The 144179-nt window shown below is 41.5% G+C and overlaps 4 protein-coding genes across 10 annotated transcripts; 3 read left to right on the top strand and 1 right to left on the bottom strand.

Moving 5' to 3' along the window:
* Positions 1-26095: 26095 nt before the first annotated feature.
* On the top strand, positions 26096-46311 carry LOC112262667 (ABC-type oligopeptide transporter ABCB9-like). 3 transcript variants are annotated; one of them, XM_024438346.2, is made up of 11 exons: positions 26096-27198; positions 31837-31951; positions 32141-32271; positions 33401-33606; positions 33779-33976; positions 34256-34384; positions 34756-34809; positions 43401-43553; positions 43696-43855; positions 44079-44215; positions 44787-46311. In XM_024438346.2, the coding sequence occupies exons 1-11, from the start codon at positions 26499-26501 to the stop codon at positions 45105-45107; spliced, it is 2304 nt and encodes a 767-aa protein (XP_024294114.1). In that variant the 5' UTR covers positions 26096-26498; the 3' UTR covers positions 45108-46311. The 3 variants fall into 3 exon arrangements, with proteins under 3 accessions (XP_024294114.1, XP_024294113.1, XP_024294111.1); XM_024438345.2 differs by having other exon boundaries at positions 34756-34944; XM_024438343.2 differs by having other exon boundaries at positions 26097-27198; positions 34756-34944; positions 43380-43553.
* Positions 46312-46405: 94 nt separating this feature from the next.
* Positions 46406-63584, top strand: LOC112262668 (vacuolar protein sorting-associated protein 37B-like). Its single transcript, XM_024438347.2, is given in 5 exon segments — positions 46406-46638; positions 57400-57571; positions 62529-62611; positions 62959-63287; positions 63289-63584. Coding segments are annotated over 5 exon segments (840 nt in total). The 5' UTR covers positions 46406-46533; the 3' UTR covers positions 63440-63584.
* A 4588-nt stretch (positions 63585-68172) lies between these two features.
* Positions 68173-114999, top strand: LOC112262665 (serine/threonine-protein phosphatase 2B catalytic subunit gamma isoform-like). Of its 5 annotated transcripts, none has more exons than XM_024438340.2 (14): positions 68173-68881; positions 78453-78650; positions 81623-81747; positions 86903-87014; positions 94791-94936; positions 95140-95279; positions 99095-99172; positions 99279-99373; positions 99606-99731; positions 99914-99991; positions 102020-102110; positions 102651-102748; positions 104373-104399; positions 112206-114999. In XM_024438340.2, the coding sequence occupies exons 1-14, from the start codon at positions 68812-68814 to the stop codon at positions 112337-112339; spliced, it is 1518 nt and encodes a 505-aa protein (XP_024294108.1). In that variant the 5' UTR covers positions 68173-68811; the 3' UTR covers positions 112340-114999. The 5 variants fall into 5 exon arrangements, with proteins under 5 accessions (XP_024294108.1, XP_024294106.1, XP_024294109.1 ...); XM_024438338.2 differs by having other exon boundaries at positions 112197-114999; XM_024438339.2 differs by having other exon boundaries at positions 68174-68881; positions 102023-102110; positions 112197-114999.
* A 2111-nt stretch (positions 115000-117110) lies between these two features.
* On the bottom strand, positions 117111-138176 carry LOC112262664 (zinc metalloproteinase-disintegrin-like brevilysin H2a). Its single transcript, XM_024438337.2, has 22 exons — positions 138024-138176; positions 135694-135779; positions 133425-133501; positions 133066-133144; positions 132890-132966; positions 131102-131285; positions 130735-130797; positions 129014-129085; positions 124679-124848; positions 123817-123898; positions 122544-122677; positions 122103-122280; positions 121067-121156; positions 119703-119898; positions 119379-119484; positions 119108-119261; positions 118873-118959; positions 118564-118657; positions 118206-118314; positions 117933-118023; positions 117724-117813; positions 117111-117392 (listed from the first exon to the last, which is right to left on the bottom strand). The coding sequence occupies exons 1-22, from the start codon at positions 138079-138081 to the stop codon at positions 117363-117365; spliced, it is 2307 nt and encodes a 768-aa protein (XP_024294105.1). The 5' UTR covers positions 138082-138176; the 3' UTR covers positions 117111-117362.
* Positions 138177-144179: the final 6003 nt, after the last annotated feature.

Below are 144179 nucleotides of genomic sequence, written 5' to 3'. Positions count from 1 at the left end.
ACAAAGCACCTCTGTAACAGGTGGAACGTAGTGCAGAGAGTGTCTGCCGTAGAGTTGAACCCGCTACACGACCACAGCAGTGGACTACTGAAGGAAGCCATCACACAGGTGGTGGCAGAGAAGCAGGCAGAGTGGGACGATTTCCTGGACCCTGTCTTATGTCTGTTTAGGACGACCATCAACCCCACAACAAAGTTCACACCCTATTCACTCATGTTTAATAGGAAAACTATTTTACCTAGTGAGGTGAGATATTGTTTATTTTTTTAAAGACATTTAATTGCGTTAATACTATGTCTTAGTTGTTAATATTGAGTTATTAATTTAAAATGTCTTTTGTCAAGACCGACCAAGAGACGGATTTGTATCACTCAAAGGAAGAGGCCTCTGCGTGTATGACAGTGATGCAAGAGCAGCAGAACTCTGTGAAGCAACTGGTGAGTTTGAATTGGAAATGGAATATCCTGCCGTTTGGGAGACGCTGTGCTACACTGCCAAAGAGAGCCTGATGAGCTTGTTTCATGGTTGCCACTTTTCATTTCTACTTCAATGCTAACTTACTTGACCTACAACCCTATTAAGCTCTGCGGAGCATAGGTCATCGTATGACATAGGTCATGTATGTAATTCCCATGTGAGATTTCTCTGGATTCCACTGGAAATAGTCAATAATTGTTTGTGTTTACAGGTGATTGCCAACATGAATGCGGCGTACAAACAGGAGAAGAAGAATGCCAAGAGAAGAGCTCGGAACATGCCCTCCATTACCTTCAAAGTCACAGACCCATTGTTTGGCTCGGGTGAGTCGTCCTCCCAGAAGAAACTGAAACGGAGCATTTACCTGTCTTTCCCGGTGGAAACGGTCCTTGCCACTGAGCAATGCAGCTCTGATGACAAAAAGAGTGACTTGGAATACCCCCTGCCGATTTCTGATGCGCATTGAGGCCTACTATGCTGAGGGTTCTAGTATACAAGGAACATAATTGAGAAGCATACAGTGGCTGTATTAATGGATCAACAATACCTCTTGCTTCAGTGGTATGATGGAGACATGATGTCCTCATAAGATGCTTCATCTCAGAGAGAAGATTGGTGAACATGGAGGCACTGGAATCAAGAAGCCTGACCAAAAATATTGATAAGAAATTATATTGGGTTGGACATATGTCCAAATACATAGATTTTCCCAGTCAGTGCCTGGTGGATTTGTGGTCTAGTCATTGATATTGTGAGGCATGTAGGTGCTAAAGGCCATTTTTTTTTGCAAAGATGTGAATGAAATGAGTATGTTCACTATCCTATCATGTAGGATACACCTTTCTCCAACTCTGTTAAAAATGTGATATGAAGTTGTATTGACATCATGGAGCAGGGTATGTGCACTTGGGGTCAGCATCAGTTTTTTTGTGGCCACACTTAGAATACTTTGTCTTCACAATCAGTCATTCATTCATAGTTCTTTGAATTTGCTACATGCTTTAGGGAAGGACTTTAAATAACTGGTTAGGGTCCATATCAAATGATGGCATTTGGTTTATTGCTGTGCATGGATTCAATATTCCTGATAGCCCCAACATTCTATTGACTAGTGCAACCTTGAAGAAATGTGGATGGAAAAGCACAATAGAGTTCTAAAGTAAAAACAATGTATTTTAAAATAAGCTAACACAAAACAAATCAACCTTTTTAATCTATAAAGGTGCAATATTCAGAAATCGCTCCACCAATTCCTGGTTCCAAAAATTCTAATAGTTCACCTAATTTTAGTTTTTGACAAAACAAACAATGTGTAGTGTAGAGCAGGGTTCCCCCATTGATGGCCCCGGGGCCAAATCTGGCCCCCCAAATGAATTATGAATATTTTTTCCCCCCATAAAAAATACTTAATCTCAGACCCGAGATTCAAAAACTCTCAAATGTAATGTCCCAAGAAGGAAGTTACCTTACCTCAGTAATGTAAAAGTTACGTTTTACCTTCATGAGGATAGAAATATACTAATTATGTTCTGGACAGCCGACTATTAGTTCAGAAACAAAATTGGCTTAGGGTCAAACCTAGTTGACGAACTCTGATGTTGAGAAACATTGTACCATCTAAATCTCTGTGAAATAGATTTTCAATAACCAAAAATAATGTATTTTCAGCTGTTTGTACCTGGTGTACAAAAACCGATAGTAAAAAAACTAAAATGACTCTAATGCATAGATATAGTTCACTTAGAACAGATCTACCACTTAGCATAGACTGTAAAAGGTATTGGCAAAGCCATCGATTACATCACGGCATATTTTGTATGGGAATGCTCAGTGTCACATTTTGAAGACCAGAAAGCGTTGTTGATGCGTGCGCTATCTTGTTTCATGGAAGAGTTTTTGGAACATCGTATGCGCTGTTTGAGATAGTCCAGGAAGTGACGTCACAAGCTCCGACAGTCTGAAAGGACAACATTCCATCACGTAGAGTTTAGGCAAACTGCTGGTAGTTCAGATGTATGGTCATAGGCCACTGCATGCAAGAGCTGTCTATGTGCCAGAGGCAGCTTTTGTTTCTTTGTCAGTGAGAGCTACATAACTCTTCGATCTGCTTCGGTCTATGGCTCAAGCCAGCTCTATGTGCCTGAGTAAAAAACTTGTAAGTTGGGGAGAGGATATCATGCACCACCACTTCTAGCGGTACAAAAGGCAATTGTTTAAATAAAATGTTATTGGTCACATACCCATGTTATTGCGGATGTAGCGAAATGCTTGTTTCTAGCTCCATCAGTGCAGTAATATCTAACAAGTAATATCGAACAATACACACAAATCTAAGTAAAGGATAAATATTTGGATGAGCAATGTCAGAGCGGCACAGACTAAGATACAGTATATGGGTCATTCTTTGGCTTGGGTAATATTTCAGTCCCTCTGACGTTTTATATTATATTTCAAATATTGGGTCACCAAAATGAAATGTTAAGATTTTGTATATAAATTTAAATGTCCAGTATAAATGCATTTAAATAAAGAATTAATTTAAACTTTTTATTTAATAAATCTTATTTTTTTTAACTGACACTAATAATTGTGTCATGTCCCCCTGTCACAACCTGATCTGTTTCACCTGTCCTTGTGATTGTCTCCACCCCCTCCAGGTGTCACCCATCTTCCCTATAACCCTTAGTGTATTTATACCTGTATTCTCTGTTTGTCTGTTGCCAGTTTGTCCAGCCTTTTTCCAAACTCCTGTTTTTTCTAGTCTCTTTTCTAGTTCTGACTTTTTGCCTGCCCTGACACTGAGCCCGCCTGCCTTACCATTCTGCCTGCCCCTGACCTCGAGCCTGCCTGCCGCCCTGTACCGTTTGGACTCTAACCTGGTTATGAACTCTTGCCTGTCCTCGACCTGCCTCTTGCCTGCCCCTCGTTGCTCAATAAATAAACCATCTGCCTCCTGTGTTTGCATCTGGGTCTCGCCTTGTGTCGCTATACCCCCAGGCATTTCACTTAATTTTTACTTGGGAAATTAATATCAAAATGTGCACAATGACTTTTGCCATTAATGCAAACATATATTTGTGTTATTTTGTTGAGAAAGTATATTTATCAAATAAATGTATGATTATTGATTAAAATCACACAATTTAGCTAAAATCACACAATTTAGCTCAGTCCCTCAGTCTACAGTCAACCCTGTCACGCCAACCAAACTGCCAATAAAAATGGTCAGCCTTATGTGCCATCATTAACAGGAAGTGACATCTTTAAACATGTTCAACTGCATGGTATAGAAACAGGCAAGCAATCACATTATTTTATAATTGTATTTTGTTGTTTTTTAAAGTCAGGTGGGGATTGTCGAGCTGACCAACTCAACCCTGTTACATGAAATAAAGATGGAAAACTAGTACTTATCAAAATTATACTTCAACCCATGAAAATATACAATCTATTAATTTCATGCACACCATGTGGTCTCCTGTCCTTCACCATTCTAGCAGTGGCCATTTTGAGCCAAAAAACTCAACCCCGTCACTTATTTCATTGTAACAGGGTTGTAAACCTGTGGCAGGGTTGAGTTATTTACTTTATTTATAAATATTGCATCTAAAAAATGAATTATTCAACATAATATACATTATGTATTGTTTATATTCACTTATGAAACATGCTGTGATGTGTTCCATGTGAACAAAAAATATATTTTAAAGCAGGGAGCCTAGTGGGCAAGGCTCTTAACTTCAGTTGTTCCTTTAATTTGCTCTAGATCCTAAATTACTCAAGGATTATAGTGTATACATGTATATATACATGTATATATTCTAAGAACCTTTGATTTAACGTTATCCATTGAAACATCTAGCAGCAGAAAGACAAAGATAGCGTTGAGCATGTCAAAATGCTGACAGAAAAAAGGGAACAATACCTTGAGAGAGAGCATCAGCTGGAAAAGATAGGTTGAGGCAGGGAAAAATAAAAAAAATCAGTGATTAAAGTGAGAGAGACCAGCGTCAGAAACGTAAACAGTGGAGAACAGCATACAAAAGCAGCAAGGAGAAGAAATGAGCACGTGAGATTGAGATGATGCCAAGCTTGATAAAAACGGTCATCACCCTTGCTCCTGGTGAGCTAATGTCTGGTGATGTCAGCTGCCTTTGTTCAACAAAAACGGATACGGATGAAATGAGTTTACAAGTTAAATGTATGCATCGTGTAGGACCAAACTGATTTTTCTGGCTTTCTCGAGACGACATCCACTGGTATCAGTTTGATGAAGTCCTTGAGATGATTCCACCCCCACATTGTGTGACATCCTGCCACGTAGAGGTTGAGAGAGATGTTTGGGCCAGACTCTCAGGAAGAAAACCATGAATGAATATGGTGCTCCTGAGAAGGATAGTCATGGTGACACTAGTGCTGTAGTTACAGCTGTTCTAGCATTCTAAATGCCCTCGGAAAATGTTTCTACAGTTTGATGACACATTGAACTTTTCTGATGAAACCTGTTGAATGTTATTAATTACCCAAACGCCTGATGTGTTTTTCTTTGTTTCGATATTTACTGCAGTTTGGTTAATAAAACCCAAGATTATTCTAAATATATCTAATGTCCTTATTACATGGTTACATACAATGAAATGCAATGTTTTCGGGTAAATCTTGGAGGGATTTATGTTCAAATTCTGAATTGAAAGCATTTTTTTATTTAAATGATGAGCCCACTGACACATTTCAGGGTTTAATATAGCATATTTCTAAGATTTTACATACATTTTAAATGTATAATAATTTAATTGGTTTGGGGGACACATGAGCATTAGGTAAATGTTGATTTTATAACAAGTATATTTTATAATCATATTCAGACAACTGTCTATGTGGGTGGACCATTTCAGTTTTCCTACGCCGAGGAACTTGAAGCTTTCCACCTTCTCCACTGTGGTCCCGTCGATGTGGATAGGGAGTGCTCCCTCTGCTGTTTCCTGTAGTCCACAATCAGCTCCTTTGTTTTGTTGACATTGAGTGAGAGGTTATTGTCCATGCACCACAATCCCAGGGCCCTCACCTCCTCCCTGTAGGCTGTCTCGTCCTTGTTGGTAACCAGGTTTACTACTGTTGTGTTGTCCTCAAACTTGATGATTGAGTTGGAGGCGTGCGTGGCCACGCAGTCATGGGTGAACAGGGAGTACAGGAGGGGCTGAGCACGCACCTTTGTGGGGCCCCAGTGTTGAGGATCAGCGAAGTGGAGGTGCGGCCCATCAGGAAGTCCAGGATCCAGTTGCAAAGGGCGGAGTTCAGACCCAGGTCCTCGAGCTTAATGATGAGTTTGAAGGTGTAATATTCATATGTGTAAACATACTGAATTGTAATTGGATGCATTTTTACCGCCATATCATACTGTGGCATATCATACTGTGCTATGACCACCCAAATGGTGGTTTAGAACGGAGACTCCTTGGTCCGTTTTAGAACGGAGAGACATAACTCCAAAACAGAGCGACACAGACTCAAAACGCCCCAAAACATGTGGATATTGTGGATACAAAGTGCATGGCAAACAAGGAAATTGCCCAGCTAAAGTCAAACAGTGTACTAAATGTGGAAAATGGAATCACTTTGCAAAAATATGCAGAGCTTACCGTGTAAAAACAGTAAATACAGTGAGTGAAGATGAAATGTCAATCAAAGAGTCAAACGCTAATGAACTGTTTATTGATTCAGTGACACAGACAAGTCAAATATCAGAGACAGAGCAAGCCTTTGCTGACATTGAGATAGGAACACAAGGCACAGAGCTAAAGTTCAAACTAGACACTGGTGCACAAGTAAACATTATTCCTCTGAATAAGTAACACAGCTTGACATCTGAGTGCGAGCTACAGCCCACCACGCACAGACTGACTGGTTATGGTGGTGAACAGCTCCCAGTAAAAGGCACATGCACTTTCAAATGCAAATACAAGGAAAGTGACATGATGTTGGACTTTTATGTTGTTGACACTAGAGCACCTGCAGTGCTAGGTCTTAAAGCATGTTTAGACATGGACCTCATCAAGCTAGTTTTATCAGTGACAGCACCAGTAGAGACAGACAATGTACTGGATGATTTTGCTGATGTTTGTACAGGAATAGGATTATTCCCAGGAGAATGTACCATTCACCTTGACCCAGACGCAACCTCTGTGGTTTACCCACCGAGAAAGATTCCCCTTGCTCTCCGTGCCCACCTGAAGAAAGAGTTGGAGAGCATGGAGCAATCTGACATAGTCACCAAGGTTACAGAACCGGCTGACTGGGTAAACGCGTTAGTGGTGGTGGAGAAACCACGCACAGGCAAGACTTGAACAAGGCTATCAAACGCCCCCATTATCCTTTACCGACGCTAGATTGCATCACACACAAGCTAGCGGGAGCACACTACTTCAGTGTCATGGACGCTAGATCAGGCTACAGGGCTATCAAGCTCACAGAAGAGTCATCTAAGCTCACAACATTCAACACACCGTTTGGATGCTACAGGTTCCGTTGCCTGCCTTTTGGGATTATCTCAGCCCAAGACGAGTTTCAGCGAAAGATCGACAAAGTTTACGAAGGCCTCGACGGAGTTGTGGCAATTGTGGACGACATCCTTGTCTATGGTCAAACCAAAGAGGAGCACGACCGAAACCTCCGCACGATGCTGCAAAGGTCCCGCGAGAGAGGAGTCCGGCTCGACCCCGAGAAGAGCACAGTCGGTGCTACAGAGGTCAGCTACTTTGGACATCTTCTCACAGCGAATGGAATCAAGCCAGATCCACAGAAGAGCTCAGCCATAAAAGAAATGGAGCCACCAAAGAACTGTGCAGAGCTGGAAACAGTGCTTGGCATGGTCAACTACTTAGCCAAGTTCGCACCCAGCCTCTCCAATGCTAATGCACCCCTGCGTCAACTGCTAAAGCAGTCCAGTGAGTTTCTCTGCGACAAGCAACACGACATTGCTTTCCAGAATGTGAAAGACTTGATCACGAGAGAACCAGGACCAATCCTTGCCTACTACAACCCTAACAAAGAGCTCAGACTCCAAGAGGACGCGTCGAAGTATGGACTAGGTGCAGTGCTACTGCAAGAAGGAAAGCCCATCGGCTACGCTTCCAAATCTCTCACAGACTGTGAAATCAACTACGCTCACATTGAAAAGGAGCTCTACGCCATTCTGTTCAGATGTAAACGTTTCCATCAGTACAGATATGGACGACAAGTCTTTGTGGAATCCGACCACAAGCCCCTTGAGTCAATTATGAGGAAACCACTAGCCGCAGCCCAGCCAAGGCTACAGAGAATGATCCTTCAACTACAAAAATACGACTTCACAATCACTCACCGTCCAGACAAAGACATCCCTGTCGCAGACACACTCTCCAGGAAGTTTCTTACCTATAAGAACAGCAGCCTCAGTGAAGGCATGGACATGCAAGTGCACACTGTGTACAGCAACTTACCAGTTTGTGACACAAAACTGAATGGGATGCAAGCAGAAACAGAAAAGGACTCACAACTCGTACAGCTGAGGAAAGTCTTACAGGATGGATGGCCTGAGGAGAGAAGAAAATGCCCTCACAGCGTCTCAGAATTCTGGAACCATCGTGATGAACTATCACAGATCAACGGAATCATTTTCAAAGGAGAGAAAATCATTATTCCTACCAGTCTCAGAGAAGAGATTTTGACAAGGATCCATGCTGGACACATGGGCATAGAAAAGTGCAATCAGAGAGCACGGGACATTTTCTTTTGGCCCGGAATGTGCAAACAAATAGAGGACATTGTTGGTAAATACACCATATGTCTTGAACGACGCCCCTCAAACACCAAAGAGCCAATGTTACCTCACTGTATCCCAGACCGACCCTGGCAGGTCGTGGCAACCAATCTGTTTACCTGGAACAACGAGGATTACATCGTAACAGTGGACTACTACAGCAGATACTTCGAACTCGACAAGCTTCACAGCACCACATCTGCAGCTGTGATACACAAGCTGAAAGCAGCCTTTGCCAGGCATGGCATTGTAGAGACTTTAATATCTGACAATGGGCCCTGTTACAAATCAAATGAGTTTGAATCCTTCACAAAAGCATGGGAGTTCACACATGTCACCACAAGCTCGCATTACCCTCAAAGTAATGGCCTTGCTGAAAAATCAGTGCAGATTGCTAAATCACTCATGGACAAAGCAAAAGCAGAAAAGAGAGACCCCTACCTCAGTCTCCTTGAATACCGCAACACTCCAGTTGACAACTTCAAATCACCAGCCCAGCTGTTGATGAGCCGCAGACTTCGCTCAATACTTCCCAGCACCAACCAGCAGCTGCAACCTGAGGTCGTCAGCTACAAGGAAATGCATGGAAAACGTGCACAGAGACAACAACAACAAAAGCGATACTACGACAGGTCAGCTAGACCACTGCCATCACTGATTGACGGAGAGTCAGTTAGAATCCAGGAGTATGGACTCTGGAAGCCAGCAGTCGTCATCCAGCCAGCTGACACTGAACGTTCATATCACATCCACACCGCAGAAGGAGCGGTGTACCGCCGCAATCGTCAACACCTACTGAACACAAAAGAACAACACACTGATGAGATGAACTGTTCCCCTGAAAGAGAACGTGATGGACTAAACACACACACAGCACAACATACACCATACTTTGACTGACACAGAAGCAGGCTCAGCATCATATCGCACAAGGTCAGGAAGGGAGGTCAAGCCCAGGGCTGTCCTAAACCTGTGAAATGTCAAAGGGTGTAGGCAGATCGCTGACCTAAAAGAGTTCCAGACTGTAAACTTGTTATTGAAAGTTCACTTGAAATGCTTTGGTATTGTACTTGTTTGAAATGTTAAGATGTCATTTCTACAGTGAAAGCTGAGTTGCTGAGAATCCCTTGTTTGAAAAGTAACAGTATGTTGGATTATTGTTTCAGAGTCTATGTTGATTCAGTTGGTGTAGTATGTAATATCAATGGTTACTTACCTTGAGTTCAAACTACAGAGCATGTATTCAAAAGAAATCCTTAGAATATGTAAACATTTTATTTTGTTGTAAAAGAACGGGGATGTAATATTCATATGTGTAAACATACTGAATTGTAATTGGATGCATTTTACCGCCATATCATACTGTGCTATGATTGGTTAAGACCACCCAAATGGTTAGGTTTATGGCAGTTTGATCCTGGTTGGCGATATGTGAACATGCCAGTTATAGCTAGCTAATAAAGAGCTACGCTAAGAAATATCCTGTAGTACTGCATTTTATTATTTTGTACAGTGTGCAAAACAAGACAGAAGGGTACTATGGTGTTGAATGCTAAGCTATAGTCAATGAACAGCATTCTTACATAGGTATTCCTCTTGTCCAGATGGGTTAGGGCGATGTGCAGTGCGATAGCGATTGCATCGTTTGTGGATCTATTGGGGCAGGAAGTAAACCGAAGTGGGTCTAGGGTGACAGGTAAGGTAGAGGTGATATGATCCTTGACTAGTCTCTCAAAGCACTTCATGATGACAAAAGTGAGTGCTATGGAGCGATAGTCATTTAGTTCAGTTACCTTTGCTTTCTTGGGTACAGGATCAATGGTAGCCATCTTGAAGCATGTGGGGACAGCAGACTGGGATAAGGAGAGATTGAATATGTCGATTAACACTTTTTTGATTTTGTCTGTTAACGCAATCACAACAATACATATGAAAATTAAAGTTAGTGCATGCAGCCATATATCAAAGTAAGCTATTCATCGCTTGTGTTGGACGTATCTTCTGATACCCAAAACAAATTAAAAATAAGATGTCTATTAATAATTCAAGCCTTGTCCCAATAAATCAGTCAATTGCCTTGTATAACCAGACTGGTTGTTATTGTAATCATCATATACAACTTAAAATCAAAAGGCTATCATCGTGCAGAAATAAGTCAGGGCTATGATTTTTTATGTGAGGATGCATAACCCAGTGCCACATAGTACCAACTTAATGATTTTGTAAGAAGCTCAAAACTATATGTAGCTAGCTATTTATAGAGCCACTGACATTGTGAGCGTTGTCAAACCAATATAGGATGGTAGATATACTGTTTGTTGCTATGGTTTGCTGTGACTGTATGGTGGGGTGCATTTCAACATAAATACAGCATGAGCTACATTATTTCTGTGCTCGTATTCAAAACAATAAGTGCTGTACATTTTATTTACAAAAGAAACCCCCCCAAATCCCACATCCTGACATATATTTAGCAGATGTTATTGGGGGTGTATCAAAATGCTTGTGTTCCTAGCTCCAACAGTGCAGTAGTATCTAACAATTAACAACAATACACACAAATCTAAAAGTAAAAGAATGGAATTAAGAAATATATAAATATTAGGACGAACCATGTCAGAGTGGCAGTGACTAAGTAGAGTGACTAAGTAGTACTAAAGTAGAATAGAATACAGTATATACATATGAAATGACTGAAGCAGTATGTCAACATTATCAAAGTATAATAACTGTTTAAGGCTAAGGTGGATGGCATTTAAAAAAATATAATTTCCCTAAGGTGTGTAATGAACTCTTTCATGCAGAAATAGACCAGGGCTATCATGTTTTATGTAAGGATGGCTAACCCAGTACCCACCCAAACCCTGAACAAATGTCACTATTACATTGTTCACCAATAGCCATGCTTTATTCATCTTGCTCCCATTGGCAGCCCTCCACTGGTGCCTCTAGGTGATGGAAGAGAAGACCAGCTTCATTCTTGGGAACAGCCGGTGGAGGTGCAGCAGGTCCTCCTTCATCTTCCTCACAATGTCCACACTTTACCTGCCCCAGATCAGGATATGGGCCAGGCTGGGAATCCATTTGTTTGTAGAATATGGTGAAAAGACCAGACCACCCCAAACCATGCACCCTTGCCTCTAACCCCAGACCCTACCTATAACGTTTCTCTGGCCCTTTCCCCCGCGCCACACATAGTGCATTCGGAAAGTATTCAGACCCCTTGACTTTTTCCACATTTTATTACGTTACAGCCTTATTCTAAAATCGATTGAAGCAAAAACCAAATCAATCTACACACAATACCCCATAATGACAAAGCAAAATCTGGTATATAGATTTTTTTGTAACGGTATGTGTTCATTGTACTGTACTTCGTTATTTACACTTTGAGAGAAGGGTGGGATGGGAAAAGGTCAGCTATGTAGCCTGAATCTTTAAGTTTATGTTTTGTCCCAACATATTTGTTTGTGCTGTTGCGTTTACGCACTGAAGGTAGGTAAGGAGTCAAACGCAGGAGAGCAGAGATGTCAGTGTAGCATATATTTTAATAAGGTGAAGTCCAAAAAAACGGTACAGTACAATACCCCAAAACAACGACCAATACAACGGGAACTAACAGTACTCCCGTAAGGCGCAAAAACACAACGCACCTTAAAATAATAAACACACGCGAAATAAACTGAGGAAACCCTATACAAGCAACAAGAAAAATAATCCCGCACAAACCTAAGCGTGGAAACGGGTAAATATACACACAGAAATTAAAGCAAATGAAAACCAGGTGTGAATGAACCAAAGACAAAACAAAATGAAACATGGATCAATGATGGCTAGTAGGCCGGCTACGCCGATAGATGTTACAAGCATTGCAATGAAGGCTTACATGAGTCTTTTTATTTAACTACCATCAATAAATAAGAACTCACAGACCAACAGGAGGCAGAACTATTCCTCAATGATACTTTAAAGTATATCACAAAAGGTCATTTTACAACATTTGTGAATTACAATTCTACTTGGCTTCCAACCAGAAGTTGCAATATGATGATGTAACAGTGTAATTGGTCCTTTGTATGACCTCTATTATTTCCTGTTTTTATTTAATCTAATTTCAGAAATGAGTGAAATGGTACGGTGTCACCCACAGTTGCCCAAAGTGATGCAGGAGAAGGCTGTGGGCCATCCTGACATGTTTCTTCCTGGATAAGATCCATGAGAAGCTCATTAGCCAGACCCCTAGTCACAGCATGGAGGTAGACTTGGCAGAGCAGGACCAAGCCCAGGACCTCGGCACCATCGTGAATGACTGCTTAAAGTTCAGACCTTAACCCAACTCGGCCCACTTGCACAATGGCCAGGGACATGATCACAATTATGCTGGTGAGCCTAAATAACGATGTGAAAGTGAAGGTCCCTGTCGCTCAAGCACTGATAGAGGCAGAGAGTGGTAACCTTCCCAGACCCAAATACAGGCCCTGCTAAATATGAGTGAGATGGTCCAGCCTACTGCAGATCTTTTTTTATTTTACCTTTATTTAACCAGGTAGGCAAGTTGAGAACAAGTTCTCATTTACAATTGCGACCTGGCCAAGATAAAGCAAAGCAGTTCGACACATACAACGACACAGAGTTACACATGGAGTAAAACAAACATACAGTCAATAATACAGTAGAAACAAGTCTATATACGATGTGAGCAAATGAGGTGAGATAAGGGAGGTAAAGGCAAAAAAAAGGCCATGGTGGCAAAGTAAACACAATGTAGCAAGTAAAACACGGGAATGGTGGATTTGCAGTGGAAGAATGTGAAAAGTAGAAATAAAAATAATGGGGTGCAAAGGAGCAAAATAAATAAATACAGTAGGGAAAGAGGTAGTTGTTTGGGCTAAATTATAGGTGGGCTATGTACAGGTGCAGTAATCTGTGAGCTGCTCTGACAGCTGGTAAATCTTTCTGGACTGAACAGAGCAATCATTGCCCAGAAATAGGAAGGGCGATCGTCTTTTATATGAGGATGCCTAACCCAGTGGAAAGTAGTTTAATATACCAACTCCAGGATACACTAAGATGCTCACAATAACGGTATTGTAGTTAGCCGTTGTGTTATATTATCTGTAAATAGTTCACTAAACTTTTCTGCATCGCAATGTCCGCCTACTTGTTTTCTTTCTTGTTCGACACAAATCTTATCAAGACCTCCAGTGGTGTAAGGTTATATACTGGCTGCTGGCCCAGTTGATGGAGTTTGACATTTACCATCACAGTCTTGAGGGACTGAGAAGCTGAACCTTCACAGGCACAGATGGTAGTCTAGACTGCAAAGTGGTCACACTCAAGAATTGCTCTAATTTTCACTACAAACAGATATAATTTTACACGTGAAATAAAAATGTCACACATTTCACACAACTGAAAATAATTATGTTTGATGAGCTGAGCTGGGGATCCCTCCTTGCGGGCAAAATGGGATAGAGCGTGTGAGTTTGTCAGTCTTGGATCAGCTGAGGTTTGGGAAAGTCACGTGGTGACGTAAGCTCCACTGTAGTCAGCCAGGTAGCTCTCTGCTAGAGGCAAAAAAAATCAGCAGCAGCAGTGTCTTTGGAGCTCTGGCGTCAGGTGGCCTGGAACACACAAGTGAAATTGGATAAATGGCATGCGAATTAACAATGTTAGCTGTCACACTCAGGCTAATGAAGGAATTAGAAACATCCAGCCCTGTTTGCATGAGTAATAATAATTTTAAAAAAAGATTTGTCACATACACTGGATAGGTGCAGTGACATGTTTTTTTTTTAAAGGGTCAGACATACCCACTGGGCAGACACTGGTTGAATCAACATTGTTTCCACGTCACTTCAATGAAATAGAAGAAATGTGGAATACACGTTGAATGCAAAGTGGAATAGATGTTGATTTGACATCTGTGCCCAGTGGGTTAAGGGTACATCGACAGATGTTCACCTCGGATACTGGCCCAACGCTCTAACCTACAGCTCAGCTAAAATGGTGCTGAAGAAGAAGGCAGACGTTTTACTTGTCCCCAACTGATTGTGTTTTTTGCTCGTTTATTTGTGTTTTATTGTAACTTAATTTTTTTACTTATTTTGTACATAATGTTGCCTCTACCGTCTCTTATGACTAAAAATAACTTCTGGACATCAGGACTGCGATTACTCACCACGGACTGGCAGAATCCTTTTTTTCCTTTAACGAGTCTGACACAAATGATGTACTGCTTTCTCGGGAACGGGAACAGGCCCCGGTGATTTGCGTGAAGAGGAGGCGGAGAAAAAGGGGCCAAAGGGCTGCCTTCTGAGAATTCCTAGGTGATCGAATAAACTCTCACCATTCTGCTAGCAAACGTGCAATCTTTGTAGAATAAAATAGATAACCTATGCGCAAGATTAAACTACCAATGGGACATTAAAAACTGTAATATCTTATGCTTCACGGAGTCGTGGGTAAACGACGACACTATCAACATACAGCTGGCTGGTTATACACTGTACCAGCAGGATAGAACACCAGCGTCTGGTCAGACAAGGAGTGGGGGCTATGTATTTTTGTAAATAACAGCTGGTGCGCGATATCTAAGAAAGTCTCAAGCTATTACTCACCTAAGGTAGAGTATCTCATGATAAGCTGTATCCTAGAGTGTTTTCATCTGTATTTTTCATAGCTGTTTACGTACCACCGCAGACTGAAGCTGGCACTAAGACAGCATTGAATGAGCTGTATTCCACCTTAAGAAAACAAGAAAACGCTCACCCAGAGGCGGCGCTCCTAGTAGCCGGGGGACTTTAATGCAGGGAATCTTAAATCCGTTTTACCAAATTTCTATCAGCATGTTAAAATGTGCATCCAGAGAAAAAAAAAAGAAAAACACTCTGGGCCACCTATACTCCACACACAGAGATGCAAACAAAGCTCGCCCTCGCCCTCCATTTGGCAAATCTGACCATAATTCTATCCTCCTGATTCCTGCTTACAAGCAAAAATGAAAGCAGGAAGCACCAGTGACTAGATCAATAAAAAAAGTATCCTGTATTCCCTGTTCACTCATGACTGCACGGCCAATGACACCACAGTGGTAGGCCTGATCACCAACAACAACGAGACAGCCTCAGAGACCTGACCGTGTGGTGCCAGGACAACAACCTCTCCCTCAACGTGATCAAAACAAAGGAGATGACTGTGGACAACAGGAAAAGGAAGACCGTGCATTCCCCCAATCTCATCAACGGGGCTGCAGTGGAGCAGTTTGAGAGCATCAAGTTCCTTGGTGTCCACATCACAAAAAAACGAACATGGTCGAAGCACACCAAGACAGTCGTGAAGAGGGCACGACAAAACCTAAACCCCCTCAGGAGACAGAAAAGATGTGGCATGGGTCCTCAGATCCTCAAAAGGTTCTACAGCTGCATCAGAGAGCATCCTGACTGGTTGCGTCACTGCCTGGTAGGGCAACTGCTCGGCCTCCAACCACAAGGCACTACAGAGTAGTGCGAACGGCCCAGTACATCACAGGACCTGTATAGGATCAGCCATCCAGGACCTGCATACCAGGTGGTATCAGAAGAAGGCCCTAAAAACTGTCAAAGAATCCAGCCACCCTAGTCATAGACTGTTCTCTCTGCTCCGCATGGCAAGTGGTACCGGAGCACCAAGTCTAGGTCTAAGAGGCTTCTAAACAGCTTCTACCCCAAGCCATAAGACTCCTGAACACCTAATCAAATGGCTAACAAGATTATTTGCATTGCACCCCCCTTTCACACCGCTGCTACCCTCTGTTGTTATCATCTATGCATAGTCACTTTAATAATTCTACCTACATGTACATATTACCTCAACTAACCGGTGCCCCCACATATTGATCCTGTACCGTTACCCCTCTGTATATAGTCTTGCTATTGTTATTTTACTGCTGCTGTTTAATTACTTGTTACTTTTATTTCTTATTCTTATCCTTATTATTTTAAACTGCATTGTTGGTTAGGGGCTCTTAAGTAAGCATTTCACTTGTTGTACTCGGCGCATGTGACTAATAAAATGTGATTTAATTTGAGTGTGACACGTTATTTTTTGGAGGTTAAGGTGCAGCAGCGGCGGCAGGTTTGCTTTTGGCATCAGAACACACAGGAGGACCTCAGTTAAGTTTCAGCTGAACACACAGGAGGACCTCAGTTAAGTTTCAGCTGAACACACAGGAGGACCTCAGTTAAGTTTCAGCTGAACACACAGGAGGACGTCAGTTAAGTTTCAGCTGAACACAAAACGGTAAATGACACGCCAATGAAGAATAAAGTATGGGAAAAATTGTCCTTCTCTGAAGGGCTTCCTCCTCGGCGGCGTTCTGCCAATGCTGCATGCTACGTTGATAGACAGAGTGTGTGTGTTTTGTGTTTGAGTGAAAAAGACAACTTAATAATAGTAGCACTAGACAATGGATGGTGCTTTAAGAGTTTGGGGAGGATGGAACCACATTCACAACAACAACAACTTTTAACACCCTGAAACACAAGATAAAACACATTCAACTATAGAGTAGCAGAGACAACAACCAGGCCTGCTTTGGTTTAAAGCCCACTCATCACTGCAAGCTACAGGCCAAGAGTGAGGTGTTAGTATGAGTGAGTATGTTAACAGACAATAACACAGAAAGTGCACACTTAAAGAATACAAAAACAGACAATAGATACAGTTGAAGTCGGAAGTTTACATACACCTTAGCCAAATACATTGAAACTCAGTCTTTCACAACTCCTGACATCTAATCCTTGTAAAAATTCCCTGTTTTTTGGCCATTTAGGATCACCACTTTATTTTAAGAATGTGAAATGTCAGAATAATAGTAGAGAGAATGATTTATTTCAGCTTTTATTTCTTACATCACATTCCCAGTGGGTCAGAAGTTTACATACACTCAATTAGTATTTGGTAGCATTGCCTTTAAATTGTTTAACTTGGGTCAAACGTTTCAGGTAGCCTTCCACAATAAGTGGGGTGAATTTTGGCCCATTCCTCCTGACAAAGCTGGTTTAACTGAGTCAGGTTTGCAGGCCTCCTTGCTCGCACACGCCTTTTCAGTTCTTCTACAGGATTGAGGTCAGGGATTTGTGATGGCCACTCCAATACCTTGGCTTTGTTGTCCTTAAGCCATTTTGCCACAACTTTGGAAGTATGCTTGGGGTCATTGTCCATTTGGAAGACCCGTTTGCGACCAAGCTTTAACTTCCTGACTGATGTCTTGAGATGTTTCTTCAATATATCCACATAATTTTCCTTTCTCATGAGACCATCTATTTTGTGAAGTGCACCAGTCCCTCCTGCAGCAAAGCACTCCCACAACATGATGTTGCCACAACCATGCTTCACAGTTGGGATGGTGTTCTTTGGCTTGCAAGCCTCCCCCTTTTTCCTCCAAACACAACAATGGTCATTGTTGCCAAACAGTTCTATTTTTGTTTCATCAGACCAGAGAACATTTTTCCAGAAAGTACGATCTTTGTCCCCGTGTGCAGTTGCAAACCGTAGTAATGGCGGTTTTGGAGCAGTGGCTTCTTCCTTGCTGAGCGGCCTTTCAGGTTATGTCGATATAGGACTCGTTTTACTCTGGATATAGATACTTTTGTACCTGTTTCCTCCAGCATCTTCACAAGGTCATTTGCTGTTGTTCTGGGATTGATTTGCACTTTTCGCACCAAAGTAAGTTAATCTCTAGGAGACAGAACGTGTCTCCTTCCTGAGCGGTATGACGGCTGCGTGGTCCCATGGTGTTTATACTTGCGTACTATTGTTTGTACAGATGAACGTGGTACCTTCAGGCGTTTGGAAATTGCTCCCAAGGATGAACCAGACTTGTGGAGGTCTACAATTTTTTTTCTGAGGCCTTGGCTGATTTCTTTTGATTTTCCAATGATGTCAAGCAAAGAGGCACTGAGTTTGAAGGTAGGCCTTGAAATACATCCACAGTTACACCTTCAATTATGCCAATTAGCATATCAGAAGCTTCTAAAGCCATGACATAATTTTCCAGACTTTTCCAAGCTGTTTAAAGGCACAGTCAACTTAGTGCATGTAAACTTCTGACCCACTGAAATTGTGATACAGTGAATTATAAGTGAAATAATCTGTCTGTAAACAATTGTTGGAAAAATGACTTGTCACACACAAAGTAGATGTCCTAAACGACTTGCCAAAACTATAGTTTGTTAACAAGAAATGTGTGGAGTGGTTGAAAAATGAGTTAATGACTCCAACCTAAGTGACTTCAACTGTATTTTGCCTCCTGAAAACTCCAGTTGTTTGCATTTAGCCTTTCTCATCCACCATGAGAGCACAGAGTCCCCTTGCATTCTTTCCTTATTATCTCCAATAAATGAAGCTTCGGTAAATCCAGGATCAGCTGAGACACTACTGTACCAGGTACGGATCATCTGGAGGTGTGATAATGCAAGATTAAAACCGGCACATACTCATACGCTTTCGCGGAGTAAACGTGGAATCATTGCAAATTGCCTCAGTTCTTCTGAGAATTTTGCAGACTCTCTCTGTTGTAACCTGGACAGGACTTCCCTTGGTACATTGTTTTGCACAGTCGGTTGAGATCAGTAGTTTTTCTTTCAGTTCCTGTGTGACAGAGGACAGAGGAAATCTTTCTCTTCAATCGGCTGGTCTTCTGCCACGGCATCTTTAACGTTTTATGGCATGCTTTCAGCTGACCCTGTGTTGAATCCATTTTCCGCTTCACTGTTCTTGGAGATGACACATCAGTTGCCACAATTTTGGAGTGATCAGTCTCAAAATAACCTTTAGAAAATACAGCTGTGTAACTATGGTCAAGTGAAAATAGACTTTTCTCAGGTACATCCTGCTCCCGAGCGGCACAGCGGTCTAAGGCACTGCATCTCAGTGCTAGAGGCGTCACTACAGACCCTGGTTCGATCCCGGGCTGTATCACAACCGGCCATGATCGGGAGTCCCATAGGGCGGCGCACAATTGGCCCAGCGTCATTCGGTTTAGGGGAGGGTTTGGCCGGGGTAGGCCGTCATTGTAAAATAAGAATTTGTTCTTAACTGACTTGCCTAGTTAAATAAAGGTTAAATAAAAAATATAAAAATATAAATTCTCATTTGGTTTGACCCCACTAACATTGCTGTTCACTGTCACTTCGATGACAACAAAGGTCTGCTCATTGATGTCCTCAATCATGACATCATGGTTGTGATTGGCAGCAACCCCACATACTCTACCCAAGAGTATCCATGTTCTGTAAGTGTGGTGCCACTTACCACTGCAGTTGAATTTACCCACTTCTCACAGACTGTTACCCCACTTCTCACAGACTGTTACCCCACTTCTCACAGACTGCTACCCCACTTCTCACAGACTGCTACCCCACTTCTCACAGACTTACTCGTTACGGTTTTCTAGGTGTGAAGGAGAGTCGGACCAAAATGCAGCGTGTAGATTGCGATCCATGTTTAATGAACGAACGAAAAACACGAATCAATAACAAACACTACAAAACAAAGAACTTAACGAAAACCGAAACAGCCTATACTTGTGTAAACTAACACTGAGACAGGAACAACGACACATAGGACAATCACCCACGACAAACTCAAAGAATATGGCTGCCTAAATATGGTTCCCAATCAGAGACAACGATAAACACCTGCCTCTGATTGAGAACCACTCCAGACAGCCAGACTTTGCTAGATAACCCCACTAGCTACAATCCCAATACATACACACCAAAACCCCAAGACAAAACACACCACAATACAAAAACCCCATGCCACACCCTGGCCTGACCCAATACATGAAGAAAAACACAAAATACTTAGACCAGGGCGTGACACTTCTCACAGACTGTTACCCCACTTCTTACAGACTGTTACCCCACTTCCCACAGACTGTTACCCCAGTTCCCACAGACTGCTACCCCACTTCTCACAGACTTACCCCACTTCTCACAGACTGTTACCCCACTTCCCACAGACTGTTACCCCACTTCTCACAGACTGTTACCCCACTTCTTACAGACTGTTACCCCACTTCCCACAGACTGTTACCCCACTTCCCACAGACTGTTACCCCACTTCCCACAGACTGTTTCTGCAAACGATTGGGGGAAGGAGAACATGGTAGGCTTAGCTGTTTTGTTAAGGCGGCGCTTTCTCTTTGGATCTCGAAACAGTCATCCTCGAAGTGGAGGGAGCACAGACGAGAAGTTGCGTAGGGTTTCCTATTCTGTCTCCAGACATTGACCATCCACTGCTGCAGCCTGGCTTCGTTACCTAAAGGGAAACTGTAAGGTAAAGATAAAGGTTTAGAAATGTAACCTGTGTTCATTACTAAACAAATAACAGAGAGTAATTCCTCAATTTTTACACGTTGACCCTTTATCACTAATACATTGATTGTAGTTTGTGCATTTACCATTTTACTATATTTATTTCAATTTTTTAGAAGCTTATTTTGTTTCCATAGTCTGTAATGTATTTTAGAAAATACACCTTAAAGACGCCAAACCAAATAATATGACATAATGGGTTCAGATACAATAAAAGTTGTTTTGGAGTGTTTGTAAGGTGTTTTAGACATATTTTTAGAATGCATGAAGATCAATACCAATATCGAAATCAAAACTTGGATGACAATTATGTCAATAACGGCAATAATCTATTTTAAAAAATGACCTTGGAGGATCAACTACGATTAAGGTAAGAGTGGGAAAGAGTCCACATTTCAAAACAGAGGATTTACTCTACATGCCCAGCCACAGAAAGTTGAGGTTACAAAACGTTTAGGTTTGAGAAATGTTACCATTCTCGAAATCACAGAAAGGGCTCTGGATGCTAGGACTGATAGTCTAACATCCAAATAGGAGTTCTAAACATATTTTGAATGCAATTTTACACGTTTGTAAACATTAAAAGAAAAACAGAGTTATATTTTGGGTTATGATGGAGTGAGTTATTCTGAAGTCACGAGGCATATAGCTAGTCAAAATCTACTAGAATCAGTGGCTAATGGCTATATCATAACTGTTGGCCCTACATGTCAACAAAACCTTCCTTACTAGTCTCTTTCCATCAGGGGTGAAAGTAAAAATTCCCGATACATACGGATCGTGTGCACGCGCTTGTCAAACAATCATTTAAAAGGGCTACTTTACTAGGCACAGACTGTTACCCCACTGTTATGCACATTCATCCACTTGCAACATACTGTATTTCCAGCCTCCAAACGTTGGTGAATGGAAAAAGACACCTGTTACACATCAAAAAGTGTAATGACATCTGGTGATTTTCATTAGGCCTGAATTTATGCGTCCAATGCTGCCCACGTGTAAAATGTTCTAGTCCAGTGGTTTATAGTCCTGTACCCCTTCAAACATTCAACCTCCAGCTGCATACTCCCTCTAGTACCAGGGTCAGCGCACTCTCAACTGTTGTTTTTTGCCATCATTGTAAGCCTGCCACACACACACACACACTATGACACATTTATTAAACGTAAGAATGAGTGTGAGTTGTTGTCACAACCCGGCTCATGGGAAGTGACAAAGAGCTCTTATAGGACCAGGGTACAAATAATAATAATAATCTATAATTTTGCTCTTAATTTAACCATTTTACATACACTGCTCAAAAAAATAAAGGGAACACTTAAACAACACAATGTAACTCCAAGTCAATCACACTTCTGTGAAATCAAACTGTACACTTAGGAAGCAACACTGATTGACAATACATTTCACATGCTCTTGTGCAAATGGAATAGACAACAGGTGGAAATTATAGGCAATTAGCAAGACACCCCCAATAAAGGAGTGGTTCTGCAGGTGGTGACCACAGTTCCTATGCTTCCTGGCTGATGTTTTGGTCACTTTTGAATGCTGGCGGTGCTTTCACTCTAGTGGTAGCATGAGACGGAGTCTACAACCCACACAAGTGGCTCAGGTAGTGCAGCTCATCCAGGATGGCAAATCAATGCGAGCTGTGGCAAGAAGGTTTGCTGTGTCTGTCAGCGTAGTGTCCAGAGCATGGAGGCGCTACCAGGAGACAGGCCAGTACATCAGGAGACGTGGAGGAGGCCGTAGGATGGCAACAACCCAGCAGCAGGACCGCTACCTCCGCCTTTGTGCAAGGAGGAGCACTGCCAGAGCCCTGCAAAATGACCTCCAACAGGCCACAAATGTGCATGTGTCTGCTCAAACAGGTCAGAAACAGACTCCATGAGGGTGGTATGAGGGCCCGACGTCCACAGGTGGGGGTTGTGCTTACAGCCCAACACCGTACAGGACGTTTGGCATTTGCCAGAGAACACCAAGATTGGCAAATTCGCCACTGGTGCCCTGTGCTCTTCACAGATGAAATCAGGTTCACACTGAGCAGACGTGACAGAGTCTGGAGACGCCGTGGAGAACGTTCTGCTGCCTGCAACATCCTCCAGCATGACCGGTTTGGCGGTGGGTCAGTCATGGTGTGGGGTGGCATTTCTTTGGGGGGGCGCACAGCCCTCCATGTGCTCACCAGAGGTAGCCTGACTGCCATTAGGTACCGAGATGAGATCCTCAGACCCCTTGTGAGACCATATGCTGGTGCGGTTGGCCCTGGGTTCCTCCTAATGCAAGACAATGCTAGACCTCATGTGGCTGGAGTGTGTCAGCAGTTCCTGCAAGAGGAAGGCATTGATGCTATGGACTGGCCCGCCCATTCCCCAGACCTGAATCCAATTGAGCACATCTGAGACATCATGTCTCGCTCCATCCACCAACGCCACGTTGCACCAGACTGTCCAGGAGTTGGCGGATGCTTTAGTCCAGGTCTGGGAGGAGATCCCTCAGGAGGCCATCCGCCACCTCATCAGGAGCATGCCCAGGCATTGTAAGGAGGTCATACAGGCACGTGGAGGCCACACACACTACTGAGCCTCATTTGGACTTGTTTTAAGGACATTACATCAAAGTTGGATCAGCCTGTAGTGTGGTTTTCCACTTTAATTTTGAGTGTGACTCCAAATCCAGACATCCATGGGTTGATAAATTTGATTTCCATTGATAATTTTTGTGTGATTTTGTTGTCAGCACATTGTAAAGAAAAAAGTATTTAATAAGAATATTTCATTCATTCAGATCTAGGATGTGTTATTTTAGTGTTCCCTTTATTTTTTTGAGCAGTGTATAAAACCTTATTTGTTCATCGACAATTGTTAATAACTCACCACAGGTTAATGAGAAGGGTGCCCTTGAAAGGATGCACATAACTCTGCAATGTTGGGTTGTTTTGAAGTGTCTCACTCTTAAATCATTTCCCACACAGTCTGTGCCTGTATTTAGGTGTCATGCTGAGAATCCACTCTCACATAGGTACGTGGTTGCAAAGGGCATCAGTGTCTTAACAGCGCGATTTGCCAAGGCAGGATACTCAGCGCAGCCCAAACCAGAAATCTGTCAGTCGCTTCTGATTAAATTTTCACAGAACCGCTTGTTGCAATATCGATTAGGCTCTCTTATTCAGATATCGGTAAGTGGATTGGAGGAAGGGCATGAAAGGGATAACGAATCCAGTTGTTTGTGTCATCTGTTTCGGGAAAGTACCTGCGTAATTGTGCACCCAACTCACTCAGGTGCTTCGCTATATCACATTTGACATTGTCCATAAGCTTGAGTTCATTTGCATATAAAAAAATCATACAATGATGGACAAACCTGTGTGTTGTCCTTGTTAATGCAGACAGAGAAGAGCTCCAACTTGTTAGTCATAGCTTCAATTTTGTCAAGCACATTGAATATAGTTGCAGAGTCCCAGTAATTCTAGATTCAGATCATTTAGGCGAGAAAAAACATCATCCAGATAGGCCAGTCGTGTGAGAAACTCGTCATCATGCAAGCGAAAGACAAGTGAAAATGATGGTCAGTAAAGAAAAAACTTTAAGCTCCTCTCTCAATTAAAAAAATGTGTCAATACTTTGCCCCTTGATAACCAGCGCACTTCTGTATGTTGTAAAACGTTACATGGTTGCTTCCCATATCATTGCATAGTGCAGAAAATACACGAGAGTTCAGGGGTTTTACTTTAACAAAGTTAACAATTTTCACTGTAGTGTCCAAAACGTCTTTCAAGCTGTCAGGCATTCCCTTGGCAGCAAGAGCCTTTCGTGGATGCTGCAGTGTACCCAAGTGGCGTTGGGAGCAACTGCTTGCACGCACGTTACCACTCCACTATGTCTCCCTGTCATGGCTTTTGCGCCATCAGTACAGATACCAACATTAGCAGCAGCTATGTTTGGCAACATACGGACCGTTAGTGGAATTCCCGTGAGAGAGTAACAGTTAATGTGATTGGATGTTAATTATTTGACTAGGCTACCAGTATTTGACATTGTGTTGTTATTTCTCTGAACACTAGATGCTCTAATTTTATTATTGGCAGTGAAATGAGACTACTCAGAGGCGAGAAAAAAACCTCACCCAAATGTATAGCCCCATTGGAGTAATCCCAGTTCAGAATACCCGTTCTAGTCCAACCATCTATCAAGTCCCATTCGCTCATTATTCATGCCTTTGACATGCGGTAATCACAAATACTGGTGTAATAGCCTAGTTTTCTTGAAATATTGTTTTAATTATTGTGATAGGATCATGTTTTACCGGTACAGCGTAAGTTACCCCCAACTATTTATTTTGCCTACCGCCTTACTTTCACCCCTGATTTTGATAATGAGTTTTGTTTCCACATAGCTACATATGAAATTACATCATGCATGACACAGCCTATGTATGACACACTGTACAAAACAATTATTCATGTTGAATAGGCGTAATCTTTTTTCAATGCTTAGGCATTCGCATTCACAAGTTATAACTAACATGGCTGATTGTGCTATCTTTATGCAATAGCAACCAGAGCTCTATGAACCCGAATAAATGTTCATAATTAATCAAAATATATTAGCTAGCGTTGACGTTTGCTAATTGTCATGATCCTGTTTGTGTCAGATTGAATGCCCAGTGGGTGGAATACTAAATTAGTGCCATGATGAAGTAGTTAGCAGTTTCTGGGGCAAGAGAAGGCTAGTAGCTAAGTGTCATATCTGAGTCTGACACGTGTCAATCATTAACGTCAGCTAGCTAGCTAACGTTAGCTGCAGTTCACAGGAGCCAACATTTATCACATAAATGTAGACTATAAATGAAGTTGGGTCATAAAATGCAGGTGCAAGCAGAGTTGATATTAGCTAGCTAACAGACCTCTGTGACAAACCTGTATTCATGACTCATGAACACACTTGCTACTAGCAAACATACTGTAAGATGCTTTGCAGGTCGCTCACTATTGAACATAAAATTGGAACATTCATGCTAAGCTAGCATTGGAATTGACTATAATCGAAGGGTCTTGTTTTCTGGAATCAATTACCTGCAGTACCGGGGTCGGCCTTGAACTTCAAATTCTCAATGCGAGGGGGGCACTCGTTCTCCCCAGCTTCTTAGACTTGCTGTCAATTGGAATTAGAGATATATAACTCAGATTTCTATGTGCATTTGGTTGGGTCACCCAATAAGTTAGATATTGCAGCTTTAAGACTATAATGATAAATATTACTTTCACTTAATGCATATTTTAATGTTAATATTAAAATAAATATTGACTTGTTAGTTCTGTTTTTCATAAATGCTCTCTCCTCATTTACGCGCGCACACACTCTCTCTATTTTGAATAAACCTAATATAAATAACAATGTACAGGTCTGGTTGTCCATTTGCCCCGCCAAACCTTCTATTATCTTGAGGGAGGAGCCTCTCACACCATAACTATTACCGGCTTCCGTAAACACTAAACAATAAGGCATGAAACAAGAACGAGAGACGGGTCTGTCACCTAAAATATAATACATTGCTGAAGCAAGGACAGCTGTTAAGTAATCGAATACCAGAGAGAAGACAAGCAACAGTAGGGAAATGTGATAAAGTAACGCAAGCCCTTGAAACCTGATGTCACGGGCGCATTAGTGATCACGGTCGGCATACCATTTGAGTTGAATTCAAAACTAGTCTGAAAAAACCCTTTATAATTGTAATACCCTATTCATTTCTTCTAATACCAGCTCTATTAAAACAAATATAAAAAGCTATAGTTTGAGTTTCACTGAAACTTGTTTCTCCCAAGACTTTATGACATTACACCACTGACAGACTGAAACAGAATGGGGGTCATGGTAGTGGTGAGCTGCATCTTGGTATTCATCCTGATGGATGTTATTGTCACCACTGTCATCTACTTACACGGATCCCAGACTGCAATATTCACAGAGGATGGGCAGAACTTTGACATTCTCCACTCTGTCCTGGACCTCTGGGGTACTTTGCTGGTCAGAGTCTGCCTTCTGCTGGGGGCCTCCATAGGCGTGTTATGGAACAGAGTGGACGGTCCACACAGGGTCTCTGCCCTGGGGACCCTGACTCTCCTCATCTGCCTGACCATCAGTACCTATGCCTTAGCCAAGCTGCTGATCCTGTCGGAGCAGGGCGATCTGGCTCACCAACCCTGGTTTCTTAGCCTGTTCTCCTGGACCTGTGTGTCAGCGCTGGGGACCGTGCTCCTCTGGAGGCTCCTGGGAAGGACTCCCAACACTGTTACTGAAGGAGAGAGAGGTGGTGGTGGAGGAGGACATGGGGGCTCTGAGGAGACTGAGAGGCTGGTGGAGACAGCTGGAGAGAATGGCACTGAAGAGGTGGAGGAGCAAGGACAGGAGCATGGGGGGAAGAAGAGGAGGAGGGCTAGCAGGAAAGGGACACAGGACCAGACGGACTCAGGGGCCACAATGGGACGTCTGCTGTCCTACTGCAGTAAAGACGCTGGGCTGCTCTCGGTTGCCGTCCTCTTCCTCCTCATCTCTGCTGTGTGTGAGTAACTCTAACCCCTTATTTATGGTCATGGCTAGAAGGGATGCAGCTAATGTCGAGGTGATGTCAAAAGCAGTGGCGTGTATTCATGGATGCCAAGGGAAGCCAGGCTTCCCCCCCAAAATGACAAAGAAAATAACAAAAAAACATACAAAAATAATTTCTTATTTGTTTAATTGACAGAAAAAAACTTGAATTGTTGCATCTCCATTGTGTCGTTTTCCTCCGGTGACTAACTAGCTAGCTAAAATGGTCCCTTTCCTAAATTAGCCGTGGATGGAGATAGGGATTTGGACTTGGTTGTAACAGCCATCGATTACAAAGCCAATTCTGATCCAACCATAAATTCATACATTGATGTGCCCCTGATCTGAGAGGATAGGAGTTAGACGTATTATGCTAATGTTAACAAGCTAGCCTGGCATATCGTTGCCCATGAAAGGAAGTAAGGGTAGGAAGCATGTACAGTGCCTTCGGAAAGTATTCACACCCCTTGACTTTTTCCACATTTTGTTACATTTACAGCCTTATTCTAAAATGTATTTTTTTTAAAAATCCTCAGCAATCTACACACAATACCCCGTAATGACAAAGCAAAGTTTTTTGGGGGCAAATTTAGCAAATGTATTAAAAATAAAAAACAGAAATACCATATTTACATTAGTATTCAGACCCTTAGCTATGAGACTAGAAATTGAGCTCAGGTGCATCCTGTTTCCATTGATCATCCTGGAGATGTTTCTACAACTTGATTGGATTTCACCTGTGGTAAATTAAATTGATTGGACATGATTTGGAAAGGCACACACCTGTCTATTTATGGTCCCACAGTTGACAGTGCATGTCAGAGCAAAATCCACGCCATGAGGTTGAAGGAATTGTCCATAGAGCTCTGAGACAGAATTGTGTTGAGGAATAGATCTGGGGAAGGGTATGAAAAAAGGTCCCCAAGAACAACACAGTGGCTTCCATCATTCTTAAATGGAAGAAGTTTGGAACCACCAACACTCTTCCTAAAGCTGACTGACCGGCCAAACTGAGCAATCGGGGGAGAAAGGCCTTGGTCAGGGAGGTGACCAAGAGTCCAATGGTCACTCTGACACAGCTCTAGTTCCTCTGTGGAGATGGGAGAAACTTCCAGAAGAACACCCATCTCTGCAGCACTCCACCAATCAGGCCTTTATGGTAGATTGGCCAGACGGAAGCCCCTCCTCAGTAAAAGGCACCTTGAGACTCTGACCATGAGAAACAAGATTCTCTTTGACCTGAATACCAAGCGTCACGTCTGGAGGAAACCTGGCACCATCCCTACGATGAGGCATGGTGGTGGCAGCATCAAGCCGTGGGGATGTTTTTCAGTGGCAGGGGCTGGGAGACTAGTGAGGATCGAGGCAAAGATGAATGGGGCAAAGTACAGAGAGGTCCTTGATGAAAACCTGCTCCAGAGCGCTCAGGACCTCAGACTGATCGAAGGTTCACCTTCCAACAGGACAACGACCTTAAGCACACAGCCAAGACAACGCAGGAGAAGCTTCGCGACAAGTCTCTGAATTAGAGGTCGACCGATTAATCAGGGCCGACTTCAAGTTTTCATAACAATCGGAAATCGTTATTTTTGAACACCGATTTTAATTTTATTTTAATTATTATTTTATTTTTTAAACCTTTATTTAACTAGGTGCGTCAGTTAAGAACACATTCTTATTCTCAATGACGGCCTAGGAATGGTGGGTTAACTGCCTTGTTCAGGGGCAGAACGACAGATTTTTACCTTGTCAGCTCAGGGATTCAATCTTGCAACCTTATGGTCCAACGCTCTAACCACCTGCCTCACGAGGAGCCTGCCTGTTACGCGAATGCAGTAAGAAGCCAAGGTTGCTAGCTAGCATTAAACTTATCTTATAAAAAACAATCAATCAATCAATCAATCATAATCACTAGTTATAACTACATATGGTTGATGATATTACTAGTTTATGTAGCGTGTCCTGCGTTGCATATAATCGATGCCGTGCGCATTCGCGAAAAAGGACTGTCATTGCTCCAACATGTACCTAACCATAAACATCAATGCCTTTCTTAAAATCAATACACAGAAGTATATATTTTTAAACCTGAATATTTAGCTAAAAGAAATCCAGGTTAGCAGGCAATATTAACCAGGTGAAATTGTGTCACTTCTCTTGCGTTCATTGCACACAGAGTCAGGGTATATGCAACAGTTTGGGCCGCCTGGCTCATTGCGAAGGTTGTGCAATGTAACAGGAATATTTAGACTTATGGATGCCACCCGTTAGATAAAATATGGAACGGTTCCGTATTTCTCTGAAAGAATAAACGTTTTGTTTTCGAGATGATAGTTTCCGGATTCGACCATATTAATGACCTAAAGCTCGTATTTCTGTGTGTTACTATGTTATAATTACGTCTATGATTTGATAGAGCAGTCTGACTGAGCGATGGTAGGCACCAGCAGGCTCGTAAGCATTCATTCAAACAGCACTTTTGTGCGTTTGCCAGCAGCTCTTCGCAATGCTTCAAGCATTGTGCTGTTTATGACTTCAAGCCTATCAACTCCCGAGATTAGGCAGGTGTAACCGATGTGAAATCGCTAGCTAGTTAGCGGGATGCGCGCTAATAGTGTTTTCAAACGTCACTCGCTCTGGGACTTGGAGTAGTTGTTCCCCTTGCTCTGCATGGGTAACGCTGCTTCGAGGGTGGCTGTTGTCGATGTGTTCCTGGTTCGAGCCCAGGTAAGAGTGAGGAGAGGGATGGAAGCTATACTGTTACACTGGCAATACTAAAGTGCCTATAAGAACATCCAATAGTCAAAGGTATATGAAATACAAATCGTATAGAGAGAAATAGTCCTATAATTCCTATAATAACTACAACCTAAAACATCTTGCCTGGGAATATTGAAGACTCATGTTAAAAGGAACCACCAGCTTTCATATGTTCTCATGTTCTGAGCAAGGAACTTAAACGTTAGATTTCTTACATGGCACATATTACACTTTTACTTTCTTCTCCAACACTTTGTTTTTGCATTATTTAAACCAAATTGAACATGTTTCATTATTTATTTGAGGCTAAATTGATTTTATTGATGTTAAAATAAGTGTTAATTCTGTATTGTTGTAATTGTCATTATCACCAATTAATCGGTATCTACATTTTTTTGGTCCTCCAATAATCGGCGTTGAAAAATCATAATCGGTCGACCTCTACTCTGAATGTCCTTGAGTGGCAAACAAGAGCCCGGACTTGAACCCGATTGAACATCTCTGGAGAGGCCTGAAAATAGCTGTGCAGCAACACTCTCCATCCAACTGGACAGTGCTTTTTTAGGTTTTGTGGAATTCACAGATCACATGTTGCTCTCCGGTTTTGTCGTGAAACAAAGGTGTGGTTGAATTCATTTATCCACTGTCTTCTTATTGTCTCGTCTTTAGCCGTCTATATCATGGTGTCAAGGCATGTGAACTAAAAGGTTATAGAGCAAACAATGTATTTATCACAAGACATGTTGTAATATGTAATCTTTTTAATGGATTGGCTTCCCCAGTGATTTTACCCAAGCACTGCTACTGGTCAAAAGTTGCATGCTTGAGTTGCATGTGGGATCATTTTTTCATTTTAGCTAACCCTAACCCTTTTCCTATCTTTAACCTAATTCTCCTAACATGCCACGCTAATTCAGCTAACCTGCTACGAAAAGTCACTTCTGACAGCTGCAATCATCCCATCTAGTCAAAACCCTTATTTAAACTCAAATCTCAGATGACTAGGGCTTGACCCAATGTCTCACGTTAGGCTCGTCTCTCAACCTATACGGCCTTCGCGCTATCTGATGTGAGACAATGGGGCCTGACCAGGAACAACTCATGGCTCCTATAGCTTATTACTAGGGCCACAGAGTTCTTCTTGGTCAGTAACATGTCAAAAGGGGACCATCGCGCTCTCCCAGAAGAATTCATACAATCCAAAGATGTAATGAGTCCACACTCAAAAAGAGGTCACAAAGCTTACTTCATTTTGAAAGTATTTTTTATTATTTTCACTGCATCAGGAATAGCGTACACGTGCAGTGAAAAAACAACAAATGAAGTAAGCTTTATGTGACACCTTTTTGAGTGCGGACCCATGACACGTCTTGTTGGTCAGTAACATGGTCAGGAAAAACTCTGGGCCCTTTAGATGACAAATCAAGTTGCTTAATGATCACCATTGTTAGGCATACACTTTACACAGTAGTGTGTGACATAGTATTCTATCTACAGTAGGTCAAAGGTGAACATGGGTAATAAAGCCACAATACTATCTTTGAAGTTCTGTTTTGATCCCATGCGTTTGTGTTTTATGACGGTGTTACTCATACCAGCATTGTATTGCATTTACGATTGCAATATGTTTCTCTACTACTTATTAGCCAAACTTACTGTCCAATTACAGTAGATGACTCGTGCAACATGAGTAAATAACCTAAGCATGTTGTATAACTATTGCGCTATTCTTACTAATTTCCCTTCATTAGAGACAACAGTATGTTGCATTACCATATTTCTATTTTCACACTGTTGTGCTTATTTTTAGCATTTCATAACAGTTAACGACACAATGTTATCCCATTCATAGGTGAGGCCTTCATCCCCTACTACATTGGGCAGGCTATAGATGGTGTTGTTATTCACAAAAGTATGGAGTACTTTACCAAGCCCCTGATCACCCTTACGGTGTTGGCCTTAGCCAGGTAAGAGACTATGAATTGTTGAAGTTGTGTGTGTGTTGTGTTAACTTTTTAGACTATGTTGTGTGCTATATCTTCTCTGATGGACTGTATCTGTGCTTGATTCTACATTTGAATAGATTATGACGTACATTCTTGTGTGTTTTTTGCGTATATCCTCGGCAGTGTTTAATTTCTTGCATCTCTTCTCAGCTCTATTGCCGTTGGTGTACGAGGTGGTCTCTTTAGTCTAACATTTGCCAGACTGAATCTTCGCCTGCGGAACCTTCTCTTCAGATCTCTGATGCGTCAGGAGATAGGCTTCTTTGATGCTAACCACACAGGTGACATCTCAGTTGCGTACCGAATTGCATCCTATTCCCTTATAGTGCACTATGGGCCCTGGTCAAAAGTAGTAGACTATATAGGGAATAGGGTATCATTTAGGAGGTATTGTAGACCTCAACACTTATTTCCATTCATTCCCTTTTCCTTTGTTCCTCTGATCAGAAGATACATAAAACACTTGCCTACGCTTTACGTTAAGCCTGCAGGTATAATCTTTTCTTAGATCCCCATCAGCTTACACTATAACAAGAGCTAGTCTACCTGTTATAGCAATTTGTAATGCTTTCTAACTTGTTCATGCTTTCTAACTTGTTGTTCATGCTTTCTAACTTGTTGTTCATGCTTTCTAACTTGTTGTTCATACTTTCTAACTTGTTGTTCATACTTTCTAACTTGTTGTTCATGCTTTCTAACTTGTTGTTCATACTTTCTAACTTGTTGTTCATACTTTCTAACTTGTTGTTCATGCTTTCTAACTAGTTATTAATGGTTTATAACTAGTTATTAATGCATTATAACTTGTTATAAGGATGTATAATATGTCTAAAGTGATAATTTCTTATAACAATGCTTATATCTCTTTATGCCTACAGGCTTTAAGTAAAGCGTTAAAGTTGTGGAGGAAAAAACCCACCCTGAAGGGAATTGAATCTCAAAATACAGTAAAGCTTTATTTGAGCATGCGTAAGAAAACAAATTCAACTCGCTCTTTGTTCTCATAGACATTTTATACAGACCGAGGATGGGTGTGGTGTTTCACATGTCATTCGTATGAGTCCGGTAATTCTGCTTATCATTAGATAGCAGCCCCACAGGCAGAAGACAAATCATACCAAGGACACTGATTAAGAGCAGTCTTACAGACACTAAGAGGAATCGGATCGGTCCCTTCTTCAGGGCATATAAGATAACAAATAAAATGTTCCTCTTCCACAAAGTGTAAAAGCTTTTCTTTCTCCTGGGCCCAGAGTTTGGTCCTCATGGCGGTGATCCCGGTTCGGTCCCTGCATGAGCCCTATACAATGTTTCCCTGCTTCTGTTCCTATCCTGTTATAAAGTAATGAGAATACGAAAGTTTGGAAAGAGTTTAGAAAAAGTACAAGAAAAAAACTGTTTGTCCTCCAGGTGACATCACCTCTCGCCTGTCCTCTGACACTACACAAGTGAGTGACTTGATCTCACTGAACATCAACATGTTCCTAAAGAGTATGGTGAAGGGCATAGGGTTCTTCATCTTCATGTTCGGGATTTCCTGGAAGCTGACTCTCGTCACCATTATGGGATTCCCCTTCATCGCAGTCATCTCCAAAGTCTATGGGGAGTACTACAAGGTACACACACGCACAAGCAAGCACACACTCAAACGGACAAACACATACACACTTCCCTTGTCTTTCCGAACAAATGTCCCCAGCCCATTTATTAAGTTGAAATACTTATGTGTATGAACAGATTAATTCACACCGTATTTAGTTTGTACATTTTCTTATGAACCATTCTTAGAGACTGACCAAAGAGGTCCAGACTGCCCTGGCTCAGGCTAACCAGGTGGCCGAGGAGACCATTTCAGCCATGAAGACGGTACGCAGCTTTGCCAATGAGGAACAGGAGGCTGATTCCTACTACGGCAGGCTACAGGTCATGTTTCAGCTGAACAAGAAGCAAGCGTTGGCCTATGCCCTCTACATGTGGTCCAGTTGTGTAGGTATTACCCAGATGTGAGACCGTCACTGTAAATAAGAATCAAGAATTTTGTTCTTAACTGACTCGACAGGTTGAATAAAAGTGAAATAAATAAAGATAGACTGGGACTGAATGTTGCTCTGACATACAACAGATGGAGATTTAAGGAGCTGCCTCATGTTTTATATCTGTTTTGTGTGTTTTTTTTATTGTATGCACTGTGTCGGGGCTATACCCTTGTCGTTGGTTACATTCACAAATTCACAAGAGTTTCAAATGTGTTTGTTATTGCTTCAGATCTCAGAGCTTGTTCTTGAAGTGGCTATCCTCTTCTATGGCGGTCACCTGGTCGTTACTGAGCAGATGAGTGGAGGGGGCCTGATATCATTCATCTTATATGAGCTGGAGCTAGGAGAGTGCCTGGAGGCAAGTCTGACTCATTCAAATCAAATCAAAGTTTATTTGTCACATGACAGAATACAACGGGTGTAAACCATACAGTGAAATGCTTACTTACAAGCTCCTTCTCAACCATGCAGAGCTCAAAATCAGAGGTCTGAAATAGAAAGTAGGATCTTTACAAAGCAAGGAAACAACACTAGGTCTGATAAAAATAAAAGCACATATACTGTACATCTGTAACTGTACACATGACAATCACAACCTATCCCTTTAGAAAGCTTACATTACCATAGGCAAGATGATGAAGACTTTCACTATGAAAATCCAGAGTAACTGAAAAAGACCATGATAATTGTATTATCATTATCTCCTGTCTTGATTGAATTGTGTTACAGAGCATAGCATCGGTCTACACGGGTCTCATGCAGGGAGTGGGAGCAGCTGAGAAGGTATTTGAGTACATGGACAGGGAGTCCAAACACCCACATGATGGGAAAGAGGTCCCTGATACCTGCAAAGGACTGGTCGAGTTTAAAGATGTCACGTTTTCCTACCCAACACGGCCCGAAACAGAAATTCTAAAGGTATGTGTCAGCTGACCATTAAAATTGAGCTCAAAGCTAAACTGCTGAGTGGAGCTATAGACAGAAAAACTTGTCAGGCAATTCTGTATCATTTCATGCCAGTAGAAAGTTTATACACCATTACCATAGAGTAAAGTTAACCGCTACACGTCTCTTGTCTATCGTTATAAAATAAAGCTATTAATCAATGTCAGTACATTTCGTCATGTCTAAACGTATATTTGTGATATACTGTATGTATGCCTATGCCATGATGGCTGGGTGTGAATGAAGGGATGGTTTGTGTCAGAGCCATCTATTTAGAGCACAGGTGTCAAACTCATTCCAGGGAGGGCCGAGTGTCTGCGGGTTTTCGCTCCTCCCTTGTACTTGATTGATGAATTAAGGTCACTAATTAGTAAGGAACTTCCCTCACTTGGTTGTCTAGGTCTTAATTGAAAGGAAAAAACAAAAACCAGCAGACACTAGGCACTCCATGGAATGAGTTTGATACCCCTGATATTGTAATTTGGCAATATGACTGTAATGAAAACTGTAATGAATATAAACTATGTAGAACTGATAGCTCTGTCCAGTACCACAGGCTTCCATCGAAATATAAATCAAATCCAAATGTATTGGTCACGTACACAGTTTTGTAGATGTTATCACAGGTGCAGCGAAATGCTTATGTTTCTAGCAATGCAGCAATATTTAGCAGTACAATAACAATATACAGATCATCTAAAAGTAAAAAGAAAAATTAAGACATGTCAGAATGAGAAATGTCAGAACGAGCAATGTCACAGTCTGGAATATAAATAAATATATATGTGAATGGTGTGCATAGAGAGCACATACAGTGCCTTCAGAAAGTATTCATACCCCTTGACTTATTCCACTTTTTGTTGCGTTACAGCCTGAATTCAAAAGTGATTAAATCATTGTTTTCTCATCCATCTACACACAAATACCCCATAATGACAGAGTGAAAACATGTTTTAAGAAATGTTTGCAAATGTATTAAATTAAATACAGAAATATATCATTTTCACAAGTATTCACTCCTCTGAGTCTATACATCTTAGAGTTGCCTTTGGAAACAAATACAGCTGTGAGTCTTCATGGGAAAGTCTCTACGAGCTTTGCACCACTTTTTATTTTCAAAATTCTTCAAGCTCTAATTGGTTGTTGATCATTGCTAGACAACCATTTTCAAGTCTTGCCATAGATTTTCTAGCAGATCCAGGTGTGCAAAGCTCTTAGAGACTTACTCAGAAAGACTCACAGCTGTAATTGCTGCTAAAGGTGGTTATTAACTCAGGGGTGTGAATACTTATGTAAATGAGATATTTCTTTATTTAATTTTCAATAATTTTGCACACATACAATGCCTATAGAAAGTCCCCCCCCGAACTTTATTCACATTTTGTTGTGTTACAAAGTGTGATTTAAATAGATTGAATTAAAACATTTTGTCATAGATCCACACAAAATTAACCATAATGTCAAAGTGAAAAATAAATCCTACACATTTTTACAAATGAATAACAATTAAATAACACAAAAATTGTTGCTGAGTAAGTATTCACCCCTTTAGTATTTATTAGGATCCCCAACTAGCTGCTGCAGAGGCAGCGGCTACTCTTCCTGGGGTCTAAACAGGAAACAACACAAATCAAATCCAAATAAAATGTTATTTGTCACATACACATGTTTAACAGATGTTATTGTGGGTGTAGCAAAATGCTTGTTTCTAGCTCCAACAGTGCAGTAATATCTAACAAGTAATATCTAACAATACACAGTCTAAAGTAAAATAATGGAATTAAGAATATATAAATATTTGGACGAGCAATGTCAGAGCGGCATAGACTAATATACAGTAAAATAGGGCAGAATACAGTATATACATATGAGATGAGTAATGCAAAATATGTAAACATTATTAAAGTGACTAGTGTTCTAATTATTAAAGTGGCCAGTGATTTCAAGTCTATGTATAGGACAGCAGCCTCTAATATGGCAACAACACAACCAATTTAAAATATAATATACATACATCGACATACATAGCACTGCATTTACATTACAATTTAGCCATTCAGCAGACGCTGGCATCCACAGAGACCCACTGCTAGTGCATTCATCTTAAGATAGCCAGGCGAGCATAGGCGAGACAACCATATTGTAGTCGTATCTCAACCACTTATCACATACAGTACATAATACAAAACAAAATGCATGAAAATGTCTGTTGCTTCACAGTCCCCGTCATGCTGTAAGGTGTTCTTTTATAAGTTTTTAGTTGGATTTGGTGTTATTGCTAGCTTGGGTTCAGTGGTGTAGTGCTCTTTTTTTTAGGCAAGGGAGGCAAAAAAAAAATGTAAATTACATCATCGTTTCCTCTATCAACGTTTGTATGGACAGATGTAGCCTGTCATTATACAATATGCATAACATGCATCCTCCAGTTGCAACTTCTGTCTATGCCCACATATATTGTCCCAAGAACATGTTCTATTTTTAAAACCCTCAAACACCAAGTTAGGCATATGTGGCCGATGTGAAATGGCTAGGTCGTGAGCGGTGGTGCGCGCTAATAGTGTTTCAGTCGGTGACTTCACTCACTCGATGGGTAACGATGCTTCGTGAGTGACTGTGGTTGATGTGTGCAGAGGGTCCCTGGTTCGAGCCCAGGTTGGGGCGAGGAGGGGGACGGAAGCACATGTTACACATACATAATTTCAATATAGACCGTTATCACTGTCATGTTGAAACTGCATCTGCATGCCATCCATTTCAATGATCTCAATAAGTTTCATGGTAATAGCCAATGCATTTAGATCTTCCTGAAATAGTTTCGTGAGCGAATTTGAGCAGAGGGTGTTAACAAACTATTAAACGTTCTTATATTTTGTTTAAATCAAAGCATGTATAATGCATAGTGGCGCGCTCTGTTGAGTTTTTGCGCATGATTAAACATGTTGACTCTTCATCTTCAGCTAACCATTGTAAAATCTCATTAGAAAGGTGTTGTTTGTGTAACAGTAACATTTTAGGTCTACTATGCTTTTCTATTACAGTATATTCGGTTCTGTTATGTAAAATACTAATGATCTTGCAAGACATTGATTCAGCTTTAATCTAACTTTCCTAAACAAGCACCATTGTTGGAAGTGATAATCTTCTATTTATAATAATAATCATAATAATAAGTGATGAGTATAAGACTATTAGATAATGAAAGCACAGCGCCAGGATCGCGCAATGATATTAAAGAACTTGAACCAATTTGTGGTGCCGAATGATAACTCTGCCATTCGGCCAGTTCAGGAAAAAACAATAATTTCAGTTTAAGCTCATAGGCTTACGGTTACGTGGTATAGTTATGTGTAGGTTATAGCCTAATAAATACATATATCTTAATGTCATTGCACTGTTTGCAGGAGAGTTTAAGTTGCGCGTAGGCATTTCTTTGTATTGTGTAGTTTACACTACGCTGTATTGATTGATTGATTTGTTATTTTTATTTAACCTTTATTTAACTAGGCAAATCAGTTAAGAACGCATTCTTATTTACAATGACGGCCTATCCCGGCCAAACCTGGACAACTCAGGGCCAATTGTGCGCCGCCCTATTGGACTCCCAATCACGGCCGGATGTAAGCCTGGATTTATTTAATTTATTAGACAATTGTTAAAATACATAGTTAAGGGCCAGCCGGTGACTCCTCCATGTACAATTTTCAAAAATCATCAAGGATAACACAATAAAGCTTAAAAGCTTATTTCCATTGTGGTCCCTTTGGAAGGGGGATGCAGCAAGGTTTGGCGGCAATAGCAGGGGCAACAGACAATGACAGACAAAATTGTTGTTTATTTCATCAAATGAGCTAATTACTAGTTTCATTTCCTAATAAACAACTATTGACAGGTACTTGTCTCACATACCCTTAATATATAAAACAATCAATCCCTAATATGTACAAGACAATCACAATATGATACACAACAGACACCAAAAGACAAGATCGGGCGTTTCCTTCTCAGCCACGTACTATAATTGTACGACTCACTTTTGGAACATGCTACTATTTAGCTATTTTTTCAGTAAGAACTTCAAACTACCCATTGAAGGTATACGTTTCAAATTCAATGGAAGACAATTTCAAAGATTGGCAACTGAGTACAAAAAAAGTGTATTTCCCCATACCACTATTACATCTAAAGGGAATAATGATGGTTATCCCGGACCAAGTTAATGTTGTTACATAGGTGCCTGAGGATCATACGGTAGACAATCATGTGTACAAGACACAATTTAATCTGAGAGACTCTTCTCCACTTTGAGCCATTTAAGGCTTTCAAAGCGGGAATGATTAAGATGAGTACGTGCTGGAAGTTTAAGAATAATCCTGACTAATTTGTTCTGTGATATCTGCAATTTATTTTTAATTATCATGGGGGCACTATTGCACCAGGAAGAGCACGCATAGTCGAAGTGGCACAGAACAAGAGCCCCTGATTTCATTAGCTTGAACACGTGGCTACAATATACCCTATTACAGAATAAAATAAAACATAGAGTTGAACTACAGATTCATTTAATGTATTTGTCTAGATGTAAACATGATATCAAATCAATTGACCAAGTAGTGAACGTTAATAAATATAATTTCAGGAAATTTGTTTTAAAACAGCGAAAAAAAATCAAGCTTTTGGTGTGGTGTATTCATGCATTTCAATAAATTATAACCTAAATAAATGCATTATTACCTCCAATTTGGCCCAATTCACATTTCCAATTTCCCACACTGACATACCAAGCTAGATTGGGCCACGAGTCTCAGTCAATAGCCAATCAGCTACATATCCCAAGCACGGCTACAGCAACTTCTAGAGAAGTTCAGGCTCCTTCGGCATTGCGGTGACTACTTTGGTTTGGGTGTGCTCGGCAGAACGGTGTTGCGGTAACCTAGTGGTCACACATCGTTCTGGGTTCCACTGCGCAAGAGAGGGTCCGTCGATATTTATGGACTTCAAGGGAAGCACATGATGATTTTAATTGTTTTTTTCAACGTTCTGATTGGCCAAAGTGGGCAAGCCTCCATCTGACTTTCACAGTGCGCATACACAGCATACAGTATTCTCGCCATCGCCAGAGAGAAGACAGGGAAGAAACCACCATTTACTTACCTCTAGGCTGCTATACATATTTATTTGGTTTGCCATTCTATCGTTTTTCATGGAATTTATGGTGAATAAATATAACATATTTCGAATTTAGGAGAATACATTTTCCAGAAATAGTGTTCCCAACTCTTGTACCAATTCTCAAATTGAAAAAGGTTAGGGAGCACCGCAGCGGTCCCTAACAGCAGCGGAGTTCCATGTAGCCATGGCTGTATTTAATACTGTGTGTTTCCCAGGCTCTTTTCTGGACCTGGGAACTGTCAAGAGACCTCTGGTTGTTTAGGCAAGCCTAAATAAGTTCAGAAGGAAAATGTGGCTTAACAAATCACATCATAATTTATATGGACTCACACTGTGTGAAATAATAGGGGTTGGCAGGATTTTTGAATGACAACCCTTTCCTCTGTCACCCATATTTACAACATGAATTTCAAGCACAGATTTAATTACAAAGACCAGGGAGCTTTTCGAAAGCCTCATAAAGACGGGCAATGATTGGTAGATGTGTAACAATAACAAATCAGACATTGAATACACACTACACTGCCAAAAATATGTGGACACCCCTTCAAATGAGTGGATTATGCTATTTCAGCCACACTTGTTGCTGACAGTATATAAAATCAAGCACACCACCAGGCAATCTCCATAGACAAACATTAACAGTAGAATGGCTCAGTGTCTTTCAACTTGGCACCGTCATAGAATGCCACCTTTCCAAGTAATTTCGTCAAATTTCTGCCCAGTTAGATCTACCCTGGTCAACTGTAAGTGCTGTTATTGTGAAGTGGAAACATATAGGAGCAACAACGGCTCAGCCGCAATGTTGTAGGCCTCACAAGCTCACAGAACGGGACCATTGAGGGCTGATGCCTGTAGTGCGTAAGAATTGTCTGTCTTCGGTTGCAACGCTCTCTATGAAGTTTCAAACTGCCTCTGGAAGCAACGTCAGCACAATAACTGTTCGTCAGGAACTTCATGAAATGGGTTTCCATGGCCGAGCAGCCGCACACAAGCTTAAGATCACCATGCGCAATGCCAAACGTCGGCTGGAGGGGTATAAAGCTCGCCGCCATTGGACTCTGGAGCATTGGAAACACGTTCTCTGGAGTGATGAATCACGCTTCACCATCTGGCAGTCCAAAGGGTGAATCTGGGTTTGGCGGATAGTAGGACAACGCTACCTGCCCCAATGCATAGTGCCAACTGTAAGGTTTGGTAGAGGAGGAATAATGGTCTGGGGCTGTTTCCTCTCACTAGCCCCTTAGTTCCAGTGAAGGCAAATCTTAACGCTGCAGCATACAATGACATTGTAGACGATTCAGTGTTTCCAACTTCGTGGCAACAGTTTGGGGAAGGCCCTAACCTGTTTCACCATGACAATGCCCCAGTGCACAAAGCGAGGTCGATACAGAAATGGTTTGTTGAGATCAGTGTGAAAGATCTTGACTGGCCTACCCCAAACCCTGACTTCAACCCCATCGAACACCTTTGGGATGAATTAGAATGCCGACTGCGAGCCAGGCCTAATCGCCCAACATCAGTGCCCGACCTCACTAATGCTTTTGTGGCTGAATGGAAGCAAGTCCCTGGAGCGATGTTCCAACATCTAGTGGAAAGCCTTCCCAGAAGAGTGGCGGCTGCTATAGCCGCAAAGGGGAACCATGATTTTGTAATGAGATGTTTGACGAGCTGGTGTCCACATACCTTTGGCCAAGTAGTGTATCTTTAAGCATGTCAAGTTAATAATTATGCGGTGGATGATATGTTTTACCACCCACACATCAAAGAGGCAGTCGCCCTTCTGAACTGAGCTGCAGGACAGGAAGGAAACTGCTTAGGGATGGCACCATGAGGCCATTGGTAATTTAAAACAGCTACAGAGTTCAATGGCTGTGATGGGAGAAAACTGAGGATGGATCAACAACATTGTAGTGACTCCACAATAATGACCTAAATGACAGAGTGAAAAGAATACAAATATTCCAAAACATGCAACAAGGCACTAAAGTAATACTGCAAAAAACAAGGCAAAACTGAGGATGGATCAACAACATTGTAGTGACTTCACAATAATGACCTAAATGACAGAGTGAAAAGAATACAAATATTCCAAAACATGCAACAAGGCACTAAAGTAATACTGCAAAAAACAAGGCAAAACTGAGGATGGATCAACAACATTGTAGTGACTCCACAATAATGACCTAAATGACAGAGTGAAAAGAATACAAATATTCCAAAACATGCAACAAGGCACTAAAGTAATACTGCAAAAAACAAGGCAAAACTGAGGATGGATCAACAACATTGTAGTGACTCCACAATAATGACCTAAATGACAGAGTGAAAAGAATACAAATATTCCAAAACATGCAACAAGGCACTAAAGTAATACTGCCTGCAAAAAACAAGGCAAAACTGAGGATGGATCAACAACATTGTAGTGACTCCACAATAATGACCTAAATGACAGAGTGAAAAGAATACAAATATTCCAAAACATGCAACAAGGCACTAAAGTAATACTGCAAAAAACAAGGCAAAACAAGGCAAAACTGAGGATGGATCAAGAACATTGTAGTGACTCCACAATAATGACCTAAATGACAGAGTGAAAAGAAGAATACAAATATTCCAAAACATGCAACAAGGCACTAAAGTAATACTGCAAAAAACAAGGCAAAGGAATATACTTTTTGACCTAAAAGCAAAGCCTTATGTTTGGGGCAAACACAATACATCATTGTGTAGCTGCCTCTTTATTTTCAATCATGGTGGTGGCTGCATCATGGTATGGGTATGCTTGACATCAGCAAAGACTGGGAGTTTTTAAGGATGAAAAGAAACTGGTTGGAGCTAAGCACATGCAAAATCCTAGAGGAAAACCTGCTTCAGTCTGCTTTACACCAGACACTGGAATTCACAATCTGCTTGATAATCTATGGCAAGACTTGAACATTTCTGTCTAGCCATGATACCCAACACCTTGACAGAACTTGAAGAATTTTGAAAAGAATAATGGGCAAATATTGCACAATTCAGGTCTGCAAAGCTCTTAAGAGACTGCCAAAGGGGTTTTAAACATGTATTGACTCTGAAATTTCTTCCACTTTTACATTACAGTGTTCTGTGTAAATTGTTGACAAAAGAAATACAATTAAATCTATTTTAGTCCCACTTTGTAACGCAACAAAATGTGAAAAACGTTCAAGGGGTTGTAGTTCTAAACTGTATATGACTCTGGTTTGTGTCTCCAGAGTGTGTCTTTCACTTTGCAGCCTGGCGAGGTGACAGCCTTGGTGGGACCATCAGGCAGTGGGAAGAGCTCCTGTGTGGGGCTCCTAGAGAACTTCTACCCCCCACAACAAGGCCAGGTGCTGCTGGACGGCCGGCAGGTGCACACCTACCAGCATGACCTCCTCCACTCACAGGTCAGCACTCCACACTTGCTAGATATAGATTATACTTTTTAAACACCAGAGGGAAGCAGTGTTCCTTTTTAGTTGAAGACTGGTAAAGAACCCTATGCAGGATCCCTATCCCTATGCCTCTGTATCTGTGTTGTTTTTGCAGGTAGCACTTGTGGGCCAGGAGCCTGTCCTGTTTGCCCGTTCTGTAGAGCAGAACATAACCTATGGCCTGACTGATATCCCTATGGAGGCTGTGGTGCAGGCAGCCACCAAGGCAAATGCACACGACTTCATCACCAGTCTAACCAATGGCTATGATACAGGTGATATTAATGCTATTGCCTAAGCTGTTGGAGTGAAATATAAAAACTAACATCTTAGGAGGTAACTAAAAACTACTGAATCTTACGATGTTTACAGCAACATATGAAAATTGGCCGATCAGTATGTTGAGAAACACAGCATATCCTCACAATGTTCATAGGATTTTGCCTTTCTATTTTAAAATCTCTAATGCAGTGGAACTGTTCCTCATTCCTTTCTTAGGAGTGGGTGAGAAGGGGACCCAGTTGTCAGGGGGACAGAAGCAACGGGTGGCCATCGCAAGGGCACTCATCCGCAACCCACATGTTCTGATCCTGGACGAGGCCACCAGTGCACTGGATGCAGAGAGCGAACATGTTGTAGGTTAAAAGGCAGGCCAAATCAGTGTTCTGTGATCGTGTTCTGTAATCTGTGTTTAATTAGATCATGTTGTGAATTATAGATCAAGATAATGTATGTCCTGAAAAATGAAAACCCTTCCCTGCCTTGGTGGCTTTAAAGAGGAAGAGTGTATATTGTGTAATATCCATCTCCTCAAGTTTCATGACAATAACCTACTTCTTGTTTTAGTTCAATAACCTAGTTCTTTAAATCTAATCTAATGTTAGCAGTCTAATGTTATTATAAGGACTCTCAGCTGCTGGTGTCCTCTCCCTGCTCTCTGTCTTCAGGCAAATCAAGTATTGAACTATACTAGATACTATTAACCCTGGAGAATCCTCTTTAGTATAAATAAACTGTCTGCAATGTAACTATGCTGCTTTCAAAATGTCAGTATTATTGCAGAAGAATGTTTTCCAGCATTCAAACATATTCTCTTTATCTGTTGTCTTGAATTTGATGCCACTTTATCTAGTTTTCTGAATACTATGTATTGTGTTATTTAGACTTAGTGTAGCTTAGGATTCTCTCCCTGTTCTCTCTCCTCAGGTCCAGCAGGCCCTGAACAACAAAATGCGTCAGCACACAGTGCTGGTGATCGCCCATCGCCTCAGCACAGTGGAAAAGGCAAACAACATCATAGTTATCAACCACGGCTGTGTGGTGGAGCAGGGGCCACACAACCAACTCATGGCCAAGGGGGGCCTGTACTGCAAGCTGGTGCAGAGGCAGGTCCTGGGCATCGAGACAGGGGCAGAGGTCCTCAACACCCCAGAGAAGCACTCCTGGAAGTCCGAGGGGGGTAGTCAGCGGAGTGGACCTGATAGCAGCAGTCCCAGTAAGTCTGAATGTGAAGCACCATGCTACTGAGAGAGCTTGGGCTCTATCGGTAGCTAACACTTACTGACTGACAATCATGGACTAAGGAGTACACCATATCCAAGGAATTACATTACAGTACCCTAGATTCATTAAAGGCCAATAATAATAATAATAAATAATAAAAACATATATATTGTGTTTTATATATATTCCCACGCTATGCGGTTGGAATAGTACTGTGAAATTGTGAAAATGATGATAATGTCCTTTTAGTGTAAGAGCTGTTTGGAAAGACCTGTTTTGGTGGGATGGAGTTTTGGCCTGATTGGTGAAATCACCAGGCGGTAAATTAGTTAAAGGTCAAACTCCACCCCTTTCTCAATTTTCTATCAAAACAGCTGCATTGGACCTTTTTAAGGGATTTAACGGTGTCCAAAACCATGAATAATGCATAATTATTGAATAATCAATAAGAGTATTGGGATTTGGTAGCCATTTGACCAGCTTTGATGGACTTGAATGAGCAACACTTTAATTAGTTTTCAATGTTATTTTTCATAGAGTCGATTATACAGTCTATGGTTATCACAGTGGTCTTCGTGTTGAACATACATGTATTTTGAGGTGGAGACAGCTCAAGACAAAGTTAACATCGTTGATTGTATGACGTACAAAAGAGTAATAGTATTGTGATACTTTATTTCTTATGGCAATACTAGGTGGAAATGGTAAAGGCATCTCCGCTTACATGTCAACAACTAAGCCTCTCTCTGTTAATGGATAAATGTGTACTGTATACAGGACAGAGAGGTGCCTTCGCTGGAGACTTTATTTTTGAATGATTTGCAAATCAATGGGAAGTGCATTATCTTCAAACTATGACACTATCATTGCTGATTTTGAATAGATTACATTTTATGTTAATACTGTCTGATTCTTGATTTTGCACAATTAAACATCAATTTACTGATTGAACTGAAATATGACTGTCATTCTGAACTACGCTACTAAAAACATATTGGTTGTTGTTGCCTATTGGTTTTACTGTAGCAGAGATGGCTCTGACTGTAGTATATTTAGATCATAGCATTTCTAAACCTAACACGAATACTGTACTTTTTCTCTTATTATTTTTACAATTTCAAATCACAACACAATAACAAAACAGGATATCAGTACACTTATATTTTCTCTGAAGAGACTTAAAATTACTACTTTTTATTTTAATAAAAAAATAAAAAAAATAACTATACGTTCTGTAGTGTACTGTCTTTGGTATGATGTCAAATCCCCACCAATCCTGTCCTAGAGACCCACAGCTTCCGGTGATACTCTAGCTTCTTTTTTTGTATCTTCAGCCAGTCACCTATCTTGATGCTGTTGTTTATTCTCCGGATCGCGTAAACTTGGTGAAGTGAAGGCCCTTCACCGAAAGGATCCGCGAGGCAAAGAGAGGAACACAGCTGTGACAGAAATGTCTGGTTTTGGGAACAAGTTTAGTTCATACTCGATGACACAGCTCAACGAATTGCTTGAAGATGATGACAAACTCAACAGCATTGTCCAAGAAATGGAAGAGGTAAGCCACTATAACAATATTACTATATCGCTTGGGTTTTCTGCTGCATTGTTTCAATGTCAATCCCTTTGTTTAGCTTTCGCCAGCTTGTAGGGTAGGCAACGAAGCCTCCAGGGAAAGTTAAGAATTTGCGGAACAATGGTATACTTCCCAATATATATATATATATTTATATTTTACCTCTTATGTGCGGGGAGGTAGAGTAGCTTATTTCGATGTCAGGTGTGTTACGCTCTTTTACGACCTTTTTAGAACGTTGCTTTCTTACTCGAAGTAACCTTCCTGGAACTCGAGACGTTTCGTAGAATCGAAGCACTGTTGCAGTTTGCAATTTTACAGCGTAACAAGTAAAAACACTCGCAGTGATTGACAGTACAAGAAACATGACAACACTGTTGTAGTTAAATTGGGCAGAATCCTTCCCATATGTGTCTTGGTAGTAGATTCATATTGATCAACATGTAATGAAAATAGTAAAAATACGTACTTCCTCTCTGGGGAGGGAGTCCGGTATTGTGGTTGGTGAGTGACAAAGCAAAATACTGTACGCTATGTTGCCAAGCTGCAGAAATGACATGACATACAGTTCAGCTGGTCAGAAAGGATCTGTTTGGGAAACGTCAATTGCAAGACCCAATAGGGCAGGTATTCACACTTATTTCTGTTTAAATTGGTGCAATGCCTCGAAGTCATGGTCTTGCGCCCGATCAAAAAAATATAACATTTTCACTTGTATAACCAGCATCCTTTTTAGCCCAAGGGAACCCTGCCCTGAACCCAGTTTGTTAGTAAATAAATGCATATGACCACCATTGGCCGTTTGTAAGGACACTGATGACAACAAGCATGGCGTTGTCAGCTGCTGAATGGACTTAGTTGCAAACTGTGCCATTGCATTCTGCTCAACTAAACAGAATAACTTTCAGTACATTGCTTAATACTGATGATTGCTTAAGTTTTCAGAGTCCTCCTTTGTCAGGACTTCTAGTATCACACAAAAAACAATAACCTAGCTGTCCCACTGTATGTGAGGGTGAACTTACTTGGTTCCTAGACATGAATTCCATAGAATCTTCCTTTCCTACAGATGGATCTAGGCCTTTGTAATCTGTAAGGTCTTTAACTGACATTGTAAAATAATCAATGAAACCAGCAAACATTGATTTGCTTGTCTCAATGTGCTATCATCAGAGATCAGCTTTTTATAGTCCAAGTTCCTTTTCTATTACTCCCTCTATCTATTTCTAGCTGACCATGGTTTCCTTTTACTCCGTATGATGCAGCAACAGTTTGTGGCAATGGAGTCGAATGCCGATAGGGCTATATATCACAGAGCTAATGCTGTAGATTACCAACCATGGACCTTCAGCTATGTCATTACAGGTTACAGAGGGTTGTGTATTGACCTGTCAGTGGAGGGAATTAGTCATAGTCTGTGTACCAAATGGCACCCTATTCCCTGTACCTCTTTTGACCAGGGACCTGGTCAAAAGTAGTGCTGCTCTATGTAGGGAATAGGGTGCCATTTGGTACACAGTGAGATAAGTGAGAAGTGCTCCTAATGACTGGAAAAGGCAGTTCTGACTAACTCAGGACACACCTCATTGAGTAAGTTGGGAAGTTCTGCACCTTTATCATATGATGTGTGTGTATATTGTAAGGGGACAAAGGCGAAGCTGATGGCTGTCACAGCTCTGAACATGTGAATGTAATCTGAGCAGGTACAGTAAGTAAGTACACTGTGTACTGCTCCAGGAATGAGAATTCATTGTATGCATACCCGTAAGTATAGACACGTGTACACTTCCGGGTAGCTAACACATTTGGAAACGCCCTCGCCGGCCCAGTAATTGTGTGCAAATGGGGTTACATTTAAATTTGGTCTGTTCTTGTTATTTGAGTTGAAGAATAATCTCAGTCTGAATCTACACGAGTCTCCTCTGTTTGGTTTACCTTGGTTTTGTATCATAGGCTACACACTGACTGTTTTATATTTGTCTGGCAGCCAGACATCAATCAACATTTACATTTTAACAATTTAGCAAACACTCTTATCCAGAGAGACTTACAGTAGTGAGTGCATACATTTTCATACACATTGACATAAAATTATATTTGTCACATGCTTTGTAAACAACCGGTGTAGACTAACTTGTGCCCTACCAGTAGATATAAACCTACTGTTCTAAGTTAACTCTGTGGATTATTATTTTACTGCGCTCTCTAATAGTGTGTGTGTGTGTGTGCGCATGTTAGTCAGGGACAGACGGGGACTATAGCTGCCAGACTGGCCTTGGTTTGATCAGGCAGCAGAAACTGCACACTATTTTCAACCCAACACATCCAGCTAAGAATAGCATATCAAGCAAGGAAAGTTCCCTTTGAACAAATGTTTACAGGGAGGATCTGGATGCCAGGGTGCTGGGTGACCTAGTTGTCTATCACCACATGGTGTATCTTATGATTAACTTAACATGTGAAATGTACAAATTGTAAGTGAATTTGAGTTTAAGCTGATTGTGTACAGTCATTCAGCCTCTCTATGTGAATTCCTTCCATGATCAGTGTCTCAGTAGGCAAAGCCTCTTTCTCAGTAGAGCTGTAGAGAAGAGCCACATTGTCACCATTTTGATGTGATTGTAGTTAAAGAGACCTGCAGAAGTAAAATAACATAATCACAGCTGTAAGCCAGTATCAGTCAGTGAATAAGAGACTGTGATATGTAACTAGACCTATACCAGTGTCGTGTCTTTACTATCATTAAATTGACTTACAGTTTTTTTTTATCAAAGATTCTCTAATTAGTATTATGCGATCAACTGATTAATCACGTAACGGTAATTGACTAGGAAGTCGGGGCACCAAGGAAATAACTTTTCAGATATTTTATTTGATCAATTAGTCTTCGACTTAATGAATTATTTACTTTACGTTAGTCTCATTCCAAATGTCGTAAATGGTTGGTTATCTCCACGAACCCAGTCTTCACTATGAGTCATCCATACGTCAATTGTCTTAAATCATTTATTTATTACTAAGTAATTCACAGAAAGGCATAAACAAACAGTAAATATGGTTACAAGAAATGATAGGAGAATGTGCCCTTCGTGGGCTAAACCGGCATGGTGGCTTGTTAGACAAAAGGGAAGTGGGGGTCGACTAAGAAGTCACTACAGAGTGATAATTCTAACAATTGAAATGCTAATCCTTTGTACATGAACGCTCACGGGAACCATTGCAATCAATATATATATTTACGCTCAGTGTGTCGTCTTGATCGCTGGTGTAAAGTTTGCACCAGGCTTGCCCCACTGTATATAGGCCTAATTCAATGTGGTAATTCACCATATGAGGAAGTGGAAACTCAAAACATATTAGCTAGATCGTATCTCTAATGATAAAATGAATACCCTTGTCAAACCAAAGTCCTTTGAAAATGAATTTCCTGTCAATTTGAATCTCTTTCTAGAAAAATGTAATTTGCTGGTAAAACTTCACAGGTAATTTTCATGGGTCAAAATCACATTTAATTAGGAATTCAAGTCCACCAATTTTTTTTTAACAGACTTTTAGGGATATGATACCACAGAGGTAGGATTAAACAGACAATTTCAACCATTTAATCCTAAAATTACCCACTCCAAATCAATAGGAAGTAAACATCCATGAGTCTTTTTCACAAATTTTGATTTCCAAATATGTGTTTTATTCCTCTAAATAAATCTAACAATTTACTTTTTTGATGTTGTTAGAAGAAAGAAAAAGGAATTGACTTGGGTAAAGTATTCTAGATAAACCATCAGTCTTGCACAAAGAACACAACTCAATTTTGAGTCATCACGTTGCAGCCACTGACTTAAAGAATCTCTCATGGAATTAATTATACTATCAATGTTGAAAGATTCTCTGAAACATTTTTTTTGTGATAAAAAATCCTTAATATTTAACTTTGTTTTTAACAGGTAGGGAGGCAATGTTGAATTGAGTCACAGCAGTGAATTGGCATGATATCACATTTGTTAAGGTTGAGTCAACCCAGAGGCCATAGAACATTTCTTGATTCTGTCAATAGCCAAGGGAGTAAAAGGGCAATATCATCTGCAAATTGACTGATATTTATCTTTACCAAAAATACAGATCCCTTTTAAATTCTCAGATTTGTTAGATAGTGATCCCTTTTCAATTCTCAGTAAATTGTTGGCTACAATAAATAAAAGAGTGGAGATTGGACAACCCTTCCTAATTCCTCTAGCAATAGAGAAACGAGGGGATGTTCCATTATTCATAGCCACCGAACTGCTAGTATCATGTCTATCGACATTTTTGGCCTGATATTAGAAGGTTCTTGCTTTCAGTCTACAAAGAGGGTATTGCTAATCCTATTTTACCTCCTTCTTTGAGACAGGGACTATTAGTTTTTATGCACAAACTAAAGAAGGACTCTCTTTACTTGGACAATTGGAGATCAATCACATTATTGGCAACTGACTGCTAATAGGCTGAAAAAGGGCCTTGATGATATCAGTGAAACTCAACCTTCATTAAAGGAGTATTCATAACCATATACTATTGATATTTTAGATTACAGTGAGTTAAAAGATGGCTTTATATTGTGTTTAGATTATCATGTTTTTTGACACTTTATTTAGAACTAACTCTACTTTTGGGTTCGGGAGAATTTCTGTAAAGTGTTGATACATTATCCTTATCTGTGGTATTGTGGCCATATACCACACCACCTCTGGCCTTAAAGTTAACACCTACTGCTAGTAGCCATGTATTAATCTAACAGTAAATGTAAAAAACAAACAAATTTACAATGGCTTCGTGCACTTGCAATGTGACTAGATGGTCACAGTCTGGAGCCCTGACTGAGCTCCAGAGGAGGCTCCAAATGAAAGCCTCTGTTTGGGTGTGATGCTTCCTCTGGCCTTCTGTGCTCTGTGGCTATATGTGTGTTTATCAAGCATCAGAGTAGGAGTGTTGATCTAGGATTAGGTGTTCCCTGTCCATAAAATCATATTAATTATGATCTAAAAGGCTGAACTGATCCTAGATCAGCACCCCTACCTACTCTGAGCCACTTGATACAGATACGGCCGCTGTACTCAATCCCCACACAGCTAAAAGCCTCTGCCTTCAGCATAATAATGTCATATGGCATCTTAAATAGGAAGAAAATGAATATGGTGAGCAGCACAGTCTGTCTGGTGTGACAGTTTTGGTGTTCTCCTGTTAAATTAGTTCCTCATCTTCTGTCACTGTACAGAGAAAGTGGAGATCCAGTCATTAACTATTTCCTTCCCCTGCAAAACAGTGTTTTTTTGTTTTGTTGGTTTGACAGAACAAGCCTGCAGTCATGGATACTATTTAAGGCTGTTTTTTTTCTCCAGTGCACTGTGTTGGAGTGGCTTATTGAGACACGGTTCTGAGAAGTTAGTTAGTTGGTTGTATGGTTTGGTCAGGTCACGGCAGTACAGTGTGTGAAGCACAGTGGTTATGAATGCACTTAGCCTCTGGCCTTGTCTGAAATGTTGTTTTCTCTCTGTCACCATCCATACCCATCCACTCGCAGCCCCAGTCCACACTGCTGGCTGGTTTCTGTCATTCCATGACAAGATCATTTGTTTTGGAAGAAGTGTTCTACTGCCTATTAGGCTAGTTAATTCATTTTCAAAGCTGGGCCACATGATGCTGTTCACGCCCAAGCTACTTGCTTTTTCTGTCCATGTAGCTTGATGAGACTGACCCGAGTCATGTGGTAAAATGACTCGAGTCATTGCAATTAGTTATGTTCGTTTTCGCTTAGCATTTAGCTAACAGCGTCTGTAATTTTGCTATCAGTTTGTACAAATTTAGTTAGATTTATGGTAAAAAAAAGCCCCAGAGGGCATTTTTTTTGTTGCTACATACAGTACCAGTCAAAGTTGGGACATACTTTCTCATTCAAGGGTTTTTCTACATTGTAGAATTATAGTGAAGACCACAAAACTATGAAAAAACAAATATGGAATTGTGTAGTAACTAATAAAGTGTTAAACAAATCAAAATATATTTGAGATTCTTCAAAGTAGCCACGCTTTGCCTTGATGCCAGCTTTGCACACTTTTGGCATTCTCTCAAACAGCTTCATGAGAAATGCTTTTCCAACAGTCTTGAAGGAGGTCCCACATATGCTGAGCACTTGTTGGCTGTGTTTCCTTCACTCCGCAGTCCAACTCATCCCAAACCATCTCAATTTGGTTGAGGTTGGGTGATTGTGGAGGCCAGGTCATCTAATGCAGGACTCCATCACTCTCCTTGGTCAAATAGCTCTTACACAGGCTGGAGGTGTGTTTTGGGTCATTGTCCTGTTGAAAAACAAATGATAGTCCCACTAAGTGCAAACCAGATGGGATGGCGTATCGCTGCAGAATGCTGTGATAGCCATGCTGCTTGAGTGTAGCTTGAATTCTAAATACCGATAGTGTCACAAGCAAAGCACCATAACACATCCTCCTCCATGCTTCACGGTGGGAACCACAGATGCGACGATTATCCGTTCCCCCTACTCTGCGTCTCACAAAGACACGGCAGTTGGAACCAGAAATCTCACATTTGGACTCATCAGACCAAAGGACAGATTTCCACCAGTCTAATGTCCATTGCTCGTGTTTCTTGGCCCAAGTCTCTTCTTCTTATTGGTGTCCTTTAGTAGTAGTTTCTTTGCAACAATTCGACCAAGAATGCCTGATTTACGCATTCTCCTTTGAACAGTTGCTCACCATTCTTGGGATCATGTTGATGTCTGTTACTTGACATCTGTTAAGCATTTATTTGGACTGCAATCTAAGGTGCAGTTAACTCTAATGAACTTATCCTCTGCAGCAGAGGTAGCTGTGGGTCTTCCTTTCCTGTGGCGGTCCTCATGAGAGCCAGTTTCCTCATAGCGCTTAATGGTTTTTGCGACTGCACTTGGAGAAACTTGAAAAGTTCTTGACATTTTCTGTGTTGACTGACCATCATGTCTTGAAGTAATGGTGGACTGTCGTTTGTCTTTGCTATTTTGAGCATTTTCTAGTAATAGGAACTTGGTCTTTTACCAAATAGGGCTATCTTCTGTATACCACCCCTACCTTGTCACAACACAACTGATTGGCTCAAACATATTAAGAAGGTAAGCAATTCCACAAATTAACTTATAACAAGGCACACCTGTTAATTGAAATGCATTCCATTGTGACTACCTCATGAAGCTGGTTGAGCGAATGCCAGGAGTTTGCAAAGCTCTCATCAATGCAAAGGGTGGCTACTTTGAAGAATCTCAACTATAAAATATATTTAGATTTGTTTAGCACTATTTTGATTACTACATGATTCCATGTGTTATTTCATAGTTTTGATGTGTATTATTTTACAATGTAAAAAAAAATAAGTAGGTGTGTCCAAACTTTTGACTGGTACTGTACATAGACACACTGGCTTTACTCAAACCAGTGGCATGTCTTTAGTAAAAATTGAAAAAGTAAGGGGCCTAAATGGCTTCCCTAGGGAATTCCTGATTCAACCTGGATTAGTTTGGAGAGGCTTCTATTAAAGAACACCCCCTTTGTTCTATTATACAGGTAACTATTTATCCACAGGGCAGCAGGGTAGCCTAGTGGTTAGAGCATTGGACTAGTAATCGTAAAAAAGCAATCGTGTAAAGCAATCACACAAGTTTTTCCAGCAGCAACCTATGATCGATAATGTCAAAAGCTGCACTGAAGTCTAACAAAACAGCCCCACAATCTTTTTATCATCAATTTCTCTCTGCCAATTATCAGTCATTTGTGTAAGTGCTGTGCATCTTGAATGTCCTTCCCTATAAGCGTGCTGAAAGACTGTTGTCAGTTTCTTTACTGTAAAATAGCATTGTATTTGGTCAAACACAATTTTTTTACTAAGGGTTGGCAACAAGGTTAATTGGTTGGCTGTTTGAGCCAGTAAATGGGGCTTTATTATTCTTAGGTAGCGGAATTACTTTTGCTTCCCTCCAGGCCTGAGTGCACACACTTTCTATTAGGCTTAATTTGAAGATATGGCAAATAGGTGTGGCAATATCGTCCTCTATTATCTTCAGTAATTTTTCATCCAAGTTTTTAGACCCCGGTTGCTTTTCATTGTTGATAGACAACAACAGAATTTTACCCTCACTTTACGGAATTCTAAATTACAGTGCTTGTCTTTCATCAGTTAGACTTGGATGTGTAGTGTCTGCGTTTGTTGCTTGTATGTCATGCCTATGTTTGCTAATCTTGCCAATGAAAAAAATCATTAAAGTAATTAGCGATATCAGTGGGTTTTGTGATGAAGGAGCTGAGTTTGCCTTTTTGGCCAAAGTTTTATTTAGGTGCTCCAGAACTTTTTACTCTCATTCTTTTATATAATTTGTCGTTGTTTCATAGTATAGTTTCTTCTTCGTTTTATTCAGTTTAGTCACATGATTTCTCTATTTGCATTACATTTGACAATCTGTTGTGCTGCCAGACTTATTTGCCATTCCTTTTGCCTCATCCCTCTCAACCATACAATTTTTTAAAATTCCTCATCAATACACTGTGATTTAACGGTTTTTAGTCATTTTCTTAATGGGTGCATGCTTATTAGTAACTGGAATTAGCCATTTCATAAACATGTCAAGTGCAGCATCTGGTTGCTCCTCATTACACACCACAGACCAACAAATTATTTACATTAACAACATAGGAATCACTGCAAAAATGTATTGTGTGACTATATTAGGCCCATTCTTTTTGGAACTTTGGTTTTCCTAGATATGGCTACTATATTGTGAAAACAACATCTGATGGATCTGGATATTGCTTTCAAGCAAATTTCTGCAGCAGTCGTAAAGATGTGATCAATACACGTTAGATGATTTAAATCCTGTGCTGTTTGTTACTATCCTGGTAGCTTGACTGATATCCTGAACCATGTTACAGGCACTGATTACAGTTTGAAGCTTTTTCTTGAGAGGGAAGCTTGATGAAAGCCAGTCGGTATTTAATTCACCCAGAAAATATACCTCTGTTGATATCACACATTATCAAGCATTTCACACACGTTATCCAGATACTGACTAGCACTTGGTGGTCTATAGCAGCTTCCCACAAGAATGGGCTTTAGGTGAGGCAGATGAACCTGTAGCCATATTACTTCAACAGTATTTAAAATTACATCCTCTCTAAGCTTTACAGGAATGTGGTTCTGAATATAAACATCAACACCTCCATTGGCATTTGTCTTTTCTGTAGGTTTTATAACCATGTATTGCTACTATTGTATTGTTGAAGGTATTATTTTAGTTTCAGATAGTCAGAATTTGAATATTATCGGTTACTACCAAGTTAGTAATTTCATGAATCTTGTTTCTTAACCTACATATGTTAATGTGGGCTATTTTTAGCTCTTTACTGGGATGCTTGATTGTTTCCAATGCTTTACTGGGAAGCTTAGCAGAAGTATACATGCTCATGTTATTTTTGTTATTGCATGGTGGGCTGCACACAGTGAACTTCCTACTAGAATACACTGCCTCAGTGCTAACAATATAACTCTGGCACCTGATTACAGCAAACAATAGCTTTAGGATCAGCAGAGGCATTCAGGGCAGTTAGAGGAACATACCATAGGTTACTTATATTGTGTCTACCAACGCCCCGTATAATGTACTTTGTAGTAGCATTATTTATTTTATTTTATTTGTTTATATATTTTTTTTAATTTGACCCCTTTTTCTCCCCAATTTTGTGGTATCCAATTGTTTAGTAGCTACTATCTTCTCTCATCGCTACAATTCCCATACGGGCTCGGGAGAGACAAAGGTTGAAAGTCATGCATCCTCCGATACACAACCCAACCATGCCGCACTGCTTCTTAACACAGCGCCATCCAACCCGGAAGCCAGCGGAGGAAACACCGTGCACCTGGCAACCTTGGTTAGCGCGCACTGCGCCCGGCCCGCCACAGGAGTCACTGGTGCGCGATGAGACAAGGATTTCCCTACCGGCCAAACCCTCCCTAACCCAGACGACGCTAGGCCAATTGTGCTTCGCCCCACGGACCTCCCGGTCGCAGCCGGTTACGACGGAGCCTGGGCGCGAACACAGAGTCTCTGGTGGCGCAGCCCTTAACCACTGCGCCACCCGGGAGGCCCCTGTAGTAGCATTATGACAACTCATCGACACAATGGTAGTGACTAACTGAGCTGTGCTTGGGTCACTGATAATGCATTGTCTCAATGCAGCCTTATAATGCTATGAAAGGATCCAGGAACCCAAATTATGCTGGTGGATCCCATCCTCCTTATAAAATGTGTTTTGTTTCCAAAAGGTATCGAAATTGTCAACAACAAATACACCCATTGCGCTGCAGTAACATGTAAACATTTAATCGGCGTTCCAGTGGTGTATTTGATCAGCGCATGTGCTAGCACTCCTTATGTGAGTGTAGTTCAGAAAAACAGAATATGCTTACTTAGAAGTAGTTTTCACATACAAACTTTATACTGTATATCCGAACTCAGAATCAAGTATGCTTCCCAAAAATAACATGCTCACTGTGGTAGAATGTTTATTTTGATTGCCGATTTTCTGACGTCCATGTAAACAGGATTATTAGGGATATATTTCTTCATGCAAACTGTTTAATCTATTGTATTTATCTGACTATCCACAATAATCGCATTATTGTATTCATATAATCATACTCAATGTCTGTGTGATCCTTTGTATGTTGTAGATGCAGGAGGTGCAACAGACCAAGGAGATGATCCTGGCCAGTAACCGGAGCCTGGCAGAGCAGAACCTTCAACTGCAGCCCAGACTGAATCACCAGAAGAGCCAGCTCACCAAGTGCTACAGCTCCCTACAGGAGAGCTTCGAGGCCTACCAGGTTCACAAATCCAAACTAGGTAATATATGTTAAACTAGGTAATAGACGCTACAGAAACAAGACTAGGGTTCCTGCCCTATTGGCCATTCTGGCTCAGACGAGGCTTTCTTACTGTTTGAATGTATATATGACTTTGAAATGCATTACTGTTGACATGAATAGGTTGATATGATAAACAACTTATTTTGGTTGACATGGTTTGTGTGATGGCTTGACGGTTTGAAGAAGTTCAATGCTATTACCCGGATTGCCAAATTGTCAACTCACTTTGAGCTTTTGAACATTGTAATTTACTGTCATGGCGGGTAGTTTGTGAGTTTGCATAATATTATTTTCCTCTTGCTTGTTCTTCCATTGGATTATGACACACAGACCTGACCAGTTTCTCCAGCTTTTCCCATCAGAAGTCCCATATAGTGGCCCTAACCCAGTTTAATTTTCCCTCCCGCAGTAGCTAATCTCTGCCAGTATTGAGCAGGATCCAGCATTGAATTGAGGGAGGGGGGGACACAATAGCCTATAATGACAAAGTCAAAACATGTTTTTTTAAATGTTTTGCAATTGTATAAAAAATGAAATACAGGAATATCTCATTGACATAAGTATTCACACCTCTGAGTCCGTACTTTGGAGAAGCACCTTTGGCGGCGATTACAGCTTTGAGTCGTCTTGTGTATGACTGTATCAGCTTTGCACATCTGGATTTGAGGATTTTCTCCCATTCCTCCTTGTTAGATGAGGAGCAGCGGTGAACAGCAATCTTCAAGTCTTTCCTCAGATTTTCAATGGGATTCAAGTCTGGGCTTTGGCTGGGCCACATTTTTGTTCTGAAGCCATTCCAGCATTGCTTTGACTGTATGCTTGGGGTCATTGTCCTGTTAGACTGGGGAGAAGATATACATTCCAAGGTCATTTGCACTCTGAAGCAGGTTCTCTTCAAGGATTTGTCTGTATTTGACTCCATTCAATGTGCCCTCGATCCATACCAGTCCCTGCCACAGAAAAGCATCTGCATAGCATAATGCTGCCACCACCATGCTTCACAGTAGACCGGTGATGAGCTGTGCCTGGTTTTCTCCAGACATAGTGTGTTGCAATTCAGGCCAAATAGTAACATGTTTGTCTCGTTGACTACAGATTATTTTGCCTTATGCTCTGTCTTTCATGTGCATTTTTGCAAACCCCCATCGTGCTGTCATGCTTCCGTCTGGCTATTCCATAAAGCCCAGATTGGTGACGTGCTATAGAGACTGTTGTCCTTCTGGGGGATGTGAGTACGTAGACCCATGAGCCACTGCGGATTCCATGAGGAGTTCTGTTTTTTTGTGGCCCCCACCACCATCAAAGTTGACCATCCCTGATCTAGGAGGTCGATGAACACTTCCCTGGACTTCATGGTATAGTTTCTGCTCTGACATGTAGTTTCAACTGTGGAACCTTTATCTAGACAGGTGTTTCTTTCTAAATCATGTCCAAACAATTGAATTGGCCACAGGTGGACTCAACATTGTAGGGACATCTCAAGGATGATCAAAGGAAATTGGATGCACCTGATCTCAATTTGAAGTGTCATAGTAAAAGGGTGTGAATACTTATGCAAATGAGATATTTCTGTATTTAATTTTTAAGGTCCAGGCAAGTTTTGTAGGAAAATGGCTAACTTATTGCAATTCTACACATTTTTAAATGGGACAGAGAGAAAAATGTGCAATTCTAATACCTAATCTCATGCTATTCGACATATTTTGCAATGAGGCTGAGAGAAAATGTTGCAGTTTTAAAGTTAATTTCCTGTAATTCTTAACATTTTGTGTTACATTTGACGTGTTCATATGCTATCTGGGGGGCCCCCGAGCTTTGGGGGATCCCCCCCTGTCTTGCGGGGCCTGTGGAGGTGCATCCTACGCCACTGAATAAATTGACTGCTGATACTTATGACCTGGTATGACGTAAAGGTTGCCAGGCAGCCCCCTCCAAACAGCATGCCAACATTTCACTTCAGTCTTTGTTGTGGTGGATGTAGCACTCACTGATAAAGTTAGTTTGTCTTTGTATTCTCCTCTCGTCACAAGAGCAGTGATTTGGCCCTCCTCAATGCATAGGCTGCCATTTACCCTGCAGCTGAACAGGCTTTCTGTCTCTGCCTCCTTTTGTACACAGATGGTTTTGTGCTTTTACATTGACATTTTAGTAATTTAGCAGACACTCATATCCAGAGCAACGTAGTGCATTCATCTTAAGATGGCTAGGTGGGTCAACCAAATATTACAGTCCTAGTACGTACATTTTTCCTCAAAGTAGCTATCAGTAAAGTCAGAGCTAGAAATTAAAGTGTGTGTGTTAGTTCACAAAATACACATTCTTTTTTGGTGTGAGAGGGGGTGCTGTGGGATTATTTAAGATACTCTTTGAAGAGGTAGGGTTTCAGATGTTTTCGGAGGATGGGCAAGGACTCTGCTGTCCTAGCTTCAAGGGGAAGCTGGTTCCACCATTGAGGTGCCAGGACAGAGAAGAGCTTGGATTGGGCTGAGTGGAAGCTGCCCCCCATAAGGGTGGAAGGGCCAAGAGACCAGAGGTGGCAGACCGGAGGTTGGAGTGTAGGGTTTGAGCCTGAGAGTAGGGAGGGGCAGTTCCTCTTGCTGGTCCGTAGGCAAGTACCATGGTCTTGTAGTGGATACGAGCTTCGACTGGAAGCCAGTGGAGTGTGCGGAGGTACGGGGTGACATGAGAGAACTTGGGAAGGTTGCAGGGGTTTGATGGCACAAGCAGGGGAGCCCAGCCAACAGCAAGTTGCAGTAGTCCAGACGGGAGATGACAATGCCTGGACTTATATTCCCATGCTCTACTTGTGTGGCTGTTCTATCATGGAAGGCCTCGCCACCTGCCATTTGTTTGTTGATGGCGAGAGGGCTTTTGTCAAATGTAGGATACCGGTTTCCCTGTGTGCTGGCTATCCTAGTTGTAGATTTGCTGTAAGCAGCAGCCGTAGTGCATCTGCATGGGAAGGACAGAGCAGGGTTGTGTCCCAAACAGGCACCTTATTTTTGCGCTATATAGTGGATAGGGTGCCATTTGGGAGACAACCCACAGCGCTGGGAGCAACTGAACTCAGCCATGTGACCCAGATGAAAAGCATGGTCTTACGGCAGAATCAACCCAGTATTGTTTGGCACGTGTGTTTCCTTCGCATACAGTGACTCCCTCCACCATAGCAACTGCAACAGGGGTGCTTCAGAACATTCTCGAGGGTGGCAGGTAGTGGGGACCAGGGTGGCAGGACAGACTCTCCCCCCCCCTTCCCCCTTAGTACAACAGCGGGCAAAAAAAGCATGGGAGGGAGGGAAAGAGCGAGAGGAAGAGAGGCCAAAAACTCCCCCTTCACTGTCAGTTGAGGCTGGTCTGTATCCATTACTAAATGGCAGTCTCATGATCCCTGGTCCAAACTGTGTGTGTGTTCCACTCTGGTCTTTCAGAGGTGGAGAATCATTCCATTGTGTGGAGAAGTGCTGATGCTTGTGTGTGTCTGTCTCATTAGAGTGGAGAGGGGATGAGAGAGTCATTTGGCTGGGCCAGAGGAAGAGCTTCTATCCTCCTAACACTTCACTCTGCAACTCACACCTACAGTATGCTTGGATTTGGTTCTAATAGACTATACTTGGAACATGTCTAGTTCACAAATAAATCAAATGATCTCAGTCATGTCAATTGGACCGATGACCACTTCCCCTCCCTGTCCTCTCTGTTTAAATTTTGTTTTCCTGTGATATTAGACAGACAGTAGTTCTCTCTGTCATTGTGGTAATTCACTGTGAGTGGGTGCACTGTTGGCTGGGGCAGCTGTGAAACGCCTTGCATCACGCCCGGGGAAGCTGGTTAAATTAAGCCAGTTTTATCTGGCACTGCGCAGGGAGGTGGAGGGGGCCAGGCCTTTGTCTAGGCTTTACCGTGTTTTCTCGATCTTTCCTTTTCTATCTGTCTCTGTCTTTCTTGCTGGAGCTCCCTGATGTATAGCTCAGATCTGTCTTATTCTGACAAGTCAAATGGGTTTACACACGTATTACAATACTTTACAATACTTATTTTGTTATTACACAAACATTGTAATAACAGATATGATTTAAAAAAATAATGCATACAAATTTTTCCAACCACTCATGCTCTCGTCTTCTAGGCTACATGAGTTATGTCTTTCTGTAAGGTGTGATTTGTCCAGTGTTTGTGAAATGTGGGTGAGTTGGCATTGGCACCACACTAGTGGTTAGGGATCATAAACCTAGAGTTTTGCTGTGTGATCTGGTTGCTTTGGTGTCAGGTCGTGCATGTAATTCCAGCAGCTCCAGCTGGTATTGTCTTTCAGTCAGCAGACTGACTCAACACAGGAACCAGGCTGGCCTCTCGTTCAGCTTCCTTGGAGACTCTCTGACTGGGCCAAATAGCACCCCATACTCACAAAGGGCTCTGCTCAAAAGTAGTGCACTGTTTATGGAGTAGGGTGTATTTACAGACGCAGGCCCCAATCTATTTCAGTTCACCACTCATTATGAAAGACAGTCAGTCTCTTTGCTCAGAGTGGTTCTATCCTGACAACTCGTAATGAGGCCTTGGTTTTGGTGTCAGAGGTTGTTGTAGAGAATGAGTGACGGCTGGATATGGAGCGCTGTGTGTGTGTTCCCTGCTCACTGGTTGAATACTCCCTTATACTTCTGTAGCAGTCATCATGTGACTCTGTCTCATGTTATTGAGGCCAACTCATTATTTTCAACAGTTTTTTCAACAGTCGTGTGACTATGAGGCGACTATTTGAGATTAATTCTAGTTGCTGTCGTAAAACAAAATGTCAACTTTTGTCTTGTCCTTTCCGTTCTCCTCTGTTCAGACCACATATTTCCAGTGTTGTCACTGTGACATGATGAATTCTAGCTACATTTGAAAACAAAATTGTAACTGTTTGTTTATTTTTTCTCTTCTGTTCACAGACCACAGCTCTGGGAACAGTTCATTAGACACATTTCTTGCTCTATTGCAGGCAGAGGGAGCCAAGATTGAAGAGGAGACAGAGGTAAGCAGCATTACAGCATTACAGCACCTCTCTCTGTCAAAGGATGGCCTAATGTGTCCTGCGGCATCAGTTTAAACACTGTCCTGCCATTCCTGTTTTTATTTCCGCTGTGGCCCAGAGGCCCTATCCATTTATGGTTTATTAATCTGACTTTATGGTCCTGATAGTTACAAGTTGGGGGAACACCTTGCGTTTGTTCTTTAGTTTTGTTACTGTCGAATCCTCACATCTATTCATCACATTGTTTATACTTTATTATTAAATTATTTTTTTCCATAAAAGGTTTTCATGGAATCTCCAGACTGCTTTCTTGGAATGTTTTTAAACCGTCCGTCTTTTCTAAACAGAACATGGCGGACTCCTTCTTGGACGGGGACGTCACCCTGGATGCCTTCATGGACTCGTACCAGAGCAACAGGAAGCTGGCCCACCTGAGGAGGGTGAAGATTGACAAGCTGCAGGAGATGGTGCTGAAGGGTGGACGGCTGCCTCGGGTCCCAGTCTCCTGCTCCCATCCTCAGGAGGTCTCAGTCAGGCCAGCCCCCCTCTACACAGAGGCCAACAACCACAACCCCTTTCCAGTGCCTCAGCCCAGGAGAGCCCCCCCTCCCCCTCCAGCCCAACAACCCCCAGCTGTAGCCCCCAGCCCCAGCCTGCTGTCTTTTCCTACCCTGCCACCCCATACCCCCCTATCCCCCCAGGGCGGGCCACCCTTTGCTCAGTGTCAAGCCTGGGTACCAGCACCCTTTTGTGTCTCAGTACCCCCCTGCCCTGCCTCAGAGGCCTCCCCCTCGCATGGCTCCACAGTCTGGCTTCATGATTCAGTAGTGAAGGGCCCACAGTACAGGTGCATTACAGTACATGCAGTGGACTTGCACTGCAGCCTCGCTGGAACTATGAATACGGTGCAACGTATCACAAAGGGGGTTGATTGACTTGCCAAGGCTGGTCTGGGCGTCCAACTGAAGAAGAAAAAAACAATCTATACAACATCGGGATTGAATTTGCACTCTTCTCACCAGAATCAGAACTCCATTGCTACAACACCCCAGAAAGGACTTGACCTACCAGTCTGCCTATGTCTGCAAAGCTAAATCCCTCAGCGACAGGGCTTTAGATGTAGTCTAAAGTGAAATAAATGTCCATGTATGGTTCACTGGCCTCAGTAGCCTGGACTGGCCATCACCCCAGTTAAATGAGCCCTAGGTTTTCACCACTTTGTCCCAGTCAGACAGTCCATGCCCCTCAGTAATGTCCTCAGTCCTCCCTTTTCTCCTGACGGTGCCTCATCTGAGGTATCTAAAGGGAAGGGGGACTATAGCCGTTCATCGCTGTTTCTCATCTGAGCTACTGTGTCATTTGAATTGGTTGTTTTTATGTTGCGTTACCAGAGACTGTTCACGGAAGATATTGGCAAACCATATGCAAAACAAACAGAGACCATACTGTGCTGTTTTTAAAACTTATTTCCCAGGTATATCTGCACAAACCTGTATCCATTATATTCTGACTTACTGACTTATTTCCATAGGGTACTTAGAAATGTTGAGACTTCTTCTTAAATTAATTAATATATATTTAGAGTACTAATGTCTTGCTGGATGCTTATTTTTGCCAGGAAGGAGTGGACAGACATTTTTATAGAAATTGTGAGGTGGGTGCATCGCTTTTCCAGCACAGGGATTTGTCAAAGGATTGCATGGATCGCATGCTCAATCCAATAGGGAGGTCAGTTGGTCTCTGTCGCTCAGGGCAGATATGTGCAAACATGCACTGATAAGGGTGGGTGGGGCTCTTGTCACAAACACACTGAAACCTGGGCCTCTTGCTCTGGCCTACTGAAGGATCTGTCCATGGCCATATACATTTTCCTTAACTATATTTTAGTCACTTATCTAATAAGCATATTTTATGCTCGAAAGTTGAGACATTTGTTTGCCTTTTACCTTTTTTTTGTCTTATCCTTCATCACTCCTTTCATCATTGAATTAACTTTTTATCTTGATTTTACTTGGGTACATGTTCTAAAGCTTATCATTCTTGATGTTTTAAGTCATTGCTGTTGAAACAAGATTTAGTCTATATATCTTAATCTGTGATATAACCATATAGTCCACGTAAAATCAAGCATATAACTGAGCCAGTCATCCACAGTTGTGTGAGCAGTAGCACCCTCTGTATGTAGACAATGTTTGTGTTGGGCTCTAAAGATTCGATTCGGATCATATTGACTGAACACCAAAGATCCCATGTCATCTCAACGTCTCTGAAGTTGTTTATAGAGTAACCGTTGTGTAAAAGTACTATTTTCATACCTTCCTACACTGTTAGGTTTATACCCATATGGCAGTAGTTTGAAGTGTGCACATTTTAACGTTTGTAGCCTATTGTTTCTTCACACCAGACACCATATTCAGGAAATGGAGTGTGGATCAAACATAATTTAGTACCCATCTAAAATGTCTCTTGCACCATTTTTATTACAAATACTTATCCTGAAGGAGTCACATCCTAAAACAGTGGTTGGTTACCTTGTCCTAAATGCTGCAGTTGTGCATTGTTAAAGAGCCACTGAGTGCCTACACTGGACTGATTATGGAGAATCCTACTGCTCTATACTCGATCTGTGAACACTGACCATGCTTGACTGCTCTGCTGCTCTGGATCCCCCTAGCCGAAGAACGTACATGTATAGTATGTTCCTAGCCCTTTGCTAACCCTACCATCAATGTTTTACTTCCCCTTGGCTGTGCCCCAGTTCAGTTCTCCAACTAATGTGATGGTTATGCATGCCTGGGGGAAAGAAAGGCTTGAGTCTGTCTGCCTGTCAGGATTCAACTCTCCTAACTGGTGCTATGGGGCTGGTGCCACCGCTTCAGTTTGCTTCTGAATTTGTGCTTGAGAGGTATGTCTTCAGGGACTGTACCTAATGCTTGTGTGGTACTTGTACATCTTCTTTATACCATCAATAGAAGGTGGTTTGCTTGCCCTGAGGTATGTAACCACTATTTCTGTTCTTATGCATATCTATGTTTCACCAACACAATGGGACTGTCTAGTAACAAACAAATGCATATTTTTGATAAATGGTCCAAAAATCGGAGCAATAAGTTTGCCTGTGATTTATTATATACCCATTTGGTTTGATGAACTTGCATTTCAAACTTAAACTGTTAAACTCTGAAATTAATAATTGATTTCCTCTGCTGTAGTTAGCTGTTTGTCTGTAACTGGCATAATTCAGCTGTTTGGGCTACTTTAAAATAGACATTTGTAGTACTCATTTTCATACATTGTTTGCTATGTTATGTAATGTTGTAGGTCTTTTAGATTTTAAGATTGTAGAGGTGGTTGGTGGAATTATAAAACTATTTTTAAGGATGGTGAATCAATCGTGTTTTTATTTTATTTTAAATGTATTTGTTGTCTTTTGAGTGTCATCACACCAAATCACAAAGCTTGATCTGTAAGTTTAATGTAGGTTGTTAGGGAGTAGAGCTGGTACAGTTGGCCATTTCAACTTAATTCAGAATACTTAGAAAGGTTATATTCCAAAATGTGAGGTTAACAATGACATCTGAGCTTGGAATGAACTGTCAATGGAGTTGATCTCCCTCTACGGCCTAGGCCTCAGTCCTATTCCTTTTTATAGGGCTCTAAATTTGACCAGGACCCATAAGGCTCTGTTTACAAGTAGTGCACTATGTAGGAAATAGGGTACCATTAGGAACATATCCACGCTTACCTACTGTCTCACTGTTAATATATTTCGCTGTGAAGATGTATACATTGTCACATCTTGATTATGTTAAATTTTATAATGAACATTGGAGTTAAATTATGTTTTTTTTTTAATGAATCCTAATTACAATACAATAGCTACTCTTGATGGTAAACTCAAGCTGCGGGGTATATTGAAACAAGACTGCCATCTAGTGTTTATTTACTGACATTGCCATGAATTATAATTACTATATGATGTTCCTTGCACAACAGGGGAGAGGCTCAATTGCATCCTCTCACGTCCTCTCTCGATTCCTTCTCAAAACCCATTGGAGGAGGTCAGAGAGGTGGGACCTCTGGATGAGAAAGCCAATGGGTTTTGAGAATGAGACGGAAGCACAGAGCATGTAATTAAGATTCTCTGTGTGTGTGTGTGTGTGTGTGTGAGTGTGATATCTCTGGGAGAATATTTAGCTATGGTCTAAAAATGAACATATTCAGACTTTTCCTAATCTAAACAGAAATCTGAAGTGTATGGATAATGATATGACAGGTTGGCTGCCTGTTTGGTGTGTCCAATAGGTGTGCATTCAATACAAAAAAATGTTAACAATCAATGTCAATGAAACCGGACACTCTACTTAGGAACTATCTACACTGCTTTGAATTCATTGTCGACTTCTCATTTATGATGAAACTAATTTAGCTTTGGCAAATTCTCTCCAGTGTTAAACCCTTTCTGATACAGCCAAAACATTGTAGATTTTGAATGCACCCAAGTGACGTGCAGATGTATGCATTACGTTATCATAGCTACATCATTCCCGGGTCAGGGTACAGAACAAAAAAACACATTTTTGGAGGAATGGCAACAGAACCAGCAACGAAAGTCATCTCTAGTGTTCTGGAACAGAACTGTTATTTTAAAATCTTGAGAACCGGTTAATAATGTTATTTTTTCGTTCTGAAAATATACTTGTTTACAGTGGTGTAAAGTACTTACGTCAAAATACTTTGAAGTACTACTTAAGTTCTCTTTTTGGGGTATCTGTATTTTACTATTTATATTTTCGACAACTTTTACTAAACTACATTCCTAAAGAAAATGTACTTTTTACTCCATACATTTTCCCTGACACCCAAAAGTCCTCTTTACATTTTGAATGCTTAGCAGGACATGAAAATGGTTCAATTCACACACTTATTAAGAGAACATCCCTGGTCTGGCGGACTCACTAAACACAAATGCTTAATTTGTAAATTATGTCTGAATTTGGAGTGTGCCCTTGGCTATCTGTTAATTTTACAAAAACATGAAAATTGTGCCATCTGGTTTGCTTAATATAAGGAATGTGAAATGCTTCATACTTTTACTTTTGATACTCAAGTATATTTTATCAATTACATTTACTTTTGATATTTAAGTATATTTAAAGCCAAATACTTTTAGACTTAAGTAGACTTTTACTGTGTGATGTTTACTTGAATCATTTTCTACTAAGGTATCTGTTACTCATGTATGACAATTGGGTACTTTTTACACCACTACTCCCAGGATGCCAGCCTGGTTTAGGATCAGATAGGGCAACGTAGTGGCGAGGTTTTAATGGGTGTAGGGGTTAGTTGGTAGGGCAATTTTCCTCCCTTTTGTCTGTCCTTTTCCCCTTCCCTTTTTGTGTCACAAAGTGTAATGAATTCATACTCCCGAACAGTAGGTGGAAACACGGCCAGACAAAATCAATTAATTAATAGGGAGGTCGTGACCGGTATCACACGCCAGTACAGTAGGTGTCAGTGTATGCATTTCTCGATTGCGATCAGCCAACAAATTTAAAGAAGAAGAAGAAGGCGCACCGATTTGACAAAAATGGTCTGCTCGAACGCGCCCTGTCTGTGGGCTGTCAGATTAGCTCGAGTTTAATCCGTTGGGTTATGATCAGAACGCTAGTTATACCTGGGACAGGGTTCAATAACCACGAGGAAACGCAGGTTTGAAGGCGATAGATTTTATGAATGAGTAGCTAACCTAAGTAATCCAAGCCATTTGATGAGATGTCTGAATAACGTTAGCATTCAAATGGCTTGATAGCTAGTGATTTGTCAATCTGATAGACATTTAACGTTAGTTAGCCAGCTAACAGTTAGTTAGCTAGTTTGCTCTTAAACTCTTAAAAAAGTAGAAAATCGGATTTTCTACAAAATATTAAATCATTTTGATACGCGGAACAAGCAGTCCCGGTTTTGATGGTCCACTTCAGTTTGTGACATTTTGACACGGACTAGCTAGCTAGCTCGTTAGCAATCGAGCATAGCTAGCTAACTACTGTAGCTAATTAAATCAGAATTGTCGGAAATAAAGCCAGTCTCTCTTCAGTCTCAACATACGTCAAAACCGTGTAAGCAGCTAGCTTGTGCTAGAGGCTAGCTAGCTAGGTCATCGAGCTTGGTCCTGAATCTTGAGGTAAGGCGAAACAATCATGTCTGGGAAAGACAAAGACAAGGAGAAAGCCGGAGAAAAACAATCTACAACTGAGCGGCTCGTAAAAGGTGAGTTGACTTTGCAGAAGCTAGCTAGTTAGACTTCAATTTAACAGTCCATGGGTTAGACAGTTGGCTAGCTAACGTTAGACCACAATAAACTGCAAGAACAGCATGCTAGTAAACTATATTGAACGAACAAATTGTATCTGCTTGGCTGCAGTAGATAGGTAGTTTGGCTAGTTAGTTCTGTCATAATGTTAACGTTACATTTCGTTAGGACACACAGTTTGTAACTAGCTATATATATTTAGCTTGGCTCACTCAACAGCTATAGCTAGGTAGTCAATAGGCACGACATATACAGAATGGACAGAGAGACAATTAATGTTACTCGCAATCAAAAAAATTTAGTTTGTTAAATTGTTGTCTAGCTAACTAGCTACTCAAATGTGTTTTCTAATGTGTATAACCAGGGGTGTAGACGGCCTAATCTAAAAAACCAAAATGCTTGTTTTTTTGTGACAGTCACCAATATCTCTGTGATGGGTTTACACTTGTGGTGGTAATTGTTAGGACCGGGTTTATAGCAGCCCTGCCATGAAGCTTGGCTGTGAACTGGACTCAGGGGGCCCCTTTGAAGTTGGCTCTAAATCAGGGTTATTTAAACTCAGATTGACACCCAAAATGTGAAATTGACCGTGGTCCTGTGACCTAAATTGTTTTCCAACGACCCAAATTAATAATAAATGGTGTGTGATTATAAATGTATTCTCATCACTCATGACCCACCTCTCACATTGACAGGGCCCACTTTGGGTCCTGACCCAAAGTTTAAGAAACTACTTTAAATCACCTGGACATAGCTTTGTGGTTGCAGACAGACACCTTCTCCCATGTCTACTGACTGTCTGTTGTCAAGGAACGTGATGCAGGGTGTCATCATTAGGCAGGTTTCAGTGGGGCGGTCTTGATAGGCCTGTAAGTTCTCATGAGGAATTGAGTGACTGTGTGCAGTGTGTCACACAAGCGCGACTGAGTGAGTGAGTGCGTGCCGTGAGAGGTTTGCTATTGCTGTGATTAGGCTGGCAAGGGGGATTCCTGCACTCTGCTGTTGTGGCTCCCTGGGCAGGCAGAACCTCGTTAGCACAGCCTGGCCTGAACCGGTCTCTTCAGCCGAACCCGAGCCAGCTCCCGGGGAGACCCCCTCTATCAACCCAGCGCTACCGACCCTTTCGGGGGGAGAGTGCTGGGCCTGCAGCAAGGGAATGCCCTGTCAGGGGATTGCAATTTGTACGCATGTCTGTCAGTAGGGAGAGGGTGAGTTAATTGCGGAAAGAATCTCCCCAGTGACGTGTACAACATGGTCTAGCTACCACAGGGCGTGAGAGAGTAGCGGGAGGGAGGAAGAGTGGAAGAAAAGTTGGTTTGTTCATACAGCCAGCCAGAAGCAGTGGGGGTCCCAACCTGGCAGTTTAACTGTACCAAGGCTCAGGAGAGACTTGGTGAGTAGGATGATACTGCTACTCCTCTGCTAGTGGTACTATCCACACGATTGATCTCACTCACTGCTAGATATGAAACTGACACTTTGGATAGCCTACATTATTGAAGAGATGGGATGCTGTGCAAGTGCTCTACTTGTACCACAATTGTAGCCCAGATGGAAAAGAGGAGATATTCATAATTCCTTCTTTATTGGTGAGTTCATATTTCACACTCCACTTCATTCGTGTGATTTATGGGGAGCCTCAAATCAATCATTTGGTATGGTAATTAAAAACTGAGTGTAGCCTTGGCAGGTGTTCCTGTCTGAATGGGAGCGGCCCAGTTGGGTCCTGTGCAGTGCAGAGTATGTGATGTCACTGACTAAGTGCCAGAGATGACCACAACTGTGTAATTCATTCATTTGGTAAAGTAAAGGCATTCAGTGATTAGGGCAATTTGAATGGGAGGGACCTTCCCACAGTGCCCTGTGCCACATCCACTGCCCTGATTCTGTAGCCTAATCATTCAGTGTGCCATTACCCCCTTTTGTGAGTATTTGATTATATAATAGACAGACCAAATCTGAAACAAGTTTATCAGAATTCAGTATTTCCACTATATGCATTTAGCAGCAGTGCACCGCGGCTGCTAAATCATTGCTGCCACAATTATTTTTTGTTGGTCTTGTAGATGTATTGGTATTCCACAGGAAGATCCCATCCCCCACAACTGCCGCTGCGGCTGGAAAAAAATAATATTAAAAAATCCTAAGGGAAACACTGAGAATGAAATAAATATTGTTTGTTTGGTTAAGATGTAGGCCTACTTCATTAGATTCAAGACTTGTTTGTTATGAAGCAGAGGCTATTGAACATCCATGTTAATTAGTAAATCTGAAGGAAAGATGAATTTACGGTGTACTGTTAGGGTTGGGTGGTGTCCAGATTTTCGTACTGTCATACAGTTTCTGTACCATACCAGGGTATATGGTATTACCGGAAGTGCACAGTAGGGGCGCTATACCCCCTTCCCCCCCAAATACAAAATATGTATTTATTTTTTTACTCGCATAACAATTTGGGCAACAGTGATCTTGATCCAGGAGGGGATTGATTGTCTCTGATCTAACCAAGAAAGTTGATCTTGACATCTAACCACTTAGTTAGCAAACCAAATGCATAGCTGGAACCCTGAGCTGGATATCATTTATTTGACATCTTAGAATTCTTATAGTTATAACCAGTGGCGTACCACGCAGCTCCCGCAATGTGTAATTTAACGCTATTGAAAATGATATCCTGGTATAAACTGTATATTGCCCAAGCCTAGTGTATGTCTATCCTAACCTATCATTTTGTTCCCAAACTTCTGGTCCTCCTGACCAGTATCAGTTTGACTTTCACCACTACTGCAGACAGAGATCATGCGCAGGTGACCCTAGAATACATGACTGATCTATGTGACGTGTGATCCAACTGCCTTGTTCCAGTTAGTTTCACTGAGATGGTGGTGTTGATCCCTATACCTGGCCAATAGGCCTAGCCCTTGACATATGGTCGCCGCTGCCTGCCTTTGCCCCTCACTGAGTCTCCATCCATCCATATTTTCTTGGATCCTTGGGGCCAGGATCTTGCCTCCAGTGGGGCTAGCTTGCTAGGCTACCAAATACACAGACTCTGACCCTGTAATAATAGGCTAATAGAGGCTTTTCCCTAATCTCTTCTTAACGCTCGTACCCAGCTTACAGTTCCTTTCGCGGCCTGCCTCGTAGGCCCAGGAGCGCTTACATTTATTTATACCACACTTGTCAGAGCATGACAGCTTGTCCTGATCATAGGGTGAGTTGGAGTTCACTGTGTGTACTGCTGTAGCAATCCTACTGCAGACTGGCTGTCCGATTCTATGCCAGCCCATCACATATTCAGCCTGTGCCACACCTGTTCTGTGCTGCACACCAAAACAAGGCTGCATAGTAATATAAGGTTCTGGTCAAAAGTAGTGCGTTAATAGGTTGGACTTGCATTTGACTGATGGTTGCTCCAAAGTAAGGATGCACATTTTGGTAAATTTTTCTGCCCGACTAACTGGCTCTCATTAATGGGTTAACAAACTGTAAAATTTGTTCCAAACAGTAAAATGTGACCAACAGAGCATCATCCACTGAACACAAGTTTTTCATTAAGAGCTTAATTGAAACATGCAACAATGGCAAGCCTTTCGTCTCACAGCCATGAACATGCAACTCCTGTAATGAAGCAGCCAATGTAAAACATTCTTAAAAGGGCACCTGATGCAAGTTGTTCCTTGTGTGACCAATGAAGATCTCAGGTTGAAACTTATAATGTGTGGGGGGGGGGGGTCTAAAGATGGAGCAACTACAATGTGTTGTTATTATGACTATGATTGTGCCTTTGGCTTTTGGACAAATCATGTTGATATGCAAACAGGGTTTGACACACTTTCTTTTTTACCACTTGTCCATTGGACAAGTAGGACATATGTTTTTGTTCTAAAAGCCGAAGTCACTTGTACAAAATAAAGTTTAACACAATTTTTACATTTGACGTAGGGTTGCACATTTTGGGGAATATTCAGAGGTGAAAACTTTCTGTCTGAATATATGAGAATTAACAGAAATATATGCAAATTAATATTAATACCATTTAAATGTAGATGATTTTTGCATTGGATATATTTACCATATCATATGGAGACAAAAATAAACATTTTACCTTATCATAAGTAGACATAATTGCAAATAATTAAATCCTTCCTATAGAAGAAAACAATTTAGTTATGAATTGAACTTTAATTAAATGAGTTGACTCTTCACATGGAATGATTTACTGAAAAACAAAAGGGAATATTGAATGATCCATCGCATCTCCCAAAAACTTTTTCATCATAAGATGATAGTCTAGAAACTAAAGCTTTGGTTGTCTTCCTCTCAGGCTTCCATGCCTTCTCCCTGGACCTCAATGTCCACCTCTTGATCATCAGACTGAGGCCTCATCTTCACTGTCACTTTCCAACATTGTTGAGGATGGCTTGTTGTCAGGCTCAAATGGCCTCAAATTTGCCCGGATGGCAACCAATTTTTCAACCCTTGTATTGGTCAGCCTGTTGTGTGCTTTGGTGTGTGTGTGTGTTCCCAAACAAGGACCAGTTGCACAACAGGGGAAAGAGCCTCAGATCCCGAAGTCCCTTCCACCAGGTGGCTGATGATATGTTGGCCCGACTGCCATATTGCATCTCCATCCCAAAGCCCTTGCTTGGAAGTGTACTTTGCCAGACTGCCAAGAACCTTGCACTCATTCAGACCAAGGTGGCGAGACACGGTAGTGATGACACCATAACCTGGTTGTTCTCTGCACCAGACAGGATGCTCTTGCCAGCATACTTGGGGTCCAACATGTACGCTGCGGTGTGTATGGGCTTCAGGCAGAAGTCTTTACACTTTTTGATGTATTTCAGAACTGCAGTTTCCTCTGCTTGGAGCAACAGTGACGTGGGCAGGGCAGTACAGATTTCTTATTTTACATCTGCAAGCAGAGTCTGAACATCAGACAGTATGGTATTGTCTCCCTCAATATGTGCAATGGCTGTAGCAATAGGTTTTTAGGAGTTTCAGGCTGCTTACCACTCTCTCCCAAAATACATAATCCAGGAGGACCCTCGTGATGGGGCTGTACATATCGGCAGACTGTGATATGGCCATGTCTTGGAGAGACTCCTTCCCCTCCAGGAGATTGTCAAACGTGATGACAACACCACCCCAACGGGTGTTGCTGGGCAACTTCAATGTGGTGCTCTTATTCTTCTCACTTTGCTTGGTGAGGTAGATTGCTGCTAAAACTTGATGACCCTTCACATACCTAACCATTTCCTTGGCTCTCTTGTAGTGTATCTGTTGTTTTTAGTGCCATGATGTCCTTGAGCAGATTCAATGCATGAGCAGCACAGCCAATGGGTGTGATGTGAGGGTAGGACTCCTCCACTTTAGACCAAGCAGCCTTCATGTTCGCAGCATTGTCTGTCACCAGTGCAAATACCTTCTGTGGTCCAAGGTCATTGATGACTGCCTTCAGCTCATCTGCAATGTAGAGACCGGTGTGTCTGTTGTCCCTTGTAGAATACTGGTTGAGGGGTAGAGATGATGTAGTTAATTATTCCACGAACATTCAACTACCCATCAGAGATGATGGCACTAGTCTGTTTTCTCTATGATTTCCTTGACCTTCACTTGAACTCTGCATCCAGAAAATGAGTAGATAAAGCATGTCTGGTTGGAGGGGTGTATGCTGGGCGAAGAACATTCAGAAATCTCTTCCAATACACATTGCCTGTGAGCATCAGAGGTGAACCAGTTGCATACACAGCTCGAGCAAGACATTCATCAGCATTCCTTTGACTACGTTCCTCCATTGACTAAAAAAAAAACCTTCTGATTTCAGGAGGACCATGAGCTGTTGCTGTCGATAAGGTGTCTGATTCATCATTTTCACCTCGAATAGAAGTAGAGGGACTTTTATCAGAGGTTGTGAGCACTGAGGGAACTTTATGCACTTGGCCAGATTCTGCATCTTTGTTGCATTCTTCACATATGATTCGGCACAGTATTTGCGAATGTAAACTGCTTTTCCTTCTACATTAGCTGCAGTAAAATGTCTCCACACATCAGATAGTGCCCATGGCATTTTTCTGTGAAGATTAGAAAAAATGAGTAAAAAAAATCCAAATCCAATTCCATGTACAGATAAATTGTTAAGCAGTTAGATTATACAACTCCTTTGTAAGATTCATGTTTTAAAATGAAATGTATGGAAACAGGTGAATTAACACTCCTCAGTTAGCAGGCTCAAGCAAGTTTAAACCCATATGGTAGCAAACACTAACTAGCGGAAATGGTTAACAAGTTAGAACTGATTTAAAAACACTTTTCTGTAGGCTACCGTTTACTAGTTAATTACAAAAAATGGTGTATGTCATAAAATATATTCATCCCACCCAGTATTGTAATCCACTTACCAGAAAGCATGTAGTCCTTGGCTCAGACTGTAGTAGTGTGGGCTCAATTGCATCTCATTAGTGTGCAAGATCTTGAGAATCATCTGCACATGTGATGGAAGTGCACTGTGCATGCAGAGGGTTGCAATTCTATTGAATTGGGGATATTTTAACTAAAATATGCCACAAGAGCTAGAATTGCCTTGAGTATCCGATTAAAAAGGTTCACTTTTGCGGCAGCAAGTAGCCTAGTGGTTAGAGCGTTGGGTCAGTAACCAAAAGCTTGCTAGATCGAATCCCCAGAGCTGACAAGGTAAAAATCTGTCGTTCTGCCCCTGAACAGGGCAGTTAATCCACTGTTCCTAGGCCGTCGTTGTAAATAAGAATTTGTTCTTAACTGACTTGCCTAGTTAAATAAAGGTTAAATAAAAAATAAGCTAACTTTTTTGATGATTAAGTCAAATTTCCCAAATTCAGACCTTTTGCAACACTGATTGTATGATGCAAGGAACATTTGTTTTATTTATTGTATTTTTTTTTGCCTAGATTTATTTATTTAACCTTTTTTAACTAGTTTAAGGTAATAAAGAAAGGGGGGAACCACTTTATATTTTTTACCATAGAGAATCAGAAAAGAATGTAGAATGCACTCTGCCTATTGTCTTTCATATTCAAGCCTGTCCCTAAATACAACACTGCCCCTTTAAGGCTCTCCTGGAGGATGGTTGGCCACCCTTGGTAGCCTATTCAATATTACAATTGCAACCGAATACTTTGTCTTTAATAATTCCCTCCAGGGCTCTATATTAAGGTTGTTTTTTATGTTTGGATTTTGGCTAGGCTACTTTGAAGCAAGGTAAGACATGCCTTATAATATGAACTAAAACATTCAGGTTTCAAACAATTAAAGAGGCTATATGTTTTCAAAATGCATACTGCCTCCAGTTTAGATTACAAGGTGCTGACACACTTATAGTCCTACCATTTTGCCTATGCACTCTAATGGAGGACACCTTTCAATTAGTTGTAGAGAAATAAAAAATGTCATAGAAAGCTAGAATCCTCTTTTTAATCTTGGCCATAAACTCGCGATTGCATTTAGAATTGTTGCACAATGATTTGGCTTATAAGACCACTTCACTCCAGGAGCTGCAGCTTTTGCGCTGTCCGATAAGTAATATTCCGCTCCTCAAACACTTTATATGCTGTGCGCATGTTATTTAAATAAGATACATAGTGGCTACCTAAAAATGCACGTGTCAATTTAATTTCACTAAATTATGCAAATGGACCTTTAGACGGATAAGCATGACCTGTCAAATGTATTTCCGGCAGCTAACCGATTAACTGTTAACGTTAACATCCCTACTCAATGATGTCAATGATGCTAGTGAGGAAAAGAAGCATGAACATTTGTTTCAGCATGACATGTTTGTCTCAGACAGAAAATTGCACAAGTCAACCTCCCCACTCATCTCTCCAGATCAGCGTCAACCTCCTGATAACCTGAGATGAATGATAGTCGGTTATAATGCATTAGGCTACCTCTGTTCCTCTGCAGAGTCAGGTGCCATCGCGCTGATTAAACACACCCACACAAAAGCTAATTCGAGCTCACTCATATTCCAGCCTTTGGTGTATGTCGCTTTCATGATCATCCTTGATGTTCTATACAGTGTAATAAGCAGAGCCATGTGGAGACTGAGTACCCTCTTCTCAGGTATCAAACTCTTTCCAAGGAGGTCCTATTGTCTGGGGGTTTTGGGTTTCAATTAAGATCTAGACAACCAGATGAGGGATGTTCTTTACTAAGTAGTGCCTTATATTCATCGATCAAGTACAAGGGAGGAGCGAAAACCCGCAGACTCTTGGCCCACCGTGGAATGAGTTTGACACCTGTGAACTGAAGTGACCACGATATGGATGGTTTTTAATGACAGTTTGATTAGTTTGTCATTGCTGGGCTTCTTTAGAAAACAAAGACCAGTGTTCTTGTAGTAGAAGACACTTACTGTGTGGCTCTGTGAAAGGTTATAGGTCAATTGACCTAATCTTTCAAACCAGGACAGAGGGAAGGCTAGGCCTTACCTGCCAAACTGGATATGGCCTGCCTCATTATTCAGATGGTAAATGCCTCATCTTATCGGTCTGTCTGCTGATTTGCATTGGAACAGTCCTTTCCTGTTTAACGATTGGAGGTTGTTGCCCCATGTAATCCAACTGCCAACCCATCCATTCCACACCAAGTCTATATTATAACCTACAACAATTGTCATATTTTTATAATTGCTTGCCTGCATAGCTACTTGCTACACAATTTAGCCTAGTTTCTGAACAAAAAGAGGAACATTTTATTTTTTTCATTTGACAATAGTCCAGTAGCTAAAACATCATCAAGTTTCTTATGCTATGGAAACCTTTTGCACTCTGGAAGGGATTGTGAGACTGTGGAACAGATTAGTGACCAGGCTAGGCGGTTCATGTGAGGTGAGCCGGGATGGATTGGTGCTCGGCGTCTGAGACCTTGCATGGCTGCATTATTATAGCATAGCCTCTACAAGAGTCCTCTTGTGACCATAACTTCATCTCTCTCTAAATGTCTACCGCTCCTGATAACACCTCAGTGGGAATGACATTTGATACAGTGATTGACTAGCCTACCAGGGATACTGCCGTCCGCTTCACTAGTATATTAATGACTGGGTGGACACTGGAGGCAGATGGGGAAACACTTTGTTCAGTTTGTTTCAAATTATTACTGGATGGCTTAATATTGTTTCATTACCTAATCTGGGTTCTCGTTCTATTTCTCTAGGCTAACTTAAAGCCTAGATCGTTCATTTGTGCTGGCAAACCACATACAATCTGTAGTACACTAATGGTGGTCATAATGCATTGTAGATTGCTGCACTCATTTAAATATTGAATCTAAATGCAAGTGGATCTAGGATGCATCCCATATGGCACACTATTCCCTATAGTGCACTACTTTTGACCAGGGTCCCATCCCAAATGGAATTCTTTAGCCTATGTAGTACACTACTTATAACCAAAGCCCTGGTCAAAAGTAGTGCACTAAATAGTAATAGGCTTCCTTTTGGTACTCATCCATAATACCTGTTTCGCCCACTGTTCCCCTGTCCAGCTGTGCCATACCCTCCACAGCAGCGTCTGTCTATGAAGGAGCTGTTTGAGGATGGCAAGCCCAACCCAGAGACCCTCCGAACCCACCTGGTGAAGGAGGGTCGGCTGGAAGAGGAAGTGGCCCTCCGGATCATCAACGACGGAGCCAACATTCTGCGACAGGAGAAATGCATGCTGGAGGTAGAGGCACCCATCACAGGTAAGAGAAGTAGAATACTTTATTGATCCGTTTGAGACAGAAATGTTTCCACTGCACAACTCCTCCGATATAAACAGACGCACATTAGGTTGGAGAGAAGGAACTTTGTCACCTTTTTTGTTGCTACTGTACACTGAGTGTACAAAACATTAGGAACACCTTCCTAATATTGAGTGTCACCCCCTTTTTCCCTCAGAACAGCCTCAATTCATTGGGGCATGGGCTACAAGGTGTCAAGAGTTCAACAAGGATGCTGGCCCATGTTGACTCCAATGCTTCCCACAGTTGTCAAGTTGGCTGGATGTCCTTTAGGGGGTGGACTGTTTTTGATACACATGGGGAAACTGTTGCGTGTGAAACTCAGCAGCTTTGCAGTTCTTGGCACACTCAAACCTTTGCATCTGGCACCTACTACCATACACCGTTCAAAGGCACTTAAATCTTTTGTCTTGCCCATTCATCCTCCGAGGCGTGTCTTGACTTCACTGTTCATGCAGCTTTAGAATTCTGATCATGGAATTCCAAACGTGTAATGCATCTACACCTACATTTAAATGTGTCTAACGTGTCCACATTGTATCTGGATTCCCTTTTCCCGTGCAATATGCATTCTACAAACAGTGGAATAGGCAAAATATGAAACCACCACAACTGATGGCAGTAGCTAACCTCTGTAGCTACCTAGCAATCAACGCTAAAGGGATTGAAAACGGGTTAGCATAACTCTATTTTTTTTTCTAAATTTTAGCTAGCTGGCTAGCATTTGAGGCCAGCAAACACATTCCTCACACACTTGGAATGTATTTCCTCCAATGTTATAATGAAAAGGTGCCTCCCGGTCCCAAAATACAAGTTTTCTGGAGTCCTGTGGAGGAGTGCTGACGACATCACTCACTATGCGCTTTCGGTAGCCTTATTGTGTCCAGACTGAGGAGAAATCCGCACACAATGCCTCCTTTTATTTATTTGTACTTTTACCACTTTTTCTCCCCAATTTCATGCTATCCAATTGGTAGTTAGTCTTGTCTCATCACTGGAGGCGAAGGTTTAGAGCCGTGTGTCCTCAAACACACAACCCAGCCAAGCCGCAATGCTTCTTGACACAATGCCTGCTTAACCCAGATGCCAGCCCCACCAATGTGTCGGCGGAAACACCGTACACCTGGCGACCATGTCGGCGTGCATTTGCACCCACTAGAGTGCAAATGGGACAAGCACATCCCTGCCGGCCAAACCCTCCCCTAACCCGGATGACGCTGGGCCAATTGTGCGCCGCCCCATGGCTCTCTCGGTTGCGGCCGGATGCAACAGAGCCTGGATTTGAACCAGAATCTTTAGTAGCACAGCGATGCAGTGCCTTAGACGACCTCGCCACTCGGGAGGCCCCTACACAATGCCTCCCTGACCACCTCAAATGGTCATGCAGATCTGAACACAATCTGACCACCGAGTGACTTTTGTGCTTCTACACCTGTCTTTTCAATGCAGTCTTCGTATTCTGTCCCTAAATACAACAGAAGTCGGATGCAACTGTCAAGTGTAGACGCGACCTGAATTGCACACATGCCCCATCCATGTCTCAAGGCTTAAAAATATATTTTTAACCTGTCTCCTCCCCTTCATCTACACTGAGTGAAGTCGATTTAACAGGTGACATCAATAAGGAATCATGGATTTCATCTGGATTCACCTGGTCAGTCTGTCATGGAAAGAGCATGGGAAGTTCCTAATGTTTTGTACACTGTATGTGCCTGGCTATTGACTTGAAGCACACGTTCAATGTTTTACGCAAGAAGATAGTTGAGTACATTCCCTCCCTTTATCTGAGGAGGAACTTACCTGCTGCTCCTATGGCTATCAGTCACCCGGCCTCCACTAACTCTACTTCAAACAGATCTTATGCAAATTGTCACATTTAGCCTGTCATTAGGTCTAGTTGTGTTTAGCTTGTGATGCCTGACCTTTTGGAATTTGTCTAAAACAACATCCGGGTTTAGGAAGTTAGTTTTAAACCCCAGGTCTTATGGATTGAATAGTACACATATTAGTTCCTTCTCGTAGCCTGGTGGAACCAGTCTGATTCCTCCATTTACCATTCTGTTTTACTGCACGTATCAAGTGAAATAGAATGGTGAGAACACAGGGATCAGGTTAGTTCCACCAGGCTAGACTACTTCCTCTGGCCTAGACATGCTGAGTGAGGATGATGTATGCACCTCTCTCTCTCTCTCTCTCAGTCAGTGAGTGAGTGAGTATAGTGCCCAACTAGGCCCAGAGTAAACACAGCACTGGGCTGGGCAGTATGCCATGGTGCCACATCACTGTTTAATGCATCTGTTGAAAGAAGGTGTATTTGAGTGGAGTAGACTCATTTTACTGGCCAGAGTTCTGAACTCTGTTTGACACAGCTGTCCTTACCGTCCTGATCCAGCTTCAGCACATATCAGAGTCCAAAACGTGTACACACAGCAGTGTTCTAGGTTAGAGTATTGGACCGTTAACCTTCATACCTTTCAAATTCTCAGCACGGCTCAGGAAATTTCTCCAAGTGTTAACACATCCAGATGAAGAGTATGTGGAGCAGCGTTGGTTGGGAATTGTGGAGGTGCACGTTTGACCTGTGGTACCCCCTCGGATGGTGGTCTCAGAGCCATGTACCTGTCACACGCCGGACTCTGAATTACACTTTCATCTTTCTATTAGAGGCTTTTTCTTCTGACTCCCTTCAGGGTTATTCAATATGTTTTTGTATTACAGAGAAATAATGGAGGAAAACATATTGATTTAATATAGACCTACATTTATTCCCTGTAATTCACATTTTTACATGAATAGAATACTTCTTCACTGAATGAGGCTACTCTCTCAAATTACTGTCAAACTATTGTCATATAGGACCATGCCTCTCCTGTATTAGAGGATAATAACCTATTTTGTTTCCTTCCCTAACAGTGTTGTTTGTTTGTCCTCAGTGTGTGGAGATGTCCACGGACAGTTCTTTGACCTAATGAAGCTGTTTGAAGTTGGTGGCTTGCCCAGCAACACACGCTATCTCTTCCTCGGAGACTACGTAGACCGAGGCTACTTCAGTATCGAAGTGAGTTTACCCTACTGCCCCAATTCCCCCTATCCTTAAGTCTACCAATGAAAAAGGAGAATCTACATTTGTTTGGAGGGGGAAGAGTGAATAAATAGCTAGGAGTCATTGGGGGATCAGGGTTGGCGACTGCCTGGTGAGTATTAGAGACCACTCAACATGAGAGGGCAAAAGCGATTGGCCCCATTTTAAATCCTGCAGCAGGAGGAAATTCCCTGTCTTGAGTTTGAAGGCAAGCAGTGCGGCGGAGGCATTTAACATTGTAATGGTTGTCTGGCCCTGCTGGACTGGTGTGCCATGTTTAATTAAAAGGTTGACTCAGTGAAATGTTGCCAAGAGCAGTATGGCAGATATTGAGATGAGCGTAATGCACGAGATGCTCTCTCTCTCAGGCCCAGGGAGGGACGGACACCCGCTCTGCTCTCACTAAGCATTATGTCATGTCTGAAGTTGCTCAGAGCCAAGAGCGCTAAGTCTTTTGTTACATCACATAGTCAAAACCTTAATTTTAGCTGCCATCTCAGTTTATGGTCATAAGTCTGTGGCTCCCCACAAGGCAGAGCATGTGACTTGGGTCAGTGTCCCCTACTTCAGCTAGATTAATCTGGGTGAATGTGTGTAGACCACAAACAGCCTGGATTCTATTTCTATGGTGTAGCCTAAGTTGTTTTCATCCAAGTAGGTATGATTATGTGTCTGTTTTTCTGTGCGAGGAGACTGGCTGTCTCATGCTAGCTAAGTCTAAGGCCCTTTGCTGCCTTCATGCCAGCCTCTCACTCAGCCATCTGTCTCTGTATAATGTCTGCTAGACACACAGAGATGGCCCTGCCAAGCCCTCTTCAGACCATATTGCCTTAAACACAGCCGAGAGAGAGATTTCTTTAACAGTCATTGTCGTCATCATGGACATCTCAAATGGGTTCTCTGTCTGCTGCTTTCCTGTGCTTTCTGAATGGTCATCATGGTTACTGCATGATTTAGTTTGAAATGTGAGTGGGAAGTGAACATTTCAGTCTAGGAGCCAGTGTCATGTAAAGTGGATGGAAGCATTTTCACTTTTGAGTAGATGGAGAGCATTTAAATAATGAATTTTACAGCCAATAATGAGAAGAGCAGCGTGTGGATGATTTTAGCCCTAAATTGGTACCAGACAGAGTGGAAACCTGGATCCACACAGCAGAGTGGATTGGTCCACAGGCTACAGGGCTGGGCTGGCTGGGTTTTGAACTAGGGCTGTGAGGGGGTTAAATGGAAGAGCCAACAGGGCCATAGGGCCTGGTTGGCTAACTGGGCCAAGCATTGATCAGCTCCGTCTGTGGCTGTGGAGGTCTTTTGATGGGAGGCGGTGGGTGAAATGTCATAGATGAAAAGGTGTCGGTGAAAGAGAATAGGGAATGACAGGTAGAGTCAAACACTGAGGGAGCTTTCTGGACAGGTGACTCCTGGGGCATTGAACTATTCTGCCTGAAATGTTGTCTTCCCCCTCATAACCCAGGCAGGTGACACCTCTGGAAGCACCATGGAGGGATGTGCTTGTACAAATCAAGGCTCATTCCACTTCCAAAATGTCAGAAACACTTAGCTAGTGTGTAGTCAAGCAAGCAGTGTTTATTGTTCACTTGATTCTCACTTTACAACCTGGAAACCAGTGGCAAGGGTTACTCAATGGACTGGTTAAATAAATACTAATGAAATGACTCCATGTGCTCTCTGTTACACATCATATATAGGTTCGTAATGATAACCAACTGTGCCTTAGTGTAGGGGTAAGGAGGAGGGTACTGTCAATGCCTTGCTCTCCTAGAAGGACTGGTGCAGAGAAGCTGTATTTGCTGTACTGCATAGATTAAACCAGTGTGTTAACTAGGCCAGTAATGGCATCTACCATTGGTCGAAGGCCAAAGGTGGACGAAAGGGGACCGACGCACAGCTCAATTAATGTATAGGTGGTACCGTCCAAAATGTTACGTTATTTCCTAATGTAGTGCACTACTTTTGACCAGGGTTCATAGGGCTCTGGTCAATATTTGTGCACTACATGGGGAAAGTGGCGCAGTGGTCTAAGACTGCATCTCAGTGCTAGAGGTGTCACTACAGACAACCTGGTTCGAATCCAGGCTGTATCACAACCGGGCCGTGATTGGGAGTCCCATAGGGCGGCGCACAATTGTCCCAGTGTCGTCTGAGTTTGGCCGGTGTAGGCCGTCATTGTAAATAAGATTTTGTTCTTAATGGACCTGCCTAGTTAAATAAAGGTAAATAAATAAAAATAGGGTGCCATTTGGACGTACAATGTGAGATCTATCTACCCCACTGAATTAATCTCCATCCACTGGAACTCTGAATGGAAGCAGCCAGGCACTTAGGCCCTATCCCCCACATCCCCCAGCCAATGCCTCTGTACACCAGATTGATTTTTGATTCAACGGAGCTGGGCTCAGAAACCTGTGTATTCCAGTTCCCTATGATGGCCAAGCACACAGAGCCACTCTGGAATCTCACACAAAGGAGGATAGGCTATACAAGGAAAGGGGATCTCAATGCAGTTACCTTGGTAACGGAAAGATTGACTTTATCCTCTCACAGAAAGTAGGTAGCATTACCATTTCAGGCTGGCGATTTGCTCGGGGGTCTAAATTGAGCATGTGTGAGCAATCCATTTTATTCTTTGCCTCTACGTCTCATTTCTTCCTCTTTGATACAGGAAAGTGCTCTCACCTATGGACCCCCCCCTCCCCCCAGGCAGCACACGTCTAGCTGAGGTGAAGTGTGTGTCGACTGTTGAGGCGAGGGAGGTAGCAGCCACTCATGTCTGACACACAATGTGCTGTTCTGCTGCCTTTGTCTGCCTCCCCCGCTCAGCTCAGCTCAAGGCTCCAACAGGCAGTCTGGCTGAAAGAGGGAGCAAGAGAGAGAGAGAACACAGGAGGAGCGTTCTTCTCATTTAAACGCCTGGTCCCTTCAGCCTCCACCATCCACTCACACTAGAGGTCCTTTCACCAACTACTGCTCCCCTCTTCACGCTGGCACCCTCCCTGGCCTGAACCTCTCCCCATGGTCAGCCAGCCCCCTAGCCTGGTCCCAGATTGGTTTGTGCTCTTGCCAACTCTTTGCTTTCATTGTCAAGCCATGTTTGGCATGATGGCACAAAGACTGACACTCAGGTTACCATCTCAGCTCCATAACACTTTGTCCGTCCTAGAAATTAGGATTCAAGGGTAGCGTAATGCTCCCTCCCCACACCTCTCGCTTCCATTGTCTGTTATTGGTGTATCATATGAATGCACACCTGCTGGCCTTGGTTACCTCGGCACGCTGTTCTCAGGACTTAATGTAGGGCTCTGGTTGTGTTCCTGGCTGTATGTTTATTCTGAAGAGGAGGACTGGGGGCTGAGAGAGAGACTGAAAGTGGCAAGCCAAGTGGAGACTGAGTGCTGCTACCTTGTCTGTCTGTTGTCTGGGGGTGGAAGGGGAAGCAGTCTCATTTGGATTGTAAATGCTGCCAGCTTTTCATATTGTTATCGCACATTAAATGCGTACTAGACTCTTTGGGTCCAGCATCAAAGAGTGTCTGGGGATAAATTAATTTTGATTGAATCTGGTGAGTGGTTTTTCTCCCCCAATGAGTGCCCTAAACGGAGAGCGAGAAAAATGGTCTGTTGCATTTTGGAGGAGGTCAGTTTCAATGTGCTGTTTTTCTTCTCTGTGTATTGTAGACACAGGCCATCTGGTTAGTTGAAGAGCTGGCTTTGGCTGCATCTTATTTGGCTGGATCATATGTTTTAACTAGGATTGCAAAGGGAAGTTACTTTCAAGGTTTACCAGTAAACTACCAGAGTTTGGTAACTTTCAAGGAATTCATGGAATTTACATCATCTAGTGGCCTTTTTGGGTACTTCAGATTATCACAGGTGTCTATCTCTGGCCCTTTGTGTGGCCTTATCACATGTTAAATATATAAAACAAGATTTTACAATATAATAAAAAAATCTGTAAAATATTATTCTGAATAATAACCCATCAACTTAGTGAATACCATTGGTGTTTAATAGGAGTGTTTCAACATGAAATACCCTTTATATTTTACACCAGGTGTTGCGTTAATGCAGAATTCTGTGTTTATAACACAGGGGAAAAAATAACCCATAAATATCTTACTGTGTTTTGAAAATGCGGATATAAAATGCTCCTTATTGCCATTTCTGTTCGGTATCAGATTCATTTTGAGCTTCCATTACACGTGTAACGTTTGGAAATGTAGCTGGCTACATTCTTTCTATGATCAACTTTAGAAACATCATTTTTGCATCAAAAAAAAGACCTTGCTTTTTCATTGTAAGTTCATTTACTTGTGTAGCTGCCAGCCAAATAGCGTTCTGCTTCTGCTGTCATCTGATGAAACCGAATAGATTTTCTGCCGTATATGTTGCACTAATGTATTTCCTGTGAAGGAGAACTATAGTTACACGCCCCTGATCACTCTGTTGACGCAAGTAAACACTTGATTTTCAATGTAAAATGCATGTGAGGTCTGCTTTTTGAAAATGGAGATTTCTGAAGTGTAACGCGACCCCTTACGCACTTGTGTATTTTACTAGCTATGTCAATATGTCTTGTAATTGTTTTGATGCCAAACTGGTGGCAGTTGTGAAAAAAGTACAAAGTTGGAAGCGTTGTAGAGTTAATTAAAAATAATTGCATTGTTTTATTAATGCTTTTTTAATTAATTCTATTTTCTTTTAACCATATGGTTTATCTACTAAACTTAATAATATTGCTGTGGGGGCTGCGTTATGTCAATTATAGCTATATAGAAATTTAAGATGTCAAATAAATTATATCTAGCTCAGGGCTCCAGCTATGTATTTGGTTTGCTAACTTCTTGGTTATATCGGAGACATTCAAACCCCTCCTGGATCAAGATCCCTGTTGCCTAAATTGTTTTGCCATTCAAAGAAATAGTGCCCCGTTTGGTAATACCGTATACCATACCCCCGGTATGGTACAGAAACGGTATGACTGCATGGATACCACCCAACCCCACTGTATAGTGATTTGTAATTAATTTAGGGCATTCAAGATCTATGCGGGCTTTGTGTTATTGAATTACATGCCTTGTCCCCCTCTCTCTCTCTGTCTTTCCTTCCCTCCGCAGTGTGTGCTGTACCTCTGGTCACTCAAGATCAATCACCCGACCACACTCTTCCTCCTGCGAGGGAACCACGAGTGCCGGCACCTCACAGAGTACTTCACCTTCAAACAGGAATGTAAGTACTGTCACTGCAGCACGGCAGGTCACACCAATGAGGACAAGCCTAATGTGATGTAACACTGCAGGGTACTACTTAGGGATCAAAGGACCTATCCAACCTAGAGTAGCAGACCTGGCTCTGCTCTGCAAACAGATGGCGCCTAAAGTACATGCTTAAAGGGGACCTTCTTCCCCCTAGCTTTGATGCCTATTGCTGCTCTTAGTGCAGTTGTATTTGTGGCTGATGAGCTTGGCAACCGTTCAGTGATAGGCTTCCTGATCCTGGTGTCTGTCAGTCAGTCATCAGATGTAACGTCTCATCATTCAGATGTCTTCATGCATAGAGACCATTTCTCCTATTCAAGGTACAGACAGAAAGTGAGCTGCAGAGGCATGAAGAGCAGCCAGCCATGTTGTTATTAAGACAGTTAAACACAGAGCTGACACACCCACAATGTGTTTATAGAGGTGGTATGTGTGTGTGTGGCATTGCATTCAAGTGGCAGCACAGGTGTGAGGCAATAGTATGCAAGTATCTGCAAAGAAACAAACCCCACTTTGGCAAACAGGACAGGAAAGACTGCCACAACATTGGCAAATAGCATTTAATTGGCAAACACCCATTGGAAATAAAGATTCTTGTCTAATTTGTTCATAATGAAAGCACTCCGAAGCATGCCAGGCAGGCAGAGGCAGTTTACATGACTGATCCTTGTTGCCCTTCTCTTCAGGATGAAAGTAAAACAAAGGGTCTGAAAATGTCTAGTAATATGCTTCCTGGGTCGTTAAACATTTCTCCAGGTGTTGTGAGATCTGATCCTCTGAAAAATATGACTTGTAACGCCACGTGAGTGTGTGTTTCTCAGACATTTTGAGAAGCGATGGGTGACCGGTCTAAGACGGTGTGCGTCCCAAATTGCATCATATTAGCTATAGTGGAATAGGGCATGGTTTCCCAAACTCAGTCCCATTGTTTTTGTTTCTAAAGCCTGGTCTGGTTGCTATGGCAACACTGTGATCCACCCTGAACCATCCCACTGGGCACACCACATAATTTCAAGTGGATAATTGGGTAATATTAGGTTGACATTGATCAATGAGAACCTATATTCACCCACTCAAAAAGACAGCCAAAAGTGTGTTGAATTTCCGATGTGTTATCGCAATTTGTTTTGCAACCATCTAACAGCACAACCAAATTCCAATGTCTGTTTTTTGGTTTAGTTGTCACCCCTATGCAACACTGCATTGCACTTTCAACTATTTAAAAGCACAGGAAATTAGAATACACTGTCAGATATTTTATTTATTTATACAAAAGATTAATATGTTATCACTGTGATTCATCGAATAGCAGAACCAAATTACCTTGATTGCAGTTAACATTACATTAAAAGTACATGGCGCAAGTGTACTTAATACAGTGGGGCAAAAAAGTATTTACTCAGCCACCAATTGTGCAAGTTCTCCCACTTAAAAAGATGAGGCCTGTAATTTTCATCATAGGTACACTTCAACTATGACAGACAAAATGAGAAAGAAAAAATCCAGAAAATCACATTGTAGGATTTTTAATGAATTTATTTGCAAATTATGGTGGAAAATAAGTATTTGGTCACCTACAAACAAGCAAGATTTCTGGCTCTCACAGATCTGTAACTTCTTCTTTAAGAGGCTCCTCTGTCCTCCACTCGTTACCTGTATTAATGGCACCTGTTTGAACTTGTTATCAGTATAAAAGACACCTGTCCACAACCTCAAACAGTCAAACTCCAAACTCCACTATGGCCAAGACCAAAGAGTTGTCAAAGGACACCAGAAACAAAATTGTAGACCTGCACCAGGCTGGGAAGACTGAATCTGCAATAGGTAAGCAGCTTGGTTTGAAGAAATCAACTGTGGGAGCAATTATTAGGAAATGGAAGACATACAAGACCACTGATAATCTCCCTCAATCTGGGGCTCCACACAAGATCTCACCCTGTGGGGTCAAAATGATGACAAGAACGGTGAGCAAAAATCCCAGAACCACACGGGGGGACCTAGTGAATGACCTGCAGAGAGCTGGGACCAAAGAAACAAAACCTACCATCAGCAAGGGCATTAAAGATGAAACGTGACTGGGTCTTTCAGTATGACAATGATCCCAAACACACCGCCCGGGCAACGAAGGAGTGGCTTCCTAAGAAGCATTTCAAGGTCCTGGAGTGGCCTAGCCAGTCTCCAGATCTCAACCCCATAGAAATTCTTTGGAGGGAGTTGAAAGTCCATGTTGCCCAGCAACAGTCCCAAAACATCACTGCTCTAGAGGAGATCTGCATGGCGGAATGGGCCAAAATACCAGCAACAGTGTGTGAAAACCTTGTGAAGACTTACAGAAAACGTTTGACCTCTGTCATTGCCAACAAAGGGTATATAACAAAGTATTGAGAAACTTTTGTTATTGACCAAATACTTATTTTCCACCATAATTTGCAAATAAATTCATTAAAAATCCTACGTTGTAATTTTCTGGATTTTTTTCTCGTTTTGTCTGTTATAGTTGAAGTGTACCTATGATGAAAATTACAGGCCTCTCATATTTTTAAGTGGGAGAACTTGCACAATTGGTGGCTGACTAAATACTTTTTTGGCCCATTGTAGGCAATTTATTGTACTTCAAAAATGATATTGAATTGTTTGGTTGTCAATGCAACTAGGGTTGGGCTGTATCCAGATTTTCATATCGTCATACCAGCCTTCTCTCACGTTGGATTTACGGTATTATTAGTTTAATACAGAAGGGGGCACCAAGAAAAGCATTAAAAGCCCATTGGGTGTCTATTACCAGAATGCTAACAAAATTAGCGAATTTCCATGGAGGCTGCTGGCTAAATATGCTAAACAAGCACAAACGAAGATAATGTAATTGCAAAGACCAGCAATCCAGCTCGAAAGAGTACCAATCAAACGTTTGGAGACATCTACTCATTCAAGGGTTTTTCTTTATTTTTACTCTTTTCTACGTAGTAGAATAATAGTTAAGTCATCAAAACTATGAAATAACACACATGGAATCATAACACACTACAAAGTGTTAAACAAATCTAAATGTTTTCTATATTTGAGATTCTTCAAATAGCCACCCTTTGCCTTGACAGCTTTGCACACGCTTGGCAGTCTCACAAACAGCTTCACCTGGAATGCTTTTCCAACATTGAAGGAGTTCCCACATATGCTGAGCACTTTTTGGTTGCTTTTCCTTCACTCTGCGGTCCAACTCATCCCAAACCATCTCAATTGGGTTGAGGTTGGGTGATTGTGGAGGCCAGGTCATCTGATGCAGCACTCAATCACTCTCTTCCTTGGTCAAATAGTCATTACACAGCCTGGAGGTCCTGTTGAAAAATAAATGATAGTCCCACTAAGCCCAAACCATATGCTGGTTAAGTGTGCCTTGAATTCTAAATAAATCCCACAGTATCACCAGCAAAGCACCATCACACCACATCTTCTATGCTTCATGGTGGGAACAACACATACAGAGATCATCCGTTCACCTACTCTGCATCTCACAAAGACATGGCTGTTGGAACCAAAAATCTCCCATTTGGACTCCAGACCAAAGGACAAATTTCCATCGGTCTAATGACCATTGCTCGTGTTTCTTGGCCCAAGCAAGTCTCTTATTGGTGTCCTTTAGTAGTGGTTTCTTTGCAGTTATTCGACCATGAAGGCCTGATTCACAGTCTCCTCTGAACAGTTTATGTTGAGATGTCTGTTACTTGAACTCTGAAGCATTTATTTGGGCTGCAATTTCTGAGGCTGTCAACTTTAATGAACCTATCCTCTGCAGCATAGGTAACTCTGGATCTTCCTTTCCTGTGGTGGTGGTCCTCATGAGAGCCAGTTTCATCATAGAGCTTGATGGTTTTTGTGACTGCATTTGAAGAAACTTTCAAAGTTCTTGCCATTTTCTGCATTGACTGACCATGTCTTAAAGTAATGATGGACTGTCATTTATCTTTGCTTATTTGAGCTGGTCTTGCCATAATATGGACTTCGTCTTTTACCAAATAGCTATTTTCTGTATACCACCCCTACCTTGTCACAGCACAACTGATTGGCTCAAATGCATTAAGAAGGAATTAAATTCCACAAATGAACTTAACAAGGCACACCTGTTAATCGAAATGTATTCCAGGTGACTACCTCGTGAAGCTGGTTGAGAGAATGTCAAGAGTGTGCAAAGCTGTCATCAAGGCAAAGGGTGGATACTTTGAAGAATCTCAAATATAAAATATATTTTGATTTACCACTTTTTTTGGTTACTAAATGATTCCATGTGTTATTTCATAGGTTTGATATCTTCTATTACTATTATTCTACAATGTCAAAAAATAAAGAAAAACCCTTGAATGTGTAGGTGTCAACTTTTGACTGGTAGTGTGTGCGAGAGCCGCCCATGCCTAAACACAACCAAATATAAGCATTTTGAAGTTGATTTATCTTCTACATGAATAGTTCCATCTGTGCCGCTGACTTAGTCTGGCTTTAATTAAAGTTTGCCTACAAATTAACAATTGATATGTTGGATTCATCTTAACCAAACATCTACATTAAAAAAATGGTACTAAATCAAACTTTTTAAATGCACTTTAAATAAAGTTCTTAATGTGATTTAGTCCTATTATTGAACATAGATTTTTGGTTGAGATAGAGATGTGACTCCAACACATCAATTATTAATTTTATAGACCAACTGAAATTAAAGCCAGACTTAAGTCAGTGGCACAGATGGAACTATCCAAGCAGAAGATGCATCTCCTTCAAATGTTATTTGGTTGACAACCAAACACAATTCAATATCCTTCCATTTAAAATCATCCCGTGCGTAATACCCTGGGCCTATTGTATTGTCTATTTTTAGTTGAATTCTGAGTCAATTGAAATAATAGCCGTTGATGACTTTGCAAATGCTATATAGTCCGAAATGTGATAATTTATGTTATGTGAGTGAAATTTATGGTCACATTTTAATTTGCTCTGTTAAACTTACCCATTGGAATGACATTTGTAACAACTGTGAATCTATTTTTTTTTTTAAGTGGTGATCTCTCAACAATCATTCTCACGATAGCACATTGGTAATAGTCTGACAAATACTATAGCTAAGCAGGTAGACCAAAGGGTAGCTATAGATCAATTCTCCAGTAGGAGTTGCTGCCTATCCTATAGTATTTTTTTTTTCTGATTGGAGATATAACCTTGAAGATCTTGTTTTTAAAGGTACAACTTCAACTTTTTATACAACGTTTGTCAATGTTGAAATTTGGTTACCATGGTATAATCCTGTGGTTGAAATTTCAACAAGTTTGACTTTTTTCAAATGTAATGTTTTTTCAATGTAGATTCCAAGTCACAATACGTGGACAAATTTAAACTGAAGCAACGTTGAGTCAACCAGATTTTGAGCAGTTGGTTATTAGCGCTCCTCTCCGGAAGTCAGCCAGAAGCTCATGTGACTGACAACAGTTTAGCTATGGGATCCTTCGGCATAGAGCTAGGCAATATGGCCTGAAAATTATATCTAGATTTTGTTTTCAAACTTATGGCTGATTTTTCACAATTTATCTCAATTGTTGTTGTTTTTTAAGTGTTGTACAATTAAAGGTCAATTACACTGCGTTTCAAACAGTCGGCAATCATCAAGTTAATTCAAGGCTTGTGAAGTTTTACCTAAGCTAAATAAGCCTTCCACAACCATATGACCCACTAATAATTTAATTTTCTCAAAGTAGTTGAACCATTAAACTTTTTTTTATTTTTTATCTGCAATCACTCATCTGGCTTTCAAGTATCTCTGTGAAAAATGCAAATTTAAGTAGAACCATGCATAATGCACATTCACTAATAATGACTCACTTCTTGAAGCAGGCATTAGGCTGTAGAAAATGAACTCAGGCCTCATCAACAATCTCTCAAGCCGACGTGATAGTGATTAGCCAGCTAATCTTTGTATTTCAAGTTTAGCCAACTTGGATCTATTTGCTAGCTAACAAGGTTGAATTGTTTACGAACACACCCTTCTGTCTCCAACTGGTTGAAAAGCATGTTAGACTATCCACTTTGTTCAGATGTTGAAATCAAGTGGCTTAACTTATTTCTCAGAATGAGAACAAGTTGGTAATTCCTTATATACCTGTGTTTTATGCTTATTGCACATTTTATAAAACACAAACTAGACCGGTAGCATGCCAGTCTTTGCCTAAAATACTGCTAGCGGTACGTGGTACCCCAGTAGGGCACACGACAAACTGAGCATTAATTTTCCAGAATCAATATGCATTGATACTCTTGTTTTAGTAGTGTCTGCTCTACGCACAATTTGAGTAGTTGAGACAACTTTTCTAACGATAGCCTTTTTAATATCTCTCTTACAGTAAAATAATGTTTAATGTGTTTTGGTGTCCATATGACTGACTCTGTTGGACCAAACCTCCGACGCAAATAGCAAGTTGAAACCGCTTGTCAAAGAGGAAGATGGAATCTCTCAACTTTGTTGCTGTGCGAGGCAGGGGGAGGGGGCTCTTGATGTGTGTGTAAACCGTAGAGTAAGTGGCGAAGCGAGAGGTTTCACTCTTGCTAAAACTGAGATTTGCATCTTGTCATTCTATACAAATCTCTGGTGTAAATGAGAAGACTCAGAAGAGCGAAGGAGACGAGACCAAAAATACAGCATGAGAACAAGCGGACAAACGCTCAAAAAATAAAAAAATAACACACTTTGATTCTTGCGATAGGTGTTTTGAAATATCGCACAAAAACATGCATTCTAATTCATTCAATATTTTGCCCAGTCCTACTTGGGCAGATGAATGGCTTTCACTTGATCGCCAAAATCTTTAACAGTAGATTCAATTAGATGGGCTATAGCCAAGGCCCTAGTATTTAAAAGACTTGTTCTGGTTTGTCATTCAGCCTTTGGGTTAGTGTAAGGCTAGTGCAAGACTGATGAATTCCCTTATGTGTGCCTAGACAGGCCTCTGAACATTTTAACCAGGAAATATGAGTTCCATATAAACTGATTTCAAACCCTGAAGGTCAAATGGAGTGCGGTGTGGTTCTCTCTCCCTTCGCTACTTTAGAATAGTTTGAATGCTTCTCACTCTCAATCATGGTACTCACTGATTATCTTGCTTTCCTTGGACTCTCAATGATATTGGCCCCTGTCCAGCACTAAGCAATTTAAGGTATTTTTTGGACTAGTTAATGAGAGCGGAAGGGAGATTTGTTGTTAGGCCGAACTAACTGCTCCTAATTTACTGGCCTAATAAGAAACACTGCCGTTCTCTCGCCTTATATGGACTTCACTTCCTCAACAGTCAGTTAATCTGACCTGTGGTAAGTGTTGTGCAAGACAAGTTACACTGAAAGTTCACCAGCATCTGAAGTAAAGAAGCTTAAGCAATTATCCAGGAAGACACATCTGCTGCGGTGTAGCCAGTAACTGTTAAGATAGTGGTTGAACATATGTAGGTTACTAGTCCCAAATGGCCAGTGTGAAGTATGTGCCGCCACTACATGTATGCTGTTGCTACTAAAGGCTGACAAACAAAACAACGAAACCCTCTGAAATACTAGGCTGTAGCGAATTGATTCTACTTCCTACTAAGTTATTTTGGCATGTAGACACGGTTAGTTTGACCTCTGTGACAATTGAATGTGGTACTGTCTCATCAAGTGTTTAACTAGCGCTAGTAGTTTCTCTCTGAAAGCAATTGTGAAGTTGTCTCACCTGTTCCATATTTAGGTAAGATTAAGTACTCTGAGCGCGTGTATGATGCCTGCATGGAGGCCTTTGACTGCCTGCCCCTAGCTGCTCTTCTCAACCAACAGTTCCTGTGTGTACACGGCGGTCTCTCCCCAGAAATCAACTGCCTAGATGACATTAGGAAAGTAAGTTCACCTGGCACCTGATGAGAAAGTGGTGTTTGAGTCCACGTTTGCCTACAAAACCAAGTGTGGATACATTTGGTTGATTTTAATCAGTGATCGATCACGTGTGTGTGTGTGTGTGTGTGTGTGTGTGTGTGTGTGTGTGTGTGTGTGTGTGTGTGTGTGTGTGTGTGTGTGTGTGTGCATATGCACACGCTCCACAGTTAGACAGGTTTAAGGAGCCTCCAGCTTTCGGCCCTATGTGTGACCTGATCTGGGCTGACCCAGGAGAGGACTACGGCAGTGAAAAGACAGCAGAACACTTCAACCACAACTCAGTGCGAGGCTGCTCCTACTTTTTCAGGTACGGTACTAGTTCAGCACAATATGTGTCCAATTTCAGATGTTTAAAAAAAATATTGTATTCAATAATACTGGCCAATGAAATCAAATGATACTGTTTGCCACTTGAATAGTGTCCATATCCTCTGAGTATCCAGGGATAGGTCTACATGATACAACAAATGCTGACACTACACATCCAAGTATAACTGATTTGAAATGGTTAAATTCCAGGCTGTATCACAACTGGCCATGATTGGGAGTCCCATAGGGCAGTGCACAATTGGCCCAGTGTCGTCTGTCATTGTAAATAAGAATTTGTTTTTAACTGACTTGCCTAGTTAAATAAAGGTTTAATTTTAAATTCTGTAAAGTGAGTGTGGAAGAGGTGAGAAAATTGTCTATCAACAATGACAACCCACCGGCGTCTGACAACGTAGATTAAAAATGACTGAGGATAATAGTGGACGGTATTGCCACCCCTATTTGCCATATCTTCAATTTAAGCATACTAGAAAGTGTGTTCCCTCAGGCCTGGAGGGAAGCAAAAGTAATTATACTACCCAAGAATAGTAAAGCCCCCTTGACTGGTTCGAATAGCTGACCAATCAGCCTGTTACCAACCCTTAATAAACTTTAAGAAAAAAATAATTTGACCAGATACAATGCTAATTTATTGTAAAATGAATTGAGACTTTCAGCATGCTTATAGGGAAGGACATTCAACAAGCATGGCACTTACACAAATGACTGATTGGCTGTCAGAAATTGATAAAAAATATTGTGGGAGCTGTTTTGCCTGACTTCAGTAAGGCTTTTGACATTATCGATCATAATCTCCTCCTGTAAATGCATATGTGTTATGGCTTTACACCCCCTGCTATATTGTGGATAAAGAGTTACCTGTCTAACAGAACACAGAGGGTGTTCTTTAATGGAAGCCTCTCAAACATAATCCAGGTAGAATCAGGAATTCCCCAGGGCAGCTATCTAGGCCCCTTTTTTCAAGCTTTACTAATGACATGCTTGAGTAAAGCCAGTGTCTGTATGCGGCTGACTCAAAACTATACACATCAGCTACTACAGTGAGTGAAATCACTGCAACACTTAACAAAGAGCTGCAATTAGTTTCAGAATGGGTGGCAAGAAAAAGTTAGTCCTAAATATAACAAAAAATATTAAGCATTGTATTTGGGACAAATCATTCACTAATCTCTAAATTTTATATTAAATAATGTGGAAATTGAGCAGATTGGGGTGACTAAACTGCTTGGAGTAACCCTGGATTGTAAAATGTCATGGTCAAAAACATGTTAATACAACAGTAGCTAAGATTGGGAGAAGTCTGTCCACAAGTGCTGCTCTGACCAAGAAAGCTAAGGTAACTGAGCTAAACGACTACCGCCCCGTAGCACTCACATCCGTCATCATGAAGTGCTTTGAGAGACTAGTCAAGGACCATATCACCTCCACCCTACCTGACACCCTTGACCCACTCCAATTTCCTTACCGCCCAAATAGGTCCACAGACGATGCAATCTCAACCACACTGCACACTGCCCTAACCCATCTGGACAAGAGGAATACCTATGTGAGAATGCTGTTCATCGACTACAGCTCGGCATTCAACACCATAGTACCCTCCAAGCTCGTCATCAAGCTCGAGACCCTGGGTCTCGACCCCGCCCTGTGCAACTGGGTACTGGACTTCCTGACGGGCCGCCCCCAGGTGGTGAGGGTAGGCAACAACATCTCCTCCCCGCTGATCCTCAACACTGGGGCCCCACAAGGGTGCGTTCTGAGCCCTCTCCTGTACTCCCTGTTCACCCACGACTGCGTGGCCATGCACGCCTCCAACTCAATCATCAAGTTTGCGGACGACACAACAGTGGTAGGCTTGATTACCAACAACGACGAGACGGCCTACAGGGAGGAGGTGAGGGCCCTCGGAGTGTGGTGTCAGGAAAATAACCTCACACTCAACGTCAACAAAACTAAGGAGATGATTGTGGACTTCAGGAAACAGCAGAGGGAACACCCCCCATCCACATCGATGGAACAGTAGTGGAGAGGGTAGCAAGTTTTAAGTTCCTCGGCATACACATCACAGACAAACTGAATTGGTCCACTCACACAGACAGCATCGTGAGGAAGGCGCAGCAGCGCCTCTTCAACCTCAGGAGGCTGAAGAAATTCGGCTTGTCACCAAAAGCACTCACAAACTTCTACAGATGCACAATCGAGAGCATCCTGGCGGGCTGTATCACCGCCTGGTATGGCAACTGCACCGCCCTCAACCGTAAGGCTCTCCAGAGGGTAGTGAGGTCTGCACAACGCATCACCGGGGGCAAACTACCTGCCCTCCAGGACACCTACACCACCCGATGCTACAGGAAGGCCATAAAGATCATCAAGGACATCAACCACCCGAGCCACTGCCTGTTCACCCCGCTGCCATCCAGAAGGCGAGGTCAGTACAGGTGCATCAAAGCTGGGACCGAGAGACTGAAAAACAGCTTCTATCTCAAGGCCATCAGACTGTTAAACAGCCACCACTAACATTGAGTGGCTACTGCCAACACACTGTCAATGACACTGACTCTACTCCAGCCACTTTAATCATGGGAATCGATGGGAAATGATGTAAATATATCACTAGCCACTTTAAACAATGCTACCTTATATAATGTTACTTACCCTACATTGTTCATCTCATATGCATACGTTGATACTGTACTCTATATCATCGACTGCATCCTTATGTAATACATGTATCACTAGCCACTTTAACTATGCCACTTGGTTTACATACTTATCTCATATGTATATACTGTACTCGATATCATCTACTGTATCTTGCCTATGCTGCTCTGTACCATCACTCATTCATATATCCTTATGTACATATTCTTTATCCCCTTACACTGTGTATGACAGTAGTTTTTTTTTTTTTGAATTGTTAGTTAGATTACTTGCTCGTTATTACTGCATTGTCGGAACTAGAAGCACAAGCATTTCGCTACACTCGCATTAACATCTGCTAACCATGTGTATGTGACAAATAAAATTTGATTTGATTTGACTTTTTTTAACAACACTATCAACAAGGCAGGTCCTACAGGCCCTAGTTTTGTCGCACCTGGACGTGGTCAGGTGCCATAGAGGGACTTCTGAAAATTAAATTTGGCTCAGAACAGGGCAGCACTGCTGACCCTTAAATGTTCAGAGAGCTAACATTAATAATATCTATGTCAATCTCTCATGGCTCAAAGTGGAGGAGATTGACTTCATCGCTACTTGTTTTTGTAAGAAGTGTTGACAAACTGAATGTACTGAGCTGTCTGTTTAAACTACTAGCACACAGCTCGGACACCATGCATACCCCACAATAATATATTGTGTATAAACCCCAGTAAAAGCCAGCCCAGCAGCCACATTGAGATCTGTCTCTAATGGCACCCTATTCCCTATAGGGCCCTGGTCAAAAGTAGTGCACTATATAAGGAATAGGGTGCCATTTAAGACTCACACCACATCTCCTTGCTGGCTGTAGCTGTGAACTCCTGTTCTCTTGACTGCTGGATCAACTATCAGAGCTCATAAATACCACTGCCTTGCCTCTGCTCTACTTTGGCCTCACTAGTTAATTAAACCCTGCCTACCTCCCAGGCCAGAGGGAAATACACAAAATGTATTTTCAAAAGTAAAGAACTGCTAGAGAACGCTTCTAATGGTTTTACTCAAAGAATCTGTCACGTTGCCAGACTGACTCTGAGGTCCAGATTTAATTCCACTGGCTGTTCTAATAGTTTTTTTTCTCTCTGTCTTGCCTTGCAGTTACCCGGCTGTATGTGACTTTTTGATAAATAATAACTTGTTGTCGGTAATAAGAGCACACGAAGCACAGGATGCAGGGTAAGTTTTTAAACTTTTTTTGATCACTTAACGTTACCAAAAATAGCTATTTATTTTTGTCTCTTCACTATTGTGCTGTCAAACTAAAATAATTGTCTCATCCCAGGTATCGGATGTACAGAAAAAGCCAGACTACAGGCTTTCCTTCATTAATTACAATCTTCTCAGCACCAAATTACCTAGATGTGTACAACAACAAAGGTTTGTGTACTCCTTATATCAAGACAGTGTGTGTGTGTTTTATGCACAGTCTTATATAGCTGTTATGTTTACTAGCTGGGATTGGCGTTCCCTTCTTCTGTCTGGCCTATTCTGTCTCCAAAATATGACAATTTGCCAATGTGTTACAAGTGCTACTTTTGCCAGTGCTACATTTTCTGTATGTCAGAATGGCTAAGTGTATCATTATTTTTGTTCTTGCTCCTACTTCCAGCTGCTGTATTAAAGTACGAGAACAATGTGATGAACATTCGGCAGTTCAACTGCTCCCCCCACCCCTACTGGCTGCCCAACTTTATGGACGTCTTCACGTGGTCTCTGCCATTTGTTGGAGAGAAAGGTATGCATGTGGTCCCCGTCCAAACTCAGTGTTTCAGAGTTAAGAATGCGGAGTAGAATGCCAGAAAGGAGCATTGGCACATTCTAGTGTAATAGGTCTGCACCCAAAAAGATGCAGCAAAGAGTGTTTTGGTGGTGGTGCTAACCTGAGCTGTGGTGCTGCCGCCTGTCCCTTCCCAACAGTGACAGAGATGCTGGTGAACGTGCTGAACATCTGCTCTGATGATGAACTCATGTCGGAAGGAGACGACCTGTGTGAAGGTAAGAGGAACAGCCAGGATTTCACCCTCGCTGGTCCACAGGTTGCAAAACGCACACCTTGGATATCACATTTTATTAGTCACATGTGCTGAATACAACCGGTACAACTTTAGAGTGAAATGCTTACTTAAGAGCTCCTAACCAACAATGCAGTTTTAAAAAATACAGATAAGAATAAGAAAGAAAAGTAACAAGTAATTAAGGAGCAGCAGTAAAATAACAATAGCGAGACTAAATACAGATATACAGGGGGGTACTGGTACAATGTGTGGGGGCACCGGTTAGTTGAGGTAATATGTACAGTTGAAGTCGGAAGTTTACATACACTTAGGTTGGAGTCATAAACTAGTTTTTCAACCACTCCACAAATGTCTTGTTAATTAACCTCTCTGGGATATGTGGGACGGTAGCGTCCCACCTCACCAACAGCCAGTGAAAGTGCAGGGCTCCAAATTCAAAACAACAAAAATCTCAGAATTAAAATTCCTCAAGCATACAAGTATTTTGCACCATTTTAAAGATAAAATTCTCTTTAATCCAGCCACAGTATCTGATTTCAAAAATGCTTTACAGCGAAAGCATCACAAACGTTGTGTTAGGTCAGCACCAACTCACAGAAAAACACAGCCATTTTTCCAGCCAAAGAGAGGAGTCACAAAAAGCACAAATAGAGAAAATTAATCACTAACCTTTGATCTTCATCAGATGACACTCATAGGACTTCATTTTACACAATACATGTATGTTTTGTTCAATAAGGTGCATATTTATATAAAATCTAATTTTACATTTGTGCGTTACATTCAGTAGTTCTAAAACATGTGGTGATTGTGCAGAGCGCCACATCTATTTACAGAAATACTCATTATAAATGTTGATGAAAATACAAGTTATACATGGAATTAGAGATACTTCTTAATGCAAACGCTGTGTCAGATTTCAAAAAAACTTTGCGGAAAAAGTAAACCATGCAATAATCTGAGTACAGCGTTCAGACAACAAAGCAGCCAAAAAGATAGTCAACAGAAGTCAGAAATAGCATTATAAATATTCACTTACCTTTGATGATCATCAGAATGCACTCCCAGGAATCACAGTTCCACAAATGTTTGTTGTTTGATAATGTCCATAATTTGTCCAAATAGCTTCTTTTGTTAGGGCGTTTGGTAAAAAATTCCAAAAGCGCGTTCAGGTCCAGCCGAACATCGGACGAAAAGTTCAAAAAGTTCCGTTACAGCCCGTAGAAACTGGTCAAACTAAGTATAGAATCAATTTTTAGGATGTTTTTATCATAAATCTTCAATAATGTTTCAACCGGAGAATTCCTATGTCTGTGGAAAAGCAATGGAACGAGAGCTAACTCTTTCTTGACCGCGCCTCAGAGCCTGTGGCACTCTGCCAGACACCTGGCTCATTCGTCTCTCATTCGGTCCCACTTCACAGTAGAAGCCTCAAAGTTCTAAAGACTGTTGACATCTAGTGGAAGCCGTTGGAAGTCCCTATTGTAGATGTTGGGATATTGGTTGCGTTAAACTACAAGTCTCAGATTTCCCACTTCCTGGTTGGATTTTTCTCAGGTTTTCGCCTGCCATATGAATTCTGTTATACTCACAGACATCATTCATAGTTTTAGAAACGTCAGTGTTTTCTATCCAATACTATAATAATAATATGCATATATTAGCATCTGGGACAGAGTAGCAGGCAATTTACTCTGGGCACCTTATTCATCCAAGCTACTCAATACTGCCCCTCTGTCACCAAGAAGTTAACAAACCATAGTTTTGGCAAGTCGGTTACGGCATCTACTTTGTGCATGACACAAGTAATTTTTCCAACAATTGAACACCTTCCTAATATTTAGTTGCACCCCCTTTTGCCCTCCGAACAGCCTCAATTCGTTGGGGCATGGACTAATGTGTTGTTTTGTAGACTTGGCGTATGTCAAATGGTAGAAACCATTACAATGCAATATGAAATCTCCAACATTGCTTAGGATATTTTTTTCTCCCTTGTATATTTAATGAGAAGACGGTGGAATACCAGCGGTACGCAAAGAGGTGATCCGGAATAAGATCCGAGCCATTGGGAAGATGGCCAGAGTCTTCTCTGTTCTCAGGTGAGAAGGTCTCTCTCTCAGTATCACACCAGACAGCATTATATTGTGTCCCAAATTGCACCCTCCTCCCTGTATAGTGCACTAGTTTTGACCAGGGCCCTAGGGCTTTGGCTATAAGTAGTACACTTTAGGGAATAGGTTGCCGTTTCAGACGCACCCAAAGACTAAAGACCTTGAGGTTGGGAGTAGACTGAAGTCTATTTTTAGTTTAGACTTGAGTCTAGTTCATGACATGACTGAAGTCAGTTAAGTGCATAATGAAGTGATGTTTGAAAACACAGTGCTGGTTCTGAGATTTAATGAGCAGGCAAAAGTGAGTCACGACACAGCACCGTGGTGAGGCTGTGTAATGACATTAGCCAGCCACACAAATGCAATGGGGAAAGGGAGATGCAGATCGGCACAGAGATCCTAGAATTCACACATGTTCTATATGTAGGTCTATTAGTGGCCCATATACAGGGATGGCATTGGATGCTACAGAGGAGTGTTTTAACGTATGTAGTTACGTTAACTTCTCCTTTCTCTCTCGTTCTTCAGAGAGGAGAGTGAGAGTGTGCTGACACTCAAAGGACTGACCCCGACTGGATCGCTGCCTCTAGGAGTGTTATCAGGCGGCAAACAGACCTTGCAGACTGGTAAGTGTTCCTTTCACCCTCCCTCATCCTCCCCTGTCTACCCTCACCCTGCTGTCTCTGTCCTCCTCTCTCGTACCCCCAGCTCCACCCGTTTCCCATGCCCTACCCTCAGAGGGCCCTGGGGTGCCATGCAGTTTTAACCTGCACTAGCGACACAGCCTTACCCCAGTCACAGTAAACCGAAGGATGTACACTTCACTCAATGTTTTGCATTTTGACATGAATAAGTTCACTTTCGGGGAAAAAAACATAATATACTCGGCTCTTCTGGAAACCATCACTGTCGCTGATGCCTACACCTGGCCTTTGTTAATATACATTAGATGAACATCATGTTAGATTGCTGCCCTCACTCCTGGTCACTATACTGGTCACTATAAAGGGAAGATGGTGTGATTTGGGACACAACCTTCGTCTGTCTTGGGCTATGTATCAAGCCAGCTGTCCCCGTGGGGTAGAGGGGGGACTGTGGGAGGGTGTCCGGGGGGGTCGGCTCAGAGCCGCCTGTCACTGAAGTGGCCGTAGCCCTGATCTAAAGGTCAACCAGCCCAGCCAGCGGGGGAAATACACACACACACACACACACCAGGCCTGTCAGCAGGAAGGAGAGAAGGGCATGTTGGGGGCTGGTCTCCCAGGCGAGGCGGAGGTGTACTGAACGTCACCACAAAGCTGTGAGCACTCCGAGAGAAACCACACGACGTGACCTTTACCAGAATGCCATTGTCTGTCTCAGGCTGCGTCCCAAATGCCATCCTATTCACAATCGAGTGCACTGTTTATGACCAGACCCCTATTAGTAATTGGGACGCACCATGTGTCTTTCGACCCTCCAGTCTGACCAAGGCTTTAACATCAAGGAGGCTAGGCTGACTGGCCAAGTTAACCCTGGATAGGTTGTGTGTTCTGGTTCATTACATCCCTGTTTGTCTTCACTGCTACCTGACAGTGCTCCGGTGATGTTTAGGGAAATGCTGAGCCGTTTTGACTGCAGTGCCAGTGCTCTTTGAAAACTAAAGAGGGAAATGCCTTACTTTAGCTATTGTATTCAGAGTTCTGTTATATGGTCAGAGCTAGATTCACCATGTGTTATTCAGAGTGACCCCAGTAACAGAGCACCTCATTAAGAACAAGTTGAATAGAAAGATTAAAGCTGTCATCTCCTTTGAGAACTGAGCCATAACACACTTCATTAAGCAAGGAGATCCGTTACCTTCTCCTCCCAGCAGACTTCGTCATTTGATTGCCCCCCCATCTCTGTCCATCCACATCTAAGCCCTCATGACCCTTTAACAGCAGCTAGCAACCTAGGTCTCCTGCAGGCCGCTCCCACTGGTACTGTCCTAGATGACACTCTGTTCCCTATAGTGGCCTACTGTTGACCAGAGCCTTGTGGGTGCTCCTAATCCTGAAATAATAAATTGTCATTAGGGAGGCAGACTCTCACACTAAAAACGGTTTGAGGTGTATTTGAATTGTGCTGTTGCTCAGGGAGTAGCCTTTATAAGCATGTATAACCTGTTTTCCTGGTTGGTTGGCTCTGTCTGTTCTGTTATTGATGTTATTTGGTCTTTGCATTGATGACTCACTTTTCTCCTTCTCACCACTACTCACATTGACATAGCTGCCGCTGAGGCCGCGGAGGCCAAAGGTACGCAAGTGGTCCCCGGATCTCTCCCTCAGTGTCTTGTCCTTGTTTAACTTTTAACCTTTTCAAATGGGGCCTGCTTTAAATGTTCTATGCACTCCTGTTTTTGTCACTTTTGAAATGTTTGTTTTGTTATTCTTGTTGTACGTTCACTGTGTGGTTCATGAAATGCTTTGTCATGGATTGATGTATGTCACTTTGCAAAATGGCTGCTCTTGCATTACCCGTGCCTGCAACTACTGTGTGTGTGTGTGTACATAGTTGAAGTTGGAAGTTTACATACATCTTAGCCAAATACATTTAAACTCAGTTATACACAATCCCTGACATTTAATCCTAGTATAAATTCCCTGTCTTAGGTCAGTTAGGATAACCACTTTATTTTAAGAATGAAATGTCAGAATAATAGTAGTTATTTTTCAGCTTTTATTTCTTTCACCACATTCCCATTGGGTCAGAAGTTTACATACACTGAATTAGTATTTGGTAACATTGCCTTTAAATTGTTTAACTTGGGTCAAATGTTTCAGGTAGCCTTCCACAAGCATCCCACAATAAGTTGGGTGAATTTGGCCCATTCCTCCTGACAGAGCTGGTGTAACTGAGTCAGGTTTGTAGGCCTCCTTGCTCGCACATACTTTTTCAGTTCTGCCCACACATTTTCTATAGGATTGAGGTCAGGGCTTTGATGGCCACTCCAATACCTTGACATTGTTGTCCTTGCCACAACTTTGGAAGTACCCTTGTGGTCATTGTCCATTTGAAGATCCATTTGCGACCAAGCTTTAACTTCCTGACTGATGTCTTGAGATGTTGCTTCAATATATCCACATAATTTTCCTACCTCATGATGCCATCTATTTTGTGAAGTGCACCAGTCCCTCCTTCAGCAAAGCACCCCCACAACATGATGCTGCCACCCACATGCTTCACGTTTGGGATGGTGGTCTTCGGCTTGCAAGCCTCCTTTTTCCTCCAAACATAATGATGGTCATTATGGCCAAACAGTTCTATTTTTGCTTCATCAGACCAGAGGACTTTTCTTCAAAAAGTACGATTTTTGTCCCCATGTGCAGTTGCAAACCGTAGTCTGGCTTTTTTATGGCGGTTTTGGAGCAGTGGCTTCTTCCTTGCTGAGCGGCCTTTCAGGTTATGTCGATATAGGACTAGAGGTCGACCGATTATGATTTTTTTTAACGCCGATACCGATAATTAGAGGACCAAAAAAAGCCGCTACCGATTTACATCTGCCGATTTTTATATAAAATAAAATATATATATACATTTTTTAGAATGTATTTGTAATAATGACAATTACAACAATACTGAATGAACACTTTTCTTTTACCTTAATATAATACATCAATAAAATCAAATTGGCCTCAAATAAATAATGAAACATGTTCATGTAAAAAAGCTAACGTTTAAGTTCCTTGCTCAGAACATATGAAAGCTGGTGGTTCCTTTTAACATAAGTCTTCAATATTCCCAGGTAAGAAGTTTTAGGTTGAAGTTATTACAGGAATTATTGGAATATTTCTCTATACCATTTGTATTTCATATACCTTTGACTATTGGATGTTCTTATAGGCACTTTAGTATTGTCAGTGTAACAGTATAGCTTCCGTCCCTCTCCTCTCCCCAACCTGGGCTCGAACCAGGAACACATCGTCAACAGCCACCCTCGAAGCATCGTTTCCCATCCCTCCACAAAGGCCACGGCCCTTGCAGAGTAAGGGGAACAACTACTCCAAGTCTCAGAGCGAGTGACGTCACCGATTGAAACGCTATTCGTGCACACCCCACTAACTAGCTAGCCATTTCACATCGGTTACACCAGCCTAATCTCGGAGTTGATAGGCTTGAAGTCCGAAACCGCTCAATGCATGAAGCATTGCGAAGAGCTGCTGGCCAACGCACTAAAGTGCTGTTTGAATGAATGCTTACGAGCTTGCTGCTGCCTACCATCGCTCAGTCAAATATCAAATCATAGACTTAATTATAACATAACGCACAGAAATACGAGCCTTTGGTCATTGATATGGTCGAACCCAGAAACTATCATTTCGAAAACAAATGTTTATTTTAGTGAAATACGGAACCGTTCTCTATTTTATCTAACGGGTGGCATCCCTAAGTCTAAATATTGCTGTTACATTGTACAACCTTCAATGTTATGTCATAATTATGTACAATTCTGGCAAAATAATTTCGGTCTTTGTTAGGAATGAATGGACTTCACATAGTTCACAATGAGCCAGACGGCCCAAACTGCTGCATATACCCTGACTGCTTGCACGGAACGCAAGAGAAGTGACACAATTTCCCTAATAGGAAATTCATGTTAGCAGGCAATATTAACTAAATATGCAGGTTTAAAAATATATACTTGTGTATTGATTTTAAAGAAAGGCATTGATGTTAATGGTTAGGTTTGGTGCAACGACGGTGCTAAATCATCACTCGTTTGGCGAAGTAGGCTGGGATTCGATGAGAAATTAACAGGCACCGCATCGATTATATGCAATGCAGGACACGCTAGATAAACTAGTAATGTCAACCTAGTGATTATATTAAGATTGTCTTTTATAAGATAAGTTTAATGCTAGCTAGCAACTTACCTTGGCGTAACAGGTAGTCAGCCTGCCATGCAAGCTCCTCGTGGAGTGCAATTTATGGCAGGTGGTTAGAGCTTTGGACTAGTAACCGGAAGGTTGCAAAAACGAATCCCCAAGCTGACAAGGTAAATAATTTGTTGTTCTGCCCCTGAACAAGGCAGTTAACCCACCGTTCCTAGGCCTTCATTGAAAATAAGAATGTGTTCTTAACTGACTTGCCTAGTTATATAAAGGTGTAAAAAAAAAAAGATGATTTCGGCCAAATCGGTGTCCAAAAATGCCGATTTCCGATTGTTATGAAAACTTGAAATCGGCCCTAATTAATCGGCCATTCCGATTAGCGGTCGACCTCTCCTCTGGATCTAGATACTTTTGTATCTGTTTCTTCCAGCATCTTCACGAGGTCCTTTGCTGTTGTTCTGGAATTGATTTTCACTCTTCGCACCAAAGTATGTTCATCTCTAGGAGACAGAACACGTCTCCTTCCTGAACAGTATGACGGCTGCGTGGTCCCATGGTGTTCATACATGCGTACTATTATTTGTACAGATGAACGTGGTACCTTCAGGCGTTTGGAAATTGCTCCCATGGATGAACCAGACTTGTGGAGGTCTACAAAAAGAATTGACGTCTTGGCTGATGTCTTTTGATTTTTCCCATGATGTCAAGCAAAGAGACACTGAGTTTGAAGGTAGTCCTTGAAGTACATCCACGGGTGCACCTCCAATTGACTCAAATGATGTCAATTAGCCTATCAGAAGCTTCTAAAGCCAATTTTCCAAGCTGTTTAAAGGCACAGTCAACTTATTGTGTAAACTTTTGACCCACTGGAATTGTGATAAAGTGAATTATAAATTAAATATGTCTGTGAACAATTGTCGTAAAAATTACTTCTCATGCATGAAGTAGATGTCCTAACCGACTTGCCAAAACTATAGTTTGTCAACAAGAAATGTGTGGAGTGGTTGAAAAACAAGTTTTAATGACTCCAACCTAAGTGTATGTAAACTTCCGACTTCAATGGTATGTATATTTTTATATTTTAGTGGCAAGAAAAGGTATGTGAACCCTTTGGAAATACCTGGATTGCTGGATAAATTGTTCATAAAATTTTATCTGATCTTCATCTAGGTCACAACAATAGACAAACACATTTTGCTTAAACTAATAACAAACAATTATACGTTTTCATGTCTTTATTGAACACACCGTGTAAACATTCAGTGCAGGGTGTAGAAAGTACGGGAACCATTGGATTTAATAACTGGTTGACCCTCCATTTGGCAGCAATAACCTCAACATTTTCTGTAGTTGCGGATCAGACCTGCACAGCAGTCAGAAGGAATTTTGGACCGTTCCTCTTTACGAAAGTGTTTCAGTTCAGCAATATATGGGATGTCTGTTGTGAACTGCTCTCTTGAGGTCATGCCACAGCATCTCAATTGGGTTGAGGTCAGGACTATGACTGGGCCACTCCAGAAGGTGTATTTTCTTCTTTTGAAGCTATTCTGTTGTTGATTTACTTCTGTGTTTTGGGTCATTGTCCTGTTGCATCACCTCTGTTAAGCTTCAATTGGCGGACAGAGAGCCTAACATTCTCCTGCAAAATGTCTTGATAAACTTGAATTCATTTTTCTGTCAATGATAGCAATCTGGCCATGATGCTCCCTCCAATTTACTTTACAGTTGGAATGAAGTTTTGATGTTGGAATTCTATGCCTTTTGTTCTCCACACAGTGTTGTGTGTTCCTTCCAAACAACTCAGCTGTAGTTTAATCTGTCCACAGAATATTTTGCCAGTAGCGCTGTGGAACATCCAGGGACAGCAGTGGTTTCTTCTGTGGTGTCCTCCCATGAATACCATTCTTGTTTTAGATAAATCTCTGAAACAACCTAACATCTCTGTTGACGAGTCTACAATATGCAAGTCTTTAGCTGACATTCTAGCATTCTTCTTAACCTCATTGAGCATTCTGCGCTGTGCTCTTGCAGTCATCTTTGCAGGATGGCCACTCCCAGTGAAAGTAGCAACAGTGCTGAACTTTCTCAATTTATAGACAATTTGTCTTACTGTGGACTGATGAACATCAATGCTTTTAGAGATACTTTTTTGTAACCCTTTCCAGCTTTATGCAAATCAACAATTCTTAATCTTAGGTCTTCTGAGATAGACGACAAGAAAAATACAATAATGTCAGTGTTATTAGTTTTAAGCACACTGTCTATTGTTGTGACTTCGATGAAGATCAGATCAAATTTGATGACCAATTTATTCAGAAATCCAGGTAATTCCAAAGGGTTCACATACTTTGTATGCATGCACCCCTTCAAACTAGTGGATGTGGCTATTTCAGCCACACCCGTTGCTGACAGGTGTATCAAATCACGCACATAGCCATGTAATCTCCAAAGACAAACATTGGCAGTAGAATGGCGCGTACTGATGAGCTCAGTGACTTGCAACGTCATTGGATGCCACCTTTCCAACAAGTCAGTTTGTCCAATTTCTGCCCTGCTATAGAGCTGCCCGGTGGAAAAGTCTAGGCGCAACAACGGCTCAGCCGTGAAGTGGTTGGCGACACATGCTCACAGAACGAGACCACAGAGCATAGCATGTAAAAAATCACCTGTCTTCTGTTGCAACACTCACTACAGAGTTCACAACTGCCTCTGGGAGCAACATCAGCACAATAAATGTACGTTGAGAGCTTTATGAAATGGGTTTCCGTAGCTGAGCAGCTGCACACAAGCTTAAGATCACCATGCGTAATGCCATGCTTCGGCTGGAGTGGTGTAAAGCTCGCCACCATTGGACTCTTGAGCAGTGGAAACTCGTTCTCTGGAGTGATGAATCACGCTTCACCATCTGGCAGTCCGACAGAAGAATCCTGTGCCAATGCATAGTGCTAACTGTAAAGTTTGGCGGAGGAGGAATAATGGTCTGGGACTGTTTTTCATGGTTCGGGCTAGGCCTCTTAGTTCCAGTGAAGGGAAATATTAAAGCTACAGCATATGACTTTCTAGACGATTCTGTGCTTCCAACTTTGTGGCAACACTTTGGGGAAGCCTCGTACCTATTTCAGCATGCCCCATGCCTAAAGCAATTTCCATACAGAAATAGTTTGTCAAGATAAGTGTGGAAGAACTTGTTCGACGAGCAGGTGTCCACATACTCATGGTAGTGTACATAATAGGACTCAAATGCCCAAGCAGTGGGCTCTTCATTTGGCAGGAAAGACTAGCTTGAACCTCAACCTGCACCAGACAGTTACGTTATTCCTAAGGCCGTAGGGGCATTGCAAGATCTGGACCATGGTAATATAAAGGCTAAGCCCAAACAGTCCTCACAGATACAGAGTGTCAGACATTAGGCCTAGCAGTGATTTGTAGACCAACTGTAGGCAGAGGCCACATGGGTGAGAGTCGGGGTTGCTGGTTTCCTTTCCACTGGTCCAGGCAGCTGGTCCCTGAGCAAAGCCAGCGAAGACTTCTAGCCCTCCCATCATCACTAATGGAGATGGAACATACCTCCTCCTGGCTATCCAGGGATATTTTCAGTCTAATCCTGTTATGCTACTTGGCTGTTGCTACTCTGTCACTGTCTGCTCCTGTTGACATGTTACTATCTTAGCACTCAGATACTCTCCTTGACCGCATGCACATTTTGAAGTAGTTTGGTTTCTATCCAATGATATTGATATTAAGTTTATCCGAGCATGTTTTATGTACGACTCACCTATTAAGTACCACTGTTTGCCTTTCCTTGCAATGATTCATTTCTCACTGATGTTAAGAGGTATTAAGGTGTTTGTGACACTTCAGCTGTTAGTTATAACTCCAGATCTCTGGTTGTGCAAGAGTGCCCATTCGAGTGCAGTTTTGTGGATCACATCATCATAAAATCAACTCAAACTACCATTTTAGGGTGTTATTTTCCTGTTATTCTAAATGTTCACATTCTTTGAAACATTATGGAAAAAATTGAATAGTTACTTACTGTATATGTTTTCTTTGTGGTTTCTCCTTGGAACTTGGAATGTTACAGTAAGTCCCACATTCACTATGAGGTGTTGTAGCTTGTTCAGTGGTTTTGCCAACCATATAGTTTCTGTCCACACGACTTGCTGTGTTTCTGTGTATTCAATGTATGTCTGCACTGTTTTCAGTCTGTCAGCTATTACCTGCATTTGGTAACAAAATAACTTGGACTTCACTAAGGGCATACAATTTGACCGAATCAAGGCAAAACTGAGAATCTGCACAAAAAAGCTGTAAATTGTTTCATTTTGCAGGTTTTACCTACAATTCCTTATAGCAGATCCTTCAAATACACTGAACAAAAATATAAACGCAACATGTAAAGTGTTGGTCCCATGTTTCATGAGCTGAAACAAAAGATCCCCAAAATGTTCCATATGCACTAAAAGCTTATTTCTCATGTTGTGCACAAATTTGTTTACATCCCTGTTAGTGAGCATTTCTCTTTTACCAAGATAATCCATCCACCTGACAGGTGGGGCATATCAGGAAGCTGAATGAACAGTGATCATTACACAGGTTAACCTTGTGCTGGGGACAATAAAAGGTCACAACACAATGCCAGAGATGTCAAGTTTTGAGGGAGCGTGCAATTGGCATGCAAACTGCAGGAATGTCCACCAGAGCTGTTGCCAGAGAACTGGATGCTAATTTCTCTACCATAAGCCGCCTCCAACGTCGTTTTGGAGAATTTGGCAGTATGTCCAACCGGCCTCACAACCCCAGACCACATGTATGGCGTCGAGTGTGTGAACGGTTTGCTGATGTCAGCGTGCTATGTATGTGCTGGGGTTATGGTATGGGCAGGTGTAAGCTATGGACAACGGCACAATTGCATTTTATCGATGGCAATTTGAATGCACAAAAAAACCATGGCAAGATCCCGAGGCCCATTTTTTTTAATAATAAAAGGTATCTGTATTCCCAGTCATGTGAAATCCATAGATTAAGACCTAATGCATTTATTTCAATTGACTGGTTTGCTCAAATGGACTGTAACTCAGTAAATTCAATGAAATTGTTGCGTTTTTTATATTTTTGTTCAGTATAATGGCTAACTATTTTTCACTAATGAAATGTGTAAGTATTCAAAGCATTATTTCCTCTGATTTTTAATTGTCCCTCTTTCGTTTCTTCCTTCCAGCCATTCAAGGCTTCTCTCCCAAAAGGAAGATCAAGGACTTTGCAGAGGCACAGAGCCTGGACAAAGTCAATGAGAGAATGCCCCCACGCAAAGATGGCCAGCAGCCAGTCAACCCAAATGCCCCCAAGAATGGCACAGACTAGACCTGGAGAGAGACCCCCTCTCATCCCCACCAGCCCCAGGCCATGGCCCTGTCTCATACACCCAAACTATCTTTGTCTCTTTTAACTCTGTCTTCTATCTCGCTCGCACCCTCCTCATCTTTCTCTCTCTGTTTCATTGAGAATTTGCCCCCAGCTGGCCTATACAGTTGGACAGGCACAGAACGTGGGTAGAGAAGACGGCACAGCATTGGGAGAATGGTTTCAGCCACCATGCAGTAAAACCATATGAATAAAACACATTTTATTTATTCAATTAAATTATTAGGTATGTCATAGCTACAATTTTATGAAATCATACATTTCTAAGATGTTTAAATGTCTAAGCATACTGACATTCTTATAATAATGGTAAATGTCAGAGTGAAAACCGTGAAGACCATTTTGTAAATTTGAGTTGATGAATGAGGTGGTTATTGAAGGAGACCTTATTATCTGTTCTTAGTCAAGTTCTTCTATTTTGTGTTTCACAAGGGAAACGTTGAGTGTGTCTGCTCTTATACATTTATATTTAAATTGTGTATTAACTGGAGAGAATTATTATGGGAACTAGATTTGAGACTCCATTGCGAAGATTATTTTAAACCTCCAGTAGAAGTCCATTAAAAACACCAGCTGTTTTTTTTTTTTTTTTTGTCCAATTTCTTTGATGAAACCACTGAATGCTGTTTAGATATTCTTTGGGTCAATGTGTTCCTCCTGTATTTTAAAGTTAGGGTAAACTGTTTAATCTTTCAACGTTGAGAAACTGCCCTGGGCTGGCAGGTAGTCTAGAGATTTAAGATCATTGGCCCAGTCACTGGTTCAAATCCCCAAGCCGACTAGGTGAACAATTTGTCTGTGCCCCTGAGCAAGGCACTTAAACCTAATTGCTCCTGTAAGTTGCTCGGGATAAGAGCATCTGCTAAATGACATGTGAATGTACATTTTCCAAATGATATGGAAAAAATTGTATATGAAAGAATTGATTCTAGTTTGCTACCATTATTGTGACGTGTCAAGGGATGGTGGTTAGTTTCTCTGGTTTTATGTGATCTGTATAGTGTTGGTGTTGCTTGCAGGCTGTCACCAACCAACATTTTTACCAGTGTGCTTAACTGTAAGCAGCTGGGGGGTGTTATATAATATATTTAGATAATCTTCTGCAAAACCAAAGTCTGATTGAAAGGGGTTATAGACATACAGTATGTATTGGTACATCTCCAAGAAGACTTGGTGGTGGTGGCACTGCTATTTGGTTAGCTTTTCTGACACATTGAGCTGAGAGTGGCCAACTGTTCTGCAGAGTGATTTTCTGGATGGGTAAAGAAACATACATACCAATCTAATATCAAGGAAGAACAACCAGTGTCCTCTTCTCAAGATGGAGGGGCAATATTTCCCATGGAGAGGATGTGGAAAAACAATCATATCCCAAAATGAACTGAAACTCCATGTTAATTTTAGATAAGATTTGTGTTATGATACTTTGATTTCATATTGCTCTCTACACTACAGAAAGGATGTCTGGGGGTTTCTTGACTCCATTTGTTGATTTGATGCATATGTGTTAGATGACTCCAGTGTGATGAACGGAAGAGAAAGCTGGGCTCCAATTGAATGCTTTAGTTGCTAGCAGTTTGAGGAATGCTGTCGCCCGAAGAGTAGTAGATTGAGTCATTCTCAGTGATGCTGTGAGGATTGTTTTGGGTATTTCCTTTCTCTTTATCACGTATCCCACAGACTGACACAATTCTCAGTATTGGTGGTAGTGCAAAGTTGGGGGCCAACTACAGACTCTATACATTGATCATGCAGTAAAAAAAGAAGTAATTCCTGATGTTTCTTCTGTGTTCATTTGAGTGTCTTCAGTATTATGGTCTTGACACCTTTTTGTCTTTATCACCTCCATGGCAGGAATGAGGACTGGACACTTTTGTAACACCTGCTCCGAACCCTTTAATGATTGACTTCTTTAGGACTTGTGACTCGAACCGGTGCTTAGTTTTGGCCCTAGATTTTTTGGGGGGCTAAAACTGCTTCTGACACGTAGTTATTCTATTGTCGTCAATCATTCAAGAAAAGCATTGATTTGTTATTCTCATGTGAATTTTCCCTTTTATAATATATTATACAGCTTTAAAACAAGTTGCTTTTAATGTGCCATGCCACTTCCTAAACAAACACCAACACCTGTGTGTGACTGGTGGGGGAAGAATGGCCTGTTGTGTTCAGTGGTCATGGAGAGATCCTGGAGCCTGTTTCACCTCAATGTGGGTCAGGTTCATTGAGTTGTCACTGCCTAGATGCTTATTTACAGCCCCTTTTTGTTAGTAAACTAAAACATCTACTGTATTGTGGGTTCAGAAAATGGTCAAATGATGCTCTTTAAAAAAGCCCACTCTCAACCGCTTAAAATGTTGGTTTGGTGTGAAGTTAGCTAGGACTTAGGGGGGAGTAGAGGCCCCATAGTAGGGCTGTATTCCTGACCTCTTGTCAGTTTAAATATTTCTCAGAATGTACAGAAATGTCATTCAAAAGTGTTTAGCTGTTAAAAGGATGAAAATAATCCTTTCGTCAAGTACAGTACTTGTCATGCGAGGCCATGAAATCTTAATCTATGTAGATGAATCACTTGAAAAATAAAATGTAAATACTAAGCATTTCCCTGTCCTGGCTGTCTTAAGGTTTTAGCTCTGAGGATTTTACAATGGTATGCCAGATGCTTTCTCGCGTCAATGCTCTTGTTCAATTCTAGTCTCCCTTGATCTAAGTTATTCTACATGTTGCTAATATTTTCTCTACATGTCAGGTTGAATGGGTGGATGCATGTCATTGGGTTCTTCAGTGTTTAAAATGTTGAGCCCTAAATGTTGTTTATAAATATCACAATTCTACATAAGCAGGACAGTCATGGCAACAAAAAACATTTCATTTATTTTTTCATGCTTGAAATGTTAATCAGGTGGTACCTCTTCTACAATCAGATGGAAAAAAAAGTGGCAACAATTGTTACAGAAAATGCTGTTCCTCAAGTAATGGTACATGGTCATTTCTCAGTTGGTTATGCAAAATGTAGAATGTTCTACACTGAAAAGATATAAGTTAATAGGTTTCGCTCACTGAATGTGTTTACATTAGTCAGCAATGTGTCTCAGTAATATTTAATATTGATAAAAGCTATTTACTGTTGGCTTACAGTATTCAAAGTTAGGCATATACAGTCAGCCAAGAGCAAATGTAGTATTAAAATAAATGGCATATTATATCACATACTGTGCACTCACTCAAATGGCAATGACATCACAGGTATAAAATGATATGTCTAAATAGTAAAAAGTGCAATAAGACATCTGTTCCTCGTAGAGGACTCCTCAGTCTATGGCTCATTTGTAGCTACAGTTGAAGTCAGAAGTTAACATACACATGTTGGAGTCATTAACTTTTTACAACCACTCCATACATTTCTTGTTAACAATCTCTACTTTGTGCATGACACAAGTAATTTTTCCAACAATTGTTTACAGACATTATTTCACTGTATCACAATTCCAGTGGGTCAAAAGTTCACACAAAGTGCCTTTAAACAGCTTGTAAAAATTCTGGGAAATTATGTCATGGCTTTAGAAGCTTCAATTGGAGGTGTACCTGTGGATGTATTTCAATGCCTACCTTCAAACTCAGTGCCTCTTTGCTTGACATCATGGGACATCAAAAGAAATCAGCCAAGACCTCAGAAAAAAATAGTGGTTGTCCACAAGTCTGGTTCATCCTTGGGAGCAATTTCCAAACGTCTGAGGGTACCATGTTCATATGTACAAAAGAGTACACAAGTATAAACACCATGGGACTACGCAGCCGTCATAGCGCTGAGGAAGGGGACGCGTTCTGTCTCCTAGAGATGAACGTACTTTGGTGTGAAGAGTGCAAATCAATCCCAGAACAGAAAAGGAGCTTGTGAAGATGCTGGAGGAAACGGGTACAAAAGTATCTATATCCAGAGCAAAACAAGTCCAATATTGGCAACTTGACAGGCCACTCAGCAAGAAAGAAGCCACTGCTCCAAAACCGCCATTAAAAAAAGACTACGGTTTGCAACTGCACATTGACAAAAATATCTAACTTTTTGGAGAAATGTCCTCTGTTCTGATTAAACAAAAATTGAACTGTTTGGCCATAATGACCATTGTTATATTTGGAGGTAAAAGGGAGAGGCTTGCAAGTCAAAGAACACCATCCCAACTGTGAAGCATGGGGGTTGCATCATGTTGTGGGTGCTTTGCTGCATGAGGGACTGGTACACTTAAACTAGATGGCATCATGAGGTAGGAAAATTGTGGATATATTGAATCAACATTCAAGAAATCAGTCAGGAAGTTAAATCTTGGTCGCAAATGGATCTTCCAAATGGACAACGACCCCAAGGATACTTCCAAAGTTGTGGCAAAATGGTTTAAGGACAACAAAGTAAAAGGTATTGGAGTGGCCATCACAAAGCCCTGACAATCCTATAGAATCCTATCCTATGTGGGCAGAACTGAAAAAGCTTGTGCGAGCCAGGAGGCCTACAAACCTGACCCAGTTACACCAGCTCGGTCAGGAGGAATGGGCTAAAATTCACCCAACTTATTGTGGAAGGCTACCCGAAACGTTTGACCCAAGTTAAACGATTTAAAGGTAATGCTACCAAATACTATGTAAACTTCTGACCCACTGGGAATGTGATGAAAAAAATTAAATCTGAAATAAATCTCTATTATTCTGACTTTTCACATTCTTAAAATAAAGTGGTTATCCTAATTGACCTAAGACAGGGAATTTTTACTAGGATTAAATGTCAGGAATTGTAAAAAACTGAGTTTAAATGTATTTGGGTAAGGTGTATGTAAACTTCAACTATCTGTAAAACTATCCTAAAGACATGAGGTCTCAATGCACTAACTGCACTCAGCTCTGGCAGCCCTGCATTTGAGATCTTGGTACGGTCTGTGTGATCCTCCTGTTTCTTCTCCTCTCGATGGCGACATCAGACCCGTGGGGGTGGGGGCCTCAAAGCCTGGAAGATAAATTACATTGTTTAACTTAAGCCAGAAATTTTGTCCGAACATTTAATTAACCATCTTTAACTATTGTTGTCTATACATGAGCTATTTCTGTTTATTTTTAATACATTTGGTATTGTGTATAGATTGCTGAGTAAATGTTTGTATTCAATCCATTTTAGAATAAGTTTAACATAACAAAATGTTGAAAAAGTCAAGTGGTCTGAATACTTTCCGAAGGGACTATATATTGAAATCTAATGAATTTCTTTTTTTTTAAGCCCATTGCATTCGTTTAGGATGTATCCATCATAATAACTAGATACTGATATTCTCAACCATCACCTGTCGTACGGCCCTGAAGTCATGGGCTGGGGCTCGTGATTGGTTAGCAGCAGGAGGGGGTGGGGGCGGAACACCCTTTGGTCGCTTGGGCTGGAAATTGTAAAGAGATGCATAAGCTAATAGGCACAAGTCCAGTTCATGAACACAATAATGATGTCAACCAAACCCTACATTGAGATGATACTCTATAAATCAAAAGGTACTGTTACCTGTTGTGGCATAGTGTTGTTTTGGCTGGGGATTGGCCGTTTGTTATAGTGGTCGTTGTACACGTTATAGGTGTTCTGCTGGTTATGGTAGCTGGTGGATGAGCAGACAGTGACATTTTGCATTAATTTAACCTGTATTTATTCTGGAAGTCCCATTAAGTTCAGAAGACCTCAATTGCCAGGTCTCCCTTGTAATAGAGTATATTTAAATTCATCAGAAGGGTCATCTTGTTGCAGTGAAGTCTTTATATACGGTCCACCTAGTGTACTCACCTAGGGAGAGTGGGGGACTGTTGTCTCTTCTTAAGGAACACAGCCACTACCCCAGCAATAGCAGCCAGGAGCAGCAGAGTGACTGTCACTACAATGGCAATCAGTCCTTCTACAATCACACAGAGAGGGAGACCGTTATGGCAAGGTCTATGAGCTGAATACATGAAAGCACAGACTAATCTTTTGGCAACACTTTACATGATGTTCAAACACCTGTGTAGTAAAACACTCACACTCTAGTAACATTGTATTGACGTGGAAAGTATTATCACTTTTAACCACTGAAACCATGTTTTTTTTTTTTAAATATATATATATATATTTTCTGGATGTCCTTAGCAAGGTCTAAAGGGCCTACCTCTGGAGAGACCGGTGAAGCGTTCATCCTTTGCATCACAGCCGGGAAGTAACCATCCTGGCTCACACTGGCACTCCATTTTGTGATTACACACCTGTAGTGGCACAACACAGAAACACACACACGTTATTATAATGGATTTTCTACAATTCTATTTTATTGTTTGTGGTGTGACCTGGAAAGATCTGCCCCAAACCGAGTGAAACGGAGGACATTTGTCAATGGCCTATGTTCCTTATAAGAGCCAAGGAAGTCATCCTCAAGCTCACAAATACCAGAGACAGGGGCTGCTTGAAGCACTGTACTCACAGCATGTCCTTTACATAGTGCTGAGCAGTTGGTGACTCTAGGTCCGTAGGCCGTCTCAAAATCCACACATTCATTCTGGCTGCACACCTTGGAATAGAAGATGGGGAAATGGGAACAAGGGTTAAGAGAAAATAACACTCACCACATTAAATCTGACATCTCATTTAATTTCCCCAAAACACAGCTTGAGGTACAGAAGCCTCGTTGGGAAAAGCCACAAAAAAAAACACTACACCTTTCCATCATTACACTTGGTCCCAGTGTCCACCTGTCCAAAATCACTGGTGTCATCGTAGAATGAGGCTTTGCAGTCGGAGAATTTCACCATGCGACCATAGTTGGGGTTGTCATTACCGTTCTTGCAGAAGAGTTTCCCACACTGCACATCTCTACAGAGGAGAACGGGGAAATCACATCAGTGATACACTGCTTCAGTAACGAACAATATAATTTGAGGAGGAAAAACGGTATATTAAAATAGCATGGTATTGCTTGTCGGGACTCACTGTCTCTGACAGGGGATGTACTGGTCCTTTGAAGGCCGTTTACAGTAGGCGTAGTACAGTCCTCTGGTGTTCTGCTCATAGCAGAACGTTCTGGCGGTTTCAGCAGCTAAGGAGGGCATAACGCCCAATGTTACACAATGCGTTAGAGTAGTAGTGAAGCTACCATGTGTGTCCTCTGTTCACACTAATACACTACAAATGGAAAATGACAGGCAACAGTAAGGTTGCTATGTGAGAATAGGAACCAGAAGAGCTACCTACATCACCTAAACAGATGAAAGGTGCATCAGTGTTGTTGAGACGGAAGGAAATGCTTTCACTTACATGGTCCATACATTTTCACACACTGGGTGTGGTGCTGTGGACACTGGCCGTTGTTGCAGTACCCACGTCCTCCATCACAGGGAATCCCGTTGACAGTGAAGACGTCCTCGGGACAGTCGGACGATTTCCCTGTGCAGTATTCTGGCAAGTCACAGTCATCATGCTTCATTCTGCACTCTCTGGATGAGGACAAGATCTGTGGAGAGAGTTGTTATGTTTCGTATCACTAGCGTGATAGTCTTCCCGCAGCCGACTGCCATGAGTATGGCAAGATAGTCTATAAGCTTGGTGAAAGAAGTGTCATGCTGAAACTGCACTCTGAATCTACTCCGTTTGCTGAAATAGAAGTTCAAAACTAGCCTGTCTGACACGCAGACCCACAGCAAGCTGCTTTTGCCAGACAAGTTCTTAACAATACGTATCCAAGACTATGGCATTTTTATTATTGTGATGCTATGAAAAATATTCTCCTTACAGTAATTCCTTTACTTTAAGTTTCATAAAATGGAGAGTGAAAGTCAAATGTCTTTAATTTACTTTTACATTTGAGTCAAACAGTCTGACATAGTTATGCGTGTCTGCTGCATGTCCACAAGAGGGCTTTTGTATCAAAGGAACACAGAAGGAAGTAGAGTGGACAGAGGGAAGATTTCAATTGCAAACTCCTTGTCTCTTTCTCAAAACCCATTGGAGGAGAAGGTCAGAGGGGAGGGACTTCTGGCTTATTCATCCAATGGGTTTAAGAAGATGAGGAGAGAGTATGCAATTGAGATCTTCCCAGAGCAGAGGCATGGTTGAACTGTGGTCTGCTCTCTCCCAGTGGTGGAAAAAGTACTCAAATTGTCCTATTTGTGTAAAAGTAAGGATACCTTAACAAAAAAATGACCCAGTAAAATTCTAGAGCATAAGACTAAACGTATTTAGTTTTAACTATACTTAAGTATCAAAAGTATATGTAATTGCTAAAATATACTTAAGTATCAAACAACAAGTAGAAATAATTTAAAATTCCTTATATTACGCAGTCCAGATAGCCAGGTGCACGTGCTGAAACTTAAACATAATTTACAAACGAAGCATGTGTTTAGTGAGTCCATCAGATCAGAGGAAGTATGGATGACCAGGGATGTTCTCTTGATAAGTGGATTTATACCATTTCTGTCCTGGTAAGCATACAAAGTGCAACGAGTACTTTTAGGTGTCAGGGAAAATGTATTGAGTAAAAAGTACATCATTTTCTTTAGGAATATAGTGAAGTAAAAGTTGTAAAAAAAATAGAAAATTAAAGTACAGATAGCCTAAAAAACAACTTAAGGACTACTTTTAAGTATTTTTACTTAAATACTTTACACTATTGCTCTCACCTTACAGTTGTCACAGCACGCTCCTGCAGCACACTCTGAGCCCTTAGTCAGTGTGCAGCTGGTGGCATTACAGCATGGGTTTGTACACTCCTATAACAGCACATGTCATTAAGCCATTTTGAGAATGATTTAAAGAGACCAGTATGTAAATACTGTATCTCAAAATAGTCAAGCCTCTGTGTATGTGTATACTTCCATTACATATTGTGGTTTTACACTACACATTTACCCCTTAGTGTATGTCTTAGTGTGGTGTAATACACTAAGTAAAACAAACATTGTACTGTAGTAGGCTATCAAGAGAAACTGGAATTACAGGTCTCTGAAGCAAACAAGACTTGGCAAGAGAAGTGGTTCAGCAAGACAGGGACATAAGATAGTGTCTTATAAGCCTGACTAACAGGTCTCGACAGATTGACTTGACTAAACCACTCTACTTAACTCCAACTCTGACTTGAATGTAAACTGGATAAATATAATCAATGTTTCTTATGCCTGCTTATCATATAGGTATGGCTATCATACTGTGCATGGACATGGACATGGACAATGGACAAACATGTGAAGCATGTTGAATTTTATCAATTTGAATCACATCATTACATTACTGCCAGGTCAGTACACTCATTTGAAAATAAATGTCCCAAACACAGGTTTTCTGAGGTGGGCGGTGGAGGAGATACCTCAGTTATCAGGAAAGTTCTGCGCATGTCATATACATTCCTTAGGTTTACCCCTAGCCAAGGAAAGCAGGCAAGAGCAGACAAAGCGTAAATCTTATTCCCAGAAGTGTTTGTCTTTATCTGGTTGAAAAATAAATGTACTCTAATCTTTGACCGCATCTGATCAAATGTAAAAGTTAACATTTTAGTAAAAGATAGCTTTGAATAATTATATATTGTAATCACTTGACATCCTTGTATTAACTTCATGAGAACCAGATTACTTGTCTGATTTGAATGGTGCATTGCTGATCTAGGATAATGGGAGAAAATATACAAAAAAGGTTGTGTAAGGAAATGAAAGGTTCATTCACCTCCAGGGAGCCACAATCACACTGCTCTCCTGTCTCCAGGAAGCCATTGCCACACACTGGGGTTGATTCCACATTCCGGTAGTCTGGCTTGTCCAGCAGACACTCAGGGTTACGATTATTCAGAAACTGGTCATAGCTTACACTACTGCAGCTACTGAATGACTTTGGGATATCCCAGCTGAAATAAACACTTTAGTTACCCAAATAGGCTGTGTTTTCATTTAATAAAACACCACTGTGCTATTGCTACACAGTCTCATGAGCTATGTTCCATGTAAATGTTTTTGCAATATGGCTGCTGTGTGTTATGGGCACAGAACAAGGCCTGTAAGTGTTCTTTAATAGAGGTTTCCTCTTCCTTGTACAACATAATCATTCAGATGGTTTATCATTGACACCATTCCAATCTAGTCACAAGATCATATCTCAAACAGTCCTTACCTGAGGGCCCCGGCCATTATACAACTATTCCCAGAACAAGTACAGGCACTGGAGTCATCGTGGTTCATGCCCAGGTTGTGGCCCATCTCGTGGGCCAATGTGGCCCCTACAGCAATGGCCCTGGGGTTGTGATCCTGTAGTAAAACACATAGTTAACATTCAGTAAACCTGAATGTGTTGGACCATATTTCTCTTGTAAAATAGATGTTATATCAGTGAAACTGACATGGATGCATTGGTTAGTGATTACATTGCTATAGAGTATGAGTTACTGTTTCACTATTAAAGTGAACTACAATTGATCTTCCTTTTTTAGATTATCTACATGTTGGTTCATTGGCTAATTTACCATTTGAAGTTATTACTTCCTCCATTCACACAATTTGTTTTTTTGCATTTCACATACGTATTTCTAAAATGAGTAATCTTGCAATTCAACACACAATCTCTTTGGAAACATCACTTCTTGGAAACTTGGTAAAACCTCTGTTGTCCGCTTATTGCAATACCACATCAAGCAACATTTAGTTGAAATACCTCAAGCAAATACGGTACTATTACCACATTCAAATAATGGCAGCTCATCGTGTAGGCAAATGTAGGGATACGGTCCAAACACTTAAGACACACCCTATACCCTCAGCCCTCAAATGGACACTTCAGAGGACGTCTGACGAGTATACACTTGCAGGCCAAGGGAGAAAGGAATTATTTTTAAATGGACCACCCTTAGCCGGAAATTCATCACTTGTGTTTTCAGCCACCGGTAGCTTGTGGGTGCTTTATATGCAGTACAGTCAATTATGAGTGCACTTATATTAAATATATAATTATTAATATACACACTGTATGATAGCTAGCAAATTCATTCGCTAACTAATGTTAGCCTGCCTAGCTGGAACTTCAAAAGGAAAATGTTTTATTTCTAAAAGACACATCATGTGTATCAGTAACACAATTTCTAACTTATTTGCATTCGTTTTTACTTGTACGTTGACTTCTCCATTGAATTTTGTGGACTTTTCTTGGTGGATGTACAGTAGTCACAAATTGAATTATGGGGAGTTTCAGGCCCCGGAGTGAGTATAATTGTACACTTGACTAAAAACAAGGGCTGAGGGGCTTACGTTGCAAACATCCCTGCTTGGCTAATCATTTGGACCGTCCAAGATGGCGACGGGGATTCCCCTAAGGGCATAAGGCGATGGTAAGTGGACGAGGGTGTGTCTTATGAGTTTGAACCACAGCCTAGATCTAATGAAATGTACTTTACCTGCACAATCCCAACTGAATGATCTGAACATAGAGTCCCAATGAAGGCCAGACCCACCGTCGAGCCCTCAAAGTCAATGCCACTGAAACACAGGGAACAAGAAACATATGAACCATATATATATCTCAAGTACCCATACATGTTACATACTCATGTTATGAATTCTTAAAATGTGGGTCTATCAATAACAACAACGTTCCAAACCAAGATGGCCTCCTTATCAGGTGACCCATCAGCTGACTGTCACCTGACCCTATTTAGCTGTCTGACAAGCACACCAATAGAGAATGATAGAGGCCTCTAGTGTTCAAAAGCCTTCCACCATTTTAATGTAGTCAACAGGAGGACTTCCAGTATGCGCTCTTGTGTTATCTGCATCTTTGATGTGTTATATTTAAGCAATAAGGCACGAGGGGGGTGTGGTATATGGCCAATATACCACGGCTAAGGGCCGTTCTTAAGCGCGACGCAATGGAGTGCCTGGATACAGCCCTTAGCCGTGGCATATAGGCCTTATACTACAAACCCGAGGTGTGTTATAGCTATTATAAACGGGTTCCCAATGTAATTAGAGCAGTAAAAACAGGTTGTGTCATACCCGTGGTATACGGTCTGATATACCACAGCTGTCAGCCAATCAGCATTCAGGGCTCAAGCCACCCAGTTTATCTTGTACTCAAAATCAAACAAAGAGACCCTCACAGATGTGTTTAATCAGAGATAGAGGTGAGGCACTTTAGATGAACAATTCAATTTCTTTTAGTTAGCGGATTAAGTGTGCATTGTAGCCCACGTGTCCAGGCCTACCTGATGAAGTGTGCGTTGGGGCCTTCCTAATAACTTGTGTACGTCGTGGACCTACCTGATGAGGTGTGCGTTGTCATGACGCTTGGTGTTGACCAGGTCGCTGTTCCTCCACTTGGTAAAGGCATCCAGGGTGGCACCAGCAGGGGCGGTCACTGATATCTTATCATTGTCTGTCCACACCTCCAGACCAACCAAGGCAATGAAGGTGTTGAGGGGCTTGTATACCTGCAGGCAGATTAATTGCATGGTGAGGTGAGACTCCCAATTAAAACAAGCAGGAGTATTTTACAAAGACACAGATTAGGAATAGTCCTGGACTAAAACAAAATGTAGATAAGTAAACCCAACGGAGAACCTTTTTGTCCTTTGTCTAGGCTTAATCTGTGTCCTAGAAACCGGCCTTAACAGTTCATTGGATAACAATTAACTCCTACAGTCCCACCATGATGCCTTCTAGCCCTATAAAAAAACGCTGTGTTTGAGCTAGACTTCTGGGTTATACAATTGGATTAGCCTATTTCTGCAATCAATGAGTCTGTGCGATTAACAGGGGCTGAGCTAGAGCGGTGTTGAGATAAGGTGGTGTGGCTCAGCACTTTTTTTTAATATATTTTTTTTTAGCTTGACCTACAAAATATTAAAGTATATCTAGGAAAAATCAGACTCACATGAACATGTTTTGCTCTATGACACTCACAAGCCACAAAGGTGTTGCTCTATATAGAAAATCATACTGTAATATACTCACAGTTGCAGTCACTGACTAGTTGGATATTCATTTCCCACTGCGCAAACAATTTATTTTCAATGACTTACTACATTTTTTGCTTTGGCTGACTATTTTTGACATGTCATAAAAACTTGAATGCAATTGTTTGTCAAATTGTTTTGTGTTCTACTTGGTTGTCCTGAAAAGAAAAATGGTAAAAACACTAAATTGTGCACCACCGAGAGCATCCGGAATGGTTGCATCACCGCCTGGTAAGGCAACTGCTGGGCATCTGACCTTAAGGCGCTAGTGTTAATGCGTACGGCCCAGTACATCACTGGCCCTAAAAATTGCCAAAGACTCCAGCCACCTTAGTCAGACTGTTCTCTCTGCTACCGCACGGCAAGCGGTACCGGAGCTCCAGGTCTAGGACCAAAAGGCTCCTTAACAGCTTCTACACCCAATCCATAAGACTGCCGAACAGTCGCTGTTTATTATCTACAGTTGAAGTCGGAAGTTTACATACATTTAAACTCAGTTTCACAATTCCTGACACTTAATCCTTGTAAAACATTATTGGTCTTAGGTCAGTTAGGATCACCACTTTATTTTAAGAATGTGAAATGTCAGAATAATAGTAGAGAGAATGATTTAGTTCAGCTTCTATTTCTTTCATCACATTCCCAGTGGGTCAGAAGTTTATATACTACCAAATACTAATTTGTGTATTGCCTTTAAATTGTTTAACTTGGGTCAAACATTTTGGGTAGCCTTCCACAAGCTTCCCACAATAAGTTGGGTGAATTTTGGCCCATTCCTCCTGACAGAGCTGGTGTAACCGAGTCAGGTTTGAAGGCCTCCTTGCTCGCACACGCTTTTTCAGTTCTGCCCACTAATTCAGGTCAGGGCTTTGTGATGGCCACTCCAATACCTTGACTTTGTTGTCCTTAAGACATTTTTCACAACTTTGGAAGGTATGCTTGGGGTCATTGTCCATTTGGAAGACCCATTTGCAACTAAGCTTTAACTTCCTGACTTATGTCTTGAGATGTTGCTTCAATATATCCACAATTTTCTTTTCTCATGAAACCATCTATTTTGTGAAGTGCACCAGTCCCTCCTGCAGCAAAGCACCCCCACAACATGATGCTGCCACAACCATGCTTCACAGTTGGGATGGTGTTCTTTGGCTTGCAAGCCTCCTTCCTCCAAACATAACGATGGTCATTATGGCCAAACAGTTCTACTTTTGTTTCATCAGACCAGAGGACATTTCTCCAAAAAGTATGATCTTTGTCCCCATGTGCAGTTGCAAACCGTAGTCTGGATTTTTTAATGGCGGTTTTGGAGCAGTGGCTTCTTCCTTGCTGAGCGGCCTTTCAGGTTATGTCGATATAGGACTCGTTTTACTGTGTATATAGAAACGTTTGTACCGGTTTCCTCCAGCATCTTCAAGGTCCTTTGCTGTTCTGGGACTGATTTGCACTTTTCACACCAAAGTACATTAATCTCTAGGAGACAGAATGCTTCTCCTCAGCGGTATGATGACTGCATGGTCCATAGTGTTTATACTTGCATACTATTGTTTGTACAGATGAATGTGGTACCTTCAGGTGTTTGGAAATTGCTCCCAAGGATGAAGCAGTTGGAGGCCTACAATTTATTTTTTTTGAGGTCTTGGCTGATTTCCCCATGATGTTAAGCAAGGAGGCACTGAGTTTGAAGGTAGGCCTTGAAATACATCCACAGGTACACCTCCAATTGACTCAAATGATGTCAATTAGCCTATCAGAATTTTCCAAGATGTTTAGGCAGTCAACTTTGCGTATGTAAACTTCTGATAGATGTCCTAACCAACTTGCCAAAACTATAGTTTGTTTACAAGAAATTTGTGGAGTGGTTGAAAAACGAGTTTGAGTCCAACCTAAGTGTATGGACACTTCCGACTTCACCTGTATGCATAGTCACTATACAAATGACCTCAACTAACCTGTACCCCCGCACACTGACTCGGTACCGTTTCATTGTCATGCAATTTTCTTCTGTTACTTTTTTAAAATCAACTAGTTTATGAGGTAAATATTTTCTTAAGTCTATTTCTTGAACTGCATCGTTGGTTAAAGGCTTGTAAGTATGCATTTCACGGAATATGACAAATCAAATTGTATTTGATGCGATTTAAAAATAGGGGCTGGACATGCAGATAAATGAAGGTCAGCTAAATATAGGCGTTTTTGCTGCAGTCTCACGACTAATAGGGTTAAAATATAGTGAGGTTTCAGTTGAATGACCTTCACAAGGCAGAGAAGAAAACAAGTACTGTACAAGCAGAGGCAGAAGACAAAAAAGGTGAGAAATTTTAACATGGAGGTGTTGGGTGACCAGACAGCAGGTACATGCTCCTCCTGTCTAGGTGCTTTTAGCGACGCAGGTCTATTTACATGCAACAGTGTTGCTTTGAATTGTATTATTAAACAGACTTTCCAAACGTGGATCTGTTGTAGACCCATTTTCTCTGTGCTTCACCTCATGTCAAAGCAAGTCCTGCACATGTGCCATTTGTTGAATAACATATTAAACTTGTGGGTAACTTATTTTGACATGAGGTAAACTGGAGAAAGTGGGTCTACAACAGATCCACGTTTGGAAAGCCTGTTTAATATGGTCCTTTAGATATTTAGTCTCAAATTCCCCCCCATCATAATGACCAACCTTCCCGCGCTGTTCCCCCCCCATCATAATGACCAACCTTCCCGCGCTGTTCCCCCCCATCATAATGACCAACCTTCCCGCGCTGTTCCCCCCCATCATAATGACCAACCTTCCCGCTGTTCCCCCCCCATCATAATGACCAACCTTCCCGGCTGTTCCCCCCCCATCATAATGACCAACCTTCCCGCGCTGTTCCCCCCATCATAATGACCAACCTTCCCGCTGCTGTTCCCCCCCCATCATAATGACCAACCTTCCCGCGCTGTTCCCCCCCCATCATAATGACCAACCTTCCCGCGCTGTTCCCCCCCATCATAATGACCAACCTTCCCGCTGTTCCCCCATCCCATCATAATGACCAACCTTCCCGCGCTGTTCCCCCCATCCCATCATAATGACCAACCTTCCCGCGCTGTTCCCCCCATCCCATCATAATGACCAACCTTCCCGCGCTGTTCCCCCATCATAATGACCAACCTTCCCGCGCTGTTCCCCCCCATCATAATGACCAACCTTCCCGCGCTGTTCCCCCCATCATAATGACCAACCTTCCCGCGCTGTTCCCCCATCATAATGACCAACCTTCCCGCTGTTCCCCCCATCATAATGACCAACCTTCCCGCGCTGTTCCCCCCATCATAATGACCAACCTTCCCGCTGTTCCCCCCCATCATAATGACCAACCTTCCCGCGCTGTTCCCCCCCATCATAATGACCAACCTTCCCGCGCTGTTCCCCCCATCATAATGACCAACCTTCCCGCGCTGTTCCCCGGCACAGTAAGTTGGAATTGCATTTAACTTCTGACTTCCCATGGACTGTTTTTGTGGTACTCAATACAATTGAAAGCAACTCTAGTGTATGTAAATAGACCTGTTGCTAAAAGCACCTACTGTCAGTCCTGTTGGGGATCTTACAGGATTTACTGGCAGTTTGCTAATACTGCAAACCTTGCAGTGACTGACTCACCATGTTGACAAAGTTGACCACTTCAAATATCCTCTTACGCAGCTCTCTGGGGTTACTTTTCATGTTCTTGTACTGAAATAGCATCGTATTTTAGTACACTCACAAGAGAACAGTGGAGATCCTGTTTTCAATACATTACTCACTACTGACTCATTAGATACTGATACTAAACAAAAATATAAATGCAATTTGCAACAATGTAAGATTTTACTAAGTTAATTTAAGGAAATCAGTAAATTGAAATGAATCCATTAGGCCCCAATCTATGGATTTAATATGACTGGGAATACAGATATGCATCTGCTGGTCACAGATACCTTAAAAATAGGTAGGGGCTAGGATCAGAAAACCAGTCAGTATCGTGTGACCACCATTTGGCTTATGCAGCGTGACACATCTCCTTCACAGAGTTGACTGTGGCACGTGGAATGTTGTCCCACTCTTCTTCAATGGCTGTGTGAAGTTGCTGGATATTGGCGGGAACTGGAACACATCCCAAACATGATCAATGGGTGAAATGTCTGGTGAATGTGCAGGCCATGGAAGAATCGTGTACAGATCCTTGCAACATGGGGCCAGGTATTATCATGCTGAAACATGAGGTGATGGCATTGGATGAATGGAATGACAATGGGCCTCAGGATCTCCTCATGGTATCTCTGTGCATTCAAATTGCCATTGATAAAATGCAATTGTGTTCATTGTCCGTAGCTTATACCTGCCCATACCATAACCCCACCATGGGGCACTCTGTTCACAACATTGACATCAGCATACCACTCACACGATGCCATACACACTGTCTGCCATCTGCATGGTACAGTTGAAACCTGGATTCATCTGTGAAGAGCATAATTCTCCAGTGTGCCAGTGGCCATTGAATGTGAGTATTTGCCCGCTGAAGTTGGTTACAACGGCAGTCAGGTCAAGGCCCTGGTGAGAACGACGAGCACGCAGATGAGCTTCCCTGAGATGGTTTCTGACAGTTTGTGCAGAACTTCTTCGGTTGTGCAAATCTTCAGTTTCATCAGCTGTCTGGCTGGCTCATCCCAGACCATTCTGCAGGTGAAGAAGCCAAATGTGGAGGTCCTGGGCTGGCATGGTTACACATGGTCTGCGGTTGTGAGGCCGGTAGGACATACTGCCACATTTTCTAAAACAACGTTGGATGTGGCTTAAGGTAGAGAAAGGAACATTCAATTCTCTGGCAACAGCTCTGGTGGCTATTCCTGCAGTCAGCATTCCAATTGCATGCTCTCTCAACTTGAGACATCTCTGGCATTGTGTTGTGTAACAAAACTGCACATTTTAGAGTGGCATTATATTGTCCCCCAGCACAAGGTGCACCTGTGTAATGATCATGCTGTTTAATCAGCTTCTTGACATGCCACACCTGTCAGGTGGATGGATTATCTTGGCAACGTAGAAATGCTCATGAACAGGGATGTAAACAAATTTGTGCACCACATTTTAGAGAAATAAGGTTTTTGTGCACATTGGAACATTTCTGGGATCTTTTACTTCAGCTCATGAAACATGGGACTAACATTACATGTTGTGTTTATTATAGATAGGTTGGTTTGATCTAAATATAATTAGGTCAAGTAATGGCCAATTAAATAATGTTAATGAAATATTGAAGTATGAAATGTTCAAGTGTATTGTGTTGATTCTGGTAAAGGTGGGACTTGTGTTTCTGACATTTGTCTGCAGGTTCTTACCTCACGGTTGTCTGCAACAAGGACGAGCTCAACATACTTTTGCTGTTGAAGTAGAGATGGACCCTAATAAACAGGAAACCATTGTTGTAATATATATGGTTAATTTATTTTTAGGAAGGAAGTGGAGTGTGCTCATCCAACTTGAGTTAAGGTGCAATCCCAAAAGTGTGATCATTATTGAAAAGAAAAAGGCGCAACCTACGCTTACCATTAAAAACTCAATGTTTCAAAGTTAAAAAGGTTGACATTTCAGCTATCAATGGCCTTCATTAGAACACATCATTTCCTGGTCTGCTATTTCTGTTTTGATGTGAGATACCACAGACTATATTTAAATTGGGAAATTTCTAATATATTTATGTCTTACTGAGCCACGAGAGCGGCTTTTGCTAGTTATGGGAGGGTAGTCTGCATTCCAGCTAGTGTTGGTGACTCCACACATCACAGGCTTGGAGCTCTGGTCCTCGTATTTCAGCACTGCGTGATCGCCATCATCCCCCCCTGACAGAGGCTCAATCAGGTACCTTTGGGCGGCTGTTCTGAAATATCCCCTAAAATAAAAAAGACATGACAACTGATTTGGTTTATAAAATAAGGTTTCACTGTGGACTTACACTACCAGTCAAAAGTTTTAGACCACCTACTTAAAGGGTTTCTTTATTTTTACTATTTTCTACATTATAGAAACACATCAAAACTATTAAATAAAACATATGGAATCATGTAGTAACCAAAGAAAGTGTCAAACAAATCAAAATATATTTTAAATTTGAGATTGTTCAAAGTTGCCTCCCTTTGCCAAGATGACAGCTTTGCACACTCTTGGCATTCTCTAAACCAGCTTCATCTGGAATGCTTTTCCAACAGTCTTGAAGGAGTACCCACATATGCTGAGCACCTGTTGGCTGCTTTTCCTTCACTCTGTGGTCCGACTCATCCCAAACCATCTCAATTTGGTTGAGGTCGGAGGATTGTGGAGACCAGGTCATCTGATGCAGCACTCCACTCTTTCTTGGTAAAATAGCCCTTACACAGCCTGGAGGTGTGTTGGGTCATTTTCCTGTTGAAAAACAAATGTCTCACTAAGCCCATACCAGATGGGATGGCGTATCGCTGCAGAATGCTGTGGTAGCCATGCTGGTTAAGTGTGCCTTGAATTCTGAATACTTCACAGATGGTGGTTTGCTGGTGACACTCCCACACCAGAACACCGCCATTCTTTACGGTGGGAAATACACATGCGGAGATCCGTTCACCCACACTACATCTCACAAAGACACGGTGGTTTGAACCAAAAATCTCCCAGTTGGACTCCAGGCCAAAGGACAAATTTCCACCGGTCTCATGTCCATTGTTCGTGTTTCTTGGCCCAAGCAAGTCTCTTCCTCTTATTGGTGTCCTTTAGTAGTGGTTTCTTTGCAGCAATTTGGCCATGAAGGCCTGATTCACACAGTCTACTCTGAACAGTTGATGAGATGTGTCTGTTACTTGAACTCTGAAAAATGTATTTGGCCTACAATTTCTGAGGCTGGTAACTAATGAACCTATCCTCTGTAGCAGAGGTAACTCTGGGTCTTCCATTTCTGTGGTGGTTCTCATGAGAGCCAGAGCCAGTTTCATCATAGCGCTTGATGGTTTTTGCAACTGCACTTGAAGAAACTTTTAAAATTCTTGAAATTCTCCATATTGAATAACCTTCATGTCTTAAAGTAATGTCATTTCTTTGCTTTATTTGAGCTATTCTTGCATTATGGATTTGGTATTTTACCAAATAGGGCTGTCTTCTGTAATCCCCCCTCCCTTGTCACAAAACTGATTGGCTCAAACGCATTAAATAGTAAATCAATTCCACAAATTAGCTTTTAAGAACGCACATCTGTTAATGAAGCCTCATGAAGCTGTTTGAGAGAATGCCAAGAGTGTGCAAAGCTGTCAAGGCAAAGGGTGGATATTTGAAGAATCGCAAGTATATTTAGATTTGTTTAACACTTTTTTGGTTACTACATGATTCCATGTGTTATTTCATAGTTTTGATGTCTTCACTATAATTCTACAACATTATAAAATAGTAAAAATAAAGAAAAACCCTTGAATGAGTAGGTGTTCTAAAACTTTTGACCTATAGTGTATGCTGTAGAGATGTGGGGCTGCCTACCTGAGTCCATCGCAGGTGCTCATGCTAACCGTTGACACACTGTCATTCACAATGGTGCCGTGGTAGTAGCAGTGGTCCTGGAGAAGATAATTAATTAAAAGGTTTAAGGGCCTTCTAATCAAGACACTTCTACACAGCCTCCTGCTACCCATCAAGGGTTTGTTATAATCACTTACCACATCCCGAGGTGTAGAGGTGACTGGTGTACCATCCTCAGTGTAGTAAGTCTCACTATAGTCGTTGGTGAGTAATTCGCTGAGGGAACCAAAATAAAGTTTACATTATTTCATCAGGCATCTACATGTTCAAAGGAATTCATGCTGTGGTAAAACAAAATTGTGTCATTCCATTAATGACGCTTGACAATGATGCAGTGTGCGATTATAAAGGAGAACTGAAAATTACACTGGTAAGACAGTTATCTACATACTGACCGTTCTTGTTAAGGGGAATGAAGAAGGTGATCATTCTACTGATGTTGTGTGAGAGGTTAACATTTGAGAAAAAGATTGGAGGCTTTTGCTAGAGTACATACCCATTCTTCTCCAGATGCATCTCAATGTCTTTCCCACCCACTCTCATTGCATACTTCAGAGTTTCCAGTCTGGATGACTGATGGAGAGAATTAGGTCACACTTTATATGGATAGTTTACTATACTATCAACAAACTCTGTTGATAAGCAACTGCTTGCTACGTTTAGAGATAGGGTTAGTGTCACGTTCACGGTCTTCAAACTCCCTGTTATAGATGAGCCAAGGCGCAGCGTGCATGTAATTCCACATCTTTTAATAAAGCAACATTTTCACACCAAAAAAACAACAGATAACCAGAAACCGACCGTGACGCAATCGTGGCGCGCACAAACAAACACAGAGAAAATAAATAATTACCCACAAACACAGGTGGGGAAAAGGCTACCTAAGTATGATACCCAATCAGAGACAACGATAGACAGCTGCCTCTGATTGGGAACCATACCCGGCAAAAAAAACAAAGAAATAGAAAACATAGAATGCCCACCCAAATCACACACTGACCTAACCAAATTGATAAATAAAAAGGCTCTCTAAGATCAAGGCGTCACAGTTAGGGTAAGGGTTAAGTTTAAGGTGAGGGTTAATAGATAGTTAGTTGAAATGTTACTGATAGACTGTAGATACTTTGTAGAGCATCTACAGATGGACTATCCAAACAAAGTGTTACAGAGAATTAGGATTAGTTGATACCCTAGATGCAGTATAATATCTCCTCACTACATTAACATGGTTGGTCTTCCACCACTTTATTACAAGCAATAAACACAGTTGTTAAAACTTCTTTGGGATAGGGGGCAGCATTTTCACTTTTGGATGAATAGCGTGCCCAGAGTAAACTGCCTCCTACTCAGTCCCAGATGCTAATATATTAATATTATTATTAGTATTGGATAGAAAGCACTCTGACGTTTCTAAAACTGTTTGAATTATGTCTGTGAGTATAACAGAACTCATATGGCAAGCAAACACCTGAGAAAAAATCCAAACAGGAAGTGGGAAATCTGAGGTTTGTAGTTTTTGAACTCAGCCCCTATCGAATTCACCGTGGGATATGGGTTATTTTGCACTTCCTAAGGCTTCCACTAGATGTCAACCGTCTTTAGAACGTTGTTTCAGGCTTCTACTATGAAGTGGGAGCGAATGCGAGCTGTTTGACTAAGGGGTCTGGCAGCACCCTCGTTCTCAGTCACGCGTGTTCACATGAGGTATCTCTCGTTCCATTGATTTTCTACAGAAAATGGAATTCTCCGGTTGGAACATTATTGAACACTTATGATAAAAACATCCTAAAGATTGATTCTATACTTAGTTTGACAAGTTTCTTCGACCTGTAATATAACTTTTTGAACTTTTCGTCCGACTAGACCTGAATGCGAGTTTGGATTTGTTTACCAAACGCCCTAAGAAAAGAAGCTATTTGGACATAAATGATGGACATTATCGAACAAAACAAACATTTATTGTGGAACTGCGATTCCTGGGAGTGCATTCTGATGAAGATCATCAAAGGTAAGTGAATATTTATAATGCTATTTCTGACTAATATTGACTGCGCAACATGGCGGATATTCCTTTTGGCTAGTTTGGGCTCTGAGCGCCGTACTCAGATTATGCTTTTTCCGTATTTTTGAAATCTGACACAGCGGTTGCATTAAGGAGAAGTGTATCTAAAGTTCCCTGCATAACACTTGAATTTTCATCAACATTTATAATGACTATTTCTGTGAATTCATGTGGCTCTCTGCAAAATCACAGCATGTTTTTGAACTACTGAATATAACACACCAATGTAAAATTAGATTTTTGGATATAAATATGCACTTTATCGAACAAAACATACTGTATTGTGTAACATGAAGTCCTATGAGTGTCATCTGATGAAGATCATCAAAGGTTAATGATTAATTTGATCTCTATTTGTGCTTTTTGTGACTCCTCTCTTTGGCTGGAAAAATGGCTGGGATTTTCTGTGGCTTGGTGGTGACCTAACATAATCGTTTGAGGAGCTTTCGCTGTAAATAATTTTTTTAATCAGACACTGTGGCTGGATAAATGAGAATTGTATCTTTAAATGGTGCCTAATACTTGTATGTTTGAGAAATTTGATTTATGAGATTTCTGTTGATTTGTTTTTGGCGCCCTGCAATTTCATTGGCTGTTGTCTAGGACTGGGGTGGAACAGGTTAACAAATAATATTTTGGTATTAGTGTGTATTTCACATCAAAACAGCTCCTGTGCAGGAAGGAAGAACAGGAGAAGACTTACTTGTGTTTCTCTTTTCTGCAGAGAATGTAGCCTGATGGGTCGGACCACCTCATAGTCGCTCACTCCTTCAAGAGGACCATGACTCACTGTGGGGCGATAGAGAGAGAGATGGAGTGGTAGAGAGATGAGAGAAAATTCAAGAATGGACCCACTTTGTCTATCCCCACACTGATCCTACCTATTCTAAACATAATAACCTGGAGAGGATGATGTTAACCTGCTTGTCTCCAGGCATTGACTGGTCCAATGGTAAGGAACAGTCAGGTGGCAGTATAGCAGTGTTTTGCCCTTGAACTGCAGCAGCACAATCCCGGCTTTCCTTATATAAGTTACTCTATTGAAATTCCTGATCTCCTGAACATTGCATTTTGATCGTCTGGTTGTTCATCAACTTCCAGCCACTTCATCCCCTCAGTCCCTTGTGCAGCCAACCCTGTAATTATGGGTATGGGTTATTCCATTTTGTGTGTCTACCAAACCATGACAAATTAATGTGTGGTGCGTACACTAACAACATAGTTGGACCTTTGGTTGAGCTACGGCAACTATCTTGTAATGAAAGCTTCTGCTGACTTGGCCCTATCTTTTAATAAGCGAGACCTTTGTGCGGAACTTTAATGCATTTCATTATTGTTTACACATTGTTTCTTCAAACTACAGTATGAATACCGCAAATACACAATGAACACAGGCTGTTTGACCCTTGCATACGATAATAGACTGCGATAGACTTGCGTTCTGTCCAGGGGGTGTACTTGTACATCAGTCTGCCTCACTCTACAGAAACAGGACATACTGTAGGCTCCTGCTCCTATGAGCATTCCAGCAATAATTATACTCTGTTATGTTTTGTTCGTGTATGACACAAATGGATCCAGATGCTTTGTTATTTTGATGCCCTTTCTTGTTCTCTGTCAGGCCTGTTTTGATTTGTACTTGACCATGGCAATTGAATTGCAGTACATATCCACTGCTTTGTGATTGGGCCACAGAGGAACATTGGGAATTATGTAATTATATTGGTCATTTCGTTTTCCCGTCACTTCCACCTTTGCGCAATAGCTGTGGGATGAGGTTATTATTTTGGTAAACGTATGGGTATTTTCAAGTGAATTTGCATGATTTGCTGGCTTTTTAATTGTATGTTTTACAACGAACTGTTCACATTAAAACAAACAATACTGAGCAAATGAGACAGTCTCATTCCATGTCTCTACTTATTGGAAGAGCTAAGGTTTTGAAATACTGGCCATGCCCAAGACAATCATGGGGAATTTACCAGAGAATGCAATTATCTCTGTGTTTTCATTCTAACCATTCCTCGGATTTATTCATTGTGGAAACTGTTTACCAAACGGAAGCAAACAGAGCAATATGATAGTTTCTATTGGACAAATTCAGGAAGGTCCCTCCTCGTTTGATTCGGGTTGCTTCAATTTAAGAAATGTTTTTCAACAAAATCTGCATTACAAATGTCAATACTTACTAACACTACTACAATGATGTTTCCCAATAGTTGTTGTGAAAAGGAGTCTAAGTTAAGGTTTCATCACTAAGCGTATTTACAGGGGCTTACAGATACTCACCTCACCTGATCAGGTAAGGAGAAAGAGAGAGAAGGGGAGTGAGAGAACTGAGAAATGTGGCATTGTTGTGGTCCAGTTTCAGCCACACAATTTCACAAAAAGTACTCTTTGTCTGTTATCTGTCCATATTCATTGACCGTAATTACTACTGTAACTATTATACTATTATACTATGTAGAACTGATAGCACTGTCTAGTGCTCTGTCGGTGCCACAGGTCTTCATCATAACTTTCTGTATTTCCAGAAGCCATGAAAGAAACAAATGGATGAAAAGTAGTTTCGACTGAAATATACACTGATTAAAGTGGATTTAACAAGTGACATCAATAAGGGATCATAGCTTTCAGCTGGATTCACCTGGTCAGTCTATGTCATCCTAATGTTTTGTACACACATTGTACTTTGGCTGCTATTTCGGATTCTGTTACTTAACAAATCCATGGGGAAATCTGAAAGCTCACATAGACTTCCAATTTAATCAAAACATTTTTTCACTCCCTCAGAAAGACATATACAGTAGAGATATTCTTTGCCCCCCTTCATCTAAATATTTTTGCTTCAGTATTAAACAACTCATATTATATTTATTCCTCACTTTAGAAATCCTTGTTTTACTTTCTCCCATGAAAATCTATATACAGTCACTGTAGTAGTCTGAATAAAGTGCACTGAGAAGATAGCTGGCTGGGGTTTAGTTAACCTGGCATTGTATTGTGTGGAGATGGGTGTATCCAATGACTTACCTGAGAGATTGAGTGAAGCAGTTAGGGTAAAGATCCACAATATATGTTTATGTGCCATTGTCGACGTGCAGACAGCTGCTGAAACAGAAGAGAGTGACTGGGGGCTTTATAGGTTACATGGCTGCATGCTCATGTCATGTTATCTACCGTCCACAGGCCACACCTTATTAGTATCACAGCCACTTCCTGATTGTAATAGCTAGTGTACACACAACTTGCTACAGTGTGTGTGTGTCCCAAATGGCACCCTGTTCCCTATAAAGTGTCAAATGTAGTACTCTACAGAGGGAATAGAGTGACATTTGGGATGCACACAGTGACTTGTATAAACACACTCCAGGTTAATTGAAAGAATGCAGGGGAAAATACCAGGTACCAATGGTGTTGAAGGTGTTTAAACAACATTGTTTTTGCATAACTTTGGCTTTTTTCCTGTAACCTCCCATCCTACCAACATACACACGCATGCAAGCACACACACACACACACACACACACACACAATGGTAACAGTTAGAAAATATATATTTGTCAATTCACTTTCATTAGTTTAAACCAGTTTCTGTAGAAGCTATGTTCCCACAGTTTCCTTTATCATTACAATACAGAGATTAGTAACAGTAAGTTAATACATTTTTATTTGTAGCTTTTTATTTAGAAGACTTAGTTCTCCTTTAGCTTGCCTGAAACCCATGAGTCAGCTTGAAACAGCTTGTGGTCTGTATGATGATGATGATGATGATCACTGTAATTTTCCTATTTAGGAGTTTCATAAAGCAGTTCACTTCTGTTTTCTACGTTGTCACACTCTGTCACAGTCTGTTCATATATAGCCGAGACAATTCATTGTCCATGTCAAATAAAGACTTGAACCCTACCAGTAGCAGTTTTGCCGCCCGGCGGCTCTCTCACCCACTATACGCATGCTTAGATCACACCCAAAATACTGACGTCTTAGAAGACACTAAGGCTGTCTCTCACACTAGAGAATTATTATTTTTTAATGCATTTTATTTCACGGGTAGGCTAGTTGAGAACAAATTTTCATTTGCAACTGCGACCTGGCCAAGATAAAGCATAGCGATTCGACACATACAAAAACACAGAGTTACAGATGGAATAAACAAAACATAGTCAATAATACAGTAGAACAAAAGAAAACAAGAAGTCTATGTACAGCGAGTGCAAAGGCCATTCCAGAACACTGGGGAGAAAAGTATGTTGTGTCCCTGGGGATCTAATAATAGCAAAAATACATAAGTCATACTTTCTTCTCAGATGAGACCATCTCTCTACTTTAATGATATAAACTACCCCATTGGTACACTAGATGTAGGCCTACTACCTATTTTAAAGTGTGTGGTTTATCAATGATCTGGTGGCACTGTGATACATGGTTGACAATGAAAGAATGAGGTGCCCTGAGGCCGGTTGGCTGGGAAGCTGGGAAGGACCCATCTCAAGAATGTCATGGTTGAGAATAGGGTCACTCTGGGTTATGTCACTGTTCACTGCATTGACAAAGATGTTGGTTGCTCAATCAGTAAAAAATGCACTGTGATTAGGGCTGTGACGGTGACCATATTACCGCTACTCCAGTGGTCACGAGTCATGAAGGCAGTCAAATTCCACGTGACCGTTTAGTCACGGTAATTAGGCTTCTGCAAGCTCTGATGCTTCTGATGGTCATTAGTAGCCTACCAAACTTTCTAACTGCCTGGTACTCAGCACTCTATTGTCCCTCTAATCACTCTTGATATCAATGCAAATGTGATCTAAAATCTAACCAAACACTTAATGAGACTCATCAGCTCATGTTGTGCAACATTTCTATAGGATATGCAATTGTGTGAGAAAACAGAGTGATGGCCTTTGTTAAAAAGAGGAGTCTCCCATCAGCTTTATATAGGCTAGGCCAACTATATTTATTTCTCAACCTTCCTAATATTAAGTACATTGCTTCTCTTTACAACAGGAGTATAGCCTTCCTGGCTGGCATTAAAATGAACCACGGGAAAAGCATCATCCTTACATTTTTAAATGTTTTTTTTTATTTTAATTTTATTTTACCCCCTTTTCGCCCCAATTTCATGTATTTTTTCCTGTTGCTCCTGTTTTGAGACAGGTGCATGATAATGGTCCATTCAAAATAAAAACAAATTTCACATATATATTATTTAGTATATGTAGAGACAATATTAAATCAAGAATAGTGTGATGGGTGATATTATTAGCTTGTCAGTTGTGAATGACAGATTTCCACTTTTGAATGATGTCCAGTTTAAGGCAAGAAACAGCCATGCTTTTTTGTGCAACTTTTTAAAATCATAGTTGCACACCTTATGTAGCCTAGCCCATAGCCCATAAGGTTTGTATCACACCTAAAGTGGCCAAATAAATTCTCAAAATGAAGCACATTAGTCCGCTTTACAACTGGTGTAGAGCCTAACTGGCATACAAACAAACATGCATGAGTTTCAAGTTTGGGGAAGATCATTTTCACCATAAAAAAAAGCACCTTCCTTATTAAAGCCTTACATGCATAATGACATTTATGGTCACTTTTGAGAATGGTGTTTTCCTGCTAATGGCACATTCGCGCTTATAGACTACTGCCATGTGCGCATTGCTGAGCTTATAATGTGAAGAAATAGCCTAATAGTTTATCAACATTTTTAAATGTTTTTTTATTTTATTTAAATTTTATTTTACCCCCTTTTCGCCCCAATTTCGTGGTATCCAATTGTTAGTAGTTACTATCTTGTCTCATCGCTACAACTCCTGTACGGGCTCGGGAAAGATGAAGGTCGAAAGCCATGCGTCCTCCGAAACACAACCCAACCAATCCGCACTGCTTCTTAACACAGCGCGCATCCAACCCGGAAGTCAGCCGCACCAATGTGTCAGAGGAAATACAGTGCACCTGGTGACCTGGTTAAGGCGCACTGCGCCCGGCCCGCCACAGGAGTCGCTAGTGCGCGATGAGACAAGGATATCCCTACCGGCCAAACCCTCCCTAACCCAGACGACGCTAGGCCAATTGTGCGTCGCCCCAAGGACCTCCCGGTCGCGGCCGGCTGCGACAGAGCCTGGGCTCGAACCCAGAGTCTCTGGTGGCACAGCTAGCACTGAGATGCAGTGCCCTAGACCACTGCGAGTTTATCAACATTTTAAGCTAAAGGTTCTCATCTGTTGTGTCAAGCTCATTGCTAAAAACAGGTTATTTGATGATAGTGGTTGTATTCATTTGGGATCTATCGCATCCCACAACAGTCCCAGACTGTTTGGATTATTTATTTCTCGCCCAGAATAGGTCAACTGTTGTACTTTGAGGGATAGTAGATTGACATAAGCTAGTGCTTTTGCTGTTCGTTAGGCCTACTCCTCTTGTTGGCTGATGAAAAGTAAATGTAGACAGTTCTTACAATATCTTCAAAATGTATGTGTTTGTCTTCACTTGTAGCCTATGAGAAAGACCCTATGAGAAAGACATGACATAGAGAGAGGTGCTTCGGCAAGCAGCTGGGAGAAGGGAATTATAATTATTATATTCAGCCAGAAGGGCACAACAGCCACTGGCCGCAAAATGCCAGGAAATTCTAAATATTATCAATTGCTAGTCAAATTATGAATGAGAGACTGATGAAGGGTGTACAGCCTGCACAAAAAACAAAGCAGAGCTCATGCCTTTCATGCAACTTTAAAGAAATCATCATTAGATTCGATATCATACAGCCTTGGAATGTATTAAAAATCAAAACATATACCCCGACATTTGTATCACAACTAAAGTTGCATAAATAACTAAATAAATTATAATATAGGAGTTTCTTTGTTAACCGCTGCTTCAGTAGCTTGTAGGCTATGCGTGGAAGCCAGGAGAAACTAAATGCATTTATGTTAATTAACGGTCAATTACCGTGAGACCAACAGTTATTTGCTTGACATTCATCAGCTTACAAAATGTCATGACTGCCACAGACCTAACTGTGATTTTATTTATTTTGGGGTAAAACAATTTGTACAGTTTAAAAACAATTTAAAAGTACAAAGAAGTCCAACAAGATACCACAATTATTTACAAGGTAGTCCTCTGAGTAGCTTGGTCAATGTGAGCTATCACGAGATCAGACTGGTTCCACCAGACTATTGGGCTCTGGCTAGGTGAGATGAAATCATAGACTTAGATCAGACTGGTTCCATCAGGCTATGGGGCTCTGGCTAGGTGAGGTGAAATCATAGACTTAGATCAGGCTGGTTCCACCAGACTATTGGGCTCCACTTAGATCAGACTGGTTCCACCAGACTATTGGGCTCTGGCTAGGTGAGATGAAATCATAGACTTAGATCAGACTGGTTCCATCAGGCTATGGGGCTCTGGCTAGGTGAGGTGAAATCATAGACTTAGATCAGGCTGGTTCCACCAGACTATGGGGCTCTGGCTAGGTGAGGTGAAATCCTAGACTTAGATCAGGCTGGTTCCACCAGACTATTGGGCTCTGGCTAGGTGAGATGAAATCATAGACTTAGATCAGGCTGATTCCATCAGGCTATGGGGCTCTGGCTAGGTGATGTGAAATCATAGACTTAGATCAGGCTGGTTCCATGGGACTATTGGGCTCTGGCTAGGTGAGGTGAAATCATAGACTTAGATCAGACTGGTTCCATCAGGCTATGGGGCTCTGGCTAGGTGAGGTGAAATCATAGACTTAGATCAGACTGGTTCCATCAGGCTATGGGGCTCTGGCTAGGTGAGGTGAAATCATAGACTTAGATCAGACTGGTTCCACCAGACTATTGGGATCTGGCTAGGTGAGGTGAAATCATAGGCTTAGATCAGACTGGTTCCACCAGACTATTGGGCTCTGGCTAGGTGAGGTGAAATCATAGACTTAGATCAGGCTGGTTCCATCAGGGTATGGGGCTCTGGCTAGGTGAGGTGAAATCATAGACTTAGATCAGGCTGGTTCCACGGGACTATTGGGGTCTGGCTAGGTGAGGTGAAATCATAGACTTAGATCAGACTGGTTCCATCAGGCTATGGGGCTCTGGCTAGTTGAGGTGAAATCATAGACTTAGATCAGACTGGTTCCACCAGACTATTGGGATCTGGCTAGGTGAGGTGAAATCATAGTCTTAGATCAGACTGGTTCCACCAGACTATTGGGCTCTGGCTAGGTGAGGTGAAATCATAGACTTAGATCAGGCTGGTTCCACCAGACTATTGGGCTCTGGCTAGGTGAGATGAAATCATAGACTTAGATCAGACTGGTTCCATCAGGCTATGGGGCTCTGGCTAGGTGAGGTGAAATCATAGACTTAGATCAGACTGGTTCCATCAGGCTATGGGGCTCTGGCTAGGTGAGGTGAAATCATAGACTTAGATCAGACTGGTTCCATCAGGCTATGGGGCTCTGGCTAGTTGAGGTGAAATCATAGACTTAGATCAGACTGGTTCCACCAGACTATTGGGATCTGGCTAGGTGAGGTGAAATCATAGGCTTAGATCAGACTGGTTCCACCAGACTATTGGGCTCTGGCTAGGTGAGGTGAAATCATAGACTTAGATCAGGCTGGTTCCACCAGACTATTGGGCTCTGGCTAGGTGAGATGAAATCATAGACTTAGATCAGACTGGTTCCATCAGGCTATGGGGCTCTGGCTAGGTGAGGTGAAATCATAGACTTAGATCAGGCTGGTTCCACCAGACTATGGGGCTCTGGCTAGGTGAGGTGAAATCATAGGCTTAGATCAGACTGGTTCCACCAGACTATTGGGCTCTGGCTAGGTGAGGTGAAATCATAGACTTAGATCAGGCTGGTTCCACCAGACTATTGGGCTCTGGCTAGGTGAGATGAAATCATAGACTTAGATCAGACTGGTTCCATCAGGCTATGGGGCTCTGGATAGGTGAGGTGAAATCATAGACTTAGATCAGGCTGGTTCCACCAGACTATGGGGCTCTGGCTAGGTGAGGTGAAATCATAGACTTAGATCAGGGCCGTTCAATGTCGGTCCTGGAGGGCCGAAACACTTCTGTTTTTCATCCTCTCCTTCTAATAAGGGACTAAGTCAGACCTAATAAGGGACACCAGTTGGGTGCAATTTAACTACCAGGTAGAAACAAATACCAGTTGTGTTTCGGCCCTCCAGGACT

Source organism: Oncorhynchus tshawytscha, linkage group LG12 (genome assembly GCF_018296145.1).
Source record: "Oncorhynchus tshawytscha isolate Ot180627B linkage group LG12, Otsh_v2.0, whole genome shotgun sequence".
Lineage (NCBI taxonomy): Eukaryota > Metazoa > Chordata > Actinopteri > Salmoniformes > Salmonidae > Oncorhynchus > Oncorhynchus tshawytscha.
The sequence above is the reverse complement of the archived record's forward strand: the minus strand, read 5'-3'. Positions and strand labels throughout refer to the sequence as shown.

Bases quoted from the DNA above. Each gene is read 5' to 3' on its own strand.
- LOC112262667 (XM_024438343.2), top strand. From the start codon at position 26,499: ATGGGGGTCATGGTAGTGGTGAGCTGCATCTTGGTATTCATCCTGATG. The intron at 27,199-31,836 runs GTGAGTAACTCT...TCCCATTCATAG, and splicing joins CCTCCTCATCTCTGCTGTGT to GTGAGGCCTTCATCCCCTAC. The intron at 34,945-43,379 runs GTATGTGTCAGC...TTGTGTCTCCAG, and splicing joins CCGAAACAGAAATTCTAAAG to AGTGTGTCTTTCACTTTGCA.
- LOC112262665 (XM_024438338.2), top strand. From the start codon at position 68,812: ATGTCTGGGAAAGACAAAGACAAGGAGAAAGCCGGAGAAAAACAATCT. The intron at 95,280-99,094 runs GTACGGTACTAG...CTTGCCTTGCAG, and splicing joins GGCTGCTCCTACTTTTTCAG to TTACCCGGCTGTATGTGACT. The intron at 102,749-104,372 runs GTAAGTGTTCCT...ACATTGACATAG, and splicing joins CAAACAGACCTTGCAGACTG to CTGCCGCTGAGGCCGCGGAG.
- LOC112262664 (XM_024438337.2), bottom strand. From the start codon at position 138,081: ATGGCACATAAACATATATTGTGGATCTTTACCCTAACTGCTTCACTC. The intron at 122,281-122,543 runs GTAAGGACTGTT...TGTTTATTTCAG, and splicing joins ATAATGGCCGGGGCCCTCAG to CTGGGATATCCCAAAGTCAT. The intron at 117,814-117,932 runs GTAACAGTACCT...TACAATTTCCAG, and splicing joins ACAACACTATGCCACAACAG to CCCAAGCGACCAAAGGGTGT.